The sequence below is a fragment of the Gopherus evgoodei genome, chromosome 1 (assembly GCF_007399415.2).
Source record: "Gopherus evgoodei ecotype Sinaloan lineage chromosome 1, rGopEvg1_v1.p, whole genome shotgun sequence".
Taxonomy (NCBI): domain Eukaryota; kingdom Metazoa; phylum Chordata; order Testudines; family Testudinidae; genus Gopherus; species Gopherus evgoodei.
In genome coordinates this window covers 216511502-216653013 of record NC_044322.1, presented here as the reverse complement: position 1 = coordinate 216653013, position 141512 = coordinate 216511502, and the positions used below count along the sequence as shown (strand labels likewise).

The 141512-nt window shown below is 48.5% G+C and overlaps 6 protein-coding genes across 13 annotated transcripts; 3 read left to right on the top strand and 3 right to left on the bottom strand.

Moving 5' to 3' along the window:
* Nucleotides 1–11453: 11453 nt before the first annotated feature.
* On the bottom strand, nucleotides 11454–30341 carry PEX5 (peroxisomal biogenesis factor 5). 7 transcript variants are annotated; one of them, XM_030536164.1, is made up of 16 exons: nucleotides 30318–30341; nucleotides 29413–29595; nucleotides 28893–28928; nucleotides 28582–28714; nucleotides 28225–28359; nucleotides 26708–26813; nucleotides 22484–22574; nucleotides 22076–22198; nucleotides 21578–21670; nucleotides 20364–20483; nucleotides 19435–19578; nucleotides 14603–14673; nucleotides 13988–14203; nucleotides 13663–13828; nucleotides 13247–13404; nucleotides 11454–12702 (listed from the first exon to the last, which is right to left on the bottom strand). In XM_030536164.1, exons 2-16 carry the CDS (start codon nucleotides 29560–29562, stop codon nucleotides 12501–12503), a joined length of 1944 nt encoding a protein of 647 aa, XP_030392024.1. In that variant the 5' UTR covers nucleotides 29563–29595; nucleotides 30318–30341; the 3' UTR covers nucleotides 11454–12500. The 7 variants fall into 7 exon arrangements, with proteins under 7 accessions (XP_030392024.1, XP_030392022.1, XP_030392021.1 ...); XM_030536162.1 differs by lacking the exon at nucleotides 30318–30341 and adding an exon at nucleotides 30282–30317; XM_030536161.1 differs by lacking the exon at nucleotides 30318–30341 and adding an exon at nucleotides 30218–30306.
* A 7728-nt stretch (nucleotides 30342–38069) lies between these two features.
* Nucleotides 38070–54394, top strand: LOC115636258 (solute carrier family 25 member 33-like). Its single transcript, XM_030536155.1, has 7 exons — nucleotides 38070–38184; nucleotides 47524–47700; nucleotides 50233–50310; nucleotides 50638–50738; nucleotides 52347–52413; nucleotides 52666–52949; nucleotides 53044–54394. Exons 1-7 carry the CDS (start codon nucleotides 38144–38146, stop codon nucleotides 53238–53240), a joined length of 945 nt encoding a protein of 314 aa, XP_030392015.1. The 5' UTR covers nucleotides 38070–38143; the 3' UTR covers nucleotides 53241–54394.
* Nucleotides 54395–54874: 480 nt separating this feature from the next.
* Nucleotides 54875–78014, bottom strand: CLSTN3 (calsyntenin 3). The gene is given in 19 exon segments (XM_030536143.1): nucleotides 54875–55411; nucleotides 56106–56323; nucleotides 57744–57879; nucleotides 57961–58106; nucleotides 58755–58925; nucleotides 60198–60424; nucleotides 61006–61154; nucleotides 61320–61477; nucleotides 62186–62210; nucleotides 62213–62241; nucleotides 63768–63930; nucleotides 64010–64122; nucleotides 64540–64809; nucleotides 65348–65533; nucleotides 71009–71158; nucleotides 71635–71843; nucleotides 73751–73946; nucleotides 75044–75166; nucleotides 77767–78014. Coding segments are annotated over 19 exon segments (2976 nt in total). The 5' UTR covers nucleotides 77900–78014; the 3' UTR covers nucleotides 54875–55237.
* A 1458-nt stretch (nucleotides 78015–79472) lies between these two features.
* On the top strand, nucleotides 79473–83949 carry RBP5 (retinol binding protein 5). Of its 2 annotated transcripts, XM_030552785.1 has the most exons (4): nucleotides 79593–79847; nucleotides 81378–81556; nucleotides 82157–82258; nucleotides 83758–83949. In XM_030552785.1, exons 1-4 carry the CDS (start codon nucleotides 79775–79777, stop codon nucleotides 83809–83811), a joined length of 408 nt encoding a protein of 135 aa, XP_030408645.1. In that variant the 5' UTR covers nucleotides 79593–79774; the 3' UTR covers nucleotides 83812–83949. The 2 variants fall into 2 exon arrangements, with proteins under 2 accessions (XP_030408654.1, XP_030408645.1); XM_030552794.1 differs by lacking the exon at nucleotides 82157–82258 and having other exon boundaries at nucleotides 79473–79847.
* Nucleotides 83950–88472: 4523 nt separating this feature from the next.
* Nucleotides 88473–98197, top strand: C1R (complement C1r). The gene is made up of 11 exons (XM_030536128.1): nucleotides 88473–88579; nucleotides 89436–89664; nucleotides 89878–90070; nucleotides 90270–90413; nucleotides 90575–90771; nucleotides 91291–91438; nucleotides 91514–91635; nucleotides 92264–92342; nucleotides 93049–93189; nucleotides 96597–96671; nucleotides 96940–98197. Coding segments are annotated over exons 1-11 (2142 nt in total). The 5' UTR covers nucleotides 88473–88577; the 3' UTR covers nucleotides 97752–98197.
* Nucleotides 98198–108027: 9830 nt separating this feature from the next.
* On the bottom strand, nucleotides 108028–121072 carry C1S (complement C1s). Its single transcript, XM_030536113.1, has 12 exons — nucleotides 120902–121072; nucleotides 120345–120414; nucleotides 119727–119931; nucleotides 118801–118978; nucleotides 118352–118477; nucleotides 117110–117309; nucleotides 116626–116779; nucleotides 116312–116427; nucleotides 115727–115805; nucleotides 115325–115462; nucleotides 113654–113728; nucleotides 108028–109363 (listed from the first exon to the last, which is right to left on the bottom strand). Exons 2-12 carry the CDS (start codon nucleotides 120362–120364, stop codon nucleotides 108561–108563), a joined length of 2094 nt encoding a protein of 697 aa, XP_030391973.1. The 5' UTR covers nucleotides 120365–120414; nucleotides 120902–121072; the 3' UTR covers nucleotides 108028–108560.
* Nucleotides 121073–141512: the final 20440 nt, after the last annotated feature.

Below are 141512 nucleotides of genomic sequence, written 5' to 3'. Positions count from 1 at the left end.
GCTTATTAAGTTTGCGGACGATACCAAACTGGGAGGGATTGCAACTGCTCTGGAGGACAGGGTCAAAATTCAAAACGATCTGGACAAATTGGAGAAATGGTCTGAGGTAAACAGGATGAAGTTCAATAAAGATAAATGCAAAATGCTCCACTTAGGAAGGAACAATCAGTTTCACACATACAGAATGGGAAGAGACTGTCTAGGAAGGAGTATGGCAGAAAGAGATCTAGGGGTCATAGTGGACCACAAGCTTAATATGAGTGAACAGTGTGATACTGTTGCAAAAAAAGCAAACATGATTCTGGGATGCATTAACAGGTGTGTTGTAAACAAGACACGAGAAGTCATTCTTCCGCTTTACTCTGCGCTGGTTAGGCCTCAACTGGAGTATTGTGTCCAGTTCTGGGCACCGCATTTCAAGAAAGATGTGGAGAAATTGGAGAGGGTCCAGAGAAGAGCAACAAGAATGATTAAAGGTCTTGAGAACATGATCTATGAAGGAAGGCTGAAGGAATTGGGTTTGTTTAGTTTGGAAAAGAGAAGACTGAGAGGGGACATGATAGCAGTTTTCAGGTATCTAAAAGGGTGTCATCAGGAGGAGGGAGAAAACTTGTTCACCTTAGCCTCCAATGATAGAACAAGAAGCAATGGGCTTAAACTGCAGCAAGGGAGATTTAGGCTGGACATTAGGAAAAAGTTCCTAACTGTCAGGGTAGTCAAACACTGGAATAGATTGCCTAGGGAAGTTGTGGAATCTCCATCTCTGGAGATATTTAAGAGTAGGTTAGATAAATGTCTATCGGGGATGGTCTAGACAGTATTTGGTCCTGCCATGAGGGCAGGGGACTGGACTCGATGACCTCTCGAGGTCCCTTCCAGTCCTAGAGTCTATGAGTCTATGAGTCTATAAATAAGAGCACAGGACTGGGACTCAGGACCCCTGGATTCTTTTCCTAGTTCTAAAGGGGGAGTCTAATCTAAAAGAACAAAGGAGGCTTTTGAATATGAGTCAACAAGTGATGCAGTTGCAAAAAAAGCTAATATAATTTTGGGCTGAATTAACAGGCGTATCATATGTAATTGTCCTGCTCTATTTGGCACTGGGGAGGCCTCACCTGGAGTACTGCGTCCAATTCTAGGTGCCACACTTTAGGAAAGATGTGGACAAATTACAGAGCATCCAGAGAAGAATAACAGAAATATAAAAGGTTTAGAAAACATGGCCTATCAGGGCTGGCTTTAGGCCTATTCCACCAATTCCCTTGAATCGGGCCCCATGCCCAGTGAGAGTCCCTTCCCTGGCTAGGGGCGCCTTTTTAATTTTTACTCACCTGGCGGTGCGCTAGGTCTTCGGTGGCAGTTTGGTGGCGGGTCCTTTACTTGCTCTGGGTCTTTGGCGGTAGGTCCTTCAGTGCCGCCGAGGACCTGGAGTGAGTGAAGGACCTGTTGCCGAAGTGTCCCCAAAAACTCGGAGCACTGTCCAGTGAGTACAAGCCCCACATGGTTTTTTTACGTGTGGTTTTTTTTTTTTAGTCATTCCTGCCGGGAGCAGTGGAAACTGTTCGAATTGGGCCTTGCACTTCCTAAAGCCGGCCCTGTCTGCAGGGAATACATCACATCTCTCTATGTGAGACAGATGCATGTATATCTATCATTCTCTATAGAGATAGACAGAGAGTCATGTACCTTTATGTGCTGTTTTTCTCACTGTCTCTGATACTATGGGATAGTATTAAAATGGAAAAAAGTCAATGATGGTTATGAAGGAGTTTACAGAGATACAATGGCAGATAGTAAACAGTCAGTATGAAAGTTTTTGAGTTCACTTAAATAGCTGAAAGCTAAGAAATAAAAATGATGACACAAAATGACAAAGCGACAGGTTTAATTTTTAAAGCAAATTTTACTTAACATTTTCTACTGATGCCCAGAGCCCTTCCCTTCTATGGTGACACTGAATACATGATGTCAGGTAGCACTCAGATTGAAACAACATTAATATCAGCTTTTGCCTTTTGGCACCCCTCCCCCGGCCAGAGCCCCGCAACCCCGTGGCCCAGCTCCTGCGGCTGGAGCCCCGCAACCCCGCGATCCCGCTCCCCACGCCAGATGGTGGCAAGTCCAGCGCTCCCACTCCCCATGCCGGAGCCCTGTAGTGCCGGAGCCCCGCAGCCCCGCTCTCCCAGCTAGAGCCCCGCAGCCCCGCAGTCTCGCTCCCAAGGCTGGAGCCCCGCAATCCTGCGGTCCCGCTCCCTCGGTCGCAGCGCAGCAAGTCCCACGGCCATCTTCCCCAGTCAGAGCCCCGCAACCCTGCAGCCCCGCTTTCCTGGCTGAACCCCGCAACCCCGCAGCCACGCTCTCCCGGATGGAGCCCCGCAACCCCGTGGTTCCGCTACCCCGGTCGCAGCACGGCAGATCCCAAGGCCCCGCTCCCCCAGCCAGACCCCCGCAACCCCGCGGTTGCGCTCCCCCGGTAGCACGCGGCAAGTCTCGCATCCCCGTTCCTTCGGCCAGAGCCCTGCAACCCCGCGGCCCCGGTTCCCCGGCCCGAGAGTGGCAAGTGTGGCTGTCCCGCTCCCGCGGCCGGAGCCCCGCAACCCCACAGCCCCGCTACCATGTGACCCTGCTACCACCGCCCCAGGAAGGAAATCTGAAGTGCCGCTGGGAGAGTACATGCCCCACGAATCAGTCCCCGCACTGGCTAAAGCCGGCCCTGTGAGCTATGGGGAAAGGTTAAAGAAACTGGCCCTGTTTAGTCTTCAAATATGCAAAGGGCTGTTATTAAGAGGACTGTGCTCAATTGTTTTCCTGCATTTACAGATCCACAGGAAGTACCACAACAACAGGGGACTTGCTGATTTCTTGGAGGACAATTTGCTGAGGGATACAGCAAAAAACAATTCAAAGTTGTTGGTGGCATTCAGGGAGCAGCTGAAACACTGCTTCTGGGAGAAACAAGCACTGACTGGAAGATTTGCATTGTATGTAGGTTTGGGATGATGGCAACAAAACTGTCAGATGTGAAAGGCCACATTCCCGGATCTATGTGCTGAGCTCACCTCAGCCCTCCAGAGCAAGGACACCAGAATGAGAGCTACACCAACACTGGCAAAGCGAGTGGCAATTGCACTCTGGTAGCTTCCAATGCCAGATTTTTTGAATCGGAAAATCCACACCAGGGGCCATTGTCATGCAAGTGTGCGGGGCCATTAATCATCTCCTGCTACATAGGAGTGTGACTCTTGGCAATGTGCAAGGACATAGTGGATGGATTTGCTGCAAACTGCAGTTCTTTATTTTGGCACCAGCCCACCTTGTCACTGAGGACATCAACAAAAAATGGCTTTTTCTATGGTTAAGCATTGGTGGCTCACCAGGGAAACTTCACTGTCATCAGTTTGGGCTGGTAAGGGAAGGTGCATGAAGTATATTTAAGAACACAGGACTGTTCAGAAAGTGCAAGCAGGGACCTTCTTTCCCGACAAACAGGTTACCACTGGTGATATAGAAATGCCAATAGTGATTCTGCAGGACTCAGCCAACCCCTTGTTCCCTTGGCTCATGAAACCGGACACTGGACAGTTCAACAGCACCAAAGATACATTCAACTACCAGTTCAGCAGGTGCAGAATTACAGTTGAATGTGCTTTTGATACATTGGTTATGTTTACTCACTAGATTGGAGCTCAGTGAGAAAAACAGTTGCTGGAGGATGGTTAGGGTCCACACAGCTCATGCTGTGTCTGCACTCACGCAGCATGGACCTCTCAGTAGGTCGACCATAGGTCTGTACTGTTCAGGGAGTTGGTTTTAATGCATCACCGTAGCAGGGACACTTGCATCAGATAGTGACAAATCTGAGTAGAAACACACACAAGTCAACTTACATCGACCTAATGTTGTAGAATAGCCAAGGACAAAGAACACAGAGGTCCCAAGCTTTGATCTAATATAAGTATATTTAGGGGCATAACTTGAAATATGAAGTTAGCCATTTATTTTGGATCTACATTGCAGAGCATTGGCCTGGGAGTTACCAGAGAAGCTGAGCTGCTAGCTGTGCTTCCAAAACAGTTCAGCTCTAGTTATCCCATTGCCCTGCCTCCCGTCAGGCTGGGGCAGGAGCAGGGCCAGCTTTAGCCAGTGCAGGCCTGATTCTTGGGGCATGTACTCTCCAGGCTGCACTTTGGATTTCTGCACTAGGGCAGTGGTTGCAGGCAGGGCCGGCACTCTCTCTCCCTGTTATGTAACCTTGTGGAAAGGAAACTCAGAGCAGAGCCTAAGGACTGATATAAACTGAATTTGAATCAAATGCAGCATTGATTAAGGGGGTTTTCATATCTCCTCATATGGCTGCAGAATTAACACTGTTAACTGTTTAGCAACACATTCAAATGCAGTTAAAATGAGGGGAAGTGGCTGTACATGGACTGGTTTGATAGAAACCGTGTCCAACCCTTTTCAATATTACTTAATGGAAAGCATTGACAAACTCTGGAATGTGAAAGTTAAGATATCTGCCAGCTCCACCACCTGTGTCCCAGTTCATCCCCATTCTAATCTCTCCCCTCTGTGGCTTCTTCCTGAATTTTTTTTTTTTTTTAAAGACTGATTTTTGCCCCCAAATGACCCCCTTGAAGATTGAACTCACAACACTGGGTTTAGCAGGCCAATGCTCAAACCACTGAGCTATCCCTCCCCATTAATACTGTAAACTGCATGATACCATCACCATAACTTGTCTGACAGGCTAAGACTGCATAAGTAGCTTTGCCGCAGCATGATGGAAGACAGCTAGTAGGAGGATGCCAGGCCATGACAAATAGGCATCATGCAAGACAAGGGAAGTGAGCATACCTGTTCGTGACTGAGCTGTCCATCCTACCTACAGCACAGGAGTGGACATCAGCATCAGTGAGAGAGAGAATTTTCCCTTTCTTTTCTGTCCATTCTCCCCTGTATGTGCATAGGTCAAGTTTGTCTAAAGAGCAGGAATAGCCTTAACAACAGTTGAGCCAGAATCCAACACTAGATTGAGTTTTCCCAAAGACAGTAATCTGATAGCAACAAGCCACTTTTGTCTCATCTTATAGTTAGATTGTAAGCACTTTGGGGCAGGGCTGTCTTTCTGTCCTATGTTCACCCAGTACACTGGAGTCCTGCTCCGTAACTGGGGCTATACTATAACAACAAATAATTGTATCCACCATCTCCCCTCTGCAAGCCTTTACTGAGCATAAATACACAAAAGGGCACACACACCCATGAATGACCATTGCATTTTGGAATTCCAAGAACGCACTTGTTTCGTTTATCTAAGGGCATGCAGAATAAGTGTTTTAAATGGTTCCAGTGGGGTAGTTGCTAAGGTGAGAGCTGACTGCAGTCAGTATGCACAACAGCCCAGATCACAATTAAATCATTAATGCTGTGACAGTGAAATGAGGGCTTTAGTACTATCTTAGCACTTTGCCACCCAATCCCTGATCATCACAACACATGAATTGGTGAACTAGAACTGGAACAGCAAAGGGATCCAACAGGTGCAGTAGGAGGATGGTAAAGTGGACTGCAACCCAAGCCCAGTGTGTATCCTCACAGTGAACAAAAGCAAACATCAGACCAGATTTCAGAAAACATTTGCTCATGTCAAAAAGGTCGAGCAGCTGCTGGAGGCATCTCTTGCTGGAAGCCTCATCCCTTGGGCCATTTTAAAGAAGGCTGTATAGAACAATCCATTCTTTGCCCGCAGCGGATGAATGAGAGAGTCTTAGAGTTCTCTGCCCTCGCTCGCTGACTCTTTGCTAATCAGCCCAAGATAGGGCCTGCTGTCACCAATTCCAGTGTGACCACAAGATAGGGTTAGGAGTCTCAGGTCAAATCACTTGAGTGTAATAAACAGCTGGAAAACTTCTCATTCCCAGCCACTTTTCTTTCCTAGTAATTGGGCCTGAGCCCTAGCACCGATAGTACAAACAGGTCTCCAACCTCAGCTTGCAGTGAGGGAAAGGGAAGGTGGCAAGTCTCAGGGCTACTTCAGTGCACAGCAAGTGATTGTGGAAGCTTCTGCTTCACAGCTCATAGTATTGGGGTCAGAAAATATACCCAGTGCTTCGTAATGCTCACACAGTACTGTTATGCCACCATGCTGACCTATCAGCAGAGCTACGTGGGTAGCCCAGAACTGGAATAGCAGAGGGCTGCAGGGCAGGACTGAGGGGCATTAGCAGAGCTGTGTGGGGAGCCCAGGGCTGGAATAGCAGGGGGTTGCAGGGCAGGTTTGCGGGCCATTGGCAGAGCTGTGTGGGGAGCCCAGCACAGGAATAGCAGGGGCTGGAAGGCAGGACTGAGGGGCATTGGCAGAGCTGTGTGGTGAGCCCAGCACTGGAATAGCAGGGGGCTGCAGGGTAGCCCTGAGGGGCATTGGCAGAGCTGTGTGGGGAGCCCAGCACTGGGATAGCAGGGGCTGGAAGGCAGGACTGAGGGGCACTGGCAGAGCTATGTAGGGAACCCAGCACAGTCTTAGGAAATAGATATTCAGGCCTGTCTGCAAAGACCTATACTTTAAGAATTTAGGTGTATTCTTATCACTTAGCTAGTTATAGAGGTATAAAAGAAAGAATCAAAAATCACTGTCTGTGTAGTGGCCTTCTCTTACTGTGACAGTCTGAGGCCTGGTTCTTTAGCAGCCATAAACTGGGAAACGTATGGTCACGTCCTCACATTCCAAACTAGTCATATTAAAATAAGGCAATCTGGGACTGTTAGGAAGGTGATTTGATCTATCACCTCCCAAGAAAGGGAAGAGCCTAGAACAGGGCCAGCTCCAGGCCACAGCGCGCCAAGCACGTGCTTGGGGCGGCACGCTGTGGGGGGTGCTCTGCCGGTTGCTGGGAGGGCGGCAGGCAGCTCCGGTGGACCTGCCGCAGGCGTGCCTGTGGAGGGTCCGCTGGTCGCGTGGCTTCAGTAGACCTGCCGCAGGCGTTTCTGCAGACGGTTCGCTGGTCCCGTGGCTCCGGTGGACCTCCGACACACCTGCGGCTGCTCCATCAGAGCTGCGGGACCATCGGACGCTCAGCAGGAACGCCTGTGGGAGGTCCACCGGAGCCGCGGGACCGGCGAGCGGCAGAGTGCCCCCCGTGGCATGCCGCCGTGCTTGGGGTGGCGAAATTGCTAGAGCCGGCCCTGGCCTAGAAGATGTAAAAGGAAACTTAGTTTGATCGCATCCTGTCTGGCAAGAACTCACTTATCAATAGACACAGCTGGAGAACCCTTATGTCTGTATAGATGTAGTTATGAAATCCTTACTTCTGTATTGTTTTGTATGTTTATGTGCATGGTCTCTGTCTGGTTCTGTGATTGTTTCTATCCGCTGTATAATTAATTTTGCTAGGTGTAAACTAATTAAGGTGGTGGGATATAATTGGTTAGCTAATCATGTTACAATATGTTAGGATTGGTTAGGTAAATTTCAGTAGAATGATTGGTTAAGGTATAGCTGAAAATAATACTATATAAATTAGGGGCAAACAGGAAGTAAGTTGGGATTCGAAAAATAAGGAAAAGGAACTTGGATTTAAGCTTACTGGAAGTTCACCCCAATAAACATTGAATTGTTTGCACTTTCGGACTTCGGGTATTGTTGCTCTCTGTTCATGCGAGAAGGACCAGGGAAGGGTGAGAGCGAAGGAATAAGCTCTCTAAGGGCTGGTCTACACTACAGGGGAAAATCGACCTTAGATACGCAACTTCAGCTACGTGAATAACGTAGCTGAAGTCGAAGTATCTAAGATCGAATTACTCACCGTCCTCACGGCGCGGGATTGATGTCCGCGGCTCTCCCTGTTGATTCTACAACTCTATTCGGGTTGGTGGAGTTACGGAATCGATATAAGCGCATTCGGGGATCGATATCGCGTCTAGATGAGATGCGATATATTGATTCCCGAGCAATCGATTGCTACCTGCCGATATGGTGGGTAGTGAAGACATACCCTTACACACAGGAATAGCAGGAGGGCTGCAGGGCAGGACTGAGGGGCAATGCCAGGGCTGTGTGGGGAGCCCAGCATTGGAATAGCAGGGGGGCTGCAGGGCAGGACTGAGGGGCATGGGCAGGGCTGTGTGGGGAGCCCAGCACTGGAATGGCAGGGGGGCTGCATGGCAGGACTGAGGGACATTGGCAGAGCTGTGTGGGGAGCCCAGGGCTGGAATCACAGGGGACTGGAAAACAAGACTGAATGGCAATGGCAGAGCTGTTCGGAGAGCGCAGCACAGGAATAGCAGGGGCCTGTAGGTTAGACCTGAGGGGCATTGGCAGAGCTGTGTGGGGATCCCAGGGCTGGAATAGCAGGGGGGCTGGAAGGCAGGACTGAGGGGCATTGGCAGAGCTGTGTGGGGATCCCAGGACTGGAACAGCAGGGGGGCTGGAAGGCAGGACTGAGGGGCATTGGCAGAGCTGTGTGGGGATCCCAACACTACAATAGCAGAGGGACATTTGCAAATTCAAACTGGGACACTGAAGAATCTAGCCCCATTTGGCCTCAGCTACAAGTGCAAATAAAAATTCATCTTTAGCAATTTGTCTCAACAAGAGCTTTGCTGCCATTGGAGACCGAATGAAATCCCTCTGGCTGGAGCTAGGGCCCAGAGTGTCACACAAAAAGGATGCAGCCATGACTCAAAGACAAGCAGGCCAGGCTCGTGGGCTCTTTTCACATGCTGCGAACTTTGAGAAAAGCAAGAGAAAATGGAGTCAAAGGGTACACGGCTCTGGATTCAGCACTAGGTGTCACTGAAGCCAAGGCCAGCTCTAGGATTTTTGCCGCCCCAAGCAAAAAAAATTTTTGGCTGCCCCCCTTTTTTCATGCCTCCCGGCTCCTCACCAACTCCACCCCTTCTGAACCTCTTCCCCAAATCCCCAGCCCCTCCTCCTCCCCCCCAGCATGCATTTCCCTCTCCATTGCTTCCTGGGGGCCCCCACAACCTCCCACCTTAGCTCACCTCCGCTCCACCTGCTCCCCCCGGTGTGCCGCCGCTCTGCTTCTCCCCACTCCCTCTCAGGCAAGGGAGGGCAGAGAAGCGGAGCAGCGGCGGGTTCAGGGGAGCAGGTGGAGCAGAGGTGAGCTAGAGTGGGAGGGGCGCAGGAAGTAACAGGGGATAGAGGAACCACTCCCCACTCCAGCTCACCTCCGCTCAACCACTGCCGCCTCCCCGGAGCGCCCCGCTCGGCTTCTCCTCCCTCCCTCCCAGCCTTGCTGCACGAATCTGTTTCTCAGGTGGCAAGCCTGGGAGGGAGGGGGGAGAAGCGGTGCAGCGGCGCATTCAGGGGAGCAGATGGAGCAGAGGTGAATGAGGGTGGTGGTGCGCAGGAAGTAACGAAGGGTAGAGGAACCGTTCCCCACTCCAGCTCACCTCCAATCCATGGCTGCCGCTTCCAGGAGTGCCCCGCTCAGCTTCTCCTCCCTCCTTAGACTTACTGCGCAAAACAGCTGTTTCAGGCACAGCAAGCCTGGGAAGGATGGGGGAGAAGAGAAGTGGCCGCCGGCTCCCCTGAATGCCCAGCTGAGGTGAGCTGGGGCAGCGAGTTGGGGCCATGGGGCACTTTTTCCCCCATGCCCCAGAGTCGGCACCTATGATCGCCAGCACCAGAATGCCGCCCCTAGAAATGTGCCGCCCCAAGCACCTGCTTGTTTTGCTGGTGCCTGGAGCCGCACCTGACTGCAGCTGAAGAAATGTAGCACTGAGGCTGGAAAGCTCCAAAGACAGGCAGGAAGTTTACACCTACCTAGCCCTCCTTCTGAAGGCCAAGAAAGATGTGGGTGTTCAACCCCCAAGTGTCTCACACTGGTGTAGGGTGACCAGATGTCCCGATTTTATAGGCCTCTTTCTTGCATAGGCTCCTATTGTCCCACCTCCCACCCCCATCCCGATTTTTCACATTTGCTGTCTGGTCACCCTTAAGGTGAAAAATCAGAACGGGGGTGAGGGGACCCAAAAATTGGGACTGTCCCTATAAAATCGGGATATCTGGTCACCCTACACTGGTAGGCACCCAAAAAGCTTTTGAATATTTAGGCCTTAGAGCTAAGCCAGGGTCTTTCCACAGGGAGAAGTTACACAGGCAGTCCTTTAGTGCAGCAGGGTAAGGAGGCTCAAGCCTGGTGCCGAAAGGGCTTGGGAAGCCCATGGGCCAGTGCTGCTCCCAGCAGAGAGTGCCAATTGCTGCATTTCCCATTGAGAGGGGCCACGTATGAGAGTGGCGAGAGGTTATGCTGTGCTGGATGAATATTGCTGGCCCCAGACCCATATGTTACCTGGTGAGCCCACAAGAGCTGCAGCTCACTGCACCTGGCATTTTAAAGAGATTAACCCCTTCCTTTGGATGATCTGATATGGGATTAGGGGGAGACCCTTGCTGCAGAAGCAGCTGACAGACTTCTTAGAAAATGAAGTGTGTCCCCCTCAGACCCCGAAATATCAGAGCAAAGCCACCTTGTAGGGGCAAAGGGGCACAGCTATGAGGGCTGTGTCCTGTGCAGGGATGCAGGTTGGTAGCATATTTAAGATTTTCCCCATCACACCCCTCCCTTCCTCCCACAACAGCAAGAGCATGAAGACATGGCACCAAGATGCAGGGGGAGGGAAGAGACCTATGTGAGACAGGTCTGTGCACATGGCCGCTCTCCTGATCCAGGTCTCAGAAAGCTTGCCAGTCCAATTCTCCCCCACTCCACCAACCACCAAAATGGGGAAGCGGCCCAGAGCAGCAAGAGTACATTTAGGTCCCAGACAGAGACAGATTAGGTCATAGGTGTAGGTCTGTGATGCCCAGGGTCCCAACTTCCACAGTTGTGACCACCACAAAAACTCACCTTTCACCATTAAAAAAAATGGTTAGCAAGAAAAGCCAGAAAACACGGCCTGAGGATAACTGATGCAGGGACATCCGTGGAGCACCTCAATCACCAGCTCTGAGAGGTAGAAACTGCCCCATTCAGCTGAACATGGTGCTAATACCAACCCCACCCCAACAGTGGCTCTGCATGTAGCAGGAGAAGAGTGCAGCAGACTCAGCCAAAAAACCCATCCATCCACTCACCTGCCCCATGATAAAGTACTCAAGGGGGGTGCTAGGCTACCTCCCTTGAATCTCTGGGGGAGCCCAGCTAAGGCTACCTTTGCCACTGACTATTGCACAGATTAGGGGCCTTTGTCTGGCACCAGAACTCCAAGTGGTGGGGGCCTAGACTGCCTTAATGTCCCGCAAAGGTGCAGGGTAGTGGAAGATGCACAGACAGCAGCAGCAACCCTCTACAGTTACACCCTACCCCAACATCCTTTCCTGTGGGTGTCGAAGCATCCCAGAGCAAGGGTAGCCTCCTCTCAAATTCCACAGGCGCTTTCCCACGCAAAGGTTCGTACACCCCTCCAAAACACAGCCAGACACTACAATATTTTGACAAGTTTAATTTTTTCCCTTCTATTATACAAAATATTTTACAATTAAAAAAAACTTTCCCTCCAAAATCATATACAGATATTTATAATTCACAAGATTCAATTACAGGTGGGGGGTGGGGTCAGAGGCCATCTGCACAGAGAAAATAATTCCCAGTTTATTCTACAATGATGGACAATCAAGTGAAAATTAAGACCTTACCCCCACCACTGCTTTTGGCCAAGGTGCTTTTATAGTTAGCCAGCTTACCCCCAGTTTCTTGGTGACCCCCCAAACTCAGCCCCAGGGACTCTTCTCACTGCAGTCTCAGAGCCGCCTCACAAATCCCAAGTGAGAGAGAGCCCAGTGAGACACACTCAGAACCAGGGCACTGTTACTAGCACATGGAAGAGGGGAAAGAAAAAAAAACCTACAAGCCTCACAAAGTGACCCACCCACCGCACACACGTAGTGGGGGTGGGGCTGCATGCTCAGCTGGGAAAGACCCAGGGTTAGTAGCCCCAGCACTCACAGACCCCACAGCAAGCCGAGACAGGCAGCCCCAGCACTAGAAAGCAATCCTACACCTAGCCAGCACACCCAGAGCCAGTCGTTTGAGGGGGCAGTCTCAGCTGCACAGCATAGTTATGGCATGGTGTGACATGAGGGTATTACAAATGCAAACTTGTTATTTTATCTTCTAAGAAGTGATCTTGATACGTTCCTATGTCCCCATCCCTTCCACCCACCACTGATTTGCTTCCCAGTGCCAGCAGCACTTCCCCGTGGAGGGTCAGAGTCCCTTGGGGAGATGGTGCCACATGAGCCACTCACAGAAGCTCAGGCCACAAGACGCAGGTGAGAAGTTACACTCTACTGTGGGAGATCCTACAGAAATGGTAGCCAATGACTTGCCCCCAGCAACTGAAGGGCAGATTTGAAAAGAAGATGTGTGTGAACTCCAGTAAACCTTTGTTTTGTCCCCTCCCTAGAAGGGGCTTGTGGGACATAACTACTGGCCTGGGCCCACCCTGCATTCACAGGGGAGCCCGTCCTCAAGTCACTGCTGCAAGCCAAAGGCCTGGAGCAGGGTGGGAAGGTCACGGGCATCGGCTGCCCCATACAGATCACTCTGGCCCAGCATGGAAAGGGCCATGCGGAGCGTGCTCCAGATGTTGTCAGACATGGCACCTTGCTGGCCCCGTGGGCCCCGGCTCTTCTGCTGCATGTGCAGGGCCTCCAGGAAGTGCTCCACTGCTTCACTGACCAGGGGAGGGAGGGAGACAGAGTTAACTGGGGAAAGTCTGCACATCCTATGGGTGAGAAGGACCCACTATATCCCCTCTTTGGATGGCTCAGTAATCACCCTTCCACACTTCCTCCAGACATTCTTCTTACCCCGGCTCCTCACACACCTCATCCTTGGCCCATGGGACCAACGAAGCCAATGCCCAAGCTGTAATGGACGTGGCTTGACAGCTCCACCTCCAGGCACAAGCTTGAAGGCAACCGCAACAACAGATCCTTTCTGTAGCTCTGAGATGCTCCCTCCCTTTGATACTGGGAGTGGGAAACATGTGGGCTGGTACTTTGGCTCCTGGGGCAGACAGACATGCTCTGCTCCCTCCTTGCCAGGGTTAAAGAGTGCATCCTATGCCCAGAGGGACCAAGTGGAACTTCCTCACCAATAGCCTCTCACATGTAGCCACTAGCTTCCCTTCCCTTGACTCCCCTCCCAACTAACTGATTGGCAGACTTGGCTGCCCCCAGTACCCAACCCCCATCTGGCCCCTCATTCCCACTCACCGATGGGCCCCCAGGTTGATGCAGCTGATACCCAGGTTGTAGCGGGAGCGGATGTAGCCTGGCTGCAGCTCCAGTGCCCGGCGATAGGCGGCCACAGCCTCCTCACTGCGATTCCCATTGGCCAGAGTGGCACCCAGCTTGTTCCACAAGAGGTGATCCTGGAGTTGGGGGCAGGGGGGGCGGAAGCAAGTGAATGGGGCATCAGGCATCCCACCGAACGTGTCCTTCACAACCCTCCCTACTTCCCCATCTCTTCCCCACTCCATCCAGTATTCAAACCTACCCACCCCCTCAGGTCAGCCTGCTGCTCACCCCACTGGCCTTTCCCCGCAGGGCAGAGCCCAGCCCCACCTCCCCATACGCACACACAATCCTTAATCAGCCCTGCCCCCCTAAACCCCACTCTGCCCCCTTACGTTGGGGCGCACGCTCAATGCGGCACTGAAGCAGTCCACAGCCTTCTCGTACTCGCCGCTCAGGTTGAAGAGGACGCCCAGGCCGCACTGCACATCGGGGTCCACGGCCGAGGGGTCACTGCGCACGGCTGCCAGGAACAGGTCCTTCACCTCCATGAATAGGGAGCTGGGGAGGGAGAGAATGAGGGAACGCACCCATTGATGGGGGCAAGCTCCCCCCAACCCTTTCTGGGGTCACCCCCACCCCAATGGACCCAGCTACAACACCACAAGCAGGACTAGGATATTCTGCACCTCCCTCAGTTTCCCCATCCTCCAGACTCACTCAGACAGTAGGGAGCTCAAGATGCGCTTGGAGGACCCCAAGCTGGATGCCAAACTGCTTCCTTCTGGCTCCTTCCCCACCAGGTGGGCATAGGCTGGTTTGTGGCGCAACCAATCACGCAGGGTTTCGCATGCCTGCTTCTGCAGAGACTCATTGGTGAAGCTGACGGCCAAAGCCATGAGTGCAGTTACATTCTCCGGCTGCAGCTCCAGGCACCTGCAGGGCAGAGGGGGAGAGAGTGCACAGCATTCACATTTTTGGAGATGTGGATAGGAAGCTTCAGTGGCCTTTTAAGAACACTTCTCCAGCCACCTTGGCAGGCTATGAACACATTGAACAGCAAGCGCCAGTGTCCAGACAAATTAAGGAGGGATCCATTACAGGGCAGGAGACCTTGATTGGGTCAGAACCCAACTCTACAGCAATCCACAGGGAACTTATCTTTCCAAGTTTGCATTTGGTGCAGGGAAAAGAAACACTGAAACTTTGTTTAGCCTTTAAGCAGAGCAACCAAGATAAAGGTGTGTCATTAGTGGCCAGCAAGCCAGTCCCTCTGGGAGCCACGAGCAAAACCTAGGAGTCCTGCTTTAGATCCCCTCTTCACCAGCTACTCACTGCCTGAGGGCACTGATTGCAGACAGCTCTTGTTCATTCTCTGCTTGGGTGGTTCCCAGGTACTGCCAGGCCTGATGCAGAAACAGAGACAAGCTTATTTATACTTCTTCAGATTGCAAGCACAATTAAAGGCACCATCATGTGCCCTGGGCACCTTTTTTGGAGATTAAAAATAGCTGTACCCAAGTCAGCAGCCTCAGCCCACTTCTGTTAACCAACCCCTCACCTCTCCCATACTCCTCAGGAAAACGGGATGCAATGCATCCTGGAAGTCAGCAGGTTTGGGCTATTTGGAAAGGTGGAGGGGGAGTGAGTTCCCCACACACACACACACACACACACACAACATGCTGCCAGCAGTCCCCTCCCTCTGCTAAACCCTGGGGGCTCCAGCTTTAGCACCTCCACCCATCACAACTGGGACTAGACTGCAGGGTGAGGGAGAAAGAGGCAGGTCTCAGGCCATTGAGGGCCTCAGAGAGGTGGCACAGCCCAGCAGACAGGATATTGGAGTGGGAATGCTAAGAAATAAGAGACTCAGTCAGGAGCAGCTTGCTGTGGTCCACGGGCTAATCATTATGTCATGATCGACAGTACTGATGCAGCTGAGAGATCTAAATATAGCAGCATTGACACCTGACTTGATCTTCATCCACCACCAGATCATCTACGCATGTAGCCAGCACAGCCTCCTTGCTGCACCCACAACCATCCCGATTGACTAACATTAAAGAGGTTTAAACAGCTAGCTATTATGAGTTGTCTCACCCCCACACCCAAGCGTGCTCCATCGTCTCACCCAGAAACGGAAGGTTTGATCCAGGCTGACAGTTGGCTGGGCTGACATCATGAAGTAACAAGCATAAGCCATACAAAAGTTCCCTTAAGCAGGGAAGCCAGTACCCTGCTCTCTTTAAGAGAAGTGTTACGAGCCACTAGCAATGGACCTAGTCACTTGTCAATGGCCTTCATGAGCCAACACAGGTGATGACTACGTGCCCCCACCCTTCCAGAGCCTCAGTGTGAAACTACCTGAGACTCCAGCAGAGCTGATTGAACATGCGTGCCCTCAGAACACTGCCCTGTCCCCTGGAAAACAGAGTTGAGTCTGAATCTCAATTTTATCCTCACAGCAAGGATTCAGACCAGCCTCCTGATCAGGGCTCTGTGAATACTAGGATGAAGGCAAAGCATCCCTTCTTTGTCTCCTGCACAGCCACAGCACACCATACAGAATGGGCCCAAGACTTCCACCACGGCCATTCCAGCAATATTCCCTCTCACTCCGTCACTGGCCCTCTAGAGTCTAAACCATGGTGACTTGTAAAGACGAAGCCAAGGAAGTGGGCGCCTAAGAGGCCACATGATCAGTGGCAAGGACAAGAGCCCATAGTCCTATCAAACCACTGGGATAATGGTAGGATGACAAATGGGAATGAGGATATGGAGATAGATATTACCACATCTGAGGTAGAAGCCAAACTCAAACAGCTTAATGGGACAAAATCGGGGGGCCTAGATAATCTTCATCCAAGAATATTAAAAGAACTGGCACATGAAATTGCAAGCCCATTAGCAAGAATTTTTAATGAATCAGTAAACTCAGAGGTAGTACCATATGACTGGAGTATTGCTAACATAGTTCTTACTTTTAAGAAAGGGGAAAAAAGGTGATCCGAGTAACTATAGGCCTGTTAGTTTGACATCTGTAGTATGTAGGGTCTTGGAAAAAATTTGGAGAAAGTAGTTAAGGACATTGAGGTCAATGGTAATTGGGATAAAATACAATATGGTTTTACAAAAGGTAGATTGTGCCAAACCAACCCGATCTCCTTCTTTGAGAAGGTAACAGATTTTTTCGACAAAGAAAACGCAGTGGATCTAATTTACCTCGATTTCAGTAAGGCATTTGATACAGTTCCACATGGGGAATTATTAGGTAAATTGGAAAAGATGGGGATCAACATGAAAACTGAAAGGTGGACAACGAACTGGTTAAAGGGGAGACTACAACGGGTCACACTGAAAGGTGAACTGTCAGGCTGGAGGGAGGTTACTAGTGGAGTTCCTCAGGGATCAGTTTGGGGACCAATCTTATTTAATCTTTTTATTACTGACCTTAGCACAAAAAGTGGGAGTGTGCTAATAAAGTTTGCGGATGACACAAAGCTGGGAGGTATTGCTAACACAGAGAAGGACCAGGATATCATACAGGAAGATCTGGATGACCTTGTAAACTGGAGTAATAGTAATTGGATGAAATTTAATAGTGAAAAGTGCAATTTTAGAGATTAACAAGAAGAATTTTGGTTATAAAGTGGGGACACATCAGTTGAAAGTAACAGAAGAGGAGAAAGACCTTGGAGTATTGGTTGATCACAGGACGACTATGAGCTGCCAATGTGATATGGCCGTTAAAAAAGCTAATGCGGTTTTAGGATGCATCAGGTGAGTTATTTCCAGTAAAGATAAGGATGTGTTAGTACCGTTATACAAGGCATTGGTGAGACCTCATCTGGAATACTGTGTGCAGCTCTGGTCTCCCATGTTTAAGAGGGATGAATTCAAACTGGAACAAGTACAAAGAAGGGCTACTAGGATGATCCGAAGAATGGTAAACCTGTCTTATGAATGGAGACTCAAAGAGCTTGGCTTGTTTAGCCTAACCAAAAGAAGGCTGAGGGGGGATATGCTTGCTCTTTATAAATATATGAGAGGGATAAATATCAGGGAGGGAGAGGAATTATTTAAGCTTAGTACCAATGTGGACACAAGAACAAATGGGTATAAACTGGACACTAGCAAGTTTAGACTTGAAATTAGACGAAGGTTTCTAACCATTAGAGGAGTGAAGTTCTGGAACAGCCTTCCAAGGGGAGTAGTGGGGGCAAAAGACATATCTGGCTTCAAGACTAAGCTTGATAAGTGTATGGAAGGGTGGTATGATAGGATAGACTAATTTTGGCAATTAATTGATCTCTGATTATTAGCAGGTAAATAGGCCTAATGGTCTGTGATGGGATGGGATCTGAGTTACTACAGAGAATTCTTTCCCGGGTGCTGGCTGGTGAGTGTTGCCCACATGCTCAGGGTTTAACTGATCGCCATATTTGGGGTCGGGAAGGAATTTTCCTCCAGGGCAGATTGGCAGAGACCCTGGAGCTTTTTCACCTTCTTCTGAAGCATGGGGCACAGGTAACTTGCTGGAGGATTCCCTGTACCTTGAGATCTTTAAACCTCGATTTGAGGACTTCAATAACTCAGACATAGGTTAGGGGTTTGTTACAGGAGGGGGTGGGTGAAATTCTGTGGCCTTCATTGTGCAGGTCAGATTAGATGACCATAATGGTCCCTTCTGACCTTAAGTCTATGAAACTATGTTAATCTCCCTCAAGTGTTTCAAGTCCCATCACTAACGGCAGATTGTCAGAACTGGCCCGTCACCCAAATGGACCAGCATGCCCTGACCTCAAACAACAGGAGATAGTGATCTGGCCAGGACAAGGGTAAGCTCTCCAGTTGTCCAACCTCCAATCCTAATCAGGACACCAAATCAGAAGTGAGACCAGCTGTCTGAGTTGAGCCAGACGCCTAGGACTGACCCACCCTAGCTGTCAAGTCCCCAGCTGACTCAAAAGACTCAGCATTTGCATGGCTGTTGAAGCCACTGAGCATCACCCATTTTGTGACTCCAATGCCACCACAGTAAGGACTTCAGCATCTCATGCAGGGAGTCTGGTGCTTCAGGAAGACAGATACCCTAGAACCTCACCCATCTCAGTTATAGCCCCAAGATTCTAACCAGCTTTAGTCTGGGAGACCTTCTGCACCATAAGTCAGGTGCACACAGCTTGACCATCTTCTCAGTGAGCCCTCTGGGGTTCACATACAAGTACACGGCCAGAGTTACACACCTGAGAACTGGAGTCACCCACACCACCCCCTGCAGCACAGCTCCCCCAGGCCTGGAGTGGTGGGCTATATTGCAACCCCAGGCTGTATCTCTAGGGATCCTTGTATTACGTTCATGAAAGTTCTCTGCATGATCATGTTCTACTCCATGGGGGCAAGTTACCCCAGCTCCTCCAGGAGCTAAAAACAGGTGGGTGATTACCCTGGGGATTGTAAACATCCTCAGAGAAGCACCATACCCGAGGGAGGTTTGCATATACTGGTACGAGCTGGGTCATCCAGAGACCAAGTGACAAAGAAAGGGCTTCTGGTATAAAAGGCTGAGTTTAAAGATATTCAGGATCTTTATTTTAATTCAGCAAATGGGCAGGACCGTCTGCCCAAGGGGAGGCCCAAGCCTTGTGGAAGGATTGGAAGGGCGCTGGCTTACCAGATTCTGCATGTGGAGTGTGGGTGATTGCTGGCATACTTAGCAAGCGAGTAAGAACTTTTATTGTTTTTAATATGGTTTTTCTGTGATGCTTTTGCCCTAGAATAAATGTGCTTTGGAAGAGCTGTATGGTGACAGGTAAAACACTGTTGTCTGTGGAGAGAAAGCAACACAGAGGCTCTGGCCATTACACAGACTTGCTTGCTGGTGATAGTGTATGGTAGGGAGCTGTGCAGCTGTAAAATTCCCAGCCAGAAAGGAGTAGGACACGGGCCTCCTGCCCAGAGGCATGAGGGCTAGAAACCTGAAACAAGGCTGAGCACCCCTGGAGTGGGCCACGAAGGTGAGGACACAAATGCAGTTGCTTTGAAACTCTGACAAGTGGATCTCTCATCCCTAGACTAACCCAGTCTGACCTTGCTTAGGGAGCTGAGCCAGGCTCCAAATGGCAAGACACCTGGAGCAGACCTGCTCTCCTTGCTCCACTCACCTCCACGTGGTCAGGTTTCTGCTGCACCGCAGCCTCAAAGAGCAGGACAGCACTGGGGAGGTCACCCTTCTCCAGGCACTTCAGACCCTCGTCAAATGCCTGTGGATGATCCCTCATGGGATTGTCCTTTTCAAAGAGATAACCCTACCAGAGACAGCAAGCAAGGGGTCAACACTATGGGCAGGAGACAGGTGCGTCAAGGACATGACTCAGAAACAGCTGATGTGCACCCACATGCCATATCAACACTTCTGCAAGCCCAGCACTATCTTCTCCCATCCATTTCAGCTCCAGTATCCAGAGACACTGCAATGGGTGATGAACAGGTGGTCCCTCAGCACATGGAGCAGTTGGTATTTCCCTCCTAAGAGGGCTGAAGTGTGCCAGCTCACTGCAGACGTGGGAAAAGCAGCTCCTGCCCCCTCTGCTTCCCACTCAGTCTGGGGTGAAAGGTCCCATGCCCCAGCCTGAGGAGAGATGTATCGGTTGTGCAGGGTTGTGTGTGCAAAGTTTACCAATTTTAGGGAGTCTCCATCAACACAGGGGACACAGAAAGAAATGGCTTGTGTTGTAGGGAGCAGCAGAATTAACTGCTGGTGTGTTACAACTGATTTGCATCTTCAGCAGTGGGCAGGGCTTTGGCAAGAACCACCACGTATTTTTTCCAGTCTGACCCCGGTCAAAGATATTGACAGAGACTCCGGCAGCAGCAAAACTTCCTAACAGCAGTGCCCACCCATGCCCAGACAAGAGACTGGCTGTCAGGAACAGCGCCTGGCCTTTGACATTAAGAGGGGATCCCAGCAGCATGAGCTGCCTTGCAGCAGCACTCTCAGTACCCAGTACTCTCAGCCTGGGAGAAGGGATTTTGGGAGCTCTCAGAACTGCTCAACACAGCACCAGGACCCGCATTCACTGCCCCCCATTACCTTGTCATAGGAGGAGGTACTGAGGTCCTCATAATCTGAGAGCCAGGGGTGAGCCTCTGCATCTCGCTTGGCCATCTCCTCCCACTCTGCCTGAAGCCTGTCCCAGAAATCCACATCTGACTGAAGAGAGGAGGAGGAGGTGAAAGGATAGCACACGGCTGAGCTCCGCCTACATGTTCCCTGGAGATTCCTCTCTCTAGGCTTCTGAGTCCCCCTCCTCATCTCTCCCCTGGCAAGAAGAGGGACTCAGACAATTCTGGGGCCCTAAAGCACCCTTCATACCCCAACCTCTCTGTGAAATTCTGTACCTCATGGGAAAACCCTACACCTCCCATATTCATCCTTAGAAAATGATTGTGTGGTATCCAATGCAAAGTTTATCATGTTGGGTGTCTTCAGAAGGCTCATGATGCACTGAGCATTGCTGTTACAGTGATGTTATAGTAACTGTTTTTACAGTAATGTTATAGATTATAATTTCATGAGATTATGAGGCTGAAAATGTGTCTTCATGGCTTAAAGCAAGCCCAGGCAAAAACTCCAAGAGCAGAGGGGCAGTTCACACCCCCTCAGGGCATGTAGGGGACAAACCCAGCCCAGCCTCACAGGAATAAGGGACACTGGCTTAGGCAACAACAAAGGATCTGTTGGACTCTAGAGTGAGTCACTCTCCTTCCTTTGGTCAGTTTGGGACTACGAGGAAGTAATGCTCACCTGACTCTGAAGTTTGTAAGGGTATTGAAAGTGTTAAGAGCAGCTTAGAATGTGTTGTGCTTTTATTTCATTTGACCAAATCTGACCTGTTGTGCTTTGACTTATAATCATTTATATCTCTATAGTTAATAAATCTGTTTGTTTATTCAACCTGAAGCAGTGCGTTTGGTTTGAAGCATGTCAGAGACTCCCTTTGGGATAATAAGCCTGGTATATATCAATTTCTTTGTTAAACTGACAAACTCATACGCCCACTGGATGCTGCAAGATAGAGGTTCCTAGAGTCGTGTCTGGGACCAGAGATATTGGCTAATGTCATTTAATTGCACAATCCGAGCAGCTCACATGCCAGAAGCTGTGTGTGAACAGCCCAGGAGTGGGGGTTCTCACAGCAGAGCAGAGTAAGGCTGGCTCCCAGTGTCAGGGATTGGAGTGACCTAGCACATCACTGGTCCAGATAACACCAGAGGGGAATGTCATACTCTCCCCTCCAGTTTTACCTCCACTGCAGTCTTGGCTTGCTCAAATTCTCTATCCAGAGTTGACACATTCCCAGTTCGGGTGAACTGATCCACCCAAGCATCTGATACCCCCTAGAGGGAAAGAAATAAGATGGAGCTCCTTGAGATTGCAAGATTAAAAAGCAATGCAATGCATCTCCCCCTCCAGCAGGGGGCGCTGAAAAGACCCCTCTCTACCCACACAAGTGAACACTAATTGCACAGGAATACTGCAATGGAGCAGACACATTCTGGATTCTCCCACCTGCCAAGGCATCGCTGTGAAGAAGTTCACACTGCCAGAGCCCATCCCTGCTCCTGGGTAGGCACTGCTTTGGAGAAGCTCATGCTCCAGAAGCCCCATGCCACCATTGGCTGAATGTTAACGGAACCCTGCTGAGAGAAAGTTCACCCTGCCATTGTCCCTCCTCTCCCGCAGGCTGGGCAGTGCTGCAAGGAAGTTTGCACACCTGTGAGCAGCTGGGGATGGGGTCCTACCTGTTGCTCTATAAACTCAGCTGTCCACTGCTCTGCATGTTCCTGGTCTCTGGGGGTCAAGGTCACCTGATTAGTCTCAATCGACACCCTCCCGTCTCCAATCTGGCGGACAAACTTTAGGAACTGTGGCAAAGAAATGAAATGTGGGAAGAAACCTTCACCAACAACCCCCACCAAACTCTCCATATTTGCTAGGCAGATCTGGGCCCCCAGAATCAATAGAACCAGAAGGAAAAGGGGATAAAACATGCCAGTTTCACCAGAGTTGTATGGTGGAAGGCATAATCCTAGGGGTTGCAGAGCTCAACCCCCAGAACTAGAGGGAGAAAGGAGGGGAGAGACAGAATGGCAGGAGGTCTCTCACTCCCCTACACACACACCTTTGTGGGGCTCCACTGCATTTCTCACCTCAGAATTGTTGAGTTTGGGGTCGTCCACTTTAGAAAGGAAATCGTTGGCAGTTTTCTTAAGCTCATCCTCAGGCTGATATTCCTCATACCTGTAATCAGAGAGAGAGAGAGAGAGAGACAGAAAGAGTCTGATCTGACACTAAGGGCTTGGCTACACTTGCAGCTGTAGAGCGCTTTGAGTTAAACCAGCCTTCAGAGAGCACAGTAGGGAAAGCGCTCCAGTCTGCCCAGACAGAGCTGAAAGTACACTGGCATGGCCACATTTGCAGCACTTGCAGCTGCATTGGGAGAGGTGCATTATGAGCAGCTATCCCAGCGTTCAAGTGGCTGCAATGTGCTTTTCAAATGTGGGGGGGCGGGGTGGAGCGTGACAGGGAGTGTGTGGGGAGAGAGAGTGGGTTTTTGGGGTGCTGAGAGTGTATCAGCACACTGTCTTGTAAGTTCAGACCCCTCTCCTTCCCGTCTCTCTCTCAAAGCAAACATTAGCTGTTTGTGTTTTTCCTCAGACCAGATAAGCAGTTCGTACTCCAAAACTGAGCTTTGAAAGGGCATTTTCGTGTCCCGAGTTCACAAAGAGAAGAGAGGCCACTTCAGTTAAGGGGATTATGGGACATTTGTAATGTTACTTCTTGTTTACACTGGCACTGAAGCCTGTCACCCAATAGGCAACAGCTGTTAATCCTCTCAGGGAGGTGGAGTACCAGCAAGGCCAGTTCCAGGGTTTTTGCCGCCCCAAGTATCAGGGGGAAGAAAAAAAAAAGCCACGACTGCGATTGGCGGTAGCTCCACTGTGCCGCTTTCTTCTTTGGTGGCACTTCGGCAACACATCCTTCCCTCTGAGAGGGACCCGCTGCCGAAGAGCCAGACGTACCGCCCCTTCCCCTTGGCCGTCCCAAGCACCTACTTGTTATGCTGGAGCTGGCCCTGAGTACCAGGAGTGCTCCAGCCAGGGAGTCAGAGCGCTCCACGTGTCTTGCCAGTGTTGACGAGGAGTAAGGTAGAGCGCTCCGAGAGGCTTTACTGCAGTATAATGTGCAAGTGTAGCCAAGGCCTTAGCAATATGGGGCTCCATGTTTGTTCACAGTCTACCCCTCTCTCTGCATCAGGCCCCACAACAGTCCCTGAGGCTGGAGAGCCCACGTGATCTGTTCTTCGCCCAACACTATTCGGTATCTTTATTAACAACCTGGGAGCTGGGATAGCTCAGTGGTTTGAGCATTGGCCTGCTAAACCCAAGGCTGAGAGTTCAACCCTTGAGGGGGCCACTTAGGGATCTGGGGCAAAATCAGTACTTGGTCTTGCTAGTGAAGGCAGGGGACTGGACTCAATGACCTTTCAAGGTCCCTTCCAGATCTCTGAGAGAGGTATATCTCCATATATTACTGCTGGGATAACTGTGCCAGATGACACACAGATTGGAGTGAAATAATAAGGATAAAGCAATCTGGACCGCTTACTAAGCATTTTAATACTGCCAAAACCAAGGTCAGATATCTAGCAGTAAAGAACACAAGTCACACATACAGGATGGGGGCTGTATCCTGAAGAACAGTGACTCTGGAAAGGATGTAAGGCAAGAGTTCTCAAATTGGGGATCGGGACCCCTCAGGGGTTCGTGAGGTTATTACATGGGAGGTCATGAGCTGTCAGCCTCCACTCCAAACCCTGCTTTGCCTCTAGCATTTATATTTGTTAAATATACAAAAAAAGTATTTTTAATTTATAAGGGGGCAGGAGAGGGGTTGCACGCAGAGGCTTGCTGTGTGAAAGGAGTCACCAGTACAAAAGTCTGAGAAGCCCTGGTGTAGGGTCAGGGTGGATAATCAACTGAACAGGCTCTCCTAGTGCGAAGCTTGGCTAAGAGGGCAAATGCAATCCTTGGATATATAAACATGGGAATAGCAAACAGGTGTAGGAGGCGTGGCTTTACTTCTGTATACACAATGGTGAAGCCATTCCTGGAAGTGTCTAGTTCTGGTGTCTATATTTGAAAGAGGATATTGAAAATTGGGAAAGGGTTCAGAAAAGAGCAACAAGATAGACTCAAGGTCTGGAAAACCAGCCTTCCAGTGACTTAAGACTATTTAGCTTATTAAAGAGAAGGTGAAGTCACAGTCTATAAATAGCTACAAAGGAAGAAGATATCTGATGAGAGAGAGAGAGCTCTTATCTAGCCAACCAAGACAAAAGAAGATCCAATGGCTGGAAAATGAAGCTAGATACATTTAGACTGAAGATGAAGTGCAACTTTTTTAAACAACAAGGATAATTAGCCATTAGAATAACTTCCTCGGAAAGCTGTGGATTCTCCATCATTTGAAATCTTTAAAGCAAGGCTCAATATCTTTCTAATGGATATGCTCCAGCTCAAACAGAAGTTACTGGTCTTTGTGATGACATCCCTGGGCTAGATTCACAAAGGAATTTAGGCGGTGTGATGCAGAGCACTGTAATGCCTAACTTTTGGGCACCCAGAAAAATCACAGGAACACCACAGTGATCCATAAAGCCTGAGTTAGGTGCCCAAGCTCCCTGTACAACGACTGAAGAGAGATGGGCACCTTAGAATGCGATTCACAAAGCCAGTAGACTAGGTGAGCATCCATCTAAGCAGGGCACAGAGGTAGGTACCTGCATCTGCTAGTGATCCACAGCCATGAGCCCCTCTCCTGGAATCAGACTCTTCAGTTTAGGCACAAAAGGCGTTTATTGTGAAAACAAGTTAGGCAGGTGTCTAACTCCACATAAAACAGCCAGAGGAGGACGACGACAACGTGGTGGTGGTACCCAACTTTATATATATAGCCCAGTAGTTTGAGCACTCACCTGCGATGTGGAAGACCAGATTCAATTCCCCCTCTCTGCCTGAGTGGGAGCAAGGTGGGAGACCCCTGTTCAAATGTTCTCAGGGATATTCTGATGTGGGCCTCCAGTAGACTCTCCTGTTGAAGCTGTTCCACTGTGGATAAATACTTTAAAAAGAGTCATTGGCCAGAGAGAGAGAGAACAACTCTGCAGCCTGGTGGTTAGAGCACTTACCTGGGAGGTGGGAGACCCCGAGTCCAGTTCACTGGCTCCCGTGAGTTTTTAAAATTATGTATCCACAATAGAACAGCTTCAGCAGGAGAGACTGAGGGAGTACCACACCAGAATATCCCATAGCCCAGTGGTTACAGCACGCACCTAAGAGGTGGGAGACCCCTGTGCAAATCTCTCTCCTGCTGTGGCAGAGGAGGGAATTAAACTTGCCTCTCCCACATCCCAGACAAGTGCTCTAACCACTGGGCTAAAAGTAATAAGGTGGCTGCTGCCACCATCACCATCTCCAGATGGATTTTGAATGGGACCTGATGCAGTTGGCAGCTTCTGAGCACATCTACTGGATTGAGCACCCACAGGACTTAGGCAGGTGAACATCTATCTTCCCAGAGTCTGTGAATCGTTCTGGAACTTAGGTGCCCAGACACCTACTGTGAAGCAACTATGCACATGCCCAGAAACTTAGGAACCTGGGGAACTTTTACCCTGCAAGTGTAGACGCTGCATAAGTTTAGGCACCTACAGAGATTTGGCAGGAGTGTATGTTGCAATGGAGCCTAAAACTAGAACTTGGGCACCTAAATCTGGAGTTTAGGCACTTAAGTACCTTTGTGAATCTAACCATCTGATCTTGTGTTCTGCAGGAGGTTAGACTAAACGATCATAATGTTCCTTAGGGCCTTAAACTCTATGGCCTTGTTTACATTAAAGGGAAAAGTTGATCTAAGCTACGAAATTTGAATTACTTGAATAGTGTAACTCAAATTAACATAGGTTAGATCTACTTACTGCAGGGTCCACACTACACGATGTTGATGGGAAACACTCTCCTGTCAACTCCCCTTACTCTTCTCGATCAGGTGGAGTACAGGAGTCCATGGGAGAGCAATTGGCAGTCAATTTAGCGGGTTTTCACTAGACTCACTAAACAGACCGCCAATGCATCAATTGCTGCAGCGTAGACAAGTCCTATGAAACCAGAATTCCCATGTTTAGTTATGTTGTTCTTGAAACTGCCATGTTGGGTGGACGAGGCTCTGCCTCTTCCACTTTCTTGAACCAAGGATCCGAGAACTTGGTTGAGACCCAAAAGCTCTGAGATGAGAGTGGATTTCTGTCATCTCCCACATCTTACCCATCCTGGACATTAGTGGGTGCAGGAGGGAAGAACAGAGAAACTCACCACTTATCTGCCAGTGACTGGTCTTCTGTTTCCCCCAGCCACAGCTTCTCCTCTGACTGCTCCAGGTATTCTTCTGCCCACTTGGCAGGAGATACAGACAGAGGATCTGTACAGGTGATTGGGTGGTGGGAGAAGAGTGAGGAACAAGAAGATAAAACAGAACACTGCTCAGAGAAACTTCAAATTTGGATCTCTCCAATTTACATTTAGATTTGTAGTCTGGATTGTTACATTAACAGAAGGTTCTTCCCATTCATTTCCTTAGTTTTGTTTGTTTACTTGAAAATAAAACAAGCCTCAGATTCAACTAGTCTATGCAGGCAGATTTCATTTTAGGCAAAGTGCCAATTTTCTTACTTTTTTTATTAAAAAAACAAAAAACAAAAAAAAACTTTTTTTGCATCTCACATGAACAGCAGCACAGTGGGCTGCTGTATGCATCAGGACAATGAATAACACATCGCAAATTTCCAGCTTCTTTCATCAGAGCCTCTCAAAGATCATCATAAATGTTAATTATGACATCCATCTCTAATGGGTGTATGAAAGGAACAAATATGGATAGTTTCACTGATCAGTGAAAAGAAGCCATGTCTGGGGTGGGGCATAGCAGCTATTTAACTGCTGCCCAATAGTTCAAGATAAAGATTCAGTTGGTTAGAGTAAAGGAGACTAAAGTCCATCCTAAATCTTCTACATGCTGTGTGACCTTGGGCGAGTCACTTTCCCAGCTAGTGCAAGAAGCAGAGTATTCCCCTCCCAGCAGGAAACATTAATTACATGTGTTTTCAGGCACAGAAAGGACTCCAACATTTTGAAGTGGGAAACACAGATCCCCCCCCCTCACGATCACAGACACTGATTAACAGATTTGGCTGAAACATTCAACAAAATATTCCCCTCTGGGCCAGGACCCAAGTTTCATCCCAACAGGGAGCATCAGAGATCTACATATGGCCAGGGAGAGACCAGCTTTAGCCTTGTCTATGTGGAAAAGCTGCATTAGTTTAAATTAAAAAGTTTTTTAAACCAAGTTAGTTAAACTGATGCAAACCTCTCTCTGGGCACTTATTTCAGTGTAAGAGCATCTTAGTTTAGCTTAAACCTGTTCTCAAAAGATTTTTGCTAAACCAAAATAAGACATTCCTGCACCACAACAGGAAGGCATACATGGGTTGCTTGCATGGTTTAACTAATACACACAATACTCTAGTCTCCTGGAGGCTACTTTAAACTTTAGACCCAACAACTGAACTGAGACCAGACTGTGGGTGCAGGAGGTCAGACTAGATGATCTGGTGATCCCTTCTGGCCCTAAACTCTATGATTCTAAATCAGGTTAAGTTCACCTCTCATGTTGTACCAGTGTGACATTCCCATGGAGGCAAGCTGCTAGGGCGAACTACCCTATTCTGAATACTATCTGCTGTGTCTACCAGATGCACTCTAATCTCATGCACAACAGGGGCATGCTGCCAGGCAACATCCCACCCAAACTTCACAACGGGAGTCTTCACCTGTCACCTCCGCAATGAACTCCTGCGACCAGTCAGCCTCGTTGTAATCTGGGGAGACGTCAGTTGTAGTATCTGCAGCCCCCAGAAATTCCTGGGCCCAGTTCTCAGATAGAGCCAGAGCTGCCACACCTGGAGCTGGGAGAGGGCAAGAGATGGGGATGGTTCAGTGACAAGCCCCAAGTGCCCCACCCCCAAGAGGATTAGAGAAAGCCTATCCTCTTAATCTTCAGACTCCCCCTGCCCTAGCTAAACAGGCCTTCTCTTTCAGTTCCCCTTAAGACATACCACGGGGGGGGGGGAGGAAGGGGGCTGGCAGAAACCCCAATGCCCCTAGCCCTTTCTTCCCCGCCCCTTCACCTCGCTGTGGGGCTTGGCGGAAGCTTGACTGCTCAATCTCCTGCATCTCAGCCAGCAGATCATCCATTTTAAAGGTCTGTGGGGCACGGGAGAGCAGGGGGGCATTCTGCTCTTGTAGGAATTCTGCAGCCAGCTGCCAAGGAGAGAAAGAGAGTTTTTGATGAGAAATACCCAGCAGACGCTCTGGAACTAGAAACATGAAAGAAAGTAGGTAGGGCAAAAAGGGAATGAGAGACAGGAAGAATGAAGATGGATCAGAGAGAATGTGGCAGTAAGAAAGGTGATGAGGGGAGTGATACAATTGTTCTTACCTCATCTTCAGAGGCCACTCCCAAAGGTTTGGACACCTGTGGGAAAAGATGTCAAACCATCACCCCAGTGATGGGACCTGGCCTCCAGCATCACCTTCCCACTACCATGGGACTAACTTGTACCATACCCCCACCCATGACAGATCCACACCACACACACAGCAGGACCAACATCCCACCCAGTCAGATCTCCTGCAATAGGGCAGACAGGCACATCTCTCCTTTCTGGACAGACTCCTGCTGTGACTGGACAGACACCCCCACACCACCACCACCCTCATGGTCCTACAACCAGCCCCTACAGTGAGGTAGGCCCATGACCCCTCACAGCCCTTCTCCCACTAACAAGACAGCCCCCTCACAACCATCTGCCCTGACAGCCTCCCATGTGCTCAGACAGACCCCCCCCCACTCCCCAGCCCCAGTGCATCCCTGCCCCTCACTCACAACAGAACAGACATACCAACTCTCCTCACATCAGCAGTCAGATGGACTCCCCAACCCATTCCCCAGTACTCACTGCCTCTGCTCCAAGACCTGCAGGGGGCCAGGCCGAGGGGCCTCGGAGCCCCTCCTGCCGCAGGGCCTTGTCCTGGGTAAAGTGTCCAGCCAGCTTCATAAGGGGGTTAGAGCCCCCGCACTCGGGCTCCACCAGCTCCCTCATGGCCATGGTGAGGGCAGGGGGCACTGCACCTCACCCTGTCTGAGGGGGGAAAAAAAACCCAGAAAGCAGGAGTGATGGTAGGGCTCTAGGACCCCTGGCAGACAGCCCACCACGGGGGATGCAGAGCCTTGCCCAGCACTCATCTGCTCCATAAACAAGCTGCTGGGGTCTCATCTGAGCAGCATGGCAGGTACACATGTTACAGACTTCCAGCCCCCCCCCCACACACACACACCCCGAGCCGCCTGAGCAAGGGCCAAGGACCGAATGATCACGGGGGCCGAACGCGCCTTTCCCCCAGAAGGAACCGCCCAGGTCGTGGTGTCGCCACCCCTAGAATGGCTTGACGGGGGTGCAGAAGGAAAGCGCAGCGAACGCCAGGGGACCTTAACCCCCCGCCCCTTCCTCTCTGCATCTGCCCTTGGAAGGGATCCCACCCCCAGCTCTTCTCCCCCCACCCCGCTCCGCTGCCGCACTCAGTCGCTCCACCTCGCCCCCGTCCCCCACCCGACACACACACATCCTGAACACCAGGTGCTGCCTGCGCTGGGCCTCCCTTCCCCGGGGCCTCCACCATTGTCCGTCCCCCTGCGCTCGGGCAGATGCAACCCACTCCCCAGGGCTGCAAGGCCTCGGCCTGCCCGGCACCTCCCAGTCTCACCCGGGCCCGGAGCTCAGGTGAGGGCAGGGAGGGGAGCAGGGGCTCCCCGCGTTCCATACGCTACCTCGCCTCTGACTGCCGCAGCTTTTGCAACACTCACCAGCAGTAGGGGGCGGGGCTAGCTCTTAAAGGGACAAGCGCCCCGCGAGGGCAGCGGCGGGAAGGAGCAGTGTTAAAGAGCCAGCGGCAGGCACCCTCTGCGAGGCAGCGCTCTCTTACAGCGCCATTCACACACGGGCCCCGACCCCGTCTGAACTCAGGAGTGGCACTAAATAAACAGGATTTAATTCAGCTAGTGTTTTAACTTGATCTGAGTTAAACCGGTGCAATTTCGGTGTGTAGACAAGTCCCAGGAGAGAAGAGAAGTTTCAAGGACTAGGCACCAAGAAGGAACAGCTGTGGGAGTTCTTAAAGGGCCACGCACCCTGAGAAGCGCACCCACGCCCTCTGCACCGTAACAGAGCAGTGCCACCAGAATACTCTTAAAGGAGCAGGCTGCCTAAAAGAGCAGCCCAGTGAGCTCTTAGAGGACCAGCAACTATGGCAAGGCAGCACAAGAAGCTTTTCACTCTCCCCCTGAGAGAGAAACCCAGCCAGGACTTAGCACGTCAGGCAGTGTAACAGCGCAGTGAAGGAAGTTCTTTAAGGCCTAGGCACCACCACAGGGAACCTAAGAGCTCTTAAGTGGCCAAGCCCACTTAGGCAGTGATTTCCCCAACACCCCCCTTGAATTCCCCGCCCCCCAGTTTTTTGAACTAGTTACAAGCCAAACCTAGTGGCTGAACTTTGCGACTTTGTCCTCACCCACAACTATTTCACATTTGGGGACAATATATATCTTCAAGTCAGCGGCACTGCTACAGGTACCCACATGGTCCCACAGTATGCCAACATTTTTATGGCTGATCTAGAACACTGCTTTCTCAGCTCTCGTCCCCTAACGCGCCTACTCTACTTGCGCTACATTGATGACATCTTCATCATCTGGACCCATGGAAAAGAAGCCCTCGAGAAATTCCACCATGATTTCAACAATTTCCATCCCACCATCAACTTCAGCCTAGATCAATCCACACAAGCGGTCCATTTCCTTGACACTACTGTGCTATTAAGCAATGGTCACATAAACACCACCCTATACTGGAAACCTATTGACTGCTATACTTAGTTACATGCCTCCAGCTTCCATCCAGGACATACCACACGATCCATTGTCTATAGCCAAGCTCTAAGATACAACCCCATTTGCTCCAATCCCTCAGACAGAGACAAAGACCTACAAGATCTCTATCAAGCATTCTTAAAACATTCTAAAAATACTCACCTGCTGAAGTGAAAAAACAGATTGACAGAGCCAGAAGAGTACCCAGAAGTCACCTACTACAAGACAGGCCCAACATAGAAAAAACAGAATGCCACTAGCCGTTACCTTCATCATCCAACTAAAACCTCTCCAGTGCATTATCAAAGATCTACAACCTATCCTGAAAGATGATCCCTCACTCTCCCAGATCTTGGGAGACAGGCCTGTCCTCACTTACAGACAGCCCCCCAACCTGAAGCAAATACTCACCAGCAACCACACACCACAGAACAAAAACACTAACCCAGGAACCTATCCTTAAAACAAAGTCCGATGCCAACTCTGTCCACATATCTATTCAAGTGACACCATAATAGGACCCAATCACATCAGCCACACCATCAGGGGCTCATTCACTTGCACATCTACCAATGTGATATATGCCATCATGTGCCAGCAATGCCCCTCTGCCATGTACATTGGCCAAACCAGTCAGTCTCTACGCAAAAGAATAAATGGACACAAATCTGATATCAGGAATCATAACATTCAAACACCAGTAGGAGAACACTTCAACCTCTCTGGCCATTCAGTAACAGATTTAAAGGTGGCAATTTTGCAACAGAAAAGCTTCAAAAACAGACTCCAACTAGAAACTGCTGAACCTGAATTAATATGTAAACTAGATACAATCAATTGAGGCTTAAATAGAGACTGGGAATGGCTGAGTCATTACACACATTGAATCTATTGCCCCATGTTAAGTATCCTCACGCCTTCTTATCAAACTGTCTTTAATGGGCTATATTGATTATCACTACCAAAGTTTTTTTTCTTCTGCTGACAATAGCACATCTTAATTAATTAGCCTATTAGAGTTGGTTGGGCAACTTCCACCTTTTCGTGTTCTCTGTATGTATATATATCTCCTCACTATAAGTTCCATTCTATGCATCTGATGAAGTGGGCCCACGAAAGCTTATGCTCAAAGACATTTGTTATTCTCTAAGGTGCCACAAGTACTCCTGTCCTTTTTAAAAAGCAAACAGAATGTTGGGAATCATTGACTGCTGCTGCACATTGAGTGGATGTTTTCAGAGAACTATCCATAATGACTCCAAGATCTCTTTCTTGAGTGTTAACAGTTAATTCAGACTCCTTCATTTTGTATGTATAGTTGAGATTGTATTCCAAAGTGCATTACTTTGCATTTATCAACACTGAATTTCATCTGCCATTTTTGTTGCCCAGTCACCCAGTTTTGTGAGATCCCTTTGTAATTCTTTGCAGTCTGCCTGGGGCTTAACTATCTTGAATAGTTTTGTATCATCTGCAAATTTTGCCACCTCACTGTTTACCCATTTTTCCAGATCATTTATGAGTATGTTGAACAGTAATGGTCCCAGTACTGATCCCTCAGGGATACCACTATTTATCTCTCTCCATTCTGAAAACTGATGATTTATTCCTACTCTTTGTTTCCCATCTTTTAACCAGTTACTGATCCATGAGAGGACTTCCCTCTTATCCCATGATGGTTTACTTTTCAAAAGTCAATTTAAATTAAAAACTTTTTTTTAATTTATATATTTTTTAAAAATCTAGACCTGTTATGCATTTTGGTGTAACTTGCATTATTCTTATGTTAAATTTGCATCATCCTAACAAAACATTTAATTTATTCATATATTTTATATATCTCATTGGTCCTGACACCCCCCCTGTAAATTTGAACACCCTCCCCCACCCAATTTCAATTCCTGGGAAAACCACTGCACTTAGGCCATGTCTCCACTAGGAAGAAAAGTGTGTTTGAGTGAGGCATATGTCAGCCAAATTGTGTCAATGTACGTATGCAGACACCCTAATGTAGCCAAGGCTGTTGTCATTCTAGGTAACCGGATGGAGGAGTCGTTCTTTCCTAATGAAGACAAGGCTTAAGACAGCAGCACCAGAATGGGGCCGGGGGCCAGAGGCCAAATCAGAGCAGCACTAGGAAGTTAGTGAAGGGCTAGGTCTAGGTGTCCTGAGGCCACACCACAAGCTCTTAAAGGGCCAGCTGCCATGTGTAATGATCAGTGTTGACAGCCCCTCCATGAGGAGGGGGTGCTATATCTTTAACCTTACTGCTTAATTCTTGTCTTGTTTTCATATTATGTTATTGTATCTAATCTGCTCATGGGTCTAGGAGGAAATCAAATCTAGCTTGTGTGTGCTGGAGTTGTTACTTTCAGTGTCTTGATAAATCCTCTGATTTCTATGAGCCCGTATTACACATGTTAAAGTAACACAAGCTTTCCACTGATCAAAGGGCCAGAGTGGGCAGTACAGGGAGCTCTTAAAGTGACAGGTGATTTGAGAGGGCAAGACCAGAGAACTCTAAAGAGCAAATAAGGCACCATATGAGAACAGCACCCTGAGAGAGCATATGTGATACCCTTAATTCAGTGCACAGAATGCACAGTGCGCAAGGAATGAATCAGGGTTGTGCACTGAATGAGGCTGTTTGTAGGATCCCTGCCTCATTTTTGCAGAAGTTGGAAGGCTGCAAGAAGAGAAAAGATGGTCTTGTGGCTTAGGCAAGTTAATATTGCAGAAGAGAACCCAGTCCAATCCCTGCTTCTGCCACAAGTTTCCAATGTGATGTTGGACAGGTTATTTAAATCAGAATATTAGCAGATGGCCACTAACTGCGTTCCTTATTTTCTGAATGCCCAACTTGAGACAGACCAGCTTGGGAACTGATTCATAGAAGTGCTGCGTGCTCACAACTGCAACAGAGGTAAATGGGAGCTGTGGGTGCTCAACACCTCTGGCAGTAATACTGTGTGGTCTGGAAGCATGTGCACAGACTGGGTAATTAGGAAATTTCTGAGTTCTAAGTCTTGTTTTGCAACTGATTCACTGTGTGGTCTCAGGCAAGTCTCAGTTTCCCCATCTATAAAATAGGAATAATAGTGCTCTCTTATTTCATAGTAGAGATGTGGAAAGCCTTTTATTAATATTTGGGAGGCTCAGATACTATGCTGATGAGCACCAAAAAAATCCCATGAAAAAATCAATAATAAGAAATAATGCAGGACATGGATGGTATGTAGTAAATAAGGCAAAGGGCCACACAGTAAAAGATGAGAGGAAAAATGAAGTATTGAACAGCTGCCTCATTCCCATTATTGCTAACCCCAAGTGTTCAAAAATCATGAGTCAGGTCCCAAAATCATGACATTTTAAAAATAATAAATGCTAGGTTCTTTTTGTTTGCTTTCTGGATTTTGAGCCTTTTGAGGTATTGCTTGTCAAGATTGTCTCCACAAACATGAGGGCTAGAAAAACACCAAATATCATGAAACTTGTGATGTAATCACCTTAGCTGGCAACACTTCATTCCTTGAGCACCCGCCATCCTGTCCACGGACACAGCAGTCCTGTTGTAAAAACATGTCTTTAAAGATTGTAACATAAATCATATGCACAAGGGTGCTAGATTAAGGTTGCACAGAGAACCTTAATTCTGGTATTCCTAACTTTTGAATTCTTGGTATTGTGACCTAAATAATGTTCTTTTAGCATAGTTTACTTGCATGTAATCGGTGTAGATGTGTATATGTAGACAGTTAATTTAAACAGTGCCATCAAAGTCTATAGATTCCATAAAGTTCTTGTTATGCATTGTAATTTTTTTTAATCATGGCAATATGACAGACTAGCCCTCAAAATGGCAGGAACCCAGCATTCTAGTCTGGAGGGTAATCCCAGGAGTTTTTAAAGACACAGGTCACCTGAGAGGATAGGACTAAAGAGCTCTTAAAGGGCCAGACACCCTGAAAGACCAGCAATGGGAGTTCCTAAAGGGATAAGTGTGGCAGGTTCCCCCTGGGGTGCCACCTGGAACTGGGGTACCACTGAGCCCTGTGATCCACCAGCCTGAGCTCCCTCTCACACCGTGCTGCTGTGACACGCTGCAAAGCCCTCCAAGCTTGCACTTTAACCAGCATTCACATAGGTAGGGACACACTCAGCTGCAGTTACATGCAGGCTCTCTAACCACCAGTCTAGGACCACAGAGCAGTACCGTCCTGCCCTGGTCAAAACTGACCAGTATATGGGTTCAACATCCGGTCTGCCCCTCCCTCAGTGTGAAGAGGACCATGCACACTTGTGGTAACTGAGCTCAAATGCACACTGGTTTGGATTAAAACATAAAATAAGTTTATTCACCACAAAAGATAAGATTTTAAGTGATTATAAATTATAGCAAACAGATCAGAGCAGATTACCTAGTAAATAAACCAAAACACAAACTGGGCTTAAATATTAGATAGGTAGGATATTAATTAGCAAATTCTCATCCTGAGTGATAAACAGACTGGCAGATTCTTAAGGCACAAGCTGCATTTGCTTTGCAGCTTGGGTTTCCCAGGCTAGAAATCCCTTTAGTCAGGGCTCATCACTTCCCCCAGTTGAGTCTTTGTTCCTCAGGTGCTTCCAGGTGAGTTGTAGGCAGAGTGAGTACCATCATGATGTAATTTCCTCCTTTTATATCTTCTTCCCACTTGCTGGAAAGCTCTTTTGCTGTGATCCAGATCAAACAGTTCCCATTGTGTAGTGCTAGCTCTGAGAGATTTCTATTGTACACAGTTCCTGGGGTAATCCTTTTGCCTGTGTGCATTTCCTCTATAGGACTTTGACATTGTTTGGCCTTTTTATTGTTGTACCTGAAAGGCTGCTTGTGGGTGTTTTCAACCTCAGATGTTTCAGTAACACATATATAGCCAAACTTCATAACTTCACATACAATCCAACAAGATATTAATGTGTAGAAGACCACGAATTTTAGAAAGATGCCTCGCAAGGCATACTTTGTGCAAAACATATCCTAGTTATATGACAGTGGTGAATAGAGAGATGCAGGACTGAATTACCATCTTTCCTGTACAGGTGTCCCCCAGAGCTCTGTGCATATGTCTACACTGCAATCCAAAGTGTGACTGCAGCACTGGTAGACATACATACATTAGCTTTACCAGCACTAGCACGGCTAAAAATAGTGTAGACATGGTGCCACAGGCTTCAGTACAGCCTAGCAATGCGAATATATACCCAGCATTTCCAAGATGCTTGTACACCTCATGCTGAAGCCTGAGCCCCTGTATGACTGCTATTCTTAGCTGTGCTAGGGCATGTATGTCTACTCATGCTGTGATTACATCTCGTATTGCTGCGTAGACACCCTTGAGGCACATTACTGAGGGATGAGGAGCTATACTCACTGTACAGAAGATTCAGCCTCCAAAGGCTGCTAAGCTGGCACCTGCACCAGCCACTATTAAAATACAATGAAGAGAAACATGACATTAGAATAACTAAGAGTATCCCAAATCCCACAGGTGACCTGAAACCTGCAATATAAGAATGCAGTGTTGTGATGAATATGATTTGTGTGCAGATTCTGAATCAATTCAAACCCATAAAACAAAGAGGAGTTTGTGGAAGCACACACAATTTCTTGGGCTAAAGAGCTCTCATCATCTATGTACACTAATGTTCAAACTTCAGTATCAGGTCTAGGCAAACTTTTACATACAAAGCCAGAGACTTAATTCTTTCAGGAAACGTTTCTGCCTTTAGTGTGTATTAGCCTTATTTCATATAAAATTATATATTAGCAGAGAGAGGCTGTGGCTTTGGTTGATTGAGCATGGGGAACAGAACATAGGACACCTGGGTTCAGTTAGCTGGCTCTATCACTTTCCTGCTACACAATCTTGGACAAGGCACTTTAACCTTTATGTGTCTCAGTTTCCCCATCTTGACATTAAGGATAATGAGATTTTTTTTGTTGACACTGAATTGCTTTTTGCAAAGACTTCTGAGTTCCTGGGATGGAAGGTGCTACAGAGAGAGTGAGAATTTTATTATCAGTCGTTGCTGGTACCCAGATATACAGGGAAAGCAAGGGAGAGTCCCGAAGCTTGCAGTTAATCTATCTTTCCGCAGGAGCTATGGCTAGATCGAAACACAGCAACAGGCACGTTTCACTCGGAGGTAGAGTTTAGACAATGGAAAGGAAGCTAGGAAACCATACAGGGACATTTCAGACATGTTGGAGCCTTACCCATGAGCTCCGCAGGGAACCCACCGGTTTTACTGCCCTTCCCCCTCTAGCCTGCACCCCTCTGTCCACCTGCTGGAAACCCCCACCGGCTTCTACTCGTCTCGGCCCCTGCGCCCCACGCCACCCCCCCAAGAATCCGCTGCAGCAGCAGCGCCCTCCCGTTCCCGACCTGCACTGCTCGTGCGAAGGCTGGAAACACCCGCCCGGCCCGACAACCCGCCGCCGCCCACCCGCGGTGTGCGCCCCACGCGCGCCCCTCTCCGCCTCCCGCGCGGGACAGCCACGCTCGGGGCCGGCAGCGAGCGGGACACTCACCTGACCCGGAACGGGACACCCTGTTCCCGCCGGGCGGGGCGCGTTCCTCGGCCGGCCGTTGCGTCACGGCGGAGCGGGAGGGGGGGCTCTGCCGCGGACCAATGGGAGGCGGGGGCTGCGGCGCCGGGCGGAAGCGAGGAGCGCCGCGCCCGCCGCTCGGAGACAGGCGCCGCAGAGGCCCCGCGCGCTGGCGATGCACTATCGGAGCACGGCGCTGCATCTGCTCGCGGGAGGGTGAGCGCGCGCGGGGCTCGCGGGCCGGCCCCCCCCCTTGCAGTGCAGGGAGCCCCCCTAGTTCCTGGCCCCGCCGCGGCGCGGCACGAGGGAGGGAAAGGCAGGAGTTGTGTGTCTGCGCACGTGGCCCTGGCTCCTGGCTTGAGCAAACCGGACCGGAGGAAACTCAGGCGGGACCCAGAAGGGACTGGAGAGCCCAACCCCCAACACCACTGACTGGGGGACGAGGGGGGTGGTGGCAGGGGATGGGGCTCAAGACCTCTTTGCCCCGAGCCCTTAGTCACAGTTCTCGCCCCTCCCCTAATCAGCAGAACCTACTGGGGCAGCTGCAGGCAGGCACAGGCTGCAGACATCATTGTGCTTTGGGTGCCTGATTCTGCACAGAGTTGGGGATGCCCCTTCTCTGGGTTGTGTCATGGTCTCATCAACTGGAATTTAGGAGGCACCCATCCCTATATCTGTCACCCCATTACCTGGTGGTTCTCCTTTTCTCAGCTGGGCAGGTTCAACTGTGTATCTCTTATTGTGCCTTCTCTTGAGTGTCTCCCATATGTGCTTTCCTATCTCTTAAGGCAGAAACCTTGTATCTGTGTTGTCCCCCACATGCCTCACCTGAACCCTGCTTCTGGGGGTACACACTTGTCTCACCTATTCCTCTCCCAAATGCTTTGACCTCTGTTTCCGGGGTACATTCTTGTGTATTTCTCTGCTGTCCCTCCTGAGTGCCAGATTCCTCCCATGCTTCTGGGCTGCAAAACCTTGTTATCCCTGCAAGGCCCTGACTTGCCCATTCTCAAGACCAGATGGGGACATGAGTTTCCAGTCTCCCTAACTTTCACAGTACACCCTCATCCTGTGTTTTTCCCCTTCAGTGATTGCTACTGTATATCTCACCTCTCTCCATCCTCTCCTGAGGGGAGCACAGGGTGGGATTAGGGACACAACAGCCCCTCCTTATACATGAAAAACTTTTTTATATATTTAACACCATTATAAATACTGGAGGAAAAGCGACATTTGGGGTGGAGGCTGACAGCTCGCAACCCCCCATGTAATAACCCTGTCACCCCCTGAGGGTTCCCAACCCCCACTTTGAGAACCCCTATGCTAAAGGGTTCAGTGCAGAGGATCCTATTCTTCCCCACGCCCTGGTTACTAGCAATGCCCTTCAGGCCTGACCTACACTCTCCTATTTCAGTCTCAAGTGCAGGCTTAACCTTGTGCAAGTTGTTGGGACTGTACTTGTGTAGAACCTTAGAGAGTGAGGTTGGTTGGTTGCTAGGCCAGTTTTTCCACGTAGATCTCCCACCTGGATTCAGCAGGAAATGTGTGGGTGCAGAGGTTAAGGGGAGTCGGGGATTGAGAGCTGGATCACCTCATCTCAGCATACTCAGTCCAGGGACATCTTGGCTGCTCCCCAAGAATAAACCCTCTGATTAGCAAAATAAAGGACTAATTCCTGCATAGCTTCTGCTTTACATTTTGTTGTAGCTTTTGCACTTGGCTAATATTAGAAGAAAATGAGGTCTGGTCACTGGTGGCTAGAGGAGGCCTGGGAGTCAAGAATCAAGGTTTTGTTCCCAGCTGTGGAAATAGGTGGATTGGGGTGGGGGGAGAGTGACCTAATCCCAGTTCTGTCAATGACCGGCCGTGTGACCTTAAACAAGTTCCTTCCCACCTCTTTGTCTCATTTTCCCCTTTTATATAAGGGGGAGAAATAGCTATTTGTCTGATACGGTGAGGGTGAGACCTAAATTATTAATGTTTTAAAGTGTTTTGTAATGCTCCAATTACTGGTGCCAGCAAAAAGCAAAATGTTGTTATTATATATTCAGCTATCCTGTTTCTGTTTGCCCTTATATTTCACTGAGCTCAGCAACTGTATCTCATGGGAACTGCCAGATTGAGTCCAACCAATGGTTTGTTTAGTCCAGTGACCTCTGTCTAATAGTGGCTAGTTCCAGAAGTTTTAGAGGAAGGGGCAGGAAACCTGGCAGAGGGCAGTGATGGCATAACCTATCTTCCCCTCCTCTCCCCCCAGGAAAGTTTCCTCCTGACCCCCAATGGCTAGAGGTCAGCTTGTTCTCCTGAACGGGAGAGGTTAGATCCCTTCCAAACATCTGGAGGTTTTAATCCTTACTAATGTAACTGGAGTTCTCATTATCTGTATAAATGTCAGCTCCTTTTTTTAAATCCCATTAAGCTCTTGAACTCTGATTATCTTGTAACCATGAATTCCTCAGGCTAATTATGCATGTATGAAGTGTTTTATTGGTTTTCAATTTGCTACCTTTCATTGTGAGAGTAAAGAGTACCTCATCTATCCTCTCAGTTCCCATTGTTATTTTGTATACCTTTATCATATCCCCTCTTAGTCTCTCTAAACTAGTCTTTGCAGTCTTACCTCCTAATCTGCTCCAGGGCTCACATCATTTTTGCTCCCCATCTCTATACTCTGTCTCTGTTCCATCTATGTCATCTTCCAGAGAGGGTGACCAGAGATGAACACAGTGTTGTTCTATGTGAGAGCATTTCATTGCTTTTATAAAGGTGTTGGAATAGCTCCAGTATTATTCTCCATCCCATTCCTCTGCATCATAACATTTTGTTGGAATTTTTGATTGCCACTGCCCATGGAAAAGAGGTTTTTATTGACCACAAGGACATCCAGGTTACAGTTAATTGAGAACCCAATAAGGTGTAGGAGGAATCCAGATGATTCCTCGCAGTGTGCATTGCCTTGCATTTGTCATGCCTGAATCTAATCTACTTTTGTTTTGCCTATTCACCTCACTTCTGAAGTTCCTCACAGTCTTCTCCAGTCTTGACTAATCTAAATAATTGTCATTTACAAATTTTACCACCTCACTGTTCATCCCTCCCTGCTTTCCAAATAATTAACTAAACAATATCAATCCTAGTATAGAACAAGGAAGCCCATTCCTAACCTTAAGAGAAATTGGCTCTCTCTTAGTTTCCATTCTATGACAGAAGTTCACCTCTCACCCCATGCTGCTTGCTTTCCTTTACAGCCTCTTGTGAGGGCCTTTGATAAAGGCTTTTTGAAAGCTATGTCAGCCAGTTCTCCTTAATTTGCTATTTTATTGATAAATTCAATAACAGATTTTCCTTTGCAGAAGCAGTGATGGTTTGTCCCTGTTTATGTTCACACAGAGGGTTTATAATTATTATTTCAGTCAGTTTTCCTGGTACAGAGGATTGGTACAACAGTACAATAGCTGATTTCAATTAGGTTGCATATTCCTATTAACAACTCAGCCCTTCATTCTTAAATTCCTCAGAATCCATGGATGCACCATCTATTCCTGGTGACTTGTTCTTTAATTTATCTGTTTATTCCAGCATCTTCTCTTTTGAGACGTCAGTTTCTGGCAGTGCCTCAGCTTTGTTACCACAAAAGAGCAGGGTCTGTGGTAGATATCACCCCAAAATCCTCAGTGGTAAAGAAACTGCTTTGCTTCTTTACAATATCCTTAACCTCCTTACCCGATTCATTGATTGTAAGGCCAAAATCCAATTTGACCTCTTGCGAACACAGGCCATGCTATTACACGTACGTACCTCTATATTGAGCCCAAACTGGCTAAAGCATATCTTCCAGAAAGGCATCCAGTCTTGGTTTGAAGACACCAAGAAATGGGAAATCCACTACTTCTGTTGGTAGTTAGTTCCAGTGGTTAATCACAGTTTGTGCCTCGGCTCTAATTTGCATTTTTCTCCAGCTTTAAATTCTAGCCCCTGGTTCTTGTTAGGCATTTTTCTACTAGATTAAATAGACCTTTAGTACTTGGTATTTTCTCCCCGTGAAGGTACAAACACTGTAATCAAATCGCATCTTAATCTTCTTTTTGATTGATCTCTCTAAGTCTCTCACTATAAGGCATTGTCTCTAGCCCTTGAGTCATTTTTGTGGCTTTTTTTCTGCACCCTCTCCAGATTTTTCAACATCCTTTTTAAAATGTGGATACCAGAATTGGATGAACTATTCCTGTATTAGTCTCACTAATGCCATGTTCAGAGATAAAATCACTCCGTTCCTACTGACTACTTCCTTGTTTACATATTCTAGGATTATATTAGACCTTTTTGTTAACAAGCACTCCCAGAGAGATGTTGGTTCACAGTGACCTCTAAATCCTTTTCATAGTTATGGCATCTCTAGGATACAGTCCCCCATTCTGTAGGCATGGCCTGCATTCTTTTTTCTAGCTGTATTAAAATTCATTTTGTTTGAATGGGCCCAGTTTACCAAAAAATCCAGATTATTTTCTGTGACTGGCCTGTCTTCATTATTCATCACTGCCAGTCTTAGTGTTATCTGCAAATTTTATCAGCAGTGATTTTATATTTACTTCCACATTGATGAAAATATTGAACAGCATCAGGCCAATAATATCAATCCCTGCAGAATCCCACTAGACACACACCCCCATTTGATGATTTACCCATAGATAACTTCTTTTTCAGATTTGTTGGTTCGTCAGTTCTTAATCCATTTAACACGTGCTTTGGTACAATACAGTGCTAATTTTTTAATCAGAATTTCAGGTACTAAGTCAAATGCCTTACAGAAGTCTGACTATTAGTTACATTTGTCAACCAAACTTGATTTCATCCTTTGAGATTGCAAGTTAATTTGACAGATGATTTTTCATAAAACCATGTTGATTGACATTAAATTCCCATCCTTTAATTCTTTATTGATTGAATCCCATATCCTCTTTTTCCCTTATTTTGCCTAGATTTGATGTCAGGCTAACCAGCTTATAGTATCCCAGGCTATCCCTTTGCCCTTCTTAAATTTTGGCACATTAGCACTCTTCCAGTCCTTTGGAATTTCCCCAATGTTCAAAAATTTATTAAAAGATAATCTCAGAGTGAGAGATGTCCTCAACCTGCACCCAAGTATCCTAAAGGAATTGGCTATCTGGGCCTGTTGATGTTAAAATTTTTGTTTCTAATGGCTTTGCTTGGACATCCATTCTTCCAGAAGTATAGAAAAAGCAGTGCTGGGCAGAAGACCTCTCTCATGGTTAGAGGTCTCCCTCTTTAGAACATTCCTCACACATAAATTACATCCCTTAAGTGATTCTTCTTATAGCTATGCAACTCCCAAACCTCTAGTGGATGATATTTAACATCCTCTTTAGTTACTGAAGGACTAGAAGGTATTTGCCATTCTCGTGATAGGAGTACCTAATCCTGCTTCTTTCCAAATACAGAACAGAAATATTTATTGAGCACTTCTGCCTTTTCTGCATAATTACGAATCATTTTACCATCCCCCTTTAGTACTGGAGCTATGCTATTGTTAGAGTATCTTTTGTTCCTGATATACTTCTAGTCCTTAGCACCCTGAGAGAACTTCTGGAGCCTTGCCATTTAGCTATACCGTACACAGATCTGCATTTCATTTGGGGCTCCCTTATGGTTGCGTAAGCAGCTTCTATGGCCTCGTCCAGACTAGGGGAGGAAAATCGATCTTAGATACGCAACTTCAGCTACTTGAATAACGTAGCTGAAGTCGAATATCTAAGATTGAATTACTCACCTGTCCAGACGGCGCGGGATCGATGTCCGCGGCTCTCCGTGTCGATTCCGGAACTCCGTTCGGGTTGATGGAGTTCCGGAATCGATGTAAGCGCACTCGGGGATCGATATATCGCGTCTAGACTAGACGCAATATATCGATCCCTGAGCAATCGATTTTAACCCGCCGATACGGCGGGGTAGTCTGGACGTGGGCTATCATTCACCTAAGGAATTTAATTTCTTTGCTTTTGACCTTGTGGCCTTTTTGACTAGCTTCCTCACTTTTTTGTTTTTAAATCCTCCTTTCTAAAGTACAGCATCACTATGCACGTTCCTAGTATCTTTGCTCCCCTTAGGATGGTATTGTGGTCGTTAGTATTAAGGGACTCAACTACATTTATTACTTGAATCAATTTTGGGTTACATACAGCAAAGTTATGAATAGCCTCTCTTCCTGTGTGCTGTAGCACTAGCTATTCCAAGAAGTAATCCTTTAAAGTACCAAGAATTTGCTTCTCTAAACTGTGTCCCATTGTGACATTTCACCAGTTGAAATCACCCATTTAGTAGCATTTTATTGGACTTTGTTGCCTCTGTGATCTCACTCACCACTGCACTCAAAAACCTTTCCCTGATCTGCAGGCAGGGAGTGAAACCCTGCTTATATATTTGTATTCCTATGTCTTGGGATTTGCATCCATACAGATTAGTTTATCATAGTGGAATTTACTGGGTCTAGCACTGCTCCCTCCTCTCTACCACCTAATCTGTCCTCTGCATATAGTCATAGCCAGGTACTACAGTTAAGGCTAAAATTTTGTCATGGTAATTTTTAGTGAAGGTCATGGGCAATAAACAAAAATTAACTGAAGCCCATGACCTGTCCCTCACTCTTACTAAAAATAACTGTGACAAAATGGGGAGGGAGGGAGGGAGTGGGGGGGGGGTCCAGAACCCACCCCTGTTGCGGCTCTGGGGTCCCTCCCACAGTGGCTGGGAGCTGCAGAGGCTGCCCATGGCAGGGCTGAAGCAGAAAATGCACAGAGATCTCTGGAAGTCACAGATTCTGTGACATAATCTTAGCCTTAACTGTGATATCTCATTGATTTGTAAGTCATCTGTGTTTTAGTAGTGCTTCTGACAATAAGCTCGTCTTCCATGGCCATGCATTCTAGTTCACCTAACTTTTTCCTTCAGGCTTCTAAACTTGGTATAGACCAGGGATCGGAACCTACAGCACATGTGCCAAAGGCGGCTCGCGAGCCGATTTATACTGGCACGCTGCTTCTAGCCAGGATCCCAGCCCCGTTCAGCCCACTGCTTGCCGGGGTGAACGGAATCCTAGGCCAGCAACAGGCTGAACAGGGCTGGCGGCCAGGACCCCGGCTCACAGGAGTGGCAGCCGGAACTCCAGACCTCTCAGCCCACCGCCGGTCTGGGGTTCTGTCTGCCACCTGGACTGCCGGTCTGGGGTCCCAGCCACCAGCCCCATTCATCCTGCTGCCGACCTGGGTGAACAGAACCCCAGGTGGGCTGAGCGGGCCCTGTTCAGCCCACTGCCGCCTGAATGGACGGAATTCTGGGCTGGCAGCGGGCTGAGTGGGGCCAGCGACCAGGACCCCGGCTGGCAGGGGCCGGCAGCTAGAACCCGAGACAGGCAGCGCGGGTGGCAGATGGAACCCCAGACTGACAGTGGGCCGAGCCGCTCAGACCGCTGCCCGTCTGGGGTCCCGGCCACTGGCCCCTGCCAGCCGGGGTCCCAGCCACCAGCCCCGCTCAGCCTACTGCCAGTCTGGGGTTCTGTCAGGGGGGCCCTCTAAATGTAAATTTTATTACTGGCACGCGAAACCTTAAATTACTGAAGACTTGGCACGCCACTTCTCAGAGGTTGCCGACCCCTGGTATAGACGCATTGATAGGTTTTATTTTTGCAGTTGTGCCTTTTGCTATTTAACTCCTTGTGCTGATACCCTAAGATTTACTTCCGAGCTCTCCAGCCTGTACAACGCTCAATGATCTGACATTGGACCCAGGTCGGGCTTTCTTTTGGGTCCCACATGTTGTCAGGCTATTCAACTGAGTTCTCCACACCATCATGAACTGGGATCCTCAGTATTTGTCACAGAGTTGCCTTTTGAACCTGATACTGGCTCTCTTGCTAAATAGTGTCCAATCCCCGGGCTCCTGCCAGCTGTAACTGCTACTGATGACAATTGCAGATATTGACTGATGACACTGAAAGACATCAGATGCCCAGAGCCTCTGACGAAGGACCTTTCTTATCATGCCAAATATAATATGGGAAGACAGGGCTAGAGTGTAGTTCTGATACAGTGGGGCATTTGAGGTCATTACAGTTTTTAACCATTTCAACTGCAGGAGTTCACTGCAATAGATTTTGAGAGTCTCTTCCTGTCGCTGTGATAACAGCAAACTATAAGAGTCCAGAAGTGAAGGACATAAATAGTTTTACCAACACAAGATTGGAGAGGGGGCTTCTCTGAACTGCACCGATTGTGTCAGACTATTATTCAGAACTCCAGTCATAGAGATCTGACCCCCTGCTATTGCATTCTTCTACCCCCACACAGCTTTATCGATGCCTATTAGCTGTTCTCTGCTTCCTGCTCTGAGTCTCCCCACACCAGCTCTGACCTTGCTGGGTAACTTTTTCCTCTATAATTATCAGTCTGAAGCTCTCTTAGATTGTTACCTCAAATACCCATCATGCTGCCTCTCTCCCTGGGACCTCTGCTTAGAATTTTGCCCTCCATGTCCCTTTGGACACAGTGGAGGGGAAAATGTTCAGGTACTTGGAGAAAGACTTAAAAATAAAATCCCAAGAAAAATCTGTCAGCTTCTCAACCTCCCTTATCCCACCCACCACTACTAAGGGCCAGGGTCACCAGCTAGAATTTGTCTCTGTGAACAAATTTTTGGGGCTGCAAACCCGCCAGGCTGGTTATATTAGACCAGAGCCCTCGGCCAAAGGCCCTGAATGGACAAAACATGGGCACAGACTATGGGGCCTTCCGATTTTTCTGAGTCTAGTCTGGCCTTATGTTGTGAGGTCTGACTGCCTCAAAGGGACTGGAGAAAGGCCCTGTCCTCATTCACCTCTAGGGCACCAGATCCAGTCTAGCCCCCAGGGGTCAATAGTGAGATAAGTCTTCCCATTTGATGACCATTAGTGGCTTTTATGTTGTTAACGAGTTTGGTGGGTGTCAGCCCAGACCCTGGTGAGACAAGTGCAATTGTTACTAACTGGCTCCTTCAGTGGCAGCTTCAGCAATTGCCCAGGAGTGAATGGGTTCCAGACTGAAAGAGAGTTCCTCGATGGCAAGCTGAGGCATGTGGACAAAGTGCTGAGTGGGATGGGGGGAACACTTGCCGTGCTAATACAGGGACTGAATCCGCTCTGGGGACCTGCAGAGCATACACTCTTCAGGGCTGTTAAGTCAGCTGCTGACATCATCAGCAAAGTCCTGTGGTGGAACTGGGCAGCTGAGCTATTTGCTGTGGACAGCTCTGGTGCAAAGGTCATGAGTTTGAGTCCTCCCCGTGGACTTGGGACGCAGCTTGTCTCAAGTGCTGATACCTGAACAGGGCTGACCAGGAGCTGTTGGAGCTAACATGTTAATCAGTGCTGGAGTCAGAGGCCACACGTGACAAAGGCCAGAGGGCCTGGATAACAGGGGAAGCAATGCGGGAGATATCAGAGCTGCTGCTCCCAGTTTCTGAGGAGTAACCCTTGTTCACACCAATCTGTCCTCACTGTTTCTCCAGATGTGGTGGTACAGCTGGAGCCATCCTGACCTGCCCCCTGGAAGTGGTGAAGACACGTCTGCAGTCATCCTCATTGGCCCTGCGCCCTCTTTGCCTCCCTGAGGTGCAGCTGCAGGGGCTGAATGGAGGGTTTGTGCGTCCAGCCTTACCCTCCCCTGGTGTGCTCCAGCTAATGAGGTGAGCTGGTGAGGGGGTTGTACAGGTTCGATCACAGAGACCCCTTTGGGACTGTCACCTGGTGTGCTGAGACCATCTCTAAGCCTATTTTCCCTGCCAGTCTTGTTGAGCCAGATACGCCAATCTGTTGCAACACAGACTCTGGGTCTAAACCACCTGCCCCAAAGCTGCAGACTTAACTGAAAACAGCTTAAGAAGTGCTCCTGTTTGCAGCACCCAGACAGCCAACTCCCAATGGGATCCAACCTCCAAATAAATCCGTTTTACTTTACTTAAAGCTTAAACAGGGTAAACTCATAAATTTTCCACCGTCTGTAACACTGATAGAGAGATATGCACAGTTGTTTGCTCCCCCAGGTATCAGTTATTTACTCTCTTGCTTATTAATTAACCCAGTTTTATTAAATATAAAAAATAGGATTTAAGTGGTTCCAAGTAATAACAGACAGAACAAAGTAAGTTACCAAGCATAATGAAACAAAACACACAAGCCCTAAGCCTAATACCTTAAGAAACTGATTACAGATGAAATCTTACCCTCAGAGATGTTCCAGTATGCTTCTGTCACAGACTGGACTCCTTCCTAGTCTGGGTCCAGCAATCACTCTCACACCCGTAGTTACTGTCCTTTGTTCTGGTTTCTTTAAGGCATCTCTTTGGGGTGGTGAGGCCATCCCTTGAGCCAACTGAAGACAAAATGGAGAGGTTTCCAGGGCCTTTTATATTCTTCCTCTTGTGTGCAGAAACCCCATTGTTCTCCTGTGCAAAATCACAGCAACAAGATGGAGTTTGTAGGCACCTGGGCAAGTCACATGTCCATGAATGATTCCGTTTTTTGCAGGCCAAAGCCATTGTTTACATATTAGTTTGAATGTTCCCAGGAAAGCTCAGATGTGGATTGGTGTCTCCCAAAGTCAATTGTCAGTTAAGCGTTCCTTGATGGCAGAGGTGAAAGTAAGCAAGAGCCAGCACACTGTGCTGGACCGCATCGGCTTTAAATTCCGGCCCCAGCCTGCTGTTGCTGCGAGGCTGGGAGGTGGGGAACTCAGAGGAGCCCTTTAAATCCCGACCCCAGCCCGCAGCTCCAGTGGCCGGGCTGGGACCGGGATTTAAAGGGCTCCTCCAAGCTCCCCACTGCGGCGGGAAGCCCAGAGGAGCCCTTTAAATCCTGGGCCCAGGCCCGCAGTCAGACACCCATGGCTGGTCCATACTGGCTGACTTGGGATCATGGAGCTGTTTTATTGCAGTGTAGATGTCCAGGTTTGGGCTGGAATCTCAGCTCTAGGACCCTGCATGGTCGAAAGATCCCAGAGCTTGGGCTGCAGCCTGAACTGGAGTGTTTAACCAAGGGTCAGCAACCTTTCAGAAGCAGTGTGCCGAGTCTTCATTTATTCACTCTGATTTAAGGTTTTGCATGCCAGTAATACATTTTTAACGTTTTTAGAAGGTCTCTTTCTACAAATCTGTAATATATAACTAAACTATGGTTGTATGTAAAGTAAATAAAGTTTTTAAAATGTTTAAGAAGCTTCATTTAAAATTAAATTTAAAATGCAGAGACCCCGGACTGGTGGCCAGGACCCAGGCAGTGTGGGTGCTACTGAAAATCAGCTTGCGTGCTGCCTTTGGCATGCATGCCATAGGTTGCCTACCCCTGATTTATACTGTAGCCAGAGCCCCACAAGCCTGAGTCAGCTGGCAGGGGCCAGCTGTGGGAGTCTGATTGCAGTGTAGACATACCTTGTGAGTCTGAGGCCAGGTCTTTACTACAGACCTGTATCAGACACCCCTGAGTGACACAGTTATACCGACCTAACCCCAGGTGTAGACAGAACTGCGACAGTAGGACAGCTTCTCCCATCGACATAGCTACTGCCTCTCATAAAAGTGTATTAACTACGCTGACGGGAGAAGCTCCTGCGGTCGGCATAGTAGTGCTTTAGTGAAGATGCTGCGGTGGCACGGCTGCACCCAGGGGTGGCTCTAGGCATTTTGCCGCCCCAAGCATGGCAGGCAGGCTGCCTTCGGTGGCTTGCCTGCGGAGGGTGGACCAGCGGACCCTCCGCAGGCAAGCCACCGAGGGCAGCCTGCCTGCTGCCCTCGCGGCAACTGGCAGAGCACCCCCCGCAGCTTGCCGCCCCAAGCACGCGCTTGGTGTGGTGGGGCCTGGAGCCACGCCTGGCTGCACCAGTGCAGCACTGACATGAAGGGAAGCCCTGAGGCAGCTGCTGGGGCTGGAACAAAGGTCACAGCTGGTGGTGAATAAACAGATTCTGGATTGTGCAGGTAAATTGGGGGAAATGAAGAAATACTGAGGGGAGAGCGAAGAAGTGGATGAATAGAAAATGAGGGGAGCAAGAGAAATGTGGTGGAAAGGAGTGAGAGGAAGGAGGCCAGGGAGAGATGCAGAGAGAATGAGATGTAGAGAAGGGTGAAGGGCTGGTAGGGACAAATGGAGGGGGAGGAGGATTAGGAGAGCAGACAGCCTGGTCCCACTCCTTCTCTGATTTTATTTATTCTTTTCTTCCACAGGGCCATCCTGGAGAAGGAAGGAGTCCGCTCCCTCTTCCGAGGCCTGGGTCCCAACCTTGTTGGAGTTGCCCCCTCCAGGTAAGACTCTCCCCCCGCCCCATAGGGTCTCGCTAGGGTACACTCTCTCCTAGGGTCCTTACCAGTCACTGCCCCACCTCACCACAGTGTCCAGGCCCCAGATACATTGCAGTCCCTGGCACTTCCATGGGGAGACTCGATGGAGGCCCCTCACCATGCCTTGTGAGGCTTGGTGTGACACCTGGTGTCCATGTATGACTGTTGTCTGAGTTATCCTCAGTGCAAGGTCTGTCTTGGGTAAGTTATGTGGAAACAAGGCCCCTTCATGCTTCAGTTGTTCCTTTCGGGTGGATTGCTACTGCACATGTATGTCTCTTCCCCAACCAGGGCCATTTATTTTGCTGCCTACGCTGGGGCTAAGGAGAGGCTCAATGTTGTCTTCGTACCCGAGTCCAAGAAAGTTCATGTGCTCTCAGCAGTCTGTGCAGGTGAGCTTCTCCCATGCCAGATTAGACCACAGGGCCCATTCAGCCTGGGATCCCTGTAAACATGAGGGGATTTGACCATCTGGTGTCACTGTTCAGGCCATTCTCATTCACATAATCACCTCATTTCTTTGTTATTCCTTCTGAAGCTCTTTCTCCCACCCCATCCTGCTGCAGCAGTTTCCAAGGTCAGTGAAACACAACAACCTCTCTTAATTCACCTGAAGTCGCTGTTCAGTGTCAATGGTCTAGGCCTTAGCCCAGTGATACTCAGACCTCAATGCAGTTCAGGAGCCAAATTAGTGATCAACATTACCCAAAAAAGCCACTTCATTTAATTTACTATAGTGCTGTAGATTCATATTTAAACAGTGCGATGGGAAATATTTAGTTTTTTTAAGATAGATATAATTCTCACAGCAAAATGAGTGACCCAGTATTATTATTTTATCGACCACAATTGGTTAATAATCTAATAAAAGCATCCTGATTGGTTAATAATTAAATCAGTGTTTTAATATCATGCGCTGCAAAGAGCTGCAGGAGACCCTACAGTGACACTTGTGGCTCTCAAGCCTCAGTCTGAGTATCACTACATTAGCTCTTTGATTGCCTTGGGAAACAGGGCTACCTACAGGGGAGCCAGGTAACTTAATCCCTACACACAACCTCAGCAGTCCCACTGCCTTTCCTGCTTCTGTTGTCTTCCCTTTCTCTAATGACACCCTCCATTCTCAGCAAGTCTCATTGTTTCCTGCCTCTCATTCGAGGTTCAGCCTCCTTCTTTCTGGTTCCAGACACCAGGGGTGGGGGAAATGAGGCTATAATGAAAGGCCTATGAGATTCATAGATTCCAAGGCCAGAAGGGACCATTGTGATCATCTCATCTGACCTCCTGCGTAATACAGGCCAAAATGTCCCCAAAATAATTCCTAGAACACATATTTTTAGAAAAAAGTCCCATCTTGATTTAAAAATTGTTAGTGATGGAGAATTCACCAGGACCTTTGCTAAATTGTTCTAGTGGTTAATTACCCTCATGATCATTGCACCTTATTTGCCATCTGAATTTGTTTAGCTTCAATTTATACCCATTGGACCTTTCTCTGCCAGACTGAGGAGCCCATTATTAAACATTTGTTCCCTATGTAGATACTTATAAATTGTGATGAAGTCACCCTCAACCTACTCTTTATTAAGCTTATCAGCTTGAGCTCCTTGGGTCACTCACTGTAAAACAAGTTTTCTAATCCTTTAATCATTCTCCTGGCTCTTCTCTGAGCATACTCCGATTTATCAATCTTCTTAAATTATGGACACCAGAGCAGGACACAGTATTCCAGCTGTGGTTGCCCAGTGCCAAATACAGAGATGTGCATAGGAGGGGTGGCTTCCAGTAAGGGGAAGGAGAGCCAAACAGGCTTCACCTTAGAACTCTTCATTCCCAGCAGAGCAGTTCCAAGGAACCCCCAAGCTCTGCTCAAATTGGTAAACAGCTGCAGATTAACTAGCATACAAAGAGCTAACTCACCAGTAACTCCCCACAAACTGTCTGCACGGTTGTAGCCCCACTCTGGTACCTGTCATGACCTCTGATCTTCTACTTCCTAGGGGTCACCTCTGCCACACTTACCAATCCCATCTGGCTGGTGAAAACCAGGATGCAGCTGGAAGCCAGGTAAGGAAGGTAGCGCATGCACACAGACTGCATGGGGCTGGGTGTGACCCACTGACAGAATGTGTGCTTTCAGGAAACTGGAAAAGTAGCAGTTATTAGTGAGCTTCCAAACACAGCTGTGAGGTACCCAGGCCAGGAATAACAAGGGGTATGTGTGTTTTGGCAGGGTGGGGGATGTGCTGTTGATCAGTATTCAGGGGCAGTGGCAGAGTTGTGTGTGGGTGATTCTAATCCCCCCATTGATCTCTGCAGGGCAAGGGAGGAGAAGCACAGTAACGCTCTCCAGTGTGCCATACGAGTGTACCGCACTGAGGGCCTGTGGGGATTTTACCGTGGAATCAGTGCCTCCTATGCTGGAGTCTCCGAGACAGTCATCCATTTTGTCATCTATGAGGCGCTGAAACAACAGCTGAGAGAGCAGCAGCCATTCCTCCCAACAGCCTTTGCACTTGCACCAAACAGCCATGATTTCTTTGGACTCATGGCAGCTGCTGCCATCTCCAAGACATGTGCCTCATGTATTGCATACCCACATGGTGAGCAGCTCCATCCTCCCCTCCAACACCCTCCTGCTGGGAGAGGCCTGGCTTGGAGGGTGACTGCTAACATCCCATCCCTTTGTTTTCCCAGAGGTTGTCCGGACACGGTTGCGGGAAGAAGGGTCCCGCTATCGCTCCTTTATGCAGACCCTACGGCTGGTGGTCCAAGAAGAGGGACCCCTGGCTCTGTACCGAGGACTCCTGGCCCAGATGATGCGCCAGATCCCCAACACAGCCATCATGATGGCTACCTATGAACTGATCATCCACTTGGCCACCAAAGTGTGACCCTGCACAAATGCACCAGCCCCTTGTTGAGGCTGCTGGCTGTGCACAGGAGAGCTAAAATCTTGTGACTTGACATGTTTTTCCTGTTCCACAAGGTAGTGCTGGTCACTCTGTAGCAGGAGGTCTGTGTGGTGATGACCTTGTGTGTGGCAGTCTGCTGACAGGTTACAGTGTTCTCAGGCCAGAGCGGTGGTTCTGGATGGGGCGTGACCTCTAGCATCAACCTCCAGAAAGTGTAACTGGTCTGATGCTCTGAGGTGGCATAAACCAGCTAGAATATGTGCAGTGGGGGCTCCCAGTGCAAAGCACAAGGGCATGGAGTTCAGTGGGCAAAGAGGATAAAGGAGGATAAATTAATTATAATTACATTTAAAAAAAAAACGAGGCAGGATGCCAATTAAGCAAATGCATATTTCAGCCCTTCCAGTGTCCCTGGCTGGTCATCCCCATCACTAGAAAATACATGTATAATTAACAGCCCCAGGAGCTCCATTCTTCTTGGGCCTGGCCTATGGGCATAGCTGGATATGTAGTCAGTGAATAGGGGGAGTAAACAAATCTGAAGGAAATTATGCAGCAAGCAGAGATCTTGTGATATGGCCTTCAGCCACTCACTAGGATTCTGCACAGAGTCCTAGCCCCTACACTGTCTTCTTTTAAAGGATTCTCCAAACCTGATCCAAACTAGGATGCGTGGTACTTAGCAGGCATCTTACATCATCTCCTTCAGGGAGCAAACACCCATGGAAAGAATCATACAGCTGAACAATTAACTGTGCCTTTATCCCCTCCTTTAAAGAGAGGTCAGGGCAGGATGTTAGAACGCAGCCCCATGTATCAAGAGAAGTAGGATGCATCCTGGCAGGGGGAGCTCTGGCCTGGGCAGCTTGTGTTACTATAGACCCCATCTATTCCTCTCTCAGGTCAGTTCTCTGTAGGGGCCAAGCTCTGCCTTCCTCTACGGGAGGTACTGAGACATGAGGAATAGTAGATATAAGAACCAAGCTGTATGCCTGGTGTGTGAAACATATTGTTCTGTGCCTGTGAATGTCGTTTAGAGGGTGGATGCAGGTGTTGAAGTTGAGGGATTTGTTAATACACTAAGTGTATGGAAAAAATAAGACTATAAATTAAAAACATCAAATTTGTCTGTATCTGAGGGACTAATCCCACAACCTCCTTGAACCCCCTGCAGGGGGACCAGACTGCCTAAAACTAAGGCCCTGCCTTGGACAAAATGCCTGTGGTTTTCCAGGTACCTCAATGGAGGTTTGGAAAATCATGCCATTTTGCCAGTCAAGAGGACTTATAGGGTTAAGTGCTGCCCTTCAAGCACCCATTCCAGCCCCTGCCCCTCAGAATGAAGAATCCCAAAGGCCTTGAGTCTGTTTTTTTTTTTTTAAATCCTTTTATTTTAAAATCCACCTCGTTCCCTCCTTCCTTCACTCATTTAGGGTTATTGACAATTTTACAAAGCAACACAAGCTGCAAGTTTGTTTTTTTTGCATCAGACAAGAATAAACTTCAAATGACAACAATGAAAAAATATACAATATGTATATAATATGTGGGGGCCTGCAGCTGACCCCACTTGCCCAACCCTTGCTGATGAGTGTTTCCTTCTTCCCTGCTGCTCCTAAGCACACCACTCCCTTCAGATGGGTCCCTATACTATCCCATCCTCAGGAGGGGGAACCTAATGTTAAGGAATATGGGCAAGGAGCCCAGGGCCCATCCTGTGTTCCTGGAGTGCTATGGGGAAGAAGAGAGGGGTTAAGAGTAGAAAGTACCCTCCCCCTAGGCACTACTCCCCTAGTGAAAATAGCAGAGAAAGAGGAAACAGGCAAGAGAAATTAAAGGGGTGGGGGTGGGGGAAGAGTGTATTTGTATACACAAGGGGAGAGAGAGAAAAAGGGGAAGAGGGCAGTGACCCCTTCAGGCTGGGAAATTTATCTGGTTAACATCCCTTGCTTCCCTCCTCCCACAGCACAGGGCTCCTAGTAGCAGCAGGGGCCATCTTTTTTGCCCACGATGCGCTGGTCATCTCCATCATCGCTGCCTGGGGTGTCCGGTGTCTCTGAGTCACTGCTGTCATCATTCTCCTCCTCCACTTCCTCTACAGCTCTGGTCTCCCCACTCTCTGCTGCCCTCTCCTGGCAGCTTTGGTATGACTGGGGAGAAGGGACATGGGGGTAAGTGGAGGACTTAGAGTTGGGGTGGGCAAACTAAGGCCCGGGGGCTGCATCTGGCCCTCTAGACATTTTAATTTGGTTCTCAAGCTCCCGCCAGGGATCAGGGTCCAGGGCTTGCCCTGCTCCACACTGCTCCTGGAAGCAGTGGCACGTCCCCCTCTGGCTCCTACATGTAAGGGCAGCCAGGGGCCTCCATATGCTGCCCCCACCCCAAGTGCCTCCGGGAACCGCAGCCAATGGGAGCTGCAGGGGCAGCACCTGTGGATGGGGCAGCGCACAGAGCTGCCTGGCCATACCTCTGTGTAGGAGCTGAAGTGGGGACATGCTGCTGGTTCTGGAAACTTCTTGAGGTAAGTGTCGCCTGGAGCCTGCACCCCTGCCCCCTCCTGTGACCCAACCCCCTGCCTCAGCCCTGATACCTCTCCTGCCATCAGAACTCCTTGTTCTCACCTTCCTGCACCCCCAACCCCTCAGCTCCACCCCAGAGCCTGCACCCCCAGCTGGAGCCCTCACCACCTCCTGCACCCCACCCCCCAATGTTGTCAGCATTCATGGCCCACCATACGATTTCCATACCCAGATGTAGCCCTTGGGCCAAAAAGTTTGCGCACCCCTGCCTTAGAACATCAATTGCCACCCAGAAACCAACCCCACCTTCCTCTTCTCATCTCACCTCCATGGGGTTGACGATAATGGTGAGGGCTGAGTCATCCCAGAACATGTCGCTCTCCTTGCTGCTGGCTCCTGCATGGCCTCCCCCGGCAGCCCCTGGGGCCTTGTGCCCAGCCCCCCGGCGGTGCAGGGAGTGGATGCGCAGGATGCCCAGGATGACCATGAGTGCCAAGAAGCCCACACACACCACGATGATGGTGGTGGCTGCGCTGGGGACCACTGGAGGGGGAGGGATAAGGAGGTTACAAACATCTGACCCAGACTGTCTCGCCTTTAACCTGTAAAGGGCCAGGGATACTTGGGTATTGTTCTATGGCAGCCCCAGATGCAAGGATCTGTCTCTGTTCCTCATCTGGCCGCAGGCCCAGCTTCGTGGTTGCTGCAGCCCCACATGCCAAGCATGTCCCATCCTCACTGCCTTCATAAACACTCAGTACTTCACCACCACCACCCCTGCCCCAGACTTCCTGAGTGTTCCAGCCCCAGCTGCCTCCTTTGCTAAGACCCTGGCTGGACCCTCCATGGAGTAGCTCCAGTCAGTATCACACACTTAGGGGCAGCTTCTCTAGGCTGGCTGCACTGCTGTGAGTTTAGAAGAGGAAGGGAGGGGCAAAGGTGGCACTAAGCTGCCTCAGGTCATGCCTGTAGTGGTTTGCTTCCTTGTGCAAATTGGAGCAGCCTTGCATCAGCCACCCCCCATCCTGCAAGCAGCAGACCTCTAGTAGCCAGGAATCTCACACACACTCCTCCAGGGGCCAGTTAAGTTGGCTCTATGGCTGCTTTGTGTTGGCAAAGTGGCACAAAGCAGCAGAGTGAACCAATGAATCTGGCTACTGCTCTGCGCCCTTCCCTGCTCTTCTCCATCACCTCTGGCAGCAAGAGCCACCACTTCCTTTGCAGCAGCCCCCTCTCTGGAGCTGCTTCCCTGTTTCTCTCTTGTTCATTGCTTTCTAATCCCAGTTCTCCTCTTAGATCAGCTTCAGACCGGACTCTGCTCTTTAAAATTTATCTCCTGCTGCTGAGGCATCTCTGGAATTGCATTAATCAGCCCTGTGCAGAGTTTCTGTGAGAAATGTAAAGTGAAGCAGTACCAGCCCATGACTCCACTCTTCTTAGCCCTTCCTGAAGGAGGATCTCAGAGCACATATATCAACCTAATATTGACAGACGGAACCACTGCACCAAGCATTAAAATGCAGCCACCTCTGGGCTGAGTTCTGGTAGTTGATGAATTACAGTATATGACAGAAAGCCATGAAGAATCTTTTAGGTGATTAAAAGAAGGGAGGAGTATAGGGAGACAGAAATCACCCAGTATTGGGTTTTGCCAGAAGCCCAGGGTTTATTTCCCTGAGTCAGATTATTGTGAGAGGAGATCTGCAGTGACCATGAGGAGATGTTGCTTCAGATTTACATTTCATCTGAATCACACCTCTTCCCTAGCACCACACCAGAGCCAGTCCTGCCTCTGGGGGAGAATACCTCCTGCTTAGTCAATTACACCACTCCTTGCAGCATACTGCTGCCTACTACTGGGATCAGTCCTGAAGTCCCAACAGAGAATCACTGTAGGTTTCTACACAAATATGCCCCCGGGATAATTTGTGTAGGCTGTCACCAAATCATCAGGATTGCATACTGGAGTTGCGATGGACGTTGGCCAGGCTGTGCCCAGATAATTCTGGTGCTAGGTGGTGACCTCGGTACATGAATTGCTGGGAGCTGAGGATGTGGTTAGGATGAGCAGCCTGGTTCATATTGTGGAGGACGTTCACCTGTGGAAGAAGAAGAGATTCAGTCTCTGCATTTAATGAGACCTGGCCTTCACACATACACAGTCATTAATGGCCTTGTACCTCAACAGTAAATTCGTTGCTGGAGTAGCGTCCATTCATCTCGGTGCAAGAAAGGCGGAATTTCCTCTCATAGAGGGCAGCACCATGGCGGATGCGGTATGAGACCTGGTGGAGGATCTCCTCATAAACCGCAATGCTCTCCACGCCTGGGGCCGGGGGAGAAAGATACACACATTCAGGTGTGGGATAAGGGAGCTCCCATTTTGAAATGATCAAAGGTCCACCTGACATAACACTGTCGAGTCTAAAGAAAAGCTGTGCGGGAAGAACAAACCAGGCTCATACCTAAACGGGAGCGGAATGAGGCGTGGTTCCCTTGAGGTGTCTGCAACCTCAAAGGGTCCAGGAAATCACTAGTGGCTGTCAATGCCCAGGGAAGGTAAGGAAGGGTCCAGCAGCCAGTCATGTGTCGGGTTCCAACCCCACCTTAGGAATTGCACTTACACACAACCAGTGGGATCCACGGTCACCCAGAGGCAGCAGGGAAAACATTTCTGGAATGGAGAAGTGCAGACCACGGAGGGCAGGGGGGAAACAGAGTGCAACTGAATCAAAAGAAAAGAACTCAGATCCCATACTCCAGCACTGTGACCCTGAGGTAATGCCTCCCTTTCCAGACCTAGACCCCATCACTCAGGACACTAAGAACCAAGAGTCCAGGGAATGGATTGACAGGACCAATCCTCCCCTGGTCTCAGTGTGATGAGGCTTCTCCATCTCCAGTTCTCCTGGCTTTGACTGACAGGAAGTGGAGGAGACAGGAACCAGGAAGTCCTGTCCGGGGTAGAGTCTACCTGTGATGGTGAAGTAGGCAGAGGTGTTGATGAGCTCCAGGCCCCGCTGCTGCAGGGATGCTCCATCCAGGATCAGGTATTCTCTCTCGGGGTCCAGGTCATCTCCCACCAGGGAGATCTCACAGCCATCCAGGTTGTGGACAATCTCGTCTGACATTCGTGTGTCTGTCACTAAGAGGCATAGAGATGGGTCAAGAGATGAAAGAAAAGCAAAACCCGTGCTCAAAATGGACACAGTTCATGATACCCAGTTAATAAGAGAGCTTGTCCACAACACATCTGTGCTGCACTATGCCATCATGGCAATGATGTCACTTGCTGCTGGCAGTTCTCACTGTGAGTAATATCTTCCTGTTTGTCATGTTATTTGCTTGCAGGGTTGCCACTTCCTGCTTCTAATGACATTGCTTCTGCTTGCTAAAACATCACTTCATGTTCTAACAATGAGCCACTTTGGGGATTTTTAGTGACAGCACGTCTTGCCTGGTTCTGTTGATACTGCAGTGTTACCAGCTCAGACACGAGACTTTAAAAAAAAAGATTCCACATGATGATCTTACAAATGCTGGCATAACTCTTTTAAATATTCCCTTATTCAAAATGGCCACCATCTCTCATTACTTTCAACGGGGCTAAAGCCAAACTATCCTCAGTCAAGTCAGCCATAATTGCATGGGGAGATGAGGCTGCCTTAGTGAAGTGTTAACTAATCCTCATTCTTTTAAATGGAACTGAAGCCAGGCTGCCCTCAGAGAAGATGACTGTAGCTCTAGGGAGGTTGGACAGGAAGCTAAGAGCAATGTAGGAAATGTGGGCAGCAGGAGGGAGGCTGAAGGAGTGTGGTAGGAGACTGGGGGCGTGCAGGAAGGGAACCTGAAGGAGATGCAGGAAGAGGCTGAGAAGCAAGATAACATGGTGTGGTGAAGGAGATGAGGGAGATTCAGGGGAATGTGTGGTGTTAGAGGAGATTAAGGGTGACACAGACATGTGATGAGCAGGAGGGAGACTGAGGAGATCTCAGGGACATAGAAAGTGACAGAGTTAAAATGTAAGGTGATGGATTCTGGAAAGGGAAAGGAAGGTAAAGTGTGAAAACAGATGGGGACAGGAGACTGGGAGAGGAGCACCGAGTGAGTATGTAAGCAGGAAACTGGGTGGAGTAGAGGGGGAACACAGGGAAAGAAAAGAAAGAGTTCTCTGGGAATACAGAGAACTGTTTTGAGTGACACCACATCCTATTTCTAAGCATGTCACTTCCCATTTTAAGTCTTTCCAGTGACACTGTTTCCCATTTCTAAGCAAAATTATTTTCTGTTTCTGTGTTGGTAATGACACCACTTCCTGTAACTAAGATGTCACTAGAACAGAAAATGACATCTCCAATTTCTACATAACAACACTTCCTGTTTGCAAGTAAGCCCCTTTTCCATGTGCCCCACTCACCCGTGCCATGCCAGCTCTCATCCTTCTTGGCCTTCACCTGGTGAGAGATGGAGCAGGTGACCTGGAGGTCAGGGAACAGGGGGACCCCATCAGGGTTCTCAAAGTCTGATGCAGGATGAGCAAAGTGACTATTACCACTCAGCAGAATCTGGGGGGCATCAGGTTGCAGCACCACCACGTAGCCTTCCACATCAGGGATGGAGACACATGATTCTTCACTGAAGCATCTGACAGAGGAAGGGGACAGAGCGTTAGTACCTATACACCGACTTCTGCCAGCCTCATCCTGGAGGAGGTAACTCGCCTTTCCAGTACTGTTGGCAAGGGGTGGATCATCTTGTGACTGCCAGTTTCTAAGTGCTTTCCCACAACCTCCTGTGCTCTGCAGAGTGGTATTCTGGGAATTGCACCATTGTATTTAGAGATGGCACTGTGATGTCGTCATCACCACAAGCTCCAACCCAACACGAGCAAATGGTGTGTCCGACCAGCCGCCAGCGCACAAGTGCCATTGGTGATGGCTCTATATCCATATTGTATTTATATTCCCAAAATATACCAGAACAATGTTCACAAACGTTGCTATTTTTTTTTAGGTTTATTCTTGTACATTTTGAAATTATCAACCCCAAATTAAAAGGCAACAAAGGGCAGAGAATTTTAACAATAGAGTCCTGTCTGATTGGTGAGCTTAGCGTGAGGTGCTACTTGCCATGAGCTACAAAGGGATACATTGTAGGATATCACTCCAACAGATTCCCTCCAATTTGCCTGGGGGAGAGGTTCCACCTCAAGTTCCTGCACTCACTTGACAGTGGTGGTGAGCTTGAGTGGCCGGACTCCAGGTGTGGCAAAGCGCAGTGAGTTCATGTAAACCACATGCTGGATTGCGTGGTTGAAGGTTTCCACATCATCACCCTCCAGTGTGAGCAGAGACTGGGAGGGATTAACATGAACCTGTGGGGAAAAAGGAAAGAATGGACTGAAGAATCCCTGGTGGATGCTTTGATTCTGGACTAAGAGATGCAGAAGAGGAATACAGGGAGATTCCTGGGGTGTGGCAGGAGACAGGGATGAAGGGGAGAGTGGTGGAGGTTCATGCAAGCTGGGGAGGGGGCATACCTTCATCCCTTTGCCAAGGCTGTCAAAGTCACTGTAGTCAAGCCCCTCACGGCAGGCGTAGAGGCACTCAATCACCTCCCGGCTCTCCAGGGTGCCGGGGCGCACAGTGAAGCCAGCCAGGTAACCGTTGAAGTAGTGGTGAATCAGCGGAGGGTCTCCTAAGGGGAGCACAGGAGGAGGATGTGAGAGACAGAGACAGTGGAGGGGGGGGAAGCAAGAGAGAGAGGGAAAGGCAACAGAGATGAAGAGAAGGAAAGTGAGAGAGAGGTAGACAGGAATGGGAGAGGTAGAAAGAGACAAAGGTGAGAGTGGCATGGGGAAAGACAAAGACAACAAGAAGGAGAGGTTAAGGAAAGGGTGGAGAAAAAGTCTGGGAACCCCAGATAGAAGGAAAGAGACTAAGGCAGATGAGGGTGGAGACAGTGAGAGAAGTGCTGCCAAAACACAGCCCTTGACAGACATGGTTTCCCCCACCTAGTCTTGTTTTGCTCACCGTGGTTCCCATGAGGGCATAAAGAAGGTCAAATTGCCACAAGATAATTTAGGGTGAGGTTGCATTTTCTGTGTCCCCTGCTCTTCGTTTCCCCCACTGTCCTCGGTGACCAGCTTCAGTGATCGGGAGTGGGGATTATTTTACCTGTCTCCCACAGGATAAACATATTTGAGTCTCCCAAAATAGGCTCCACTGATCCCTGCACCAGTCCTCTCATGCTCCACAGAGTTCAATATGCTGCCAAACAACAAGAGTTTTCCTCCAGAAAGATGGGGTGGGGGAGGGAGCTGTATGGAACAAACGCCATGCGAGAAGGAGATGAAAGTCATGCATGGTGGTGAAGGGGGCAATCCTCCTCACTCTCAGTCCATACCTTGTGTAGGATCTGTGGAGTTCTCGTTCCCTCGGATTTCTCTCTGTTTTTTTCCTCTGCAAGAAGAAAACATTCAGATCATTGACAAAGCATCAGCCTTTGGAAGCAGGTGAGTTATAAGGTCCGGAAAAGACGAGAAAGCTGTGTCAGCCAAGGAGGAGAGACACACCTGGCTGGCACACACTGCTCAGCACTAGGCCCTTCAATCACAAAAGCCTCACATTGCAGAGCAGCAAGGGGACAGTCGGATGCCTGACAGATGTGGAGGTTGAATGTATGGGATTTTTTTCTGCTATCCAATAATATTGACTTTACGAACTTAATGAATTGATGTTTCTTATTGATCTTAGCCAGTTTTCTCACGGGCCACTTAGCTTTTCTGTTTGAAAGCCTAGATAATTCCAGGGGGAACTCACAGGGCCAGCTGAACAATTTTTGTGGCTTACACATGGCAAGAGGGTGCAGTGCTATAATAGGATCTCTGACAAGAGGAGGCAATGACTGCAAGAGGGGCTCAGTCCTACTGGGAGCTTCGGCTGTGGAGACGATAGACAGCAGCTACATTTAATTGGCTGTAGTCCTGAGGGTTTTGAGCAGAGGGACTAGAATATACCTTGCAGGGAAACAGGGAACTGGGGAAAGGAGCCTTTCATCTCCAGGACGTTTGGCTCCAATCTGGCCCCAAGTCTGCAGTGGCCTAGTCTTTTCCAATCTGACACCATTCACAGCCCTCCCATGCTGCCTCCCATTTGGAATGAGCTGAGATATCTCAGTTCAATTCCTAATGATATAGGAACCCTCATCAGTGAAACCAGCATCACTCTTGGCACTGAGTGGCCTCCTTGTTGGAAGCCTTAGCAGAGGCCAAGAACTGAATGACTACAGAGACTGAACTCCTCCTTGACCCTAGAGGGGAGCCATTTGCAGGTGCAGTTATCCACAGGGACATAGGCACCAACTTTACCCAGTGCCGGTGGGAGCTTGCTCCCCCACCCACCCCCGCTCCAACTCCACCCTGCCCCACCCCACCCCAAAGTCCCTGCCCCAACTCCACCCCGTCCCTGCCCCTATTGGATCCCTTCCTCAAATCCCCACCCCACCCCCGCCTCTTTCCCGAGTGCGCTGCATTCCCTCTCCTCCCAGTACTTGCTGTGCAAAATAGCTGTTTCGTGGCACAAGTCCTGGGAGCTAGGGGGAGAAGTGGAGCCGGGCGTGCTCAGGGGAGGAGGTGGAGGCAGAGGTGAGCTGAGATGGGGAGCTGCTGGTGGGTGCAGAGCATCCACCAATTTTTCCCCAGGGGTGCTCCAGCCCCAGAGCACCCACGGAGTCGGTGCCTATGCACAGGGATGCGGCCCATACTGCCATTGCCCACTGAGTTGCACCAAGACACTGTTGGGTTGGTACATTGGGGGGCACCACACTGGTTTTGGTGCTGAGAATGCCACTTGAGCTGGCCATAGTGCTCTCATTCCACTGGCCACTGCTTGGCATTAGGTAAAACATCTTCTGGACCCTTCTGCCTCCTCTCCAGTCCACCCCTTCATTAGGGCAGTATTGGAGGGGAGGGTGGGGGGGCACTCACCAGCCCAGCAGGCTCCGATCATGAGGGAAAGTTCCCGCCTTGGGGGATGGATGAGGCCATTGTCATGAATGAGCGCGGGGTCATAGGACACACCATCCACATAGAGTGTGACGGTGGGGAACTCCAGGTTGAGGGCATAATGGTGCCATTCATCATCACAGACCTGTGACAGGCAGAAGGAGAGATCAGCAAGCGAAGGAAGGGAGAAAGAGAGAGATAGAGAAAGCCAAATCCTTCCTCACCTGCTCCAGCTTCCACAGAAATTTGACAGGTCTCGCACTGTCCAGCAAAGGCCAATATAGGAAAGCAATTCGGCAGCCATGCACAGCCAGGGAGTAGTGAGAGTAGCCATCCTCTGCAGAGAGGGAGAGGGGGCATAGAGGGAGACGAAAGATCAAAGAAAGTTCCACAAAGCACTATTCTGGGACCCTTAGAGACTGGGTAGCCTGAGCAACTGGGCTGAGATTCTACTCACTCATCACACAGGACGTGAGCCTTACACTCAGAGTTGTGCGGAAGAAACCATTCCACCCCCGTCTCCCTTGCAGTATGGTCAGGGTCTCTCTCCTGGGGGTGGCTGCTCCCAGAACTTACAATGGAGCCCCGCCCAGCTGGGGAAGGAGGCAGGGAGAGAATCCTACCAGGATGGAATAGTCCATTCTAGTCTGGAGCTAGGAAGAGATTCCTATTTGGAAGGAGGATCTATTCTGATGGGTTCATGGTGGGGAGTATCGGTCTCACAGGAAGAGGGTCTGTCTCCAGGGTGTCTCACCACTCTGCACCGTACTGCAGATCACGGTCTCCTCCTCCTTCTTGCCCTTTCCAGGCACCACAGCATGTTTCATCCACAGCGACAGGGTGAAGTGGTCACTGAGCCCCTCGTGAGCACCCACCCCGCTGCCCACAGGCACCTGGGCCATCTGGCTGCCATTGAACCAGTAGATGAGGCTGTTGTCCTGGCTGTAATGCACTGAGAGCAGTGCCGTCCAGTTGGCAAGGGGGCTGGGCACAGGCAGCAGGTCAACCTCACCTGAGGCCGCACCTACCGAAGGAAGGACGAAGATAGAGACAGACGTCAAGGCAGAGACCAACTCACAGGGACGGGGAGCAGAAGGGGCTGAGTGGAGTGTGATATGGGGATGGGAAGGTGTAGTGGGTCTCTGAGGATGCAGAGAGGTTCCTGGCAGCTCTCCTCAGGACAGTGGGAAATTTCAGGAGAGGGACTGGGGGAGCTGCCTATGGCTCCTTTGGTGGAAAGGATGCAGGAATTGTTCCAGTGGCTCCCCTCAGTGCTGAGGGACGGGTCCATGACTCCCCGCAAGGGAGGGGCTGCAGGAAGGTGTAAGGGTCCCCTCCGCTCGGTGTGTGGGTAGCGTCCCATGACTCTTCTCAGTGCTAGGGGTGGGCCAGGTATCCCCCGGGCTCTACTTGGTGCAGGAGTTGTAAGGGCTGCATCCCTTTGGCTCCCCTTGGTGTGGGGATGTCACTGTGGCTCCCCATGGAGTGGGGTGAGGGAGGGTAACCCTTCTATCCTGCCCCCGCCACTCCCTGGCTCCACTTGGAGAAGGCGGAATGCACACCGCAGAGTTTGCGCAGCGACTTCTCTGAGTAGTTGTCACGGTCACACCCCTTGGCCACGTGGTTTGTCTGCAGGTCCACTGTAGCTTGGATGTTCCACAGTGGCTCATCACATGTCTCCAGGTGGATGCTGGGAAACAGTGCCAGACTACCTGCACCTGGCATGTACTCAATCCGCTTATTCCAGCCTATCGGAGGAGAGAGAGAGAGAGAGAGAAAGAAGAGTTAGGGCCCTGCCCTGAGGCCTTTCCAGGTCAGGGCTGCTGACACAGACCCTCCACCTCTATTGATTTTCTCTGAAATGACAGATTTTTGGCCCTTTCCACGTTGAAAAGTTAACCCATCCACTGAGGTCAGCACAGCGGGAGATTTCATAGGAGATTAGAGAGTGGGGTTTGTGTGTTTATAGCCCTGGTTATGACAGAGACCCTTGGATTTTTGACATCTCTCAGCTCGATTTTCAGAGGTGCTGAATCCCCCCAGCTTCTACTAACTTCAGCTGGACCTGTGCGTGCTCAGCACTTCTGAAAGGCCCAAATTGTCTCAAATTGAGGCACCCAAAATCAGTGGTCACTTAAATCCAGTATTCATAATAAACACACATAAAAACTACATTAAGGTTGCAAAGCCAAGCACTCACAAGTTAGGATATGCCAGATATTCTGCCTCCTTATGCACATGCATTATGGCACAGTCTTAAATGACATGATCACATACTGCTCCACAGGACTCATTTCATTCAGTGCACAGTATGGAAGGGGCTCTTTAAATAAGCAGCTATTCAATACTTTCTTTGCTCCCTGTAATTTAATATCTGCCTCCAGGTCTCATTTACTGCACACTATTCAAACCCTGCTCTGAAGGCAGAATTAATTTTGTCATGGACTTTACTATGACACTCATCACTACAGTATCTGAACACTTCACAAACATCAATGAATTTATTTTCACAACACCCCTGTTAAAACAAGGGGGCAGTATTATCCCCATTTTAATAATAATAATAGAAGATACACCTATCTCCTAGAACTGGAAGGGACCTTGAAAGGTCATCAAATCCACTCCCTGCCTTCACTAGCAGGACCAACTACTGATTTTTGCTCCAGATCCTTAAGTGGCCCCCTCAAGGATTGAGCTTACAACCCTGGGTTCAGCAGGCTAATGCTCAAACCACTGAGCTATCCCTCCCCCAAGGGACCTAGGGGACTAAGGCACAGAGAGATAAAGGGCAACAGTGAGCACTAATTTTGGGTGCCTCATTGGAAACACCCAGGATCTTATTTTTCAAAGTACTTAGCATTATATAGAAATTTATATGTTCAGAGCACAGTTCCCATTAAATTTAGTTGCAGCTGTGAGTACTCAGCACATCTTCAAATCAGATCTAGGGTCTCAAGTCAGACCCCAGAAAACAAGGAACACAGTTAGGACCACCTGTGAAAAGTCTGTTTAGCAAAGCTTTTGATACCATCTCCCACAGTATTATTGCCAGCAAGTTAAAAAAATATGGATTGGATGAATGGACTATAAGATGGATAGAAAGCTGGCTACATATCGGGCTCAACAGGTAGTGATCAACGGCTCCATGTCTAGTTGGCAGCTAGTATCAAGCGTAGTGCCCCAGTTTTGTTCAACATCTTCATTAATGATCTGGATGATGGGATAGATTGCACCCTCAGCAAGTTCACAGATGACACTACACTGGGGGGAGAGGTAGATATGCTGGACGGTAGGGACAGGGTCCACAGTGACCTAGACAAATTGGAGGATTGGGCCAAAAGAAATCTGATGAGATTCAACAAGGACAAGTGCAGAGACCTGCACTTAGGTCGGAAGAATCATATGCACTGCTATTGGCTAAGCGGCAGTTCTGCAGAAAAGCACCTGGGAATTACAATGGACGAGAAACTGGATATGAGTCAACAGTGTGCCCTTGTTGCCAAGAAGGCTAATGGCATATTGGGCTGCATTAGTAGGAGCGTTGCCAGCAGATTGAGGGACATGATTATTCCCTTCTATTCAGTACTGGTGAGGCTACATCTGGAGTACTGCATCCAGTTTTGGGCCCCCCACTACAGAAAGGATGGAGGCACATTGGAGAGAGTCCAGCAGAAGGCAATAAAAATTATTAGGGGGCTGGGGCACATGACTTATGAGGAGAGCCTGAGGAAACTGGTCTTATTAATCTGCAGAAGAGAAGAGTGAGGCAGGATTTGATAGCAGCCTTCAACTACCTGAAAGGGGGTTTCAAAGAGGATGGAGTGCGGCTGTTCTCAGTGGTGGCAGATGACAGAACAAGAAGCAATGGTCTCAAGTTGCAGTGGGGGCGGTCTAGGTTGGATATTTGGAAACACTATTTCACTAGGAGGAGGAGGATGAAGCACTGGAATGGGTTACCTAGGGAGGTGGTGGAATCTCCATCCTTAGAGGTTTTACAGGGTTTTTAAGGCTTGACAAAGCCCTGGCTGGGATGATTTAGTTGGTGTTGGCCCTGCTTTCGGCAGGGGGTTGGACAAGATGACCTCCTGACATCTCTTCCAACCCTAATCTACGATTCTATGAAGTGATTTGCCCAGTATCATGCAGGCATTCTGTGGCAGAGGCAGGGATAGAATCCAAGTCCCCAGGGCAGCCTTAACCATCCTTTCTCTTCCTGCAACTTCCTCCTTCCTTCAGTACATGCCTTCCAATTTTTCCAACAAATGAGGCAAGGGTCCTACAGACAACAGCCCCCTTCCCTATACAACCCTGATTTATCTCAGAGCATGGTCCATTCTGTGTTCTGAATGAGGCAGGGGTTCTGTAGGGGAAAAAAAATGTATGTGATCACACAATTCAAGACTATTCTAATACATATATACAAGGCAACTGAATTAATGTTGCAAAAGCAACCTTAATACTGTCAATTCCTAACTTTTGAATGAAACTTTTCAGATAATGTTCTTTTAATCTTTTTTTTTTTTGTATGTAATTTCCTAGGTTTTTTAAAAAAGAAAACTGAATAAACAAATTCCATCTTGCGGAATCATATTGACACCATCATGGGTCCACAGCAGGGTAGATCCAACACAAAGACCCTTGCCACTTGGGCTAACGAAGTAACAGAGTAATAGTTGGTTGTTATCCTCTGTGTGGACCAGTGCGAGAGTGGCATGGGACACTCTGCAAGTGGGTTTCACAGATATTTGCTGACAGCTGAGGAATGATGAGACTGGGATCCTGGGTTCCATTCTAGGCTCTGGAGGAGAGTGTGCTCCAGTGGGCACAGACTCTTCAGTCTGTTCCCCCCATCGGCCCCACGCCTTCCAGCTTGTCCCAGTCCCGTCTCTACTGGCTCCTTGTCCCAGTCCCATTCTCCTCTCCTAATCAACCCCAATCTCCAGTCCTCAGGCTTCTGATCCCAATCTCAGGCTTCTTGTTCAGTAAATTCTAATCTCACCCCTCCAGACTGCCCATCCCAGTCCCAGCCTACCCCTGCTCCCAGTCTCCTTGCCCTGCCAATTCAAGTCTTCCCCCAGCTCCTCATCCAATCTCAGTTTTCTCTCCCCACCCCCGCCTCCAAGTTTCCCTCCCATGGCTTCCAGACCTAGTCTCATTGCACAGCCAGTCCCAGTCTCTGCTTATCTCTACCCCCTGCTGGCCTCCAGTCCTAACCTCTGCACCTCCCCACCCCCAGGCACCTCGTCCCAATCTATTCCCTCAGCAACACCCCAGGTCCAGTTTTTGTACCTTCTGCATTTGAATCAGATGGCTTCCTCCTCCATGCTGCTTAGTGCCAAGTACAGGGTGGGAGTGACTGAGACCACAGGTGACACAGGCTTCCTGTTGTCAGTTCCAGCCCCACCCTACCCTGGAGTAGCAATTACAGGTAAAGTCTGGTGTGCCCCTGAAGCCCTGGGCTGGATGGAGCATGCTCAGTCGCTCTGTGGGGCTGGCACATGCACTCTAGTCAGCACTAAGGTGACCAGGTGTCCAGTTTTCGACTGGAACACCTGGTCGAAAACGGACCCTGGCAGCTCCGGTCAGCACCCCGATCAGGCCGTTAAAAGTCCAGCCGGTGGTGCTGCAGAGCCAAGGCAGGCAGCCTGCCTTAGCCCCGCTGTGCTGTTGACTGGGAGCCACATGAGGTAAAGCCCGTGTCCCAACCCCAAGCCCCAACCCCCTGCCCCAGCCCTGAGCGCCCCCCCCAAACAATCTCCCCCTCCTGCACCCTGAACCCCACCCCAGAGCCCTCACCTGCTCCTGCACCCCAACCCCTTGCCTCAACCTGCAGCCTCCCCCCACACTCCGAATCCCTCAGCCCCACCCCCCAACCTGGAGCTCCCTCCTGCACTCCAAACCCCCCAGCCCCACCCCAGAGCCTGCACCCCCATTTAGAGCCCTCACCCTCTCCCACACCCCAACTCCCTGCTCCAGCCCAGTGAAAGTGACTGAGGGTGGGGGAGAGCGAGTCGCCAAGGGGGCAGAGGGAATGTAGTGAGAGGGGGAAGAGTCTTGGGGAAGGGGCAGGGCAAGGATGTTTGGTTTTGTGCAAATAGAAAGTTGGCAGCCCGAGTCAGCACTAGGAGCAGGGAGGGATGGAGCACGCTACAGGAGGAGTGCATGCACTCTAGTCAACTGTAGGAGCTGGAGGGCGTAGAGCATACTCCGTGAGGATGGAGTCTTTGGAGATTTTAACTGTTAAACTCTAGTAAGTCTGGCTGAGCACAAGCAAACTGTGATTTTTCAAAGCCTTATAACTTGGCCAGATCTGGCAGGGTTTTCACAGGGACAGCAAAAGGCACATCCCTGACACAATGGCCACCCCTGGCAAATTTCAATCCCTGCTCCAAAGGGGGCTCTAGAACTGTTCGAAGTAAAGGTCATATTTGGAAATGGATGAAATAAAAAAAAAAATTCAAACTGAGGCAGGCAACCAGCATGGGAAATTTCAGCCCAAACACTTAAAATTTAGCAAAGTTATAAGAAACTGAAAACAGAGTCATATAATGGGTAGCGTTGGGCAACCTTAATAATAGACAGGTCTACCAGCCCCACCTATAATATGGCACCTGGCAAACACTCAAGGCTTCCCACAGATGCAAGCAGTGATCTCCCCACACTGGTGTTTGCTACCCCATAGTTTTGTAATAGGATGACAGCACATGAGTCTGATGAGTTGTGCCTGTAGTTAAGCAAATACATGAACATTTATACATATTTGCGATCAGCTTTGTGTTTGTCTGAAGATGTTGGTGGGTAAGGTGAAAGGTCAGAGGTTAGGATCTTTACACTACCATGGCAGATTAGAGTGGGGAGAGAGTCTTTATACTGCATGGGTTTGGGGAGATGAGGGAAGGGTGAAAGGGGAAGGTGGGCCACCCAGAGGAGGGGGCAAATGGGCCAATTTGCCCCAGGCCCCGGGCCCCACAGGGGCCCCCACAAGAATATAATATTCTATAGTTTTGTAACTTTTTTTTATGGAAGGGGCCCCCAAAATTGCTTTGCCCCTGAATCCTCTGGGTGGCCTCTGGGTGGCCCAGTGTTAGGGTATGAGAAGGAAGGGGATAGGGTGACAGGGTAGGATTATGGTGAGATGTGTGGGGTAGCTGGAGTATGATGAGAGGGGCTAGTGGTGAGAAGGAGGTCATGGTGAGAGTTGAGTAGGAGAGGAGGCTTCATACCCTGCCAGCTGGGTTTGCAAGTGGGCTTCACTTGGATCTCCACTTCAGCATCATCAGATGCCCGTTTCTTGCCACAATCATAGGCTGTGACTGTGAACTTGTATAGGTGCTTTCCACTGTATTGCAGCTTCTCTGTGTTTTCAATGTTGCCTGGTAGAGAGAGACACAGGGATTAGGGGAGCAGAGAGACTGAGACAGACAGAGAGAGAATGAAAGAAAGACAAGAGTCAAGAGAGACAGGAAAAGAGAAAAAGGGAGAGGAAGATAGAGTGAGAAGGAAAGAGAAATGTACATTAGCAGAACATTGCTCCGTTTTCCCACTCAAAATGCATAAGGAGAGTCTCATTCTAAAAAGGTTTATTGTTGATTCATCACAATAACAAATGAGGCAGAACCATAAAGTTAAGTCCTCAAGCAATGTCATGTTATGTTGCTCTGTAATATGCTGAAACACTTCTGAACACAAAAGGGCTGCTGTCTCTTCTCCAAGGCAGGTGGCTGAGGAATGCAAGGAAAGCTAAAAGGATCACACAGCACACATACATGGAGGAATGGACCAGGCAGAGGTGACAGGGGGCACATGGAATGAACTGTGGTCTCAGAGGGATATGGAGGCAGGTTCTCACCATCATTGTCAATCAGGAAAGGGATGTTGGGGGTGAGGATCTCATAGTAGCAAATCTGGCTGTACTGGGGGGAGCAGTCTCCGTCAATGGCCTCCACCCGCAGAATGCGGTCATAGAGTTTCCCCTCGGTCACCGCCACACGGTATAACTTCTCCACAAAGACCGGAGCAAACTCATTCACGTCATTCACCCGCACGTGCACGGTGGCCCTGATGGAGACAGAGATGAATAAGCAGCTGGTTGATGAGGCAGTGATAGAGAAAGCAAGAGACCAAGTCAGGGAATGAAACCTACGTCTTCCTCAAGACAGACCAAGGCACTGATCCCTAGAGGGTGCCAGCCTCATCCCAGCCCTCAAAGAATTAAAGTCCAGAAGAGAGAATGAGATTTGGGTCCCCACACAGCAGCACTGACCTCTAGGGACTCTGGGCCAGCCTCTCTCATGAGAGAGAGAGACTAGGATGGAAATTGGCTGAAACTAATTTCAGAACAGAATTGTCAGACACATAGATGAACGCAATTTGTTGGGGAAGAGTCACAACACAGCTTTTGTAAAGGGAAATCGTGCCTCACCAATCTATTAGAATTCTTTGAGGAGGTCAACAAACATGTGGAGAAGGGTGATCCAGTGGATACAATGCACTTGGACTTTCAGAAAGCCTTTAACTAGGTCCCTCACCAAAGGCTCTTAAGCAAAGTAAGTTGTCATGGGATAAGAGGGAAGGTCCTTTCATGGATCAATAACTGGTTAAAAGACAGGAAACAAAGGGTAGGAATAAAGGGTCAGTTTTCATAGGGGAGAGAGGTAAATAGCAGTATCCCCCAAGGATTTGTACTGGGACCAGAGGTGTTCAACATATTCATAAATGATCTGGAAAAGGGGTGAAGAGCGAGCTGGCAAAACGGCGAGGTCTAAATTAACACTCAAGAATGCATTGTGGATAGCTCTCTGAAAACATTTGCTCAATGTGCAGCAGCAGTCAAAAAAGCTAACAAAATGTTAGGAACCATTAAGAAAGGGATAGATAATAAGACAGAAAATATCATAATGTCTCTATATAAATCCATGGTACACCCACATCTTGAGTAGTGTGTGCAGTTCTTGTCACTCCATCTCAAGAGATTTATTAGAATTGTAAAAAGTGCAGAGAAGGGCAACAAAAATGATTAGGGGTATGGAACAGCTTCCATACGAGGAGCAATTAAAGTAACTGGGACTATTCAGCTTGGAAAAGAGATGACTAAAGGGGGATATGAAAAAGGTCTATAAAATCCTGAATGGTGTCAAGAAAGTGATTAAGGAAGTATTATTTGCTCCTTCACATAATGCAAGAATCAGGGGTCATCCAATGAAATTAATAGGCAGCAAGTTTAAAACTAACCCAAGAAAGTACTTCTTCATACAATGTGCAGTCAACCTGTGGAACTCATTGCCAGGGGATGTTGTTAAGGCTAAAACTATAATGGAGTTCAAAAAAGAATTAGATAAGTTTATAGAGGATAGGTCCATCAATCGCTGTTAGCCAAGATGGTGATGGATGCAACCCCATAGTCTGGGTATTCCTAAAGCTCTAACTGCCAGAAGCTGGGATTGGACGACAAGGGATGGATCGCTTGATAAATTTGTCCTGTTTCGTTTATTCCCTCTGCAGCATCCAGCATTGGCCACGGTCGGAAGATTGGTCCATCTAGGTCCAGGACCTTTGGCCATACAGGGTCAGACGATTCTTATGTTCTTAGTAATGGACCCTGGGGCTCCTGCCTATACAGCAGCACAAAGCACTGACCCCTAGGACACAGCTCTCAGACATCTCTCGTTTCAAAGGTGTCACTCATTTTAGTCCCATAGTTACTGACAGTCCACACACACTTGCTTTCCCCTCACTTTTAATATTGGAAATGATTGACATAAAAAATGCAGACTAGTGAACTGGAGGCTCTAGAAAGAGTTCTTCACACTGGAGGAAAGAATCCCACAGCAGTTTTAGTTTCCTGCATGAACCATTTGTGTCCCCGTCCCCCTCACACTGGGTCTCTGTGACACACTGAATGCCCCATTTGGGCTTTGGCAGGTTAAGAGGTAGGCTCCAGCCACCACAGCCCCCCACAGCCTCACTTGTGGGATTTCTTGGTGTTGGTCCCATCAGGTCCCTCTCCACAGTCGTATGCTTGGATGGTGAAGGTGTGCTCCTTGTGCGCTTCACAGTCCATCAGCTCCTTGGCCCGGATCAGTCCCTCGCCCGTGGCCTTGTCCACGATCACAGCTTCAAAGGGCACCCCTGCCCCATGAATCCGGAAGCCGCAGATCTCACCTGGTGCCCCCCAGAGCAGAGGAGAAGAGAGGGAGAGACAGAAAGGGGAAGAGGAACAGGACAATGAGGACAGCAAGGAGTTGCCTTCCCCTGCCACCCAGTCCTTGCCCACCCACACCACACCTCACCATCTCTCTGCAACTTGTCCCTCTTCCAAACTTAACAGCTTGGAAAAGAGATGACTAAGGGGGAATATGATAGAGGGCTATAAAATCTTGACTGGTATGGAGAAAGTAAATAAGGACATGTTATTTACTCCTTCTCATAACACAAGAACTAGGGGTCACTAAATGAAATTAACAGGCAGCAGGTTTAAAACAAACAAAAGGAAGTATTTTTTCATACAGTGCACAATCAGTCTATGGAACTCTTTGACAGAGAACAGTGTGAAGGCCAAGACTATAACGGTTCAAAAAAGAACTAGATAAGTTCATGGAGCATAGGTCCAGCAATGGCTATTAGCCAAGACGTGCTGGGATGGTGTACCTAGCCTCTGTTTGCCAGAAGCTGGGAATGGCGACAGGCAATGGATCACTTGATGATTACCTGTTCTGTTCATTCCCTCTGGAGCACCTGGCATTGGCCATTGTCGGAAGACAGAATACTGGGCTAGATGAACCTTTGGGTTGACCCAGTATGGTCGTTCTTATGTTCCCTGTCCCCCACCCCACCACCACCTTCCCCTCCCACCATTTCAACTTGTGAACACCCTCTTTCCTTTCTTCCTCACCCATTCCCTTCTCATGCTCTCATCTTTATCTCCCTGGACGTGGATTCATGCTTGCCTCATGGCTTCTTTATGCCAGCTCTGGCACCCGTTACCAGGGTAGATCACCCTCTGCAGAAGCCTCCAGTGCAGGGCATTCCTAGAGGAAGCAGGAGCCTTGACCAGGGTGTTCCTGGCTTTAAGAAAGGCTCCCAGAACACCTGGCAACTGGTGCTTGTTAGGGCAGCCCATACACTGTTCTAACCTGTCCTGAGGCCCTTGCCAGAGATGCTGTAAAGCAATTAGTCCCTGTGCTGAGCAACAATCCAATCCTCTCCCTCCTTCTGGTTCTGTCCTCCCCACCTCTCCTCCAAGCCTGTTACCCAAGTACCTGCATAGCGCAGTGGTGCATCCTTGTCCAGAGCAAATAGCGGTGGGTTGAGCAGGACGGTGTTATCATTCTCCATGACGATGCCCTGGTATTCAGCCTCAATCCAGGGTTTGTGCTTGTTTGCTGAGGGGATTTGGGGGTATGGAAATGGGAGGACATGAACAAGTTAGCCACAATTATAGAGCTAATGGCTCCCCAGATGCAGACTAGGGGCACCACGCTCGACCTTGAAATAAAGGAGGCCCCAAGTAGACTGATAAGGGGCAGGGAGGGATAGTCCCTCTCTATGTGGCTCTGGAGAACTTCCACTGGGAATACTGTGCTCTGTCCTGGGGCCCTCATTCCTAGGAGGGAGCTCAGATGAGAACCACAGCAACTCTCCAGAGGCTGGAGGAGTCAAGCTCTGAGGAGAGAGTCAAAGAACTAAATCCCACTCTGCCCCCAGCTTAATAAAGTCACTATTAAAGGACAGAGCCACCCTTCGGGTCTCCATAGGGAATATTCCCAAGGAGCAACCTGACCACTTCTTCCCCACCTCTTTATGGGGCCAGGGTTTGAAGGGCTCCAGAATAGATATTCTGTGCTGCTCTCTCCATGCATATGTCCCACTCCCTCAGTCCCTTTCTCCTTCATCCCTGGCTCCATGGAATGTCCCATATTCCCTTGGCCCCTCCTTGTTGCCCGAAGTGCTAATCTCGTTGGCTGGAGCCTGGCCAGACTCAGCTCCGAGACAGCAACCAGCAGGAGGCTCTGAAAAATGTCACAGGCCCAGAAATAGCAAATTAATCTTTATCACACAAGCTCCGGGGCAGGGAAAGAGAGAAAGGAGGAGGAAGGGAATGAGAGAGAGAAGGAAAATCATTACAAATGAACACCGCCTCTCCACCATCCAATCCCTGCTGAATGGGTCTCAGGGATTATAGTGCAATGTCCTAGTTTCAATCCCATCTCCCAGCTAATCCTACGCCATCCAGGGAGACAAGGATAGAGTCACACCCAAGCAATGCTCTGACCACACAGCATGGGCTCAGTGGGGTTGGGGAAAAGGATACAGAGCCTTTTACCTCAAGGGCATCATTTCTAATACAGGGGTCCTTTCCTGCAGCAGAACTCTGCCTTGCACCATGTTGGGGCATTGGGATCAGTACTGACTCAGAGTGACCCCTGTAAGAGTCAGCCACTAATTTCCACAGATGAGAATTGAGATGCATTGGCAGAACTGTGAGTAGAGAGTCCAAGACTCAGGCAGCAAGTGGGGCTCCAGGTCAGGACTAAGATGCATCAGAAAGGGACATCCAATCTGCATAGCAGGAAAGGCTGTGGGTTAGGATTTATATCTCACCATATAGATTAATTCAGCATTGTGCTGAAATCCAGAGGAACATCCATTGTCCCTTTATTCTCATCAGTATGCAGCTGGGACCCCCTCCTGTGTGTAATTCCACACCTCCTCATACCCTCCCACAGAAAAGCCCCCATCCTGTTCCACTCTGAGCCAGGTTCTGGTTTATAAACAGGTAGACCCTGTTGCTGGGGCAACAAGCTGATGGCGGAGGGATAAATCTTGACTGCATCCATCCGTCAACTGGAAGGCACCAGGATGATTTCTTGGGAGGGAAGTCTCCAGGGATCATGGGAATGTTTGGGGGCAGAGGAAGGCTCTTGCCACCTTCAAGAAGATCCCATGGGAGGTAAAGACACTTGTTAAAGTTGGATGCATACTTTGGATGGTACAGTTCACAGGGAAAATGGAGAACACTTAGCCCAAGGGGGCTCCGATCCATGATTGCGCCCCTAGGTGTTACTGCAGTAAAAATAATAATAATAAGGGGGTTACCCCCTCCAAAACTAATACACACACGGCTCTGCACCCAGTAACCAGAATCAGCTCTGCATCTTCCAATGGGGAGCAATGGGGCCTAGAACTCCCCATTCCTAGGTATCCCTTCTGCCCCCTTATATGCCACTCTGACTCTGCCCTATTAAGTTATTCTTATTTTCTCTCTCTCCGCATCTGTGCCTACAGCCATAGATCTTGTAACCTCTCTCTCTCTCTCTGTTTTTTTTGACAACATCCGTGCTCAGAATGTATAAGTTATAGGATTGGTTTCCTCATATTTAGCACAAAAATACGCTCGCTCTTACATGCATCTCCCATAGCTGACATATTTCCATGCAAGTTAATCATATAGACAGATGCTAGAGAAAAAATCGAGGATCAAAGGATGGAGATAGAGCCATGTTGTGTGGTGCTGGATAGCTCAATTATTTTATATGTTATAATTCAACAGACAGAAACAAAAGGCAAGGTACATTCAGCCAGAGAGCTGAAATAAAGGAAGGATATGTGGGGAGAGAAAGAATTTAAGAACTAAACTCAGAGGAAGAACGAACTAGGCAACCTGAGAAGGTGAGAAAGAGCTGGAAAGGGCGAGGGAGACAGAGAGGGAAGGCAGGTAACAGAGGCAGAGTGACAATGTGAGCAGGAACCGGAGGAATGAACAGAGAGAAGCAGGGATCCTGCAGAGTGCCCAGCACCAGGCTGAGAGCTGGAGACACCGCCACGCCAGGAGATGGATCAGATGAGCTGATCGCAGCTGCGTGTCATCTCTTGACATGACTGGAAAGCAGATGGCTCCCGCCCGCTGCGTTCCAGTCCCCAAGCCGGAGGGCCCGCACCTCCCGGGGGGGCTCCCACCTGGCCCTGGGGGGCTCCCACTCACCTCGGCTGCAGAAACTGCCGAGCAGCAAGGCACAGAGGAAGACGAGGGAGGCGAGGGGCCGCGGGCAGCCCATCCTGGAAGCCGGCTCGCACCTGCTCCGGAGTGATGTGCAGCCGCCCCGCCGCGCTCTCATTCCTGTCGGGCCTGCGCAGGGCCGGAGGCCAAGCCGCAGAGCTCGGAGCAGGTGGCCGGCGGGAGTCGCAGCCCCTCGGACAGAGCGAGCTCGCACTGCTCCGCTCCCTGCCTCAGCCCAGCCCCTCTACTGCAGCATGATGTCAGCAGAGCCCGGCGCTGATTGATGGGCGCCAGCAGCCAATGCGATGGGCGCGGCAGCCAGGTGCTGCAGGGGGGGAGGGACCAATAGTGGGGAGGCGAGGCACACGGGTGGGAGCCAACTTTTTCCTCCTCGCTGCAAGCTGGAGGGGGCTGGCGCACCCCCTGGCTTGAAGCGGTTTCCATCCTATAGAGAGTTTGCAGTTTGGTTCAATGGTTCTCAGCACCCGCACTGCACAAAGTGTAGGGGGAGGGGGCTGGATTGAAATAGCAGGGGTGCTGCAGGGTCGTGAGCTGTGTGTGAAGGGTGGGGGGCACCTGTGCTGGGAGGGGCCGCAATAGTGGGGCAGCAGCGAGTATGGGTGCCTTGCCCTCCACTTTCCCATGGTCGCCCAGACTCAGTCAGCAGCCCAGGCCACAGCAATCATGATGCTCAACCTGCTAGGGCGTAAGTGCCCGGGTGTCTCCCAGGATGGACAGTGACTGGACACTGTTGTGAGGAAGTTCACATCTGCCGGGGTGTCTTCCGGGATGGGCAGTGACTGGGCACTGCTGTGAGGAAGTTCACATCTGCTGGGGTGTCTCTCAGGATGGGCAGTGACTGGGCACTGATGTGAGGAAGTTCACATCTGTCAGGGTGTCTCTCAGGATGGGCAGTGACTGGGCACTGCTGTGAGGAAGTTCACCTCTGCCAGACTGTCTCCCAGGATGGGCAGTGACTGGGCACTGCTGTGAGGAAGTTCACATCTGTCGGGGTGTCTCCCAGGTTGGGCAGTGACTGGGCACTGCTGTGAGGAAGTTCCATCTGTCGGGGTGTTTCCCGGGATGGACAGTGATTGGGCACTGCTTTGAGGAAGTTCACATCTGTCAGGGTGTTTCCCAGGATGGGCAGTGATTGGGCACTGCTGTGAGGAAGTTCACATCCACCAGCGTGTCTCCTGGGATGGGCAGGGACTGGGCACTGTTGTGAGGAAGTTCACATCTGTCAGAGTGTCTCCCGGGATGAGCAGTGACTGGGCACTGCTGTGAGGAAGTTCACATCTGTCGGGGTTGTCTCCCGGGTTGGGCAGTGACTGGGCACTGCTATGAGGAAGTTCACATCTGCCAGGGTGTCTCCCGGGACGGGCAGTAACTGGGCACTGCTGTGAGGAAGTTCACATCTGCTAGGGTGTCTTCCGGGATGGGCAGTTACTCGGCACTGCTGTGAGGAAGTTCACATCTGTCAGGGTGTCTGCCGAGATGAGCAGTGACTGGACACTGCTGTGAGGAAGTTCACATCTGCCAAGGTGTCTCCCGGGATGGGCAGTGACTGGGCACTGCTGTGAGGAAGTTCACATCTGTCCAAATTATGGAGAGAGGACCCTGGACAGACACTTCCTGGTTGGCACCACCAATGAGTTAGAAATTCCAGCGTGGAAGGCCGGGGAAGCTCAGCCTGGGGTCAGATCGATTGCTGCTCCACCTGGCCCTTCCCACACTGAAGTGGAGGTGCCAGGAATACAGCCAGCCCCAGCCTTTTCTGTGTTCCCCAGTAAGGAACCATGGGACTCTTACAGCAGCAGGACGCCTGTCCATGGGGCTGCTATATAACCCCCCACCCCCTCCAGACTAAGGGAGAGAAAGCAGCGAAGGGACCAACGAGGAGGAGGGAGTCCAAGGTTCCCAGTTTTGTCTCGGTCTCATCCCTCCTGTTCTCCTTCCCGTGTCTCATTCCAACCATCAGTTCTGCCCATCGATGCCTCCCAATCTGACCGGCTATTACCGATTCGTCTCCCAAGACAACATGGACGGTTACCTTCGGGCTTTAGGTAACTACACCCTTCCCTGGTTGCTTCCCCCTCCAATCTTTTCCACCCCACCCCCTCCAAAGATGTCACCTCCCAGGACACCCAAGGCGGGGGTGGAATTTTTCGACCCCCACCTGTCCCTCTATCTTTGACTTTAAGCATTAGAGGAGTGAGGTTCTGGAACAGCTTCCCAGCAGGAGTTGGGGGTGGGGGAAACAAACAATTCGTTTTTAGAGAGAGCTGGAGAAATTTAAGGGGGATTGTATGATGGGTTGTTTGTGATGGTGGAGAGCAGTGCTCGGCAGCCCTGGGTTCCCTTCTGGTTTATGTCTGATCTTCCTAAAATCTCATGCTTCCGGGGTTTCAGCCAGTCATCTACAGGGGTCAGGAAGAGAAACCTCTCCCCCCACCCCAACTCCGCACATATATGCTGGGATTTGGGGCTTTTTTGTCTTCTTCCTCTGAAGCATCAGAGATGGCCCCAGCTGGAGAAGGAAGGTTGCTTGTGGCGTGGGTGGGGGTTCTGAGGTGGCATTGATTATTCTCTCTCGTGCTTGGCTGGCTAGATGTTGCTTATGCTCAGGGTCCAATCGATTGCCTTATGTGGGGTCAGGAAGGAATCTTCCCCCAGGTCAGCTTGGCAGTGACCTTGGGGGAGAGGGGGCTGCCGCCTTTTACAGCAGAGGTCTCCAATGCCATGGCACTCGCGGGGGCATCTAAATGAGCCTGCATCGTAGCCGGTGGTTTCACATCCGCCAAAATGCCGCCAAATTTCTGCGGCATTTCAGCGGCGACACCTCTCGATGATGCCGCTTGCTGCTAACAAGCAGCATCATCGAGAGGCATCGCCACTGAATTTCTGCGGCATTTTGGCGGTGACACCTCTTGATGATGATGCTTGCCGCCGACAAGCGATGTCATCGAGAGGTGTTGCTGCCGAAATGCCACAGAAATTCAGCGGCATTTTGGTGGATGCTTGACCGCCGCCATGGTCCTTCGTCTGGCAAGTGCCAGACGAAAAGTTTGGGGACCACTGTTCTACAGCATCTGGCTGTGGGTCTCTAGCCAGGATTATCTGGGTATTTCTCACATAATCACTTCCCTACCATTGTTGGGCCTCAGACACAGGTGGTCCCTCCTATTCTCTGCCTGTGGCACACACACAGCAGTCTAATCTCCTGACAGTTGTAATACTTTGGTCTAATTTTGGTTGTCCAGTTTAGTGTGTGGGTGCTGAGTGGTGTTGTTGGCCTGTGATACACGGGAGGTCAGACTAGATGATCTGGTGGGACTTTCTGGCCCTAAACTCTTTGACTATGAACACAGTCTGTAGCCTTGCACACCCACCAGTCTGTGCAGGGGGGGTGGACGGTCTGAATGGAGGAGGTGGAGCATGCTTGGCGAAGGGAATGAAATATATTAATGGGGCAGTGAGGGTCATTGAGGAGAATCTAGCAAGAGAAGCAAGGAGGAGCAGTGAACAGCGCTGCTGTGGGAAGCTCACTGTTGCCAAAAGCCCATTATCTGTTCCCTCCACCTCATCCCACCTAGACATTAATGTGGCCCTGAGAAAACTGGTTTGCCTCCTGAAGCCAGACAAGGAGATAATCCATGCTGGAGATCACATGACCATCCGCACAATCACCTCACTGCGCAACTACATCATGGACTTTGACCTGGGAAAGAAGTTTGAAGAGGACCTGGGGCCAGTGGATGGACGCAAGTGCCAGGTGAGAGGGCTAAGAGGATAGGCCAGTGACTTAAAGAGTAACTTGACTGTGGCCAGTGGCCAGGGCTTTGCCTAATAATCAGAAAAATCCTGTTTCTGATGCAGGAGCCAGAGTAGAATCCTGAGTAGAGCTCAGAGCAATGCTGACGGCCTAATAGCTATTGTATTCAGGTCTAATGATGAATACGTGTGATGAGCAGGAAATTGAGAGTTCAGGTTAAATATACAATAGAGCCCAAAAGTCTAAAATTTCAGTATCCAGATATCCTTAAATCTGTCCCCCTGCAGCAATGCGCTGAAAAAGATCAGAAAGTCAGATGATATGTCCACTGGAACAAACAGATTCATCGCATGTCATGAAATGTCTGACCTTATAAGATACCGAGGTTGCTCAGCATACATGACAAACAGACCCAAGGGGTCTAAAGTTAGGAACATAACAAAAAAAAAAAAACCCTTCAAAACAGAAGCCACATTTGAAAATGTCTTAGAGAAAGGGACAGGTAGTGGGTTAGTGTAGAAAGGTGACAGTACAAAGAAGCATACAAGGCCTTTTCCCACACCTGACAGTATTGTCTGTCTCTCCCCAAACCCCTTTCAGACAGTCGTCTCCTGGGAAGGGGATCAGCTGGTGTGTGAGCAGCAAGGAGAGAAGAGGAATCGGGGCTGGAGGCACTGGCTGGAGGGGAACCATCTGCATCTGGTGAGAAGGAGCTCTGAGCAGGCTGTGGCACACTGACACCCCATAAAGGGAAGTCTCTAGAGGGGATTCACTAGGACAGTGGTTCCCAAACTGGGGTTCGCAAAATGTTACAGGAGTTCTTGGGAAAAAATTCCCTAATGGCGGACAGAACTGTCCCTAGGGATTCTGGACAGCATGGGGCCAGCAGCCCAGAGCCCCTGGACTTCCAAGAGCTAAGCAGATCAAAGCCAGCATATCTATCACACTGAGGAGATTTAAACTTCAAGACTCCTTATAAGAAATGGAAAGGGAGGTGGATATTTTTTCCTGTTTTTAAAATTAAAGAGGCAGCTAGTATTGTTTTAAAAATTATTATGAAGAACAAGTTTAAGCTCTGTTGTAACATCTGTTGTTTGCCTGGACTGCTCGAGACCTGAATGCTTGTGTAGGAGGAACTCTCTGAATTGGCTTCTTAAATACCTTCATGCTGTTTCACATCTGATACTCCTGGATGAAACATAGGAGCCTTGTGTTATAACAGGCTTATTCAAAGTGATACAAGCTATGAAAGTGAGATCTTGGAAGAGTGTTACCATTTTCATAATGTAATAAAAGTACTGTAATTATAAATAGTAATTAATAATAAATCATATGTAATAAGCATGTCATAAAAACAAATTTTGTATTTCCAAGATCGATGCTTTTATAATTTATGCTCAGATAAAGGAGAAAATCCCTGGAAATATTCATTTTTAGGAGGGGGTTTGCGAGACTTGACATTTTAGTGAAAGGTGTTCACAGGTTGTTAAAATTTGGGAACCACTGCACTAGAGGAATGCTAGAGGCTCAGAATGGGATGATTATTCCTCCCCCCTTGAATCCCAAGCCAGGCCCCATACTTTATGCATGGTTTCTCCGGGGCAACGGCCACTTCACACAAACATCCTCCAGTAGGGTTCAAAAGTTGACTAGGCTGAGCACAGTGTGAATCGGTCAATGTCCCTGCCCTGCCCTGAAATTCCACCACCTCCTGGGGCTTTGTGAGAGGAAAAGGGAAGAGATGAATCAGACACAAGGTTTCCTATGTGTGACACTAAAACCTCAGCAAAACCTTTTAAGGCACAAAGAGAAAAATGGAAATATAGGGAGTCTGTGGATAAGGGATATTGAGCATTGGCGGAGCTGCGTGGGGTGAGAGGCAGGAATACAATACCAGAGAGGCTGTGGGTAATGACTATGGGGCACTGGCAGAGCTGCATGGGGGGCAGCTGTACAATAGCAGGGAGGCTGTGGGTAAGGACTCCAGGACACTGGCAGAATTATGGCAGAGCTGCGTGCAGGTGGCAGCCAGGTCTGGAATAGCAGGGAGGTTGGGGTGGGTCAGGTTTGAGGGGCATTGGCAGTGCTTGGGGGGGAGGAGCGAGGACTGGAAAGCATGGGGACTATGGGTTGGCACTGAGAAGCCCTGACAGATCTGCCCAAAGTCTCTTCTTTTATCTCCCTCCCTTTCTTCTTCCCAGCGCATGACAGCAGAAGATGAGGTTTGTGTACAGATCTTCCAGAAAGTGAAGTAACCACAACATCTTCCCAGTACTGAGCACTAACCCATTTGGACAGAACTAGTTTCATAGCAGAGTCAAGACCAAAGCTATCAAATCTGTCCCCATACCACCACCACCCCATACATGCTTTGGAATAAAAAATACAAGTGGCCAAAACCTCTATTGCATTGTGTTTCCTTATTGCCATCTACATTCATCAGACATCTAGGTACCAAAGCATGTGACACCCAGCTTACATTCCCCAGCCCACTCTCTCACTCTCTGGGGACTCGAGCAAGGCCAACTCCAGGCACCAGAGAAGGAAGCAGGTGCTTGGGGCAGCCAGTGGAAAGGGGCAGCACGCAGTAGCATGTCCAAGTCTTCGGCGGCAATTCGGCGGTGAGTCCCTCATGAAGTGGTGCAATTGAGCTGCCGCCGAAGTGCTGCCGATCAGCTTTATCTTTTTTTTTTTTTTTTTTGGCTTCGCCGCTTCGGGTAGCAAAAAAGCTGGAGCTGACCCTGACTGGGCACCCTGCAGAGTTGGTTTTGGTGTCTCTTAAAGGTTAGTGCCCTGGCCCTGTGCTGCAATGTGGGAGACCCAGATTTGGTTCTCCGTTCTGGTCCCTATTCCTTAGTGTTGGGAGAGATGCTGAGGCCAGGTACACCCCAAGGGTTAGTGCTTCATGGTGGTGTGCTGTGTGGACAAGCTGAGAGCCATCCACAGGAGAATTCCACAGCGGGGGGAGCCCCCAGATCTGTCTTCAGTGAGGGGAGGAGACAGTAAAAGAGGGGGCATTTCTGATGGCTGGGACAGTCTGTGGGGATGAGGGGGGGTCCCAATCTGTGAGAAGGGAAAGAAAGAGGGAGGTCTGTCTGTGGAGCAGGAGGAAAATGTGGCTTCAGGTTTCAGTGAGATCATTTCAGAATAAGAGCTCTGGAATCCCAGTCAGAGGGGAGAGGAGGGGTGGAGAAAGGTGGAGTCACTGCTTGTCTGAACTTGAGATGGAAGCGGGAGCCTGGGCCCGAATGGGAAGTGAATCTCCCTCACCCCCAGGGGCAGGGCTGTGCTGCAGCTGGTGCAGAGAGGGGCCTAGGCTTGCCTTGCCTGCAGGGCCGCCTGGGGGGGGGGCAAGTGGGGCAATTTGCCCCAGGGCCTGCAGGGGCCCCCACGAGAGTTTTTCAAGGCCCCTGGAGCGGGGTCCTTCACTCGCTCCGGGGGCCCTGGAAAACTCTCGCTTGGCCCGGGCCCCTGGAGCTTCGTCTGCTCCCAGTCTTCGCTGGTGGGGGGTCCTTCCACTCCGTGGCAGAAGGACCTCCTGCTGCCGAATTACCACTGAAAGGGGACCTGCTGCCTAAGTGCACCTGGGTCTTTGGTGGTAAGTCGGCGGTGGGGGGCCCTTCCATTCCAAGACCTGCCGCCAAAGTGCCCCAAAGACCCGTGGCAGGAGCCCACCACCACCGAATTACCGCCAAAGACCTGGCTGCACTTAGGCGGCGGGGGCCCCCGCTTCAGTGGTAATTCGGTGGCGGGGGGCCCCCGCAGCCGGTCTTCGGGGTGCTTCGGCGGTGGGTCCCGGAGCAGAAAGCCCCCCACCACTGACTTACCGCCGAAGCTGGGGCCCCCACTGCTGAAGACCCAAGCCCCTGGAATCCTCTGGGTGGCCCTGCTTGCCTGAGCAATCCCGTGGTTACCTTCACCTCTGGGCTCTCTTCAGATCGGGGGGGGGGGGTTGGGGAATAGGGCAGGGTCCAGACCTCTCATGGTCAGAAGGAAGTTAGGGTTCCATGATCGGCACATCTCTGCCCCATTCATCAGAAGGAGAGTAATCCTGCCCTGCAGACCTGAACTTCCAGCATTCTGAGGACACATGCTGATCCCTAGTGGCCATTGCTAATATCCAGCAGCTCCCTCCTCTCTTAACCCGTGAGTCCCTCTCTGGATTGGAACTGGACTGGAACCAAAGACCATCTTGGAAGCAACATTACCAGCCCAAGCAGTCAAAAATTATGAGCTAGACCCCCCAAAATCACAGGGATTCTAAGTCATGGGGTTTTATACAATAATAAATGTTTTCTCTGTATTTGCTTTTTGGATTCTGTACCTTTAGGGGTCACATTTCCAAGCTTTTCTCTGCAATACCAAGGGTTAGAAATTAGAAATTCACTTATTTAAAATGAAAGGTGAGAGTCTCACATAGACACATGACCCCAGAAGCTGGGGCTTTAAAATAAATGTCAAATTCATGGGACTCATTCTATTACAACATTCCAAAAGTTGGCAACCCTGGAAGTGCCCTTCTTCTCACCGAAGGAGGAAAACTGGAATGGGTCCCCATGCCCTCTGCGATGGACTCTTCTCCTTCACTTTATCTGGCTCACCTTGGCTGTCCCTTCACTCCCTGCTCATAGCCACTCCCTGCAATCCAAGGGTCAGGAGTACAGGGGAGGAAGGTAAAGTTTCCTGTAGGGGAAAAGATTTATTTGATAGCAGTGCCTCAGAGGGAGAAAGTCCCTGATAAACACACTCTGGTGGGAGCCCAGCAAGCCTCTGGAAAATTAAGCTTCTGGAGAATTTTCAGGGTCACTTGTGCCCTCCACAAAAGGTCTAAGTGACTCTTTAAGCTGGAAAGTGCATGTTCTCTCCAACAGCTGACCTCAAAACCAGCATTCCCCAGACAGCTGCTTTGCAGGGAAACCATCAGCCTATAAGGAGGATGTCAATGCTAAGCGCACATGAGAACCAAGAGGATTAGGAGCAGTAAATGTAACTGTAAAGACAGCTATACCCATGGAAGCAATATGGCATGACAGCCACATGCAAATAGATTCTCATACCCATGGCATGCTGAGGCCACAAAAGAGAGGCATCTGGCTTGGTACTGAAACATTTTTGCCCTCTTTATACATGTCCCGACTTGTAGCACACACATTTTCTCTCCCTCCCCCACATTCTAGTCTTAGGCTTTTTCCACACACACAATCAGCAGCAGTTTCCCACACAGTTGAATTTCACATAGTGACGTTCCTTTGTAAGAGTGTGGGAGACCCAGATGTTATGTTATGAGCTGATGTTATGAGTGACTGTCATACAGTGTACTATGGGTGCCATTCTCATGGATATTATCACTCTCCCTCCTAGTGGTGTCCTGGGGAACAAGGTTCCTTGTCAGTCGTGTCTAGTGGCCGGAAACTTCCCTGCAAACAGTGCCCTGTAGCTGCAAACTTTGATGTTCTATAACTACAAGCTTCCTTGCAAATAATCCCCTATGACTGTAAACTGCGCCCCATTGGTGCCCTGTGGCTGTGAGCTTTCCTCCTACTGTTGCCCTCTTGCTGTAAGTTTCTCTCCTAGCAGTGTCCTATGGCTGAAAACTTCCATACAGATTGTGCCCATTGGTTGTGAGCTTCGTTCCTGATGGTATCCTGTGGCAGTTAGCTTCCCTCCAGGGCTTTGATTGGGGCTGCCTGAGAATGTGCATCATGCACAGCAAAGCACTCAAAAGTCAGGAAATGCAGGAGTGAAGATTGCCCATTTAACCTTAACTCTGGTCCTGTGTGTGTACATTATTATGAGTCATTAATTACATGGTCACATGTTCTTTTTCAGACAATATAATAATATATATAATGTACAGTTTCTCTACAGCCTTAAATACACATATATAAATATCTTGAAATGCTTCCAACATTTAGTATTGTTACATTATTTCATTGATGTGACTCTTTTCATAGACTTGGACTCTTTACTATGATTTCCAGAAAAATAGTGTTAAGCTTGAGAAGTATCAGAGTCTTTAAAAAAAAAACCTGTAAGACATCATTGTCATTTTAGAGACCCCAACATCAGAAAGCCAGGAGAATCTAAACTGAAAGCTCATGTGCAGAGGAACAATAATATTGGTCTTGAGCCTTCTTCCCTACAGTATGAAGAAAGCCTGAAGAGTTGTTTGTTTTTTCTGTTTGTTTTCACAGTCATAATTCAGTTCTTGTACATCCCGCTTCCCTTGGAAGACTCTAGAGACAACTGCAGAACAACCAGAGAGGCCTGCCTAATTGGGAGAGAGGAAGGGATTGGCATTCATAGTGTTTTAAACTCTCTGAGCTTTGTTTGTTATTATTAACAGCTATTTAACACAAATGTCGAAGAAACAGCTGAAAGAAAACTTCTCTTTTTTAAAGATTTAACAGTCCTGTTTCCTCATCAAGGAAGCTGCTGATTTACACTTCTGAGGAGTTCTTCAGCAAAACAGTAAGGCAAAGACCTGGCATTCTTGATACTTCTAAGGTAAAAAGGAGCAGTTTTTTTTTTATTTTTTTAAGAATAAAATTTCAAGCCTTCTTCCCACATCAGAAAAATGCCCCCAAAAAGAATGGTGGGGAGAACACAAATCCTATTTCTGTTTCCTTTTTATGACACCTTTAAAAACAAAACTCCCACCCAAATTTCACTTTAATATAGGGAAATTTCCAGTTGTCTCTTGAGCAACCTTAACTATAGACACACACACACACACACAAACGCGTACAACTACTTAAAAATAAAAAGTTCATGGCCACAGTTTGAGCAAAGAGCCAGCAGAGGGCAGCAGAATGTGGGCTAATGAAACCCATTCACGATGTCAAAAGCTTTGTAACCTCACTGTCTCTCTTCCCTCCCTCTCCTCTCGGTCTTCCCCCACCTCGCTGAATTAGATCTGGCAGGGTTAAGAGTTTGCATTTGGTTGCAACTCGCAAGCCCTGGTTAGAGCGCTTGGAGGGAGAGAGAGAGAGACATATACACATCAGACAAGACTAAGAACATGTGAGTGCTGCCAATCTGGCCTGGGGAGGGAGGTGGTGGCATCTTTATGGGGGAGAGGACTGAAGGATCCAGCTCCTTGGGGAGGGATGAGAGGTGAGCAGGATTAAATCCATATCCGTTAATCCTACTGTTAGAAGTGCTGCAGTGTTTGAATCCCCCCGGCTGATCTCCTTCCAGGGAAGGGGAATGAGTGTATTTTAGAGGAACATAATGTCCCCACTCCCCAAGTAACCCCCAGATTGGGACCAGGATGTGAAGGGGCAACTAATCTGCCCAGATTTCCATACCACACCCTGCGGAGAGGGGGAGGTTAATGGTTAAACCTTGCACAGGCCTCCCCTTCCCTCAACAGGGGGTCAAAGGAGAGGACCCAGGCATGGCTGGGGATCACTCCCCACCATGCTGAGGACTTTTGGACCCTGAACTGTTGAGCTGGGCAAGCTCCCAAGCTGACAATAAACACAAGCTGAACCAGGTGGCCCAAAGCCAGGCGGAGGGAAACCTTCAGAGCCCATAAGGCTGGGTCTCTTACTGTTCCTCCCCCTGGTTCCAAGAGACCCGGGTCCATGGCTGGTGTGTAACAAAGAGCTAGTGCCCCCGGGTTTGTGCCTAGTGTCCCTTGAAGTGGCTTCCTGGGAACCACATCCTGGGCTAGTACCTGATGCCCAGCTGGTACCTGATTGGCTCTTGGGTCTCTTCAATGTCTCCATTGGCTCTATAACACCTGGTCAGTACCCAGTGTACCCAGGGGTCTGTTGGACTGTGCATGAGCCTCCCATGAAGTTTCCATTGGTTGCATATGGCCCAGATCTATGGCTGGTATGTAACTCACGCTCCATGTACATTGTATTCACAGGATCTGCCTACTCCTCCTGTGGGGGTCTCTCCTCTTTGGAGTGGTCATTTCCAGCCCAACCCCAAGGAAGCTTTTTGGGGAGATCACATCCCCCAATTACCCCAAGCCATATCCCAACAACAACATCAGCACCTGGGACATTACAGTCCCAAAGGGCTTTGTGGTGAAGTTGAACTTCTGGCAATTCGACCTGGAGCCATCTGAGTCCTGCCTCTATGACTATGTCAAGGTGTGTACAGCAGAGACCTGGGGTAGGGCTGGGGAGGGGAAGTTGTTGACCTCAGGGCACAATCATTTCTCAACAGCAAGCAGGGTCTCCTTGCTATCCAACAGGCACAGAGGAGAGGGAGTTGGAGATGCATAGACCAGGTAATGGTGATACATGGAGTAGGTTGAACTTCATGAATTGTCATGATTTTCCCTCCCCCTTTCTCCTTGACAGATCACAGCAGACAAGAAAGACCTAGGCCGGTACTGTGGCCAGCTAGGCTCAGCCACAGGCAACCACCCAGGAGTCAGGGAATTTGTGTCCAAAGGGAACCGGATGAGGATGATGTTCCACTCTGACTTCTCCAATGAAGAGAACGGCACCCTTATCCCCTACAAGGGCTTCCTGGCCTATTACCAAGCTGTGGGTGAGTATGAGAGCTCCACACCAGGCAGGAGGGGTGCATAGGGCTGTTCCTCACCAGGAGAATCCAGAGGAGCCCTGGGCCTCATCCCCAACAGGCAGAGACCCAAGGACTGTAGCCAGACCCACAGCACCATCAGTACAGAGCTTTCAGTCAGGTTTAACATTTTCTTCTCTTTGCCCCGCACTCCCTCTCCCCTCAGATCTGGACGAGTGTGCCCATGGCAATGCCCTTGAGGAAGAAGAGGGGCCTCTGTGCCAGCACCTCTGCCACAACTATGTGGGTGGCTACATCTGCTCCTGCCGCCCCGGTTACCAGCTGCAGAGCGATCAACATTCCTGCCGAGGTGAGTGAAAGGTGCAGAGATTGACGCAGGGGAATAGGGCCCCAAGTGTGGGAGCTGCCCAGAGGGGAAAGGGAGGGAGGAATGACCTAGGAAGCAAATGGTGGGACAAAAGGCTACCCCCTTTGTACTCACTGTAACTGCTGCTCTCTTCCCTCCCCTAGTGGAGTGCAGCAGTGAGCTGTTCACAGAGACCTCTGGGTACCTGTCGAGTCCAGAGTACCCCCTTCCTTACCCTGCGGAGCTGCGGTGCAACTATAGCATCCGCCTGGACAGGGGGCTGGCCATCACCCTCAAGTTCCTGGAACCCTTTGATATCGATGATCACCAGCAGGTCCACTGTCCCTATGACCAGCTCAAGGTACTGGAAACCAGCCCAAACCTGTGTCCCATCTGCCATCAGACCTTAACACACCTGCTTCTCCCAGGGAAGCTCACAGGTCCAGCACTGCTAGCAGGAGAGAGCAGAGATTAGAAAAGGGGGAATGCCCAGGGTCTAGAGCAAAGTTGTTTTCCCCAGTCCATCCTCCATCCTGAGCAATGGGGCTCTGGGCCCCTCCAAGACCCCTCAGTGCTGGGGGTGGTTCCTGGATTCTAACCAGAAAATGTCCTCCTTTGCTCCGTGTTACCTCCTCATCCCTCATCCTTCTCCATTTCCCTATATTCAGGATTAGATGGACCCATAGATCTGACCCCAGGCTGGGAGAAGCAGGGACTGGCCCATTAGTCTGATCTGCAGTAGATGGGTCACAGGCCCATTGAGGGGCATTGGGGCAAATGGGCCCTTTGGTCTGGCCTGATGCAGGGGAGGAGCGGGTACTGGTGTGGAGAGGCCTGTTAGTGTGATTCTGGTTCTGGTGAATCATCTCTTCCTCTCCAGATCCAGGCACATGGGAGAGAGATTGGTGAGTTCTGTGGCAAGGTGTCGCCTGGCAGCATCGAAACCAACAGCAACGCGGTGGATGTGCTGTTCTTCACAGATGAATCAGGGTTCAGTCATGGATGGAGGCTCCACTACAGCTCAGAGAGTAAGTGGCTCCCTTCCCAGAGCTACTCCACGCCTGAGCATGCTGCTTGCTAAAGCCTTGAGTGTTCCCCAACAGGAATCCGTTGCCCACAGCCTGTGCCAAGGGATCAGTTCACCCTCATCAAAGACCTGCAGCCCCTGTACCGATTTCGTGACTACTTCATCGTCAGCTGCCAGACTGGGTATGAACTGATGGAGGTGAGGCCCTCTTTCTCCCCACCCTTCTGCTCTCTCCTTCACTCTTCCTTTCTTCTCTTCTGCCGAAGTCTTCTCCTTTCCAGTCTCTTCTCCCTCTTTTCCTCCTTCCAATCTCCTCCCCCTCCTCGCTCCCTGCCTTTTCACAGGAATGGGTGGTGTCAGGTGATTAAGAAAGAACGTTGTCATTACTCTCCAGAATGTTTGGGATGCAGGACTTACTCCCTAAAGGGGCCCCCCAGGGGCCCCAGGACTCTGCTCCGGGATCTGATGAAAGGCAGAAGGACTTCCCTGCCCTTTTCTCCTGCCCCATCCCCAGGAGTGGGTGTCTCTGGGGTAGAATCAGAGCTTACCATTTTGGGGACTGCAGGTTTTTCTGGCTGGGATAAAGAGGCTGCAGCATGAGCCTGCTGAAATAGGGGTAGCCAAGGCCAATGCATGATGGAGAGGTAGGAGGTTGCATAAGGAGGAAAGATTCAGGGGTCACAGAAGAGCACTGAAGTGGACATCAGGAGCAGAGTTGGGCAGCAGTGAGAAGGCAGATGCGAGGCTTCCTCCCCATGATTTGGGGTTGCGGGCAGGGACCTGAGGTTATATCTGGTCCTCAGCTCTTCTCTTCTTTTTCCTGCAGGGTCACCAGAAGTTGGCATCCTTCACCGCTGTCTGCCAGGATGATGGGACTTGGCACCGACCCATGCCCCGGTGTGAAAGTGAGTCAATAATCCCATCCCCATACATGGATTACCCCCCCAAACTGATCCCCAACCCCAAACCGATCCCCAACCCCAGCCCCAACCTCCATAACCCACATAGTCAGGAAGGGGACTCATAAATGCCAGTTCTGACAGCATTGTGGTCCTTTGGCATAGGTCCTACTGCGACCAAGACTGAGTCCACCCCTCCCCAAAATCATTGCACTCAGGGGGGTGTCAAATGGCCACCATGCTTTCCACTGGGGCTGAACAACATGTTTAAAATAAAAACTTGTTTAGTACAAAAATAGCCTTTTCCCTCCAAAAAACTATTGCAACAAAAACAAACAAACAAACAAAACCTATTGATGTTCTCATTTTTGTTTTTGTTTTTTGCAATATTTTTATGACTTTAATCAGAATTATTATTGAAATATGTGACCTCTTTTGATAAAAATGTTGATAAAGTGTCATTAAATTTAAAAAAATAGGTCAGCTTTGAACAGCTTTGAACTTTTGTATGCCTTTTTCCAAGAGTTGCTTGCAACTCTAGTCACTGCCAAGTGGGGACTGGACCTGCATCCCCTCCAGCGGGCTCACAGACAGTCCCCATCCCTCCCTCACATCATGGGCTCCAGCTGAGTCCAGCATGAGTCTCCAAACCTCACTGCAGCAGTGAGCACCGTGGCTCCCCCTTGACTCCTCTCCTTGTTCTCTTTTGTAGTTGTGAGCTGTGGTGACCCCAAAAATCTCAACAACGGGGCCTTCAATTATGTTAGCGAACACGGAAACAACAACTACCAGTCCGTGATCACCTACCGATGCAAGGAGCCTTATTACCGCATAGTCACCAACAGAGGGAGTGGTGAGTCCTGACCCAGGAAGAGCCATAGCAATCTGAGCTGGGAAAGCCTCGGTAACAAGGGCGGTCCGTTCCCTTTAAGGGCAGAGTAGAGGGTCTAGGCATCAGTCAACCTCTGTTCCATGGCATGGCTCTTTCAGGATCCAGGAGTTTGGCGGAACATGAGCATGGGCGGCAGGTATGTAGAAATTTTGGTGGCGCCCAGAACCCACCCCTGCCCAAACTCCGCCCCTGCCAAACTCTGCCCCCTACCTGCCCAAGGATCTGGGAGGGAGTTTGGGCGGGGAAGGAGGTCTGGGGTGCAGGAGGGGTGCAGGGTGCAGGTGCTGGGAGTTTGGGGATGGGAGGAGGTGTGGAGGGAGGGGGTGCAGGCTCTGGGAGGGAGTTTGGGGGAGGGAGGGGGTTTGGTGTGGGGCTGGGTTTGGTGTGGAGCTGGGGATGAGAGATTTGGGGTGTGTGAGGGGGCTCAGGGCTATGGCAGAGGGTTGGGGTGTGGGGTGAGGGCTGTGTCGGTGGGGCTTGGGATGAGGGATTCATGATGCAGGAGGGGACTCAGGGTTGGGGCAGACGGTTAGGGTGCAGGAGGATGAGGGTTCTGTCTGGGGCTGGCAATGGGGGGCTTGGGGTGTGGGAAGGGCTCAGGGCGAGAGTAGGAGTGTGGGAGGTGAGGATTCTGGCTGGGGCTGGACATGAGGGGTTTGGGGTGCTGGAGGGGCTCAGAGCTAAGGCAGAGGGTTGGAGTGCAGGGGGATGAGGGCTCTGGCTGGGACTGGTGATAAGGCGTTTGGGGTGTGGGAGGGGCTCAGGATGAGAGTAGAAGTGTTGGGGTGAGGGCTCTGGCTGGGACTGGGGATAAGGTGTTTGGGGTGCTCAGTGCTCGGGTTGAGGGTGCGGTAGGGGGTGAAAGCTCCAGCTGGGGGTATGGGCTCTGGGGTGGGCGGGGCTGGGAATGAGTCTGGAGTGCAGGCAGGCTGCTCCGGGACAGGGGCCAGAAAGGAGAACGATATGGCAGTTGATATGGGGGGGACTAGGACCCTGTGGCAGCAGTTGCTGCAGGGAGGCAGCACTGGTCTGCACGGAAGAGGCAGGGATGCTCTGCTCCCTCCGGGGCCCAGGGACATGCACGGGGCCAGCAAGGGGAGGCCAGGGGACACTTGGGGAAGTTGCGGGGGGGGTGGCAGGTGGGGCTGGTGGGGAGACCCATTCCCAAATATTGGTGGAGCTGGGCCCCTGGGCTCTGAATATTGCTGGTGCCCAGGCACCACGTGGGTATATAACTCGCTGCCCATGAACACGAGGACCTGGGGAATGGCAGAGGCAGATACGGGAGAAAGGAAGCCGTCCTGAGGAATTAGTGTTTGGGGAAAACCAAGACTACTATCTCTTTAAGGGCCTGGGATCAGGACCCTTCTAATGTAGAGTGGATGCAAGGCTCCCTTCTCTCCCAGCCGATTAGGATGAGCTTTGGGAAGGAGGGTAGCATATTTGCTGCCTCGTTTCTCCTAACGGGGGGCTGCTGAGCTTTCCTCATGTAGGGCTGGAAGAAGTGAATTGAAAGGGCCAGCTGGATGAAGCTGGTTTTAGGCTGCAGCTGGCCTGAATTAGCTCAGTCCCGGAAGGAAGGCGGTGGAACTCTTGAATGCAAGGAGAGTAAACTTGCCTGAATTATTACACAGGCCCAAGAGAGGGCTGTGGAACTCCGGACCTTTTAAGAGAGGGGGCCTGTCTCTGAATTAGCACACAGGCTCCCAGGAGAGGGGTGGGGGTGAGAAGCTAAAGAGTTCTGTGCTCTGTCCAAAAGTTAATAAATAAGCCAGTAAGAAGTAATCTTGGTTTAAGTCAGTGGTTCCCAAAGTGGGGTTTGCAAAATGTTACAGGGAGTTCTCGGGGGGGGGGGGGGGGGGGGGGGGAAATTCCCTAATGGCAGACAGAGCTGTCCCTAGGGACTCCGGGCAGCATGGGGCCAGTAGCCCGGATCCCCTGGACTTCCAAGAGCTAAGCAGATCAAAGCCAGCATATCTATCACACTGAGGAGATTTAAACTTCAAGACTCCTTATAAGAAATGGAAAGAGAGGTGGATATTTTTTGCTGTTTTTAAAATTAAATAGGTAGCTAGTATTGTTTTTAAAATTATTATGAAGAACAAGTTTAAGCTTTCTTGTAATGTGCGTTGTTTGCCTGGACTGCTCGAGACCTGAATGCTTGTGTACGAGGAACTCTTTGTGCTGGCTTCTTAAATACCTTCATGCTGTTTCACATCTGATACTCCTGGATGAAACATAGGAGCCTTGTCTTATAACTAGCTTATTCAAAGAGGTACAAGCTACGAAAGTGAGATCTTGGAAGAGTGTTGCCATTTTCATAATGTAATGAAAATACTGTAATGCTAAATAATAATGAATAATAAATCATGTGTAATAAGCATGTCATAAAAACAAATTTTATATTTTCAAGACTGATGCTTTTATAATTTATGCTCAGGTAAAGGAGAAAATCCCTGGAAATATTCATTTTTAGAAGGAGGTTCGCGAGACTTGACATTTCAGTGAAAGGTGTTCACAGGTTGTTAAAGTTTGGGAATCACTGGTCTAAGCACTGCGATCTGGGAGTAAACCATTGCAAGACCCAAGGGGTGGGGGGCGGCACAGGCAGTGGAACTGCAGAGCCATGCTGTGCCACATGGGGGTGTGCTTGGGAACAGTGCCTGCTACACTCCCTCAGATCCCATCTCACCATCCAGCACCTTGGGCCTAGGCTAAAAGCATCCACCTATCCATTCCCCATGGCTCCTAGTTCCCTGTGCTCTGAAATGGGTCTCTGCCCCCACTTTGGGAGATGACTTTCCAGGCTCACAGTACAGGGGGAAGACTCTTGATCTCCTTTGTCTTGGCTCAGTCTCAACCCACCTCTCCCCCCCATCAAAAAAAAAAACTTCTTCAGAGGCTTGAACCCCTCAGACACTTGCAAAGATCCTCACATTTCCCCCACCCCCTCTCTAGTCATGACTGTTCCATGCCAGGTAGATTTATCTCTTTGAATCTCTCCCAGAACTCAGTGACTGAATAATATAACTTCCAGTGAGCATCTCATTACCCCTCAATCTCCATCAGCCCCCTGAGCATTTCTGTGGTTCTTCTCTGAGCTCCCTCAAACTTGTCACTATCTCTCTGGAACTGAGGGGCCCAGAGCTGAGCAGAGCATTCCTGCTAGAGGCTCTCCAGATGGGGCAGAGAGGGACTGTCCCCTTCCTGACTGATGTGTGATGCCTCTGGGATTGAGGGGCCCACAGCTGAGCACAGCATGCCAGGTTGAGTTGTTCCAGTGCCCTAGAAAGAGGAACTACCTCCCCGTTCCCCCTGTGCCTGATGATTGCTCCCTGCAATCATTATCTTCTTCTCTTTTCCCTCAGATACATACAGCTGCTCCGCTCAGGGCTCCTGGGCAGACCAAGATGGCCATGATGACATCCCAGTGTGTTTACCAGGTAAGTAGGGAACATCTCACTGTGTTCAGCACTCAGCAATATGCCTTCAGAGTCAGCACAAACCAAGGGAGACAAGCAGAAAGGGGGAGAGAGAGATGGAGAAATGGAACTGACGGTAATATGAAGGCAGTGTAGGAGTTGGAGAAATCCAGATGGAAAGGCAGCAGGAGAGCAGGGAAGCAGGGAACTGAAAGGTATGGGGACACAAGAGAAAGAGCAGGAGAAGAGAGTATGTAACAACCTCTTTGGTTCCTGTCCCTCCCCACAGTGTGTGGGAAGCCAGACAAACCCATCACTGGAATCCAGCGGATCATCGGTGGCAGCACAGCACCGCCGGGAAGCTTCCCATGGCAGGCAAAGACACGCATGGTTGGGATGGGGGGTGGGGCGCTGCTGGGTGACCGCTGGATCCTGACAGCTGCTCACACCATCTACCCCAAGCAACACGACTCAGTGACAGAGACAGATGGGAGGATGAGCCTTGCTGAGGTGGCTGAGAAGATGGAGGTGTTCCTTGGCCACACAGAGGTGAATAAGATCCACGAGCTGGGTAACCACCCCATCCGCAACGTGTTCATACATCGTGACTACAACCCTGATGATGAGAACAACTTCAATGGGGACATTGCACTGATCGAACTGCGGGACCCAGTGCCACTGGGCCCTGACCTGCTGCCTGTCTGCCTCCCAGATGCTAGTAACAGCACTTTCTACACCAATGGCTACATGGGCTATGTGAGCGGCTTTGGGGTAGAGAAAAATGTTCTCGCAGACCGTCTGAAGTATGTATCACTGCCAGTGGGTGACCAGAGATCCTGCAAGAAATGGCTGCAGGAAAAGGAGGTCAATGGGAAGGGCATGGTGTTCTCTGAGAACATGTTCTGTGCTGGCTCGCCCAGTGGGGGGAAAGATACCTGCCAGGGGGACAGTGGGAGTGTCTTCACTGTGCAGGATTTAGAGAGCGAGCGCTGGGTAGCCACCGGGATTGTCTCCTGGGGCATCGGCTGTAGCAAGAGCTATGGCTTCTACACCAAGGTCATCAACTACCTGGACTGGATCAAAGAGATAACAGGGATGTAGAGGCTCTGAATGCCACTATCATATTGGCTGAAGGCTCTGTGATGTCAAATAGGTATCCAAACACCCACACATCATTGGCTGAAACATAGTGATGTCATAAAAGATTGTGATGTCAAAACAGCCATAGGAATGGTTGAATTCTTGGTGATATCATCACGGCTTCCCAAAGCCTCTGTGCCATTGACGGAAGCTTTGTTGGTGTTCTAAAGTTTCCAAATGTGTCTTCACTATTGGGTGAAGCCTTGACAATGTCAGGTAGTCTTGTGAAATCCAACATGCTATTGGCTGAAGTCTTGGTGATATCCTAAAGATTTCTGAAATCTGTCTCACTATTGTTTGAGATGCTTGCAATGTGGTAGAGCTTCCTGGAAGGTGCTGAGTGTAGATTGTACTCATGCCTTGGCACCAATGAGGTTCTGTCAATATTAAAATCACTGCTATAGGAACCAACTGTTTTTATTTCATTGTCTTCCATTCCCACCTCGAGTTTTTAATAATTAAAAAGCACCTTCCTCCCACCAGGTTCTTAAAGAAACTTGCAGGCTGTGCCTATACAGAGATTGCTTCATCCAGACTGAAATGCAGCCACCTCTGGAGTATGTTGCCAGGCATCCAATTTTTGACTGAAATGCCTGCAACGCCAGCGGGCGAACAGGCTCTGTGCCTGGCTCCTTGCAGCTCCCAGGAAGCAGCGACATGTTTCTCTGGCTCCTAGGCAGAGGGGCAGCCAGGGGGCTCCACGCAGTGCCCCCGCCCACAATTGCTGCCTCTGCAGCTCCCATTGGCTGTGGTTCCCACAATACTGAAAAATCTGCACAGCACAAGCTTGTAAAAATCCACTCTTAGTCTAGTGAAAATGAGCAAGTGAATGAGGGTGTGGGAGAGCAAGTGATGGAGGGAAGGAGATGGAGAGAACGGGGGCTGGGGCCTCAGCGAAGGGTAGGGCCTTGGGGAAGGGGCAGGGCAAGGGTGTTCAGTTTTCTGCAATTAGAAAGCTGCAATTTTGGTTAGACATATTCCTGGAGGTTTCATCACATGACCTAATCTTTAATGAAAAATTTTTAATTCCTGGAGACTCCAGGGCAATCCTGGACGGTTTGGGAACACTGCTCTGAAGTAATATATAGCATATGTTGAATAGTTAAACAGCAATACTGAACAGCATTTAGGACAGATTAGAAGGAATTCAGTGACCAATCCAAAACTGTAAGGAAGCAGAAAGGAATTGCCTGAATCATGGTATGTTCAGGATCCAGGGATCAACAGCACAGCACATGGACGAAAAAGCAAAGGAATCTGTAGTGACCACAAGGCGCCCTCCCATTATGCTGAGGCATTGGGGTATTAGTACTGACTCAGATGGGGAGAGCATCCCTAAAGCGTTGTGCGTATTCGCTGGAGATCTCCCATCTAAGATCTAGCCTACACCTGCTTACATTGAAAAATCTAATGGCCTGGCTCACCCACAGTCATACAGTTTAAGGCCTGAAGGGACCACCAGATCTTCTGGTGTGATCTGCACGTCATCGGCCAAACCCCCACCCAGTTACCTTCTCTTTCAGTCCAATAACCCAGATTAGATTAAAATATTTCAGCCCTCAAGAGACTAAACTATGGTAAGCAATAAGCAGAAAATAGGAGAAACCAAGGTGTTACCAATGCCTGAGGCCCACACTGTGTCACAGAACTGACTAGGTGACATATACACAGCTGATTCCAGCAAGTGACCCACGTCCCACTGCAGACCCACCCCATCCCCCCAGGAGAAAATTCCCAGCCCCACATATGATGATCAGTGAGACACTGAGCGTGTGAGTCAGAACCTGCCAGCCAAGCCCCTGAGAGAGAATTCTCAGTATCAGCTCAGAGCATTGGCCCACCCTGACTGATGTCACATATCTTGTCATGATCCTCTCTGATGCTTCAGAATAAGGAGATAAAACAAAACAGAATACGTCAGGGAAAAATCCTTCCTGACAAAATTTCCTTCCTGCCCCACAACAGCTATTTTCTACACCCTTGTTCTTGTGCTGCTGAGTGTCTCTGGTGACAGTCTCATAACCATGTTGATGTTCTCCAGTTCCAGTTCCCTCTTTCCTCCTCTAATTCTGCCATCTTCTTAACCAAACGTCCCTACTTCTCGTCCTTTATCAAATCCTTGCTGCCTCTTCACCCCCTTGGTCTCCTTCCTCAGATCCTCTCTATCCTATTCCCTTCTCCCTTTTCTTGCTGATGTCCTTAAAAAAAATCATAGATTCCAAGGCCAGAAGGGACAATTGTGATAATCTGACCTCCTGTGGAACATGGGCCATAGAATTTGTTTTGAACAAGAGCCTAATCAATAAGATCTAGGATGAACTCCCCACTTCCCAGTACACTTTCCTCCTCCTCTGTCACACACTGAGACATCCTTCCTGCTGTCCTCCTCTAGCCCCTCTTCTGTTCCTTTCCAAATGACCCTCCTAACTCCCTCACCCCCTCTCACTCTCCTTCTCAATCTCTCTCAGCATGTGCCTTTCCCTGCGAGTACAAATATGCTTCGGTCTCCCTATCTTATAAAAAAACACACTGTTGTGGCTCCAGGCTAGCTGTGCCTCTGTCCCCTCTTGTGGTCTCTTCTGAGTGCTCCCCCTCCAGGTCTTAGGCCTCGAGCCTTCACCTCTCTAGGGTAGAATCCTGCATTTCTCTCACACTTAGATCAGTGTTCCAGGCTTTGGCTATCAGCCGTGCTTCCCTCCAACAAGTGCCACTTATTTTGGTATCTGCAGTTATTTCCTCCAGGAGCTTGTGGCCAGCCATGAATACAGTGACCCCAGACAGCTTTCTTAGGGTATGGTTTAACCGGAAGTGTAGGACCACAGCATAACAGGAGAAAAGGATTAAAACAACAAAAAGCTCACATACATCTCCATCTTACCTAAACCTTAGGTAGGCCTCACTTTTCCCAGATACCCCAGCCTCTGGAGACTGGGCTTCAGTCTGCTGTCAGCAGTCTCTGTCTCTCTCCAAAGAGTGGAGGTTTGTCAAGCTCTGTGCGAGGGGCCCCAGGAGGACAGCACAGAGGAGGAGATGCAACTTGCCCTTTATGAAGCCATCACAGGTAGTGTTAGAGGCAGTGAAAGATGCTGTGCTGCTGGAAGTGCCATCCTTCCTGCTTTGGACACATGCCATCTCCCAGCATCCTGGCCTGTCTTTCTGACATTTCTTCCTGTCCAGTTGTCATCTTAATCTCAACTTGACCAAAACTCACTCTTTCTCCCCCCAGTCTCCCTTTCTGTCCCCTTTCTTCATCACCACAGACAGCCTCACCATCCTCCCAGTCATTGAGGCCCGTAAGTAGGGTGGCCAGATGTCCCGATTTTATAGAGACAGTCTCGATATTTGGGGCTTTTTCTTATATAGGTTCCTATTAAACCCACACACACACCCTGTCCCGATTTTTCACCCTTGCTATCTGGTCACCCTACCCGTTAGCCAGGAACCATCTTTGAATAACCCCTTTCACTGGACCCACATGTTCAGGTCATTTTTAATCTGGCCCCTTTTTCTCAAACAATGTCTCTAAAATCTGGGCTTTCCTCTCTGTCCCCATGGCCAAAACTCTCGCCCCACCCCCATCATTTCACACCTTGACTACGGTGGCCTCTTCTTCTCCAGCCATTCCTCCCTTCAAGTCTGTTAAGATCATTGCTGTTAAAATCACCTTCTCGGGGATCTGACCACATCAGCCTCCCCTGGGCGTCCCTCTGCCGGCTCCCCCTGTATCTCCCCATCAGACACAAACCCCTTGGCTTTCCCAATAAGGCCCTGCCTGGCTGAGCTAGTGAGACTGATCCCCACGGTCACTTTGCCAGTATTCCCACCACCACCAGTCAGTTTCTCCCTTCAGCCCTGCATGCTCCCTCCCATGCTGTCCCCTGTGCATGGGGAAAATACCTGGGTAAAATCCAAACAGCCACTGCTTCATCCTCCTCCAGTTCCCTCACCTCTGCCATGAGGCCTCCTGAACCCAGCCTGCTGATCACGGCCAGGGAGGTGACAAGCTGTGGCAGTCTCTTTTCCCATCCTTCCTTTCTCCTGTCCTCCCCCTCCCCCCATAACCTCCTAACCCCACTGAGAAAGCTCCTTGGAGCTAGCAAACTGAGCCAGTTCTTCCCCACTGCTCACTGCTAATCTGTTGTAGCCCCATCACCCACCCTTCGTCGGTTTCTGCCTTTAGATCATAAGCCCGTCAGGTCAGGGAGTTGTAGGGGAACAGGCCCCTCAGGCTAAGATGATGGTCAGTCCCTTGGCTGCAGGATGCAATGCCTTTCCTTCCCCTTCTGAGAGCCCTTCAGATCTCTGTCCTGTTCATCTTCTGGAGATCCTCTGCCATGGGAAAGGGTCTGAGACATGAACAGGACAGGGCTGATAAACATAAACAGTGCTGCAGGCAGCGCGGGGATGTGGGGGTTGTATAGAGGACAGGGGGGTTGGGGTGGTGGTTGGGGGGGCAGGGGTGTGTATAGGGGTTGGGGCAGTCAGAGGACGGGGAACAGCACAAAAATCAGGAAGGAAATGGAGGGTTGGATGGGGCAGTCAGAGCAGGGGTTCCAGGAGCGGTCAGGGAGAAGGAGGCATTGAATGGGGGCAGGGGTCCTGGGGGGGCAGTCAGGAATGAGAGGAGGGGGTTGGATGGGGCGGCGGGGGCAGTCAGGGCTGGAGGTTCTGGGGGCTGTCAGGGGACGGGGAGTGGGGGCTGGATGGGGTAGGAGTCCCAGGGGGACCATCAGGGAATGGGGAGGTTGGATGGGGCAGGAGTCCAGGGGGGCCGTCCGGGGGCAAGAAGCAGTAGGGGTCAGATAGGGGGCTGGGCCGGGCCACGCCTGGCTGTTTGGGGAGGCATAGCCCCAAAGGCCAAGAAGTTTGCCCACCCCTGCTCTAGGAGCTCAGTCTCCTATTCATTTTGAAGGATGGTAGAGGGGAATGAGGGCACACTCAGAGCCCTCTGCATGGAGGAAGTGGGGAACCTTGAAATCGGCTGCACACCGGGCCTCTGGCATGGAAAGGAGGAGAGTGGAGGACTCTGGTATGGGGGATTAGGGGGCATGGGTCAAGAGACAATGGGGAGCACATAGAGATCCCACGAGGGGAGGAGAATGGGAGAATGGAGGGAAGCATGGAGTGTGTGCAATGCGCTCAACCTAAAGAAACTACAAACCATGCAACTCCTTACAATTTTAAAGCACTTGACAAATGCTGAGAGAAGCTCCCTATAAGTGTCCCTCATGTTACATGTGGAGAAACTGAGGCACAGAAAGATGAAGTGACTTTCCCAAAAGTCACATAGGAAATGTGGGTCCAAGCTGGGAATAGAATCCCTAGCCTCCCAGTGTCTCCTCATGTTCTCACTCCCTGTCCTGGCTCATTCACCTTCACCTATTTCTGTTTTTCTCTTTCCCCTTCCTTCTTCTGAATTGCTGCAACATTTTGTCCTTCTGGCTTTCCTGTTGTGTAGTGGCCTGTACTGTATTCAGGACAGCAAAAGTCCAACTCAGCCTGCGACAGAAACATTTTTTTTCACATAAAAGGGAGACAGAGAATGAATTAGTCCAAACCTAAAGGTCTGCTGATACTACCCAAGGGCTCTTTAGTTTATGAACTATGGGAGAATGGCATCAGAACTTAATGAAAATGGTATTGGGGTGTTAGAAATTAGGCCTAATTGGTGGACAAAATAATGAGAGGATGGGCTATCCACTTATCACCCTCTTTTGGGGTTCTTTAAAAAGAGATTGGGGAGGCAATTAAAACAGGGAGATGGGTGGATTGAAAGGAATGAAAGGAATGAGCTTCACCATTCTGGCTGCCACCCTCGCTCTCCAACTTCTCCTGGGACACCGGAATCCACCATATCATTGTTAAGATGTCATCGTCCTGGTCCTGAAAGGTGTCCTAACCACACCAGACCACAGAAAGGGAATCGATTACTTTGCCACTCCACCGGCTTCAGCTAAGTCCTGAACAACACCTGGAATGTGACCCTTCGGTGCCTCCTGTCACTCCCTCCGTCTGATGTCCTTTTCCTTCACCATCTGATTTTTCTCCCTTTCCTATCACTCTCCTTCTGCCTTCTGTTTACTAACAGACTGGCTTAGCTGGCCAAGACTGTCACTTTCGCAACACTGCTGTGAGTGCATGACCAGAGAGGCAGCTAAAAGCAATGTCTTAAACAGCCTGATGCTGATATAAGTTTGTCAGGTCTTGTCCCGCCTAATAAGACCATATGCCATGCCTGTTTTCTCCAGTAGTAAGGCTGCAAGTGAGAGTCAACACCAGAAACAGAAACTGCATTTTCTATCTTTGCCGTTCTTTTCTGTCACCTTTTGAGTGTGTTTGTCTTGTTTTGGCTTAAAGGAAACAGGATCAGAATTCAGCAACAGCAATAATGGCAGCTGCAGCTAGGTTAATAACAATGAATAAGCAGTACTCACCTACATTCGCCAAGGGTATTTCTTGCTGCTTTTTGCAGCACTTAGCAACTCCCGATCTTATTGTACAGAGATTTTTTAAAAACAGATGTCCCTTTAAAAAAGGGACTGCTGGCAACCCTGGACTTTCAACTGTTTCTCTTTTCCCCACAAAGGAAAGTTAATAGACTCATAGACTCTAGGACTGGAAGGGACCTCGAGAGGTCATCGAGTCCAGTCCCCTGCCCTCATGGCAGGACCAAATACTGTCTAAACCATCCCTAATAGACATTTATCTAACCTACTCTTAAATATCTCCAGAGATGGAGATTCCACAACTTCCCTAGGCAATCTATTCCAGTGTTTAACTACCCTGACAGTTAGGAACTTTTTCCTAATGTCCAACCTAAATCTCCCTTGCTGCAGTTTAAGCCCATTGCTTCTTGTTCTATCATTGGAGGCTAAGGTGAACAAGTTTTCTCCCTCCTCCTGATGACACCCTTTTAGATACCTGAAAACTGCTATCATGTCCCCTCTCAGTCTTCTCTTTTCCAAACTAAACAAACACAATTCCTTCAGCCTTCCTTCATAGGTCATGTTCTCAAGACCTTTAATCATTCTTGTTGCTCTTCTCTGGACCCTCTCCAATTTCTCCACATCCTTCTTGAAATGCGGTGCCCAGAACTGGACACAATACTCCAGTTGAGGCCTAACCAGCGCAGAGTAAAGCGGAAGAATGACTTCTCGTGTCTTGTTTACAACACACCTGTTAATGCATCCCAGAATCATGTTTGCTTTTTTTGCAACAGTATCACACTGTTGACTCATATTAAGCTTGTGGTCTACTATGACCCCTAGATCTCTTTCTGCCATACTCCTTCCTAGACAGTCTCTTCCCATTCTGTATGTGTGAAACTGATTGTTCCTTCCTAGGTGGAGCACTTTGCATTTATCTTTATTGAACTTCATCCTGTTTACCTCAGACCATTTCTCCAATTTGTCCAGATCATTTTGAATTTTGATCCTGTCCTCCAAAGCAGTTGCAATCCCTCCCAGTTTGGTATCGTCCGCAAACTTAATAAGCGTACTTTCTATGCCAACATCTAAATCGTTGATGAAGACACTGAACAGAACCGGTCCCAAAACAGACCCCTGCGAAACCCCACTTGTTATACCTTTCCAGCAGGATTGGGAGCCATTAACAACTACTCTCTGAGTACGGTTATCCAGCCAGTTATGCACCCACCTTATAGTAGCCCCATCTAAATTGTACTTTCCTAGTTTATCTTTAAGAATATCATGCGAGACCGTATCAAATGCCTTACTAAAGTCTAGGTATATCACATCCACCGCTTCTCCCTTATCCACAAGGCTCGTTATCCCTATCAAAGAACGCTATCAGATTAGTTTGACACGATTTGTTCTTTACAAATCCATGCTGGCTATTCCCTATCACCTTACCACCTTCCAAGTGTTTGCAGATGATTTCTTTGATTACCTGCGCCATTAATTAATCCATTAATACCATCTAAGGACAGTCAGATATGGGGGGTTGCTATGAAAGCTCCCTACAGCTAAAGAGAAAGGGAGGAAGAGAGATTGTTAAAATGAAAGCCTCATTTAGTATTTTTCATTTCAAATGCTTTAACTGTTTTTCCTTCTTTTTCTGTATCTTTAATAAAAGGTTATACTGATTTTTAATGGTGGTTGTTGCCATGGAATTAAGCAGGCCAAGGTCTCTGTATTCAAAACCCCAAACAATGTTTAGCTGTTTAGTGTAGTACAATGGCCAAGCCATGATAACATATTTGACTCTTTGGTCCATTTTATTCCATGAAAATTAACATAATACTTCCCAGGACCCATAGGAAACAATCTCTCTCCAACAAGGGCCCAGTGAAGAATAGAGGGATGCTACTTGGCTGAAGTGGAGAGACGAGACTAGAGTTTCCTGGGGAATAAAGAAATATCTTTGTTTAAATTGGGTATCCCCATTTCCATAGCTTCCAAAGGATCAGTGTTTTCCAAATTGAACTCTGCAGAGCTGCTTCTGCTGAAGTAGCCATCAAACATCAGACATTCAGGCTTTCTGCTAGCCCAGATCTGGCTATTTTGAGGACTTACAGTGGTTTTTTCAACTGACCTCCAAAGCCCTTTCTGATAAAGAGGCCTGTCATAAACATACAGCTAAGGGTAGCATGAAATCCCTCTTTGCCCTGTAAAGGGTTAATTCCTCTTTTACCTGTAAAGGGTTAAGAAGCTCAGATAACCTGGGTGGCACCTGACCAAAAGGACCAATAAGGAGATAAGATACTTTCAAATCTGTGGAGGAAGGTTTTTTGTCTGTGTCTCCCAGAGTCAACAAGGAACCAGGGCAGGGAAAATACATCTCCCTAAGCCATATCTAAGCTAAGCATCTAATATTGCAGAAATAGTAAGTAATAGCAAAGAAATGTGCTAGGTTATCTTTTGTTTTAGCTTGTGAATTTTCCCTGTGCTAAGAGGGAGGTTTATCCCTGTTTTTGTAACTTTAAAGTTTTGCCTAGAGGGGAAATCCTCTGTGTTTTTGTTGAATCTTTTGTTATTCTGTAAAGTACTTACCACCCTGATTTTACAGAGGTGATTCTTTTACCTTTTCTTTAATTAAAATTCTTCTTTTAAGAACCCGATTGATTTTTTTCATTGTTCTTAAGATCTGAGGGTTTGGGTCTGTGTTCACCTGTACCAATTGGTGAGGATATTATTCTCAAACCTTCTCCAGGAAAAAGGGTGAAAGGCTTGGGGGCATAGGACTCCAAGTGGTCCTTTCCCTGATTCTTGGTGGTGGCAGCATACTGTTCAAGGCAAGGTGGAATCTGTGCCTTGGGAAAGTTTTTAACCTAAGCTGGTAGACATAAGCTTAGGGGGTCTTTCATGCAGGTCCCCACATCTGTACCCCAGAGTTCAGAGTGAGAAAGGAACCCTGAAAGCAAGCCCTCAGGTGAGGGCTGTCCAAGGCTGAATGGAAAGGTAGTGTTGGGTCTCAAGGGCCCAGACCAGAACAGAGTATGCAGATGGTGTCTCCCCAAGAGCCATACAGAGAGGTGTTATCCTCTCCTTGCTCCAGGACGTGAAGCCTCAGAGATTGAGGATCCCAGAGCAGAGCACAGTAACTCTGGTGATGTCTCCTCAGAGCCACAAACAGAGGAACTATTCCCTCACTATTCCAGAATGTGTATGGAGATTTCAGGACTGGGAGTAGCATGCTGGAAAGGAAGGTGTCTGTGAGACATTGATGATTGACAAGTACATCTCTGGTGTAAGTCCACTGACCTCCTTGGACTTTATGTATGTTGCACAAGATGACTTAAGTTTGAAAAACTGGCCCTGAGGCAGGTGAATGTGAGACAAGTCGCTCCCCTCAGCTTGATTCCTAGACCTGGATCTGTGAAACAACCACTTCTCCTTGACAGGGCTGCCCAGAGGATTCAGGGGGCCTGGGGCAAAGCAATTTTGGAGGCCCCTTCTATAAAATAAAGTTGAAATACTGTAGAATACTATATTCTTATGGGTGCCCCTGCAGAGCCCGGGGCCTGGGGCAAACTGCCCCACTTTCTCCCCCTCCCCCCTGCTCTGGGCAACCCTGCTCCTTGACAGCAGCTGCCAGTGAGGATCCAGCCAGTTCAGCTGTGGCTCATATAAAGGTCCCAGATGCTGCAGTGAGGTAGCATGAGCCACAGCTTTTAAAAGGCCTATAGCTATTAGCATGGGAGTGAGGGAGGAGATGGGTCACTTTAGTTGGGAACCTAGGTCTAGTCTGAGAAGAAAGGAGACTGCACACACAGGGAGGTGATTTGGTGATCCTTTAATGCAGTTAGATATTGTAAGTGATACAGAGAATATGTGAGTTGGAAGTCAATGAGCCTCTATTGTTCCAGTGAGGAGAAGGAGCAGTCCCTCATCTATTGGTTGGCCAGGCTCTGAACCTAGTACTTATGGACCAGCAATTACCTTCTATTGTCCCCACTGATGGGTTTCAGCCTCGGAGCGATCATGCGGACACAGCCTGGCTAGCTTCTCTCTAAAAACCAAGGAATTTGAGCAAAGAATGTGATGGGTAAAGGTAAAAGGGGGTCTCTTTACCCAGCATGCTCTCTGCTCCTGCCCTGGCAATTCCAGTGGAGGAAGGAAGAGAGATGCCCCTTCTTGATGTAGTAACAATGGAATAAATAACCCATTGTTTCTGACTTCCTACTCTGGCACAGCCACAATGCAGTTGGTCTGTTGCACAAAGAGTAGATGGGATCAAAGGGCAGCCAATCTGCTGAGACATGTGACCTCAACACCTGATGAGATGGCAGTGCCCTAGGGTGAGAAGGATCTATTGGTGTGATCCCTCTGCCTCCTCATATTGACTCATGGTCTCCATGATCCAGTTCCGGTAGCGCCCCACTCTGGTGTAAAGGCCATATGTACCACACCGTGGTCCCCAGGAGACCAGGCCACCCACATAGTACCGTCTGTCATTGTGGGGGTCTTTGATGGCATAGGCTCCGCCACTGTCCCCAGAACAGCTGTCCTTTGTGCCATCTCCAGCACAGACCATGTTGTCAGTGAAGTGGAAAGTGGTGGAATCAGCAGGTGGAATCGGCTTCACACTACGGCACTGTGCCATGTCCACCACAGGGATCTGCGCCTTCATGAGATGGTAAACTTTGTTTCGGTCCTCTGTCCGGCCCCAGCCAGATATGTAGCCCAGTCTGCCTTTCTCCAGCTCATATTCAGGGGAACTACCAGGGAGGCAGAGTGGTGAGATCCTGGGGCCCATCTTCACAGGCGCCGTCAGCCTCAGCAGTGCAATGTCATTATCAAAATTTGTCCGAGCATCTGGGTTTGCCACCTTTGCCCACTTAGGGTGAATGAACACTTCTTCTTCAAACAGCTGTATGAGCTCCTCCTTCTGGGACCGTTGGTTGATATTGGTCACCCCAGCATACATTACAGGCTTGCTATTTAAATCATCCAGCACATGAGCTGCAGTCAGCACCCAGCGGTCCGAAATAAGTACCCCACCTCCCCGTGGGTTTTGGAATAAGACCTGCCAGGGGAAGTTGCCTGGCTTAGCACGGGTGCCCCCAAAAATCCTCTGCTGCTCCTGGATGGGTGTACTGGGGATTCCACAGACTAGAAGGGAAATAATAACGGATGCAATGGGAGAATTACCACTTGGCAGTAGGGCGGTTAGAGAGATATACCTATCTCATAGAACTGAAAGGGACCCCAAAGGGTCATTGGGTCCAGCCCCCTGCCTAGGGTGACCAGATATCCTAATTTTATAGGGACAATCCTGATATTTGAGGCTTTTTCTTATATAGGATCCTATTACACCCTACCCCGTCCTGATTTTTCACACTTGCTATCTGGTCACCCTGCCCCTGCCTTCACCAGCAGGACAAAGTACTGATTTTGCCCCAGCTCCCTAAGTGGTCCCCTCAAGAATTGGGTTTAGCAGGCCAATGTTCAAACCACTGAGCTGTCCCTCCCCTCCAAACCCCCCCTAGTCTCCTCTTTCCTGTCTCCTTGACATCATCCTGGTTCAGAGTAACCTCTATCCATGGCAGTTCTGTGTCAAATAATCTGCATCTAAAGTTTACAGAAAAGATAAACTTAGGAATAGGGTTGTCAAACGATTAAAAAAAATCACAATTAATTCAGAGTTTAATTACACTGTTAAACAATAATAGAATACCAATTTAAAATATTTTATAAATATTTTGGATGTTTTTCTACATTTTCAATATATTGATTTAAATTACAACTCAGAATACAAAGTGTACACTGCTCACTTTATATTATTATTTTTATTACAAATATTTTGTACTGTAAAAAAGATAAAAGAAATAGTATTTGTCAATTCATCTCATACAAGTACTATAATGCAACCTCTTTATCGTGAAAAGGCAGCTTACAAATTTAGAATTTTTTTTTACATAACTGCACTCAAAACCAAAACAATATAAAACTTTAGAGCCAGAAGTCCACTCAGTCCTACTTCTTGTTCAGCCAATCACTATGACAAACAAGTTTGTTTACATTTACCGGAGATAATGCTGCCTGCTTCTTATTTACAATATCACCTGAAAGTGAGAACAGGCGTTTGCATGGCATTGTTGTAATATAAAGTGAGCACTGTACACTTTGTATTTTGTGTTGTAAATGAAGTGAATATATTTGAAAACGTAGAAAACATCCAAAAATATTTATTATAAATTTAAATTGGTATTCTACTATCTTTTTAACAGGGTGATTAAAAGTGCAATTTATCGCAACAGTTTTTAAAAATCTCATTCATTTATTTTGCATTAATTGCTTGAGTTAAATGCAACTAATTGACAGCCCATACTAAGCAAATTCGGAAATTAAAAGTTTGTTAACTTCAATGAAGTATAAAAATGCCTATCCTTAAATTGTTTGCATTGCTGTTGAAGTCATGTTGGTTGAAGAAGAACTCAGTGTAGCTCAAAAGATTGTATCTTCCACCAACAAAAGTGGGTCCTCACCCACCTTGTCTCCTATGCATCCTCAAATTCTAATGTAAGAAGTCAAGAAATTCACTGTTAAAGTCACCCAAACAGGCTCAGTTCTGACCTGTTATCACTGCCAAGCTAATATCGGCCATCTACTGTACCAGTCATTCTTCTTTTGCAATATATTCCCTTAAGATGAAGGATTTCTTTGTGAAGGAGTTTGGTAAAGGCCGTAGAAAGAATTAAATCAGACAAACCCGCTCTTCTGGAGAATTTATACATGAACTCTGGATAGTCTGAAGTATAATGCACTGGTTTTACACATAATAGTCTTTGATCTTTTGCCATCACAGTCTTCTCTGCTCATGGTATGTAAATCCTATAGTGTAGGGGCATTGGTTAGGAGAGTCACAGGCAATGAGTCTCATGGATGCAGTGAAGCTGTGTGTTCTTTGAGGGCAGGGCCGGTGCAACCACTAGGCAAACTAGGTGGCCACCTAGGGCACCAAGATTTGAGGACACCAAAAAGCAGTGCCCAAAATGTCTGGGATGCTCACCTGGCACCGGCTAAACGTGTAACCCTCTTCCCGCCGCTGTGCGAGGGGCAAGGGCTGGCAGGCCGGGAAGTGATGTCATTCCTCCTCCAGCTGCCGGGGGCGCTGCGATGCTCCCTGCTGCTCTGGCTCTTCCCCAGGGCCCCTGCCTCCACTCCCCTGAGCTCTGCAGCAGGGCCAGGCCTGCACTCACCAGCGGGGGGAAGTGCAGAGACCCGGCCCCTGCTGCGCTGCCAGTGAGTGCTGGGGGGTGGTTCCCCCCTGCTCCCCCAAGCCAGACCCGCCCCCCTGAGGCCTGCCCCCCCATGGAAGTCTGGGGCCCTCCCGCTCCCACTCCACCCCATGGAGGCCTAGGGCACCACACACACACCCCGCGGGGGGGCTGCGTAGGGCCCCAGAATATCTAGAGATGACCCCGGTACCCACCACCCTGCTCGCAGCCAGCCCCTGCTGCACCCCCTGCCCTGCCTCCAGCCATCCCCACACCCCTGTCCTGCCTGCAGCCAGCCCCTGCTGCACCCCCTGCCTGAAGCCAGCCCCACACCCCCTGTCTCCAGCCAACCCCTGTCCCACCCCCCTGCCTGAAGCCAGCCAGACCCACACCTGAAGTCTCCAGCCAACCCCTGTCGCACCCCTGTGCCCGAAACCAGCTAGCCCCACGTCCCCTGTCACACCCCCATGCCCAAAGCCAACCAGCCCCATACCCCCTGTCAGGTTATTCATTTAGTTTCATTAAATATGTAGACTAACTAATGAAATTAATAAATTTTAAAGCCAAATCTGTATTAAGTCTAATAAACAATGCCACGTTATGCAGTATTCATTTTTGAAAGTTTATAATAAGCAATGCTCCGGGGGGAGGGGGACGGGTGGGGGACACAAGGTGGAAGTTTCGCCTAGAGTGCAAAATATCCTTGCGTCGGCCCTGTTTGAGGGTAAAATTGTCGGTGAGATTCAGCTTATTCAGTGATAATATGAGGGCCAACATGTAAGGCTACTCACATTATCACAGTAATACATCTGTGACATGCATAGTGACATGCATCTGACGAAGTAGGTATTCATCTGCTAAAGCTCATGCTCCAGTACATCTGTTAGTCTATAAAGTGCCACAGAACTCTTTGTCACATTATCATAATCTGTGAAGTCTGTGACTCTCCATCTTTTGTGGATTTTATCCAATTAAAGTGAATGTCCTTAGTTTAGAATGTTAGGTTGTACAATTGCCAGGCTACAGTTTCAAACTTCACAGAAACGTAATTCATCGTTCTCTGTCATGGAATTTCCTTAATTTTATTTTTTAAATCATGTTTCAGGAGTTGCTGTTTGACAGGAGTCTATGCAGACATTGCAAGGTTCATATCACAGAGTGGGCTGGCCCTTTCAGGGGGGCTAGCTCAGCCCCACCAGTGCCTAGTTATCCACCTCCCAGATGGTGAGTTTGAACTGGACCTGGTGGCTGGTTCAGGTGACCAGGCATCACATACCAGTAGCCACGAGGTGGTGCTTCCTATCAGAGGGAGCCTGCTGAATGAGTCACAGGTGAGAGACCTACAGGAGACTCAGAGAGCACTAGGGAAGGAGCTCTCCATACTAGCTAGAGGGAGAGGCCTGGCTGGAGCTAACTGCAGCAAGGGGCAGGAGCAACTCCCCCTTAAGGGGCAGTTAGAGGCCCTGAGAAAGGATATTCAAGGTAGTCTGGCTAGGAGATCATGGATGAGTATTGAAGAGAGTTAACATTTATGCTTTCCTAGGGGTCTATGCTGGGCTTTCCAGCGAAGGCAGGTGAAGTCCCCTGTCTATTGCCCTGCTCCAACAGCACATAATGGACTGCTGAGCCCAGGAGAAGGCTACAGGAGAAGCTACATCCAAGAGAGGGTGAAAAATTTATGTGGCCTGGTGAGGATACATCTGACTAAACTGGGGAAGACCCAGCGTGAGGTTTCTGGACGTCTGTTTTGGTTTTGCAGACTTTTTTTTGTTTATCTGCTGGAAGGGGATGAATTTTAATTTGTCTGAAGGGCTAAAACATGAGAACCAGCATAGCCAATAGTAGAGAAAAAGAGGCGGTAGCAGGGTCCAATACTGGCTGCGGTGAGCTGGTTCACTAGAAGACCGGTAGAGCTTATGTACTTCCCAGTTTCCTTCTGCTGCCCCCTCTGATCTTTCTCAGGAACCCATTGATCTCAGAAACACCCAATCTAATGTTACTCAAATTACCCAGTCAAATTCTACCCTGGAAAAGGAACCAGCAATTTTTCAGGCAGATTGGTTCAGCTTTCTTTAAATTAGAGAGAAGTGGTGGAGAGAAATCTGACTTTTAATGGTGATTGGATCTCCACAAAACACACACACACACAACAGGCACACATAGACAAAGTTCTTTATGATACCTGGGACACATGCTGGAAGCTCTGTTCCCATCTCTTCGCTCACCCATTTCCCACTGGCTGAACACCGATAAACCCCTTGGAAAACACAGAAGCATAGAAAGGATTTCAGCACAAAACATCATGAGAATGTGACCAACAACTCTGGGGAACTGGTTTTCTTAGATTCTGTGGCCAGAAGGGATGACTGTGATCACCTAGTCTGATCTCCTGCAAAACACAGGGCACAAGACTTCCTTTAATTTATTAATTTCTGTGTGAGCTAGAGCAGGTCTTTTAGAAAAACATCCAATCTTGATTTCAAAATGGCCAGTGATGGAGAATTCACAATGGCCCTGGGTCAGTTTTTCCAATGGATTAGTTACCCACCCTGTTAAAAAATTGTCTTCTTTCCAGTATGAATTTGTCTAGTTTCAATTTCCAGGCACTGGATTTTGCTATACTTTTGTATGTGAGACTGAAGAGTCTATTATCAAATTTCTGTTCCCCATGTAGGTACTTATAGACTGAGATCAAGTCATCCGTTAACCTTCTCTTTGTTAAGTTAAATAGATTGAACTCCTTGAGTCTAACAATATAAGGTGTGTTTTCTAAACTTTTAATCATTCTCATAGCTCTTCTCTGAACCTTCTCCAATTTATCAGCATCTTTAATGAATTAGGGACACAGAACTGGACCCAGTATGCCAGCAGTGGTCATATCAGTGCCAAATACAGAGGTAATATAATCTTCCTACAGCTATTCAATATTCCCATTTATACATCCAAGGATCACATTAGCTCTTTTGGCCACCGCGTCACACTGGGAGTTCACAATTATCCACCACAAACACCAAGTCTGTTTCAGGATCATGGCTTTCTAGGCTAGACTCCCCCATCCTAAAAATATGGCCTACAATCTTTATTTCTAGATGTGTACATTTAGATTTGGCTGTACTAAAATGTTAAAACAAACTGTTTGCTTGTGCCCAGTTTACCAACCAAGCCAGATCTCTCTGTATCAGTGACCTGTCCTTTTCATTATTTACCACTGCCCCAATTTTTGTGTCATCTGCAAACTTTATCGGTGACAATTTAATGTTTTCTTCCAGCTCATTGATAAAAACTCTAAAAAGCCTAAGGCCAAGAACAAATGCCTGTGGGACCCCACTGGAAACATACTTGCTCCATGATGCTTCCCCATTTACAATTACACTTTGAGACCCATCAGTTAGCCAGTTTTTAATCTAGTTAATGTGTGGCAAGGGACAGATCACTGTGCAAAGGTGACAGACTGACAGTGAGTACAGCCCGGTAAGCAACAGAGTGAGCTCCCCCTCACACAGACACAGAACCCCTGCCAATGTGCCTCAGCCCCTACCCTGGCAGAGAATATGTGCTCTGTCCTATGAAATCCTTGACCACTCTTCTGAAGCTGCCAGTGACAGAGACTATCAGTGACAATTGTGTGGTAGCCATTGAACAGGACCATCGGCTACAAGCTCACCCAATTAGGGGATTTTATCTGGGTGAGGCTGGGCTACGCCAACCAGTAGAGTCTTCCCTAGGAATATAGTCTCAGCCTCAGCCCCATGAGGGGATCTTACTGGGTGCAGTTAGAATACAGCAATTGGACAATGCTCTTTCTTGGGCCTTTAGTCATGGATAGAGGCCACCGTGGCAGGGGAATGCCTACCGTCCCCTCTGGTTTGCAGGGTATAATATGGTTCTTCGCAGTCATAGTGGATAATGGCTTCGTACTGAGTCTCCTCAAATCCTGACCGGTAGGTGACTCTGCCATTGTCAATAGTGTCAGGCAGACCACAGTCCACAGCTGCAGAGAAAAACAGAAAGGACAGTTATCAAAGAGGCATCCCCACCCAACAATCCATTTACACTGTCTGACTAGGAACCACTACAACTCCTCATTCATCACTGGTCATCACTGCACTAGACAGGCTCAGAGCCCATTCCTCATCCCGCTGTGGGTCACCCATTCCCCCACATCTAAGGCCAGATTGAAACTAATGCCCTAATGCTGAAAGGTCCATATCCCATTTCCAGATTTCCTACAGCCATAGAGGAAAGGGACACTTACGGACACATTTGTGGTGCAAGTTGCTCCATTCTCCATTACTCTGGCAGCTGGAGTGAAAGGCTGCTAGGCTGCCTTGTTGCTGAGTGAAAGAAGGTGTCAGTTACTGAGAGTGAAATGTAACCTCATTAAGCTCCCCCATGGAGGGATTTCACTGAGATGTAGGGATATCTGCGGAGCAGTCAGGTATAGAGGGAGGCAGAGTACTAGGTTAGACAAGACTATTGGTCTGACCTGGTCTGGAGTGGGGCAGAAGGCATGATGTCATCGGGCTAAACAGGCCCAGTGGTCTGAGTCAGCCATAGCAATTTCCTGTTTCAAGAACAGTGAAGGCATCCAGAACCACTGCAGAGCTGTTGGGGAAGGAGTCCCCATTTGTCCAAGTGGTTCTATACTAAAATCTGCACACAACATATTCTCTCCCTGTTAGGTTTTAGGAACTGACCTTCCGCTTCCATGGTGGGTAGGGAGAAAGGAGAAGGTGCTTCAGAGTGCCTGGCAGAGATACTTAGAGGTCAATAGGGTTCTCAGGACATCTGAGGGGAAGGGATCATAGAACCCCATTGCTGGGCTGGATGGGCAGCTTACCGTCACAACCTCATAACCTTTCACGCAGGTCACCTTCACGTAGTCCTTGAAGATGTAGTTGTCCTTTAGGGGGTCAAGAATAGAGTTTGGGGTGACACTCTGGGGACAGGGTATTGCTTTGGGGAGGAAAGAGGATATAAGTGACTGATCGGTTTGAGACTCACTCGCTCTCTTTTTTCCCACCTTTCTCTCTTTGACTCCCAGCCAGCAATCCCACTTTCACCCAAGCAATAGGCATCAACTTAGCCAAACCATCTATCCATCCTCTCTGTCTCAGAGCAGTAAAGTGAGCATTTTCCAAGGTTTTTACTCACGGTCCCCGAAGTAGCGCATTTTCCAGCCTTTCTTTTGTGCCGTTTTGTCTGTTTGGAAGATAATGTCAAGAATATTGCTCCTGGTTTTAATTTCTGGAGGCCCTGGGAATTTGTTGCCACAATAGGGACCAAAATGTTGTTTTCCGTCTGTGAACTGGGAAAATAATAAACCAGAAGCAATGACAAATTGGACGAGAAGAGTAGGAGACAGAGAAAAAGTGACAGAGACAGAGTCAAGGAGTGGGAGATTTTAACAGGGATATACAGATGGGATTAAAGTTGAGCAAGGAGAGGGGGCACTGAATGTGAGGGGAAGGAAATCTCTAATGGGGTGGGCTCATCTGGGATTAGAGAGGAACAGGGAGAGGGGAACCCTTGAGTGTGAGAGGAAGGGAATCTCTAGGGAGACATGGCTGAGATCAGGGGTGAGCAGGGTAAAGGGACCCCAGTCAGAGAGATCTCCCGTCTGTACCCTACCACCTACTGTTAAGCTGTCGGGGCAGTTCCCTTCTGAGTCAGCTGGTTCTACATCAAAGTCCTCACTCCTGATGTTCAGCACCACACGGTAGCCCGGCTCCAGGACCACACGGTATTCACAGATCAAGCTCTCAGGGTACAGGTTGGGGTAGTTGGGACTGGAGATTTCCCCTGACAGCTCAGTGAATACATTCCCACTGCAGTTCACTATGGTTGAGGAAGGAACGTGGACAGGGAGGTCAGGAAGGAAGATGAGGGGAGAGCCCCCACCTTCCAATCCATCTCCAGTGTCCTGTAACCTACATTAATCACATCGAGACATTGCATCAGCCAGAAATGAGAATCTGTCTCTCTCATTGGTGGACCAGGAGAGGATTGTTCTCCCATCCACTTTCTGGGGACCCCATTTCCTAGTGTCCTGAGCAGTGGAGCTCCGGGTCCTTCATCTGGGGAGACAACTGCACAGATCCCCCTGGAATGGGGGATGGTTCCTGAGCACCTGTCCTTTGGTTCAATCTCACCCCCATTTCCCCTAGTTCTCCCCTTTCAGCCTTCCAGAAACAATCCCCCTTCATCTCTGATTTGTGCCCCTTGCACACCTGCAGACAGTGTTTGTGTTACACAACCAACAAGTGTTTTGCCTAGCTGGCAGAATTTAGCTCTTTGAATGTACCCCTCTGATTTCCTGTGCATTTTGAGCTCCTCTCTGAGCTCCCTCAGTTTGTCACTCTTTTCCTACAGTTAAGGATCCCATTGCTGCCTATAGTACCCCAAATGGGATCTCCCCAGAGTTCTATGGAGAAGGATTGTCCCTCTCCATTCTGGGATGTGAGGCCTCCGAGACTGAGTCCCCTCCAGCTGAGCACAGTGTCCCAGTGGGATACTATATTGATATTTTCCTGCTCCAGGATACCTCCATTTATGCAACCCCCCAAAATTGCACTGGCCTCGCTGGAAGCCAGAACACTTTGCAAACTTCTGATTTACTGGTGTCTGTAGTTCTTTACTCCCTTCCGTTGTTTAGCGCTATTCCCCCCCATTCAGATGGTGAATCATTTTGCTATTCCCATTCTATAGCCCATTGGTTTATTGTTCTGTACTCCCAGTCTGTTGCATCTCCTTCCCGTTTACCATCCCTTGTGCATTTCCTTAACAGCCAGACCACCGATGGAGACGTTCCTCCCAGTTCAGTATCAATGGGGCCTACATCACCTCCTGCTGTTGGGGGCAGCAGCTGCGAAGCTCTTACCTCCACATGTCTTCTGATTCTCATGCAGGAAGTACTCTGGGGGACAGGAGCAGAAGTAACCACCAATGTAGTTATTGCAATAGTGGCTGCAGGCATCCTCCATGAAATCCATGCATTCATTCACATCTGCAAGGAGTAAAGAGAGACTCGAGTGAGCCGAGCATGAGAGAGGAAACTGGGGGAAGAAATCAGGTTACTATTAGGGAGTGGGGTAAACAGGCACTGATGCCAAGCAGGGGAGGTCTCTAGAGTAGAAGTACTGAAGCAGAGTGCTGACTGGCACTGCTGTGGAGAAGCTCACTCTGCTGGGGTTTCTCCCAGTTGGACAGTGATAGTACAGCACTGTGAGGAAGACATTGGTGCAAAAGCCCCTCCCTCTCTGGACACTGCTGTGCAGAAGCTCATGTCCACAGGACACTCCAGAGACTTGGAGGCAGGCCCAGCCTTACCCACTGCAACATAATAGGCACTGAAACCAGTGAAACGCTCCTCATTGGAAAAATCTGACTGGAAAGTCACAGTCAGGGTGTTATAAGGGACATAGAATTCCTCCAGGATTGGGGAACCAGGGTCTTTGCTGCGCTTTCGCCCACAGAGCAGGCCCTCGACCTGGTCACCGGACAGGATCTGCAGAGGACAGACAGAGAAGTCTTGTCTCACTAGAGAAATTTGTTGTTATCAACATTTGAGCCCCTTGGCACAATAGCAACATGCCCCATGTCTACACTCAAGCTCCCCGAGCAGCTCATTATCGTGCAACCAGTTACACTGCATAGTTTATGGTTGTTCAGAGGTTAACTTTGAGTCATTTCAGGCTTAAGTGTTTGGGTACCAGGGTGAAGGTCAATGACACTCATAGCTAAAATAGCCTTTGCACAACTAGGGTTCATTGACTGAGGATGTGACTGGAAGGGGGACATTAATAGCGGTTGGGAGGGCATTTCTAATGGAGACAATGTGGAAGGGAAATGGGGGATGGGAGAGTGGACACTCGGCTGGCAAACTACTGGAGGCTCAGTGACTGAGATAGCTGTGGAACAGAGCTGGTAGCTCTGCATATGACCCTGTAGTGAGAACAGGTGAGCAGAGGGCATTGAAACTGAATTGGTTTAAAGAGTGCTAGTGCAGATGCCAGGCAAAACTCAGACTGATTCCGCCATGGCTAGTGTGAATGCACTGAATCATTTGTGCTTCAATGAGTTCAACCCCAGGAGGGGCCAGTAGGCCCCCTATTCCAGTCCTGGACTCCCGTACAAAGTTCTGTCGATGTTCTTCAGTTCTTCCCCACAGACCCCACTGAGCTCTGCTGCTGCTCCTTAGTCCTGCCCCACAATCCCCTCTGTTCCCCTGAATGGGGGTGGATGGGGTACTGTACCTTCACAGAGTCATACTCGCAGTCCTGGGATGGCTCTATGTCTAGGTGGGTGAAATAGAGGCGGATGCCATACCCTGGGGGAACACTGATTTCCCAGGACTCCTTCACATCATTAGGGTACCCCTGAGGGTAGTTAGGGGACAGGATCTCGCCATACATGGGGGCTGCATCAGCCCAGGCCAGGAGGCAACAGAGGATGAGCCACCTGAGAGACGGAAGAGGAAGGCAATGTTATAGGAGTGCTCTATGTCTGATTATATGTAATTAACAGAAAAGTGCCAGTGAGTGGCTCTGAAGATTAATATGTAGCATAGTTCCAGAGTTATTCAGCAGCAATCAGACTTGCTGTTGTATACTGAGAATACCTTCCTCTTGCAGATATTTACGTGGAGCTCTTGCCAGGGGAGACATGGACACTGATTCCATTCCCAGACCTAGTCTCCCACTTCCTGGGTGCTGGGAGTGCTACAGGGGCTAGGTCCAGCACCGCCTGGTGTTCAGTCCCAGCAGGGGAGCTAGGTCCCATTCCCTGTTTCCATCCCTTGCTCCCTGGGAGAGCTGCATTGTTCATTAAATTATTAATAAGTCAAAGCTCCCCTTCTATACCCAGCAACTCACCACTTCTGCAAAAGTTCCATCCTGTGTCCTTCCTGAAAAGCTTCAGCTTCTGAACTTTGGAGTTACAGGACTGAGACAAAAACAACAGTGCTGATTAGTGTTTTCTCTGTGTGTGCGTGCATGGTGGGCAGGACAACAGCTTCAATGTCCCAACTCATGGGGAACGTGCCAAAATAACTTTAGTTCCTATGCTTGGAGAGGAAGCTGTACCTCTCATCCAAACAACAGCACCTCCTGCACTATAGCACCTCAGCACCATGGTGGGGTGTAGGGGTCAGTACTGACACAGGCTCACACACACCCAATCACACAGCATCCTCAAGCACCAGGCTAGGGTATTTGGCTCAATACTGACTCAAGCGAGAAAGTGCTCCCTGCTGAGTCATCCACCCTACAGCACAGAATCCCCTATACTGTACTGGAGTCTGGGGACAGTGCCCCCTACTGCTTTTCGCTATACCACACAGATTAACCCCTTTCTGATCCAAGCAACCCACACAATAGCAATGGGGAATGTTGTCCATGCCCATTTCTAATGCTAGTTTTGGAGATTTTACCTTCTCTTTCCGTCTTTGCCTCTGTTTCTCTCTCCCTGTTCCGTCTCTCTTTTTTTCTGTCTCCAGACCACATCCCAGTCAGTGATGTGGGGGATTGACAGGGAAGGGTCTGAGCCTTTACTCACAATGCTGTAGCACCCCCTGCCTGTAGAATATGGCTCCCTGCATCTCCTTCTCAGATGAAGCTTTTTCACGTCCTAAGCTCCCATCCAGCGGAATTTCCAGAGCCTGTTTCACAATCCCCTTGGCTGAGTCCCTGGGGTGGGAGCATGTGGATCTAGGCTGGGTTAGCATATGCTGGTTTTCGGGGAAATCAGGTGACTTTTGGGAAGGGGGAGGGCAAGGGAAATTCCAGCTGGAAGGAATTAATCTCTGACACACACACACACATACACCCGTGGGAGGCTGGCAGTGAAGGTCAGAGGATTTGGAGAAGGAGGAGCCCTGATAAGAAGTTGTCAATAAAGGCTTTAAGTGTTAAGAAAAGATGCTGGCCCCTCAGCTCCAGGCAGTAATAGAGCAGCCACCACAACCACACTGCCCCCTGCTAAAGTGCCTCACCATGACCCCTTAGAAGGAGAAAGGAGATTCAGTCTCTGCGGCCCATTCACTCCTGGGTCTCTCTGCTTGAGGCTGCCAGCAAGGGTCAGTTAGTGTCAGTTGTTCTGCTGGTTTTTGCAGTGTGACCCCTTGCCATGTTAGGAAGTGGGTTGAGAGCCCACAAACTTCTTTCACATACAACAACCCACCAGTTGAGCATGAGATTCAACTTGAGGCCATCATCACAGTCAACCTTTGTCATGTTAAAACGGGGATCCTAGAGAAGTTTCATATCCTATTCTCAGACATTCCCCCTAAACCAGCCAGATTGAGGCTTGATTGGAGCCTGTGGCCTAGGGGTGAAAGGACACTTATCTCTTTCCTCAGCCTCCCACCCCCCGAGCCAGCCAAACCTCCTATCCTGGTGCTGCATTGGAAAGGATGCCCTTCCAGGTCCCAACTCCCATTCCTACTCTTAGCAGTGAAGTTATACATCTGAGGGCTTCACTCAAAGCGAGTGAGTTTCAAGTAGACATGGCTAATGTGCTAGCTAAACCTCACATAAACTCCACCTTATTTTCTAGGGTGGATGCAGGGTAATACCTGTAGCTTGATTTTAGTTGACTGAGGTGTAGACTATGCAAAATAAAAATCGTCTTTGTCTGGTTGCACATGTGCATTCCATTCAGCCATATGCATGCCCAGTGTTCTGGAGCTGGTGAGTTTTGTGCCACAGTAGCTGTCAGGACAGCACATGTACCCTGTGCAACCTTATGGCCCCTGCGGAGGCTATATAAGGGCAGTACCTCCCCAATCCCCTTCAGTTCCTTGTCACTACCCATGGCCTGAGCTGGATGTCCTCATATGACTTACCTTGCCGTTTTGTCTCTGCCTTGTCAGTGACTTTCTCTCTTTACTTTTTATGTAAATAGTTAGTTAGCAGTGAGTACCAGTAATTGGGCTTCCTTTCTTGTTTTATTTTGTTTTTCTTATTTAATAGTTTTTGGTGCTAGGCCCTGGTGGCATGCAGTGCTCAGTCACCAAAGTGTAAGGCTCTCCATCATGTGGGGTGCCTATTCTGACATTCCCCACTGGTGTTATCTGGACCGGTGATCTGCTAGGTCACTCCAATCCTTGACTCTAGGAGCCAGCCTTACCCTGCTCTGCTGTGAGAACCCCCACTCCTGGGCTGTTCACGCACAGCCTCTGGCATGTAAGCTGCTCCCAGATACTTTCAACCAAATGACACTAGCCAATATCTCTGGTCCCAGACACAACCCTAGGAACCTCCGTCTTAACACTTTCAATGTCCTTAAAACTTAGATGCTTCTCGCCACAGACTGGCTAGTTGCTTTACAGTGCCCCAAGTCCATAAAATCTACTTTCCATATAATTATATTATTCCTTAAATATTACCTGGATGGACATCTCATAATGATTAGGGATCTTGACAAATACCTAGCGCTCTCTGTACATACCTTACGTATTATTCTTTATGGCTAAATATCCTGCAATACATGTGTTTGATCTAATGAGTTAGCCAGGTCTGAGGTGAAAGTTGTTTGCAAAGAATAGGGGATCCTTTGCCAAGGAGCCTCTGAGTCACATACATAATCATATTTTTCAAGTGGAAAGGAAAAAAATGGACAATTAATATAGGTTTCTAATTTACATAAATGTGTATAGTATTTGTACCTATTGGGTGTCTGGGAAGTGGGCGGGCAAAGCCCGCCCACTGCTAAAGGATCCTCCCCCAGCCTAAGGGGAGGAACCACAGGGCCACAGAACCCACTGAGTGCAGGGGACAACTAATAAAAGAACAGGGACAGGAGTGAGGTCAAAGGGTCAGAAGGAGGGAACCTAACGGGGACACCGAGCAGAGAACCCCGGACAGCGCCCACTGCTCCTCGAAGGCGTCAAGGGAGCCAGTGGACGCCGCCCAGAGGAACTCCGCCCGGATGCGTGATCGGACCATGGAGCGGAAGCAAGCCCCACAGTCACCGGAGTCTCCGTCGGCCAACCTCCCCTCCCTGGTCGCGTGGATGGCCTTTTTCGCCAGGGCGAGGAGGAGGTTGACCAGGAGGTCCCGGGACTTCGTGGGGCCACGGATAGGGAGTGCATACAAAAGGAGGTGAGGGGAAAAGTGTAACCAAAAACGTAAGAGGATGGCCGTGAGGAGCCGGTGTAGGGGCTGCAACCTGGCACACTCTAAATACACGTGCGCCAGGGTCTCCCTCACGCCGCAGAAGGGGCAGGTGTCCGGGACAGGGGTAAACCGCGCCAAGTACACGCCCGTGCTCACGGCCCCATGGAGGAGCCGCCAACTGATATCCCCAGTGGGCCTTGGGACCAGGGTGGAGTAGAGGCTGGCCCACCGGGGCTCCTCACCCTCCAAAGGTGGCAGGAGGTCCCGCCACTTCGTATCAGGGCGGGACACGAGGGTGAGGAAGTGAAGGGTGTGGAGCACGAGCGTGTAGAGCTGTTTCCTCGGCGCGGTTTGGAAACGGACCGGCTGCAGGTCGTGCAGCCGGCTTGCGGAGAAGGGACGGGGGGGCCGGTCGGGCCTACGGGGCAGAGGCCCGATGAAAAGGTCCGGAGGGCTTGGGGTGGGTATAGTATTTGTAGTGGGATGAACATCTACTCCAGCCTGGAAGGGGTTGGAAAAGCCCTGCAGAGGGCTGGGCCTGGTCAAGATAAAACTCTGTCTGATTGGGGGAAGTGTCTGCAGCTGGGGCCATGCCTCATACTGAGCAACAAGGCCTTACAAAAAGGCCAGGGAAGCCAGAAGGAAGAGTTTCTCTCTGGCTGTAGAAAGAGATGGACTTGGCTGCAGGGAGCTAGAGACTGGGTACCTGAGTGGAGCAGGGCTGAGGAGCTCCAGACTGGAAAGCCCCAGGCTGCAACCTAGCAGAGGGCTAAAAGGGACTGGGGGTTGCAGAGGGCAGCCTGGGGTAGGCCAAGACAGCAGGTCTAAACCCAACTTTGCCAGTGATGGGTAGGCTGATACTGCAGTCTGCCCCAGGGCATGGGGCTAGATGATGACTGGCAGTAGCCTGATACTGAGGCAAGGTGGAGATAGTGGGTGGGGGTTCCCAGGGAGGGGAGACCCTGAAAGAAGGGGGTATTGCTGGGGGCAAAACCCAGTTAAAAGGGCACCAGGTCCAGGGAAGGAGATGGAGGGCCAGAGGACAGGTGGATCACCAGCCTGCAGAGGACGCTCCTGACTGGAAGAAGAGCTAATTCCCGAGGACAACTAGCGGGAGGCGCAGCAGGGGTAAGTCTGCACATCTACAGTATTTAGTCATTATATCACATTCACTTAATTCAGCTATCTTGTAGCTAGTCTATGCATTTGTATGATATTAATAATTCATATTGTGGGGAAGTATTCAGCTTCTAACTAATTTAATTACAAGTTGATTGAACAAATGGGTAGCTAAATTTGAGATGCACACAGATCTGCATAGTATTAATTATTCATATGATACTACCTTATTATTGTATGCTTATATTGAGTACATAAGTATCTTTTTATTTCCATATACCTTCATCGTATTCATTATTCATAAGATTACTTGGATATTTTAAAAATTTCAGCTGAAAAATACTAAACAAAGGAATTGCATGGCTCTAAATGTACTTATATTTTATTGCTGTTTAAGTGCAGTTAACTCACATGATTAACTAAAAAAAATTCATTGCAATCAAAAAAATTGCAATGAATTGCAGTTTTAATCACACTTAATACATTTCAATTGGTAGTCTATCCTTTCAGTATTTTGGATGTTTTTCTACATTTTTATGTGTATTCTGTTTTGTAATTGAAATCAAGATGTAAATTTTTTATTATAAATATTTGCACTGTAAAATTGACAATTATATTTTTCAATTCACCTCATAAGTATTGTAGTGCAATCTTTGTCGTAAAGTGCAATTTACAAAAGTAGATTTGTTACATAACTGAACTCAAAAACAAAACAATGTAAAATTTGAGCCTACAAGTATACTCAGTCCTACTTCTTGTTCAGCCAATTGCTGTTTGTTTACACTTACAGGATATAATGCTGCCCTCTTATTTACAATATCACCAGAAAGTGAGAGCAGACATTTTCATGGCACTTTTTTAGCCAGCACTGCAAGGTATTTAGGTACCAAACATTGGTATGCTTCAGCCACCATTCCATGCTGATGATGCTAGTTAAAAAAAATACTGCATTAATTAAATTTGTGACTGAACTCCTTGGGGGAGAACTGTTTGTCCCCTGCTCTGTTTTACCCTCATTCTGCCATATATTTCATCTTATAGCAGTCTTGGATGATGACGCAGCACGTTATTCATTTTAAAAACACTTTCACTGCAGATTTCACAAAAGATAAAGAAGGTACCAATGTGAGATTTCAGCACTCGACCCAAAGTTTAAGAATCTGAAGTGCCTTCCAAAATCTGAGAGGGACAAGGTGTGTAACATGCTTGCAGGAGTCTTAAAAGAGAAAGCAGCAAAGAATCCTGTGGCACCTTATAGACTAACAGACGTTTTGGAGCATGAGCTTTCGTGGGTGAATACCCACTTCCTCAGATGCATGTAATGGAAATATCCAGGGGGAAATATCCAATGAAAATATTCCATTACATGCATCTGAGGAAGTGGGTATTCACCCATGAAAGCTCATGCTCCAAAACGTCTGTTAGTCTATAAGGTGCCACAGGATTCTTTGCTGCTTTTACAGATCCAGACTAACACGCCTAACCTCTGATACTTAAAAGAGAAACACTCTGATGAGGAAACTACGGAACCTGAACCATCAAAAAAGACAATCAACCATCTGCTAGTGGCATCTGACAGATGAAGAAAATCAACATGAGTTGCTCCACACTGCTTTGGATTGTTATCAAGCAGAACCCATCGTCAGCATGGATGCATGTCCTCTGGAATGGTGGTTGAAGCATGAAGGGACATATGAATCTTTAGTGCAGCTGGCACGTAAACATCTGGATACAACAGTGCCATGAGAACACCTGTTCTCGCTTTCAGGTAACATTGCAAACAAGAAGCAAGCAGCATTATCTCCTGCAAATGTAAACAAACTAGTTTAAGTGATTGGCTGAACAAGAAGCAGGACTGAATGGACTTGTAGACTCGAAAGTTTTACATTTTTGTTTTTGAACACAGTTATTGAACTTAGAAATGTAGAATTATGTACAACTTTCATGATAGAGATTACACTAAATACTTGTATTAGGTGAATTGTAAAATATTTATATTTTTACAGTGCAAATACTTGTAATTAAAAACAAATATAAAGTGAGCACCATAAACTTTGTATTCTGTTATAATTGGAATCAATATATTTGAAAACATAGGAAAAATCCAAAAATATTTATTTAAATAAATGGTATTCTATTTAGTAGTGCAATTAATCACATGATTGATTTTTTTGATCACTTGACAGCCCTAATATATCTGCATTATATTAATTAGCAATAAACTAAATTAGCTGCAAGTGATTTTAAAGGATGAATATTCTTTAATTTATGAGTGTAAATATCAATTATTAGGCAAATTACCTCAAATTTTAAAAGTTCAAGTTTATTAAACAACTTGATTTAAAGTTAATACTTTAAAACAAATTAAAGTTTGATAAAATGTTTTTAAATGTATATCTCTTTGCATAACTGAGAGAAATCACCTACATAATAATCAAAGCAAATAAACTGAAGTTGGTTACACAAAGCTAATTAAAGATGAAACACAAGTCAATGTTTAAGGCCATGTCTACACTATTCAGTTTTGCTGATTTTAAGTTACATCAAAGATCACCTACTGCTGTAATTAAACCACTTTTTGCACAATCCACACAATGTTGATTGTGATGGTGAAGCACATCCACAGTTGCTGCTCTTGCATCGACAGAGAACGGTGCACCGGGGGTAGCTATCCCAGTGTGCAACTTTCCACCATCTGCCGCTGGAAGTTCTGGGAAGGGATCACAGCGCTTCATGGAGCGGGCTCACCATCCCATCATTCTATGGGCTTCTGACACATTTTGCACTGCTTTTCAACAGTCCCTGTAAACTGTGCACCCACTATCCCTGTCTGAAAACATGAATCCTGCACTGCTCTCCAGTCTTGTGATGAGCATTATGAACATAACGTGAATGACCTGTGGAAGCAGGGAAAGAGGGTTTAAGTGAAGCCATTTAAGTGTCAGAGACAGAGCAACTGTTCTGTCATGTCTTAGCCTAACATCATGAGACCTGCAGAAGCAGGGTTCACATCAGAAGTGAGTGAAAAACAGTAGAATAGTCAGCGTGACCTAGCCTTGAGATAACAATGTTTGAGAAGAGAGAGTGAGAATAATGACACTGTGGTGTCTGCCCTGGTGTGTGCCATAGAAAGAAACAATTCAGGATTGCTTTTGGCATTCACAGAGCAGCTGCACACAGTGGTCTGTTGGTACTGGGCTTGGGGGAACAAGCCCTGAGTGGTGGGATAGCATCATGATGCATGTGTGCGATGACAAGCAGTGGCTGTAGAATTTTTGGATGCGCAAAGCCACCTGCCTGGAACTCTGCACAGAGCTTACCCCACCCAGTGGCACAAGGACTCCGGAATGAGAGCAGCCCTCATGATGAAGAAGCGAGTTGCAATTGCAGTGTGGAAGCTGGTAACTCCAGACTTCTACCAGTCATTTGCAAATCAGTTCGCAGTTGGGCAGTCCACCCTGAGGGTTGCAGTCATGCATGTGTTCAAGGCCATTAATTGCCTCCTGCTATGAAGGACTGTGATACTGGACAATGTGTGGGAAATAGTATATGGCTTTGCAGCACTTTGGGCCCAGATCATCTTGTGACAAAGTACATCAACAGAATGGGCTACTTTTCTCTGGTATTGCAAGCACTGGTGGATTACAGGGGTTATTTCACTATCAGTGAAGGGTGGTCACGGAAGGTGCATGACGCATGCATCTTCAGGAATAATGACCTGTATAGAAAGCTGCTAGGGTGGACTTCCTTTCCAGATCAGAAAAATACAATTGGGGATGTGGAAATGCCAACTGTGATCCTGGGAGACCCAGCCTACCTCTTGGTCCTATGGCTCATGAAGCCTTTCACCAGAAAACGTAACCGCAGCAAGGCTCAGCAGGTGCACAATGACTCTTGAATGAGTCTTATTGGTGCTGCCTTTGTGGCTGCTCTGACATTTGTGAAGCCAAGGGGCAAAAGTTTCCCCAGGGATGGTGCACTGAGGTCGATTGGCTGGTGGCTGCTTTTGAGGAGCCAGATACCAGACTGTTAGAGGGGCTCAACAGGGGCCTATTTGAATCAGGGACGCTTTGAAAGAGCATTTTGACAATGAGCCCCAGTAATGAACATAAGAACAGCCATATTGCATCAGATCAAAGGACCATCTAGCCCAGTATGCTATCTCCTGACAGTGGCCAATGCCAGATGCTTCAGAAGGAATGAACAGAACAGGTAAGCATCAAGTGATCTATCCCTTGTCACCCATTCTCAGCTTCTGACAACAGAAGCTAGGGAGCAGGGGTGCCATTTTAGATTTTGATTGGGGAGAGGCAACTTTAACTGTGATTCCAGGGGCTACTTAGGCACCTGAAAACTCTAAGGGTTTTTGTTCAAATAATAACTTTGAAATTAGCTGATAGGAGCACTGTATCTAATTCCTATATTAGAAAAGAGAATTAAATAAATGTTAGACCCACTGAGCTCTAATAATATAAGAGTGGCCATACTAGGTCAGATCACAGGTCTATCTACAGAACAGGTAATCAAGTGATCCATTCCGTGTCACTCATTCCCAGCTTCTGGCAAACATACATGTTCTCACATCTTGTGGCAAGTCACTTAAGGGATACTGGTTAGATTTAAACTTTTATACATAATCATACTTTGTTACTAACTCTTGAATACAACAATTGAAATACTTCTAGAAAAATCTAGAATTACTTTCTATCACTTTTTTGCAGTTCACTAAGCTTGGAATAGATCGTTTAACTTTGAAAACATCCTACTAGGGCAAGGCCCCATGTGTTTATACTGCACCTGCCTGGGGTTGTTGGGGTGTTTCCTCACTATTTACCTTAAACAGGAGTAAACATGACACTTTCAAGTCACTTTCAGAGTATTGCCAATCCCAAGTGTTCAAAAATCATGAATCAGACTCACCAAAAATCATGAGATTGGCTTTAAACTCATAATCTTATCTTAAAAATAATAGATTTGATCTTTTTATTTGCCTTCGGCTTTTTGAGCCTTTAGGATGCACTGGGAGGGGGAGACACATTTTGAAGTCTTCTCCACAGCCACAAAGGTTAGAAACTTCATTTTTCTTTAAGAATGAAGGGTGAAATCATCACTTACCCACTTGACTCTGAGAGCTTTAAAGAAAAGAATAATTATCATGAGACTCATGTCAAAATCATGAGAGTTGGCAACACTGCTTTTACTTCTATATAAGTAGTTACTCTCCCGAAAAAAGGCTAGTTACTCTCCCGAAGGCTCTGAAACACACCAATACAGTGACTGAGTTGCAGTTCTCACAGGAGAATATTTAAAACCAAACACCAAGAAAATTCCACATTTTAATGTTGAGAAAAAAATTGAGACTTCTGAGATATATCCAGTTCATTGCAGGCAGGAAAGGAAAAGACACAGGTCAGGAGCTCTGGGCAGCTCTTCTCTTGAAAAAGTTGGAAGGTCAATTCTTGTCCTTAATCAAGTTAAACTTCTACCACCATCAGCGCCTCCACTCATAGATATTAACATGTGTTTAATAGTTATGTATGAAGTGTATAATTATCTGAGCCATCTTATTCAGGGCTACACATTTTATACATATTGGCTCAGGGACTACATTTTCTGGCATATGCTGAACAGTGCTGAGCACACAGATGGTGCCCAGTGAATAATATATATGACAATAACTGTCAACTTTATGGATGAAATTCTATTTTCGTTTTTTCTGGAATTGGTCTGACTACAGCTGAAACCCTAAGAACTTGAGGCATAAACACATCTGTTACTTATATGACACTTTTTGATTCCTTTTTTCTCAAACTCAGAACAAAAAATGATGACAACAGTTTTCAATTAAAATGTAAAACTGCACAGCAGCCATTGCTCTACATCACAGCATGGGGCAGAACCTGCCACCCTTTGAGAGTTAAGTGATCTCCTCTAATCTGACTCTCATTCTCCATCCTTCCTGACCTCTGATGCTTTTCATACTGTCAACCATGGCATCCATCCCAACCTCTTGGGGCTGTTTGCTGAAGTCTCAGAACCGGCCACCTTGGTTTTGCTCCCATCTATCAGTCTTTATTTTTGTGCAGCATGCAGCAGAGAGGCTGGTCTGGTGGATAGGGTGCTACCTCTGAGACCTGGGTTCTACACCCCTTCTCCCACCCCTCATGGAAAGGGAGGGATAACTCAGTGGTTTGAGCATTGGCCTGCTAAACCCAGGGTTGTGAGTTCAATCCTTGAAGGGGCCATTTGGAGATGGGTCCTGCTTTGAGCAGGGGGTTGGACTAGATCTCCTGAGGTCTCTTCCAATCCTAATGATCTATGACTGACCTCAGGCCAGTGCCTTATGGACAGAATTTCAAAACCTTAGGTACTCAAAGATGCAGCTAGGCATCTAATGGGGTTTACAAAGCACCTAACTATCTAGGAGCTTTTGAAAATCCCACTGGGTGCCCAAATACCTTTTGAAAATCTGGCCTTTAGTCTGTGTGCCTCAGTGCCCCTTCTGTACAATGGGGATAACAGCACTGCTCTACCTCAGCGAGGGGCTGTGAGGAGAAATAGTTTAGACAAAGGGTCAGCAGCCTTTCAGAAGCAGTGTGCCAAGTCTTCATTTATTCACTCTAATTTAAGGTTTCATTCACATGCCAGTAATACATTTTAACATTTTTAGGTCTTTCTATAAGTCTATAATATATAACTAAACTATGGTTGTATGTAAAGTAAATAAGGTTTTTAAAATGTTTAAGATGCTTCATTTAAAATTAAATTAAAATACAGAGCCCCCAGACCAGTGGCCAGGATCCGGGTAGTGTGAGTGCCACTGAAAATCGGCTCGCGTGCTGCCTTTGGTGCATGTGCCATAAGTTGCCTACCCCTGGTTTAGACTTTGTGAGGCACTCAGATACCACAGTGATTGGGGCCTCACAGGTAGAGTGGGAACTTCTCTGTACCACTGCTATCCCTTCCCTTGGTTTTGGCCCCTTTTCACTTAAGCCCCCAATCTCCTCCTTTTCTGAAATTAATGTTGGCTCAGAGGTCTTGGCTGTGTTTTTTTTGAGTCCCTTGTGTTCTCTCTAAAACAACACACACCCTGAAGGTATTCCTGTTTTACAGGCTAGACAGCCAGATACTTAATCATTGTCATCCTGGACAATGATCCCACACTTTCACAGGCCTTGGGTGGCAGGCCAGTCCTCGCCCACAGGCACCCTGCCAACCTGAAACATATTCTCACCAGTAACTGCACACCACACCATAATAACTCTAGCTCAGGAACTAATCCATGCAACAAACCTCAATGCCAACTCTGCCCACATCTACACCAGCAACACCATCACAGGACCTAACCAGATCAGCCACACCATCACCGGTTCATTCACCTGTACGTCCACCAATGTAATATATGCCAGCAATGCACCCCTGCCATGTACATCAGCCAAACTGAACAGTTGCTGTGGAAAAGGATAAACGGACACAAATCAGATATTAGGAATGGCAATATACAAAAACCTGTAGAAGAACACTTCAACCTCCCTGGCCACACTATAGCAGACCTTAAGGTGGCCATCCTGCAGCAAAAAAACTTCAGGACCAGACTTCAAAGAGAAACTGCTGAGCTTTAGTTCATCTGCAAATTTGATGCCATCAGCTCAGGATTAAACAAAGACTGTGAATGGCTTGCCAATTACAAAACCAGTTTCTCCTCCCTTGGTTTTCACACCTAAACTGCTAGAACAGGGCCTCATCCTCCCTGATTGAACTATCTCATTATCTCTAGCTTGCCTGCATATCTATACCTGCCCTTGGAAATTTCCACTACATGCATCTGACAAAGTGGGTATTCACCCACGAAAGCTCATGCTCCAAAACATCTGTTAGTCTATAAGGTGCCACAGGATTCTTTGCTGTTTTTACAGATCCAGACTAACACGGCTACCCCTCTGATACTTAATTTAATCACCAGCCATTATCTTAATCACCCTGTCTCTGTTTGTAAACAAGATACTGATTCCCTGTCCCAGAGGCACCTGTCCTCTGCAGAACTCATACATTTCACACTAATGCTGTGCTGTAGTTAAGAGCTCCACCTGGGAGCTCCCACACCTCCTGTACGAAACTCCGGGTGGGGCTCCCCCTCCCTGCCCCCCTCAAATTGTGCCCTTGCTAAGGATGTCAGACCTGCCCATCCTAGCTAATAGCCATTGATGGACTTGTCCTCCATGAACTTATCTAGTTGCTTTTTTAACTCTGTTTTAGTCTTGGCCTTCTTAATGATTCCCAACATTCTGTTTTGCTTTTTTGATTGCCACTCTATATTGAGTGGATGTTCTCAAACTATCCACAATGACTCCAATATCTCTTTCTTGCATGGTAATAGGTAATTTAGACCTCATTGTTTTACATGTGTAGCTGGGATTGTTTTCCAATATGCATTACTTTGCATTTAACACTGAATTTCATCTTTGCAGTCTGCTTTGAACGTAAGTATCTTGAGTAGTTTTGTATCGTCTGTTTACCCCTGTTTCTGGATAATTTTATGAATATATTGAACACAACTGGTCCCAGTAAAGACCCCTGAAGGACATCACTATTCACCTCTCTCCATTCTGAAAACTGACCATTTATTCCTATCCTTTGTTTCCTATCTTTTAACCAGTTTTTGATCCTAGAGAGGACCTTCCCTCTTATCCCATGACTACTTACTTTACTTAAGAGCCTGTAGTGAGGGACCTTGTCAAAGACTTTCTGAAAATGTAAGTACATAGTATCCACTGGATCACCCTTGTCCATATGCTTGATGACCACCTTAAAGAATTCTAGTAGATTGAGGCATGATTTCCCTTTACAAAAATCATATTGACTCTTCCTCAACAAATCATGTTCATCTATGGGTCTAATAATTCTGTTCTTTACTATAGTTTCAACCAGTTTTCCTGGTACTGAAATTAAGGTTACTGGCCTGTAATTGCCAGGATCACCTCTAGAGCCTTTTTAAAAGACTGGAGGACAGCTAATGTAACACCATTTATCTGGTACAGAAGCTGATTTAAATGACAAATTACATACCACAGTTAGTAGTTCTGCAGTTTCACCTTTGAGTTCCTTCAGAACTCTTGTATCAGAGGGGTAGCCATGTTAGTCTGGCTCTGTAAAAGCAGCAAAGAATCCTGTGGCACCTTATAGACCAACAGACGTTTTGGAGCATGAGCTTTCGTGGGTGAATACCCACTTCCTCAGATGCATCTGCAACTGCATCTGAGGAAGTGGGTATTCACCCACGAAAGCTCATGCTCCAAAACGTCTGTTGGTCTATAAGGTGCCACAGGATTCTTTGCTGCTTCAGAACTCTTGAGTGAATGTCATCTGGTCCTGGTGACTTATTACTGTTTAATTTAATAATTTGTTCCAAAACCTATTGGACTGACTCCTCAATCTGGGACAGTTCCTCAATGCATTTGTCACATAAAAAGAATGGCTCAAGTTTGGGAATCTTCCTCACATCCTCAGCCATGAAGACCAATGCAAAGAATTAATTTAGTTTCTCTGCAATGGCCTTATCCTTGAGTGCACCTTTAGCATTTCAAATATCCAGTGGCCCCACTGGTTTGGTTAGCAGGCTTCCTGCTTCTGATGTACTTTACAAAATGCTATTACTTTTTGAGTCTTTAGCTAGCTAGCTGTTAATTCTTTTTTGGCTTTCCTAATTATATTTTTACATTTCACTTGGCAGAGTTTATGCTCCTTTCTATTTTACTCAATAGGATTTAACTTCTACTCTTTAAAAGATGCTTTTTTTACCTCTCACTGATTGTACTTTGTCATTTAGCCATGATGACACTACTTTGATCCTCTTACTATGATTTTTAATTTGGGGTATACATTTAAGTTGAGCCTCTATTATGGTGTCTTTACAAAGTTTCCATGCAGCTTGCAGGAATTTCACTTTTGGCACTGTGCCTTTTGTTTAATTAACTTCCTTGTATCTGTTTGGTTCCCCTATCTGAAATTAAATGCTAGAGTGTTGGCCTGCTACGGTGTTTTCCCTGCCACAAGAATGTTACATTTAATTATATTATGGTCACTATTACAAAGTGGTCCAGCTATATTCACCTCTGGGACCAGATCCTGTACTCCGCTTAGGACTTGAATCAAGAACTGTCTCTCTTCTGGTGGGTTCAGGACTAGATGCTCCAAGTAACAGTCATTTAAGGTGTCAAGAAACTTTATCTCGGCATCCTGTCCTGAGGTGACATGTACCCAGTCAATATTGGGATAGTTGAAATCCCCCATAATTGAGTTTATTTTTATAGCCTCTCTAATCTCCTGGAGGATTTCAACGTCACTAACACCATCCTGGTTAGGTGGTCACTAATATAGCCCTACTGCTATTGTTACCTATCAGCTCAGTGTTTTGGGGGAATCAGGGCACAGTGTCCAGCCTGTCTGACTCACAAGACCTTCCCTGCCCCCCCAAAGCCTTACAAAAAGTAATGAAAAGGCAGTGGAAGACATACCTAAACCCCTGCAGACAAGGGTGACAGAATTAAGGAAACTCCCCTAGCCTCACTTGCATCAAAGATGGGACAGCGAGGCATCCCAATTAGCATACAGAATGGAGAACAGCAATTCCAAGGCAAGAACCGCACTGAACTCTAGGACCAGAAAAGCAGGGAAGCACTGCATTATGGGAGGATCTCTGCTCCAGATGTTAAAGAACCCACACCTGCACACACTCAGCTCAGTAGTTATCAGATCAATTCTAGTAATAAATCCTTATTGGTATCCACAATACCGAAGCTGCCTAATTGCATTGTGAGCTCCCTCAGAGGAACACCACCTACAGCCAGGAATGAGCAGTTCCTATTGTCTAGCCTGAACTAAACAACTTTGGTATATTCCTTTGAGCCATCAGTTTACCCATATACAAATCTAGTGTTCTCCCTTGAACCATTGTTCTTTCCCTACAAAACCACCTACCCATGCTCAAGTAATTGTTCTGATGCCTAGATCCAAAATCTGCATCAGTTCCATTGGGACTTCATCTTCTCCTGACTGATCATGCCGGGGGTTCTGCCTGTGTCCAGCACTCAGGACCCTCAGCTACCACCACTACCTGGGAACTCCAGTTGAGTCAGGCTTCACAGAGTGGTGAGAATCAATCTCTCTCTAGCCTTCTATATTATAACTGTTTTGTTTGTTTGGCTTCCCTTGTATGGTTATTACCTGGCAATAAATAACTTTCATAGTTAAGCTGGTTGCTTCTCTCTCTCTCTCCCCTTCTCGTGGGTGTTTTTTGGCTTCCCCATTCTCTGCAACGTTCCTCGTATCTAAGCTAAAGATCCCTGCAGTGCCCAAAAATCCTGTGGGGTTTGCTCATCAAGTGGGCTACAATTGTTTTGGTAGTAACATGAAAGTGGGAACAGGGATATGCTGAACCTGGGAAATATGAGGGTGGCAGCTTGGAAGTGCTGGTTGACCCAGCTTACTGAGTCCAAGGACGTATAAGGGGTCAAGTTGGGAGTGCTGATTTATCCAGTCTTCTCAACCATTCTCTGAGTGGGTCTGTATGTGTTTGCCTGATTCTGGGGCTGGAAGAACTTAGCCCTAAGGAACCTATGCCCTACAGAATAGCTCTATTGGGAGGGAACTTGGAGAAGTAGAGCTCCATATGAGAACACCAGTGACACAAGCAGGACATTGATAGAATTACAGGACCCCCCTAGAAGAGTAACCCTAATAAATGAGCATACCCCAAAGTAATGGGAAAAACTGGTAACAAATTGATGGAGGAACACAGGCAGCACATGACCCTAATTACATGGTACTTGTTAAGCAGTTGCTGCAGAGTGGGGAAACAGGCTCAGACCTGAGCAAATTGTCCCTTCCTTTTTCAGACTAAGCTCCTTTAGCGAGGTCCCTCTCATAGAATATTAGGTAATGTCCTGTAACGTTTAAGTTGAGAATTGTGCTTAGAATAATTGTAGGACTGTGCAATAAGGAATTAAGAATTGTGCCTTAAAAGTAAAGATTTTAGTGCAATACTGTGACTGTGAAAGGGCTTTTGATGGGGATCATTAGTGAGATAAGGGAGGTAGAGATGGCTGGAAAAAAACACTTGGCTGCTTGCTTGAGAGAGAAACGCACAGGATAGAGAGATGGTGTGGTGGGGTGCCCGTCCACTCCCAAGGTTTCCAATAAGATCCCAATGAGAGAGTGGGCTAGGGCAGGCCAGAGTAGCTGTGCTGAGAGGCAGCCAATCAGGGAAGGCCTGTGGAAGAGCCAATGAGAGCTGAGCAAGTGGCAGCCAATCAGGGCCAGGCTCAGCCCTATATAAAGTCTGCCTAGGAGGGGAGCAGGCAGTCTCTCCCTGACCTCAAACAGGGAAGGTCTGGCTCCTGAGCTAGGAGACCAGCACCTGGAACAATGCAGTGCTGGGCAGGCTTGGGAGAGCCAAAGGGAACTCCTGCCTGCTACCTGCCAGGCTGCAGGCCCTGAGGGAAGGGCATAAAGGGTGCAAAGGGTCAGAGGGGAAGTGACCCAGGGAGAGTAGACAGCAAGCAAGCGAGGGGAGAGAAGGAGAGTATGGAGGCTGCCGCTAGACGGTTGGGACCCAGAGTAATGGGCAGGCCTGGGGTTCCCCCCTTCCCGCTTATATTGCAACTGGCCATATTGGACTGCACCATACCCCTGAAGGAAGGGGTTAGACTTTGGGAGTGGGAGGCCACTGCAGCAGGTGAAAGACTGCTGTTAGCCCCCTCCTGGGAAGGGGGTAAGAATGGACTAGGGGGCATTTCCAGAGGGCAGTGTCCAGAAGGGGACACCATGAGCAGAAGGGAGCAATGTGGGTTCAGGTGCCAATGGAAGGTAAGGGATGGATGGGACACCACCAGGAGAGGGTGCTCCTCATGGACTGCACTAATTCCTGGGAGCGACTAGTGGGAGGGGCCTCAGGGTGTCCAACCCTATCACAGATAGATAATGAAAAAGAGGAAATACCCCTGGGTGGGGGGTGCTCTAAGGGAACTAGCTTCAGGAAACAGCCCCGAGATCAGAGCTGCCAGACCTTGGCACTCTGCCAGTGGCACCATGTGGAGGCTGGAGTCCCCTAGATGGACCTGGTCCTGGCTGGCCATCAGGAAGAGTTCATCTGTCTTGTAGGGAGTGGTGAGTGTTGTGTGTATGGCATGTGCATTTTGTTTTGATAATTGGCCTGAGAAGGAGACCTGGGACTTGTGAGACACAGACTGAACTTCCCTTACATTTCAGAAACACTGGTTGTGATATCCCTGTGCCACAGCGCAGGGCAATGTATTTTCCTTAACCTTTCCCATTTTTCCTTTTTTTTTTCCAATTGATTACTGTTTAATAAATTGTATTTGCTTTGAACTGTAGCTAATGATCAGTGGGTCAGGTAAGCGTCCAGTGCAGAGAGAGCACCCTGGAGTGGGGACACCCCAGCCGCTGCCCAAAGCGACTACAACAATGTTGGGAGTCAAGCCCCCCAGGAAATCCTGGGCCCAGCATTGTTTGGGTTATGAGGACTTTGCCACACAGGAAAGTTGAAGGGGAGCCCTTGAGGTCAGGCAGGTCTCTAGGTAAAGGAAGTGGGAGTGAGGACTCAGATCTTTTTGCTAACCCACTTCACCGGGGTAGTGTATGAGCCACGAAAGTTCCCCACGATAATGGGACCATTCCTTTGTTTACACATAATTTCCATTCTTGAGAAAACTTCCAGAGTAATTGATTCAGATTTGGGATCTGATTTTGTGGGAGATGTTATGCAACAGCTATGTGAGGCTTTAGGCATTAAGCAACATTTCCACATATTTAGGCAACTTGAGTCCTCTGGACAAGTTAACGAAACAATTGCACGCTAAAGGAAGCTTTGAAAAAACAAGTAAGCTCAGGGAGGGATTGGGATGAAAAACAGTACATGTATAGAATTACAGAACACCCCCCCACATACACACAGAAGAGTAACCCTAATAAATGAGCATACCTTAAAGTAACAGGCAAATCAGGTAACATTTTAGTCTTATTATTAGAGCATGGAATTTCTATCCATAGAGATTCTATGGAACAGTTTGGTTCATTTAAGATTTTGATTTCATTTGAGTCTGTTTTCTTTCACTTATAGTGCCACTCCCCCACCAGCACAACCTGTTCTGTCCTTCCGATATATTTTGTACCCTGGTATTAGTGTGTCCCATTTATTATCCTCTTTCCACCAAGTTTATGTGATGCCTATTATATCAATATCCTCATTTAATATAAGGCATTCAAGTTCACCAATCATTATTTAGACTTCTAGCATTGGTTAGTACTTAGCTAAAAAGTGACAATTTTTTTGTCTGCCATTATGTGATGTAATTGAATGGGACTTTTTGATTTGATTGTTTCTCATCAGATCCTACCTTTCTGATCTTTGAATCTTTAGAGTACACTGAGGTCATATTTTCAAGCTTGAAGGTTAGAAATTGACTTTCTTTACGTGATACTTGAGATTTAAAATGTAGTCTAAATTAGCTGTAACCACTCAAAGATCTTGGAATTATTTTGGATAGTTCTCTGAAAACATCCACTCAATGTGCAGCAGCAGTCAAAAAAGCAAACAATGTTGGGAATTGTTAAAGGGATAGATAAGACAGAAAGTATCATATTGCCTCTATATAAATCTATGGTACTCCCACATCTGGAATACTATGTGCAAATGTGGTTGCCCCATCTCATATTGGAATTAAAAAAGGTTCAGAAAAGAGCAACAAATGATTAGGGGTATGGAACAGCTTCCGTATGAGTAGAGAGAATAAAACTGGGACTTTTCGGCCTGGAAAAGAGATGACTGACTAAGGGGGAATGTGATAGAGGTTTATAAAATCATTGTTGGTGTGGAGAAAGTAAATAAGGAAGTGTTATTTACTCCTTCTCATAACACAAGAACTAGGGGTCACCAAATGAAATTAACAGGCAGCAGGTTTAAAACAAAAGGAAGTATTTTTTCACACAACGCACAATCAGTCCATGGAACATCTTGTCAGAAGATGTTGTGAAGGCCAAGACTATAACAGGGTTCAGAAAGAACTAGATAAGTTCTTGGAGATAGATCCATCAATGGCTATCAGCCCAGGATGGGCAAGAATGGTGTCCCTAGCCTCCATTTTCCAGAAGCTGGGAATGGACGATGGGATGAATCACTTGATGATTACCTGTTCTGTTCATTCCCTGTGTTAGACCTAGCATTGGCCATTGTTGGAAGACAGGATACTGGGCTAGATGGACCTTGGTCTGACCCAGTATAGCCATTCTTATGTTTTCACTCAATAATGTGACCCCAGGAGCAGGGACTTTAAGAAAAACACCAAATATAATGTTACTCCTGATAAAATTGTGAGAGTTAGCAGCACTGGATAATCATCCATGACACTACCCCTGTGTGATGTTGCACTCCATATGATTTTATGACAATATGCTAATGAATGTGAATATAATGTAACTGGAATATGCTTCGTGCAAAAGGTCTCTTGTAAGGTATCATTACAAAGCTTATAATCTACTGAGTGTGGTGATTTGTATAAATGTATCATTTTTGTATCTGAATGTGGCAGGGCAACAACTCACCGCTGTGGCGCCTCCTGCTGGTCATCCAGGGAATTAGCTCACCAGCCTCCAGAGCACTCTCTGCAGGCCAGTGTCTTGCCTTGCCACTGGCCCCGGTTTCCCTCCTGGGCCCCGGTTTCCCTCCCGGACCCCGGTGCCCCTTTTGCCAGGGTTCTTCCCTCTGCAGTACACCGCAGTCTCTCTGGGTCTCCCCTCCCCAGGGAACACCCTATCCCCACCTCACCTCAGTCTTTGGCTACTGCCAGTCACCAGCTAGCCCCCGCTCACTGGGACAGACTGCAGTATAATTGCCACTCATCATTGGCAAGGAAAGTTTGGACCTGTTGCCTCTACCTGCCGTTAGGCTGCCCCTCTACAACCCAGTACCTTCTCAGCCTTTAACAAGGCTGTAGCCTGGGGATGGAGGCACTCCCTCTTCTTGTGCCCTGGCTCCCCACAGGCCCAACAAGTTTGGAGCCCCCCCATTGGCTTCACAATGTCCTGAGTGGAGCCACTTTACTCCATCCCAATAGGGGCACTCCCTCTTATAGTGCCCCATTCTCCCATAGGCGAAAGTCTTTAGGCCCGGCACCGGCCTCCTGCCTCAGGTGCCTGGCCCCTGATGTGCCCTCCCCCGCAACAGCTATAGCAGCCTTGTTTGCTGCTCAGCGAGATGGGCCACACAGGCTCTCCAATAATAGTCCGCCATTCTGGGTCCTGCGTCTCCACCTTCCCTTCCTCCACTGGGATTTGGGCAATAGTCCCACAGTCCTTGCCCTCACCCCTTGTATCTGGGGAAGACTGTGTATGCCCGCATTCTCCACCACTCTGTAATGGGGCAATGACTCACCTGGCAGCTCCTGCTGGTCATCCAGGGAATTAGCTCGCCAGCCTCTGGACTGAAACTAGAAATATGCCGTATACCTCTGAGGTCCTATTGTAATTATGCAAAGTGTGGGCCATTAATGGTGGTTTGGAATCTTGATGGCTCCCATTAACTAGGACAATTGGTTGTAAATGGCTCTGTTTACTTGCAAACCTTCCTGTGAGTCAGGCCAGGAAGAATGAAGACTTGGGGTTTCACAGGACATGTGACCATGTCACCTGGTACTGGAATCCATCTTAAACCTGGTGCTTTTCCATTTAGAAGGAGAGGTGGAGACCCAGAGAGACAAAGGATTCCTGCCTTGGGCCAAAGCTATAAAAGTG

Bases quoted from the DNA above. Each gene is read 5' to 3' on its own strand.
- LOC115636258 (XM_030536155.1), top strand. From the start codon at position 38,144: ATGCACTATCGGAGCACGGCGCTGCATCTGCTCGCGGGAGG. The intron at 47,701-50,232 runs GTGAGCTGGTGA...TTTCTTCCACAG, and splicing joins GGTGTGCTCCAGCTAATGAG to GGCCATCCTGGAGAAGGAAG. The intron at 50,739-52,346 runs GTGAGCTTCTCC...TCTACTTCCTAG, and splicing joins GCTCTCAGCAGTCTGTGCAG to GGGTCACCTCTGCCACACTT.
- C1R (XM_030536128.1), top strand. The intron at 91,636-92,263 runs GTGAGGCCCTCT...TTTTTCCTGCAG, and splicing joins CTGGGTATGAACTGATGGAG to GGTCACCAGAAGTTGGCATC. The intron at 96,672-96,939 runs GTAAGTAGGGAA...CCCTCCCCACAG, and splicing joins CATCCCAGTGTGTTTACCAG to TGTGTGGGAAGCCAGACAAA.
- RBP5 (XM_030552785.1), top strand. From the start codon at position 79,775: ATGCCTCCCAATCTGACCGGCTATTACCGATTCGTCTCCCAAGACAAC. The intron at 79,848-81,377 runs GTAACTACACCC...CATCCCACCTAG, and splicing joins CGGTTACCTTCGGGCTTTAG to ACATTAATGTGGCCCTGAGA. The intron at 82,259-83,757 runs GTGAGAAGGAGC...TCTTCTTCCCAG, and splicing joins AGGGGAACCATCTGCATCTG to CGCATGACAGCAGAAGATGA.
- C1S (XM_030536113.1), bottom strand. From the start codon at position 120,364: ATGGAACTTTTGCAGAAGTG. The intron at 115,806-116,311 runs GTAAGCTGCCCA...TCTTTCACTCAG, and splicing joins AAGGTTATGAGGTTGTGACG to CAACAAGGCAGCCTAGCAGC. The intron at 113,729-115,324 runs GTAGGCATTCCC...GTGTTTTCCAAG, and splicing joins CCTGCAAACCAGAGGGGACG to GGGTTTATCGGTGTTCAGCC.
- PEX5 (XM_030536164.1), bottom strand. From the start codon at position 29,562: ATGGCCATGAGGGAGCTGGTGGAGCCCGAGTGCGGGGGCTCTAACCCC. The intron at 26,814-28,224 runs GTGAAGACTCCC...TCACCTGTACAG, and splicing joins GTTCATTGCGGAGGTGACAG to ATCCTCTGTCTGTATCTCCT. The intron at 21,671-22,075 runs GTAGGACCCCAT...CTTTCCCTCTAG, and splicing joins CTGAGTTTATAGAGCAACAG to GGGGTATCAGATGCTTGGGT.